At 36.6% G+C, this 121,896-nt stretch overlaps 2 protein-coding genes across 6 annotated transcripts in view; one reads left to right on the forward strand and one right to left on the reverse strand.

The window, feature by feature from the left end:
• Nucleotides 1–1,345, forward strand: part of MARVELD3 (MARVEL domain containing 3) — a 16,936-nt gene extending 15,591 nt beyond the window's left edge. For 2 of the 3 annotated variants that reach the window (XM_074286045.1, XM_074286046.1), the window contains one exon: nucleotides 526–1,345. In XM_074286045.1, coding sequence (XP_074142146.1) covers nucleotides 526–1,163 — 638 coding nt within the window. In that variant the 3' untranslated portion in view covers nucleotides 1,164–1,345. The remainder of the gene's footprint in view (nucleotides 1–525) is intronic. The other variant, XR_012485818.1, reaches the window with a different exon arrangement.
• A 16,278-nt stretch (nucleotides 1,346–17,623) lies between these two features.
• PHLPP2 (PH domain and leucine rich repeat protein phosphatase 2) lies at nucleotides 17,624–121,231 on the reverse strand. Of its 3 annotated transcripts, none has more exons than XM_074286048.1 (19): nucleotides 121,040–121,231; nucleotides 104,572–104,855; nucleotides 80,927–81,060; nucleotides 64,427–64,617; nucleotides 63,560–63,685; nucleotides 62,119–62,273; nucleotides 52,877–53,023; nucleotides 51,982–52,212; nucleotides 46,611–46,813; nucleotides 45,251–45,311; nucleotides 43,331–43,426; nucleotides 42,695–42,850; nucleotides 41,197–41,397; nucleotides 39,134–39,296; nucleotides 38,752–38,882; nucleotides 24,630–24,740; nucleotides 23,479–23,673; nucleotides 22,195–22,426; nucleotides 17,624–18,909 (listed from the first exon to the last, which is right to left on the reverse strand). In XM_074286048.1, the coding sequence occupies exons 2-19, from the start codon at nucleotides 104,847–104,849 to the stop codon at nucleotides 17,755–17,757; spliced, it is 3,966 nt and encodes a 1,321-aa protein (XP_074142149.1). In that variant the 5' UTR covers nucleotides 104,850–104,855; nucleotides 121,040–121,231; the 3' UTR covers nucleotides 17,624–17,754. The 3 variants fall into 3 exon arrangements, with proteins under 3 accessions (XP_074142149.1, XP_074142151.1, XP_074142150.1); XM_074286050.1 differs by lacking the exon at nucleotides 121,040–121,231 and adding an exon at nucleotides 118,529–118,639; XM_074286049.1 differs by lacking the exon at nucleotides 63,560–63,685.
• Nucleotides 121,232–121,896: the final 665 nt, after the last annotated feature.

Genomic DNA, 121,896 nt, shown 5'->3' on the forward strand with positions numbered 1-121,896 from the left:
ATCTAAAATTTGAATTCTTCCTTAGGTAGCTGTATAATTCTGGGCAAGGAATTTAACCTGTCAACTTCAGTTTCCTTATTTGCAAAATGGGAATACTCGTAGTACCTACTTCCCAAGATTTTGTTAAGGATTTTAAAGTTCTATCTAAATGTCATTATTGTTCATTTTCCTCCATTAGAACATGTCATTTGTATCCTCAGCAACTACAACAGTGCTAGATACATAGTAGGTGTTTAAGAAATGCTTATTGAAAATTACCTGCAGACCTCTTTGGAAGTCAAAGGGGCCTGTTTAGAAGCAGCTTCTGAAAGCTCCTCTGAAGCATTTTTAATTACATTAATTACACCAGATCTTGTTACTTAACAGCAGTTGTGAGAAACATGATCGCCAGTGATCCAAGGGTACCCAGAGGAGATGAGTTAAGGCTTCCCTTCCCCCAATCCTAATACTCCTGCTAGTCCCTCAAATGAAGCTTTTTCTTAGTGACTAACTGGTTTACTAAGGATTGCATTTTTCTCCTCCCAGGTGTGGCACAAATAGTGGAAGTGATACTGAATGGAATGGTTCTCATGTGTATTGTGGCCTCCTACTTTGTCCTGGCTGGTTTCAGTGCCAGTTTTGCTAGCAGCGGCTTTGGGAACAACTATTATTCCCCCTTTGAAGGCACGGAGCTGGAGCAGGTTCGACAGCTGGATCAGCAGTACACCGTCCTCCGAGCACCGCTTGTGTATGGCGGCTTGGCCTTCTCCCTAGGACTTGGGGTCCTCACCATGGGTGTTTTACTGCAGGGAGCCAAGAGCCTGGAGAAGCTGCCCAGGAAGTGGTTGGTTGTGGAAGCTGCCTTTAGCCTGCTGGCAGCTGCGGGTTACTGCGTAGCCACCGGCATCTACCTTCATGTGGCTCTGCGGATTAATGCCACCGATACCTGCAAAAGGCGGGAGAGGATGTACGCTCGCAAAGGGCTCACCTGGATGAACTGCCAGCTGGCGGGCACTGATGGGGCAGCGGCCACCTTCGCTTGCCTCTTGGTGATCATGTATGGGGTCAGTGCAGTGTTGGCCATCCGGAGTTACAGGCAGCAGCAGCAGTACTACAAGGACACCAGAAAGCCAAGCAGTACGTACAACGGTCCACCAGGCCACTGGACATCAGGAACTCTGTGAGAGGTTCCTCTCCCTATAGCCGTCCCCCCCACCCCAAGTTTCTACTGCCTTTATTTCAAATATTCTCATTTTAAAATCACACATAGTTGCAATTTTTAAAAATATACTTTCTTGATTATGTATAAATGTTCCTTTCCAAGGTACTGTTTTGTGAAGTGTATCAATAAATACTGAGGGACTGACTGATGGATGAATAAGTGCTGGGGAAAGATCACAAACTGTCCCATGTTATAATTACTCCTTTAAATACATTAGGATGCTAGCCTTGCACTCCATTGCTAACCAACCAGACCAAACCCTAAAAGACAAGCTATCTCAGCAAGAGCCAAGTTCAACTACAAATCATAATCCGACTACTTAAGATACTAAAGGATTTATATCTGTCACTTTTCTGATTCATTGCCCAAAGGACAATTTCATTCTGACTCATAGTCTGAAAGACTGAATACTTGAAGCAGCTATGAAGGCTTGCCCTATGTTACAGTTTGATATGAGAGAATGAACTGCAGAAATTAGCATCAATGGAGCCCAAAGAGACTTTAGGGATTATCTAAGGGTGGCCAGAAATGCCATAGTGCACAGAGAACTAGAGCAGAAGTTGGGAAGACATGTTCCTGAATTCAAATGTGGCTTTAGACACTTCTTAGCTGTGTGACCCTGGACAGGTCACTTCTGTTTGCCTCAGTTTCCTTATCGGTAAAATGAACTAGAGAAGGAAATGTCAAACCATGAAGAGTCAGACATAACTGAAGAACATTCCCAACCCTTCCATTTCATGGATTAGAAGATCGAGAGAAACAAACTGACAAAGTTACATTGATTCTAAATTAGTGACTTAACACTTCCTAGCTGTGTGACCCTGGGCAAGTCACTTAACCCCAGCCTCAAAAAAAAAAAAAAAAAATTCTAAGTTAGTGGAAGCCAAAATTTCAACCTATATTCCTTGACAACAAATCCTACACTCCTTCCACTTTGACATGCTTCCTTCAGCATGAATTACATTTTCTTTTTTAAGGACAAAGGCTTATTATATATTACATGTATAAAAAGCTCCTACTTTTTTTTTTTAATACAATAGAGTAGACATTCCCAAAACAGGTAAAATTCTGGAAAAAGTCTATATTCCTTACTCAGCTTTCCTTATGAAAAGTTTGTTTTCATCCACTGGTAGGGTTGGTATTATCACTTCATAGTAATTCCCCTTCAATAAAATAACCTTGAATCTTGAAATCTTTATTCACAGAATCATAGTCAATAAGCATTTATTAAGTATCTACTGGCCAGATACTTTGTTAGGCACGGGAGATTCAAAGAAAAGCAAGGCAGTTCCCATCTTTGAGCTCACAATCTAATGAGAAAAGAAGCCAACACATTACACACACAATAAGGAAGGCACTAGAATTAAGGATTGGCAAGGGTGGGTGGGGTTTTAGCTAACAAATAAATGAGGAAGAACATTCCACACTTGGAGAACAATCAAAGAGAATGCCCAGAGTTTAGTGATGGACAACAAGGAGACTAGTGTTACAAAGTGAACTGGAAAGGTAGGAGTATGGGGTAGGTTAGAAAGGACTTGAAGATGGTCAGATCTTTGCTTTAGGAAAATCTGGAGCAGCTAAATAAAGGGACCTGAGACAGGCTGGTCCAACAGCAAGTTCTTTAGGCATAAGTTGGAGATGGAGGGACAGCACTGTCAAGAAATGAGTTATGTTCAAGAGATGCTGTAGAAGTAGATAGAACTGAAGGGAGCTTGCCAATAGCTTGGATGGGGGGGACTGGGAGGATGCTGGGATGTTTGGAAAGGACAAGTTTAGTGGGATGATAGGTTGAGAATATTGAATTTAAGATGTCTAGGGAGATCCAATTTAAGTTGTCCAGAAGGCAGTTGTAGATTCAAAACTTGGTCATCAGATAATTTCAAGTTGGAATGCACTTCAGAACCCATTAATATTTGTGCCAAGATAAACTGGAACCTTTCCCAGGAAGATCAGGAGTGAAACAAGGGACAGACACAATCCTGAGTCCAGTGGAAAAACCTCCAATTCAGATTCCAGTGGAAAAGACTTTCTGAAATAACCGTAACAAGGAAACTTTCTTAAAGATTAAGTGAGCCTTCTAATAGACAAATAAGGAACTTACCTTGTTAAGGGCTAAACCAGCAATCTCTTATAGCTGAAAGCAGATGTTAGCTAAAGACATTCCCTCGACTTCAGCTGACTCAGCCTGAGCCCCAGCGGTAGCCTCAGCTTCACCCTTAATCAAGAATGGTACTATAGAGAGTATAATTAAGATAATTGAGGAGCAAAGTTTACTTGTACAGATTGCTAAACTCTTGGCTGCATTAAGACAATAAATGTAGATAACTGGAAGCTAGTGGGACTTGAAATGAAAGAATTTCACACAAAAAATGGGCCTTGTTCATTTTCTGCAGAGATATTTTATATCTACAACGTAGTTCAATTAGCCTTAAACTATTGAGCAAGTTGTAGGAGAAGGAAAAGCTTTAAAAATGAACAGAGGAAGTGTGAGGAAAAAAGGAAAGATCAAGATCTTGCCCAAGAGCAAGGGGATTTAAATGAGGAATTAGGGTGTGATGACTCTGATTCTCTTGAAGAAGCTTCAACCCTGCCTAGAGAGCAGATTATTGACAGGCCCACATCAACTCCACCTTCAGGGGTGGAGGAAAATGGAGGAGGGGAAGAGGCAGAAACACAAACAGAATTGCCTGTGAAGCAGCCTAAGTCTATGACAAGATTAGAAAAAGCATTGGTTAAAGCTAAGAGAGAAGGACAGGATATAAGTGATTTTATACATGCATATCCTGTGATTGAAGAGATTGACTCTGTAGGTCAAAAAAGGAGAAGATATGCACCTTTAGATTTGAATAAAATTAAAGATTTGAAAAAAAGGCTGTACCCTTTATGGGGCTACATCAGCTTATGTTAAAATGTTACTAGATGGTTTGTCTTATAAAGTCCTAACCCCGAATGATTGGAAATCCATAGCAAGGACATGTCTAGAACCTGGACAAAACTTATTGTGGCTTGCGGAGTTTCATGAATTATGTAAAATCCAAGTCAGATGCAATTTCGAAATAGGAGTTAACACACAACTTTTGAGCACTTAGCTGGTGAAGGTCACTATGGAGAAAATTCAGAACAGGTTAAATATCCCATGACAGTATATGAGCAAATTGCTAAGGCTGCAATAAAAGCTTGGGGTTCCCTCCCCAGACAGAAAGATCGGGGAGAGGCTTTCACTAAAATAGAGCAAGGTCCCAATGAATCTTTTGCGGATTTTGTGGGACGTTTTGCAAACTGCTGTCAAAAGAACTATTGGAGAAAATGCAGCTACAAAAATAATGACCAGATATCTGGCTAAGGAAAATGCCAATGATATTTGCAAAAGAATTATATGGGGATTAGACAAAGATGCTCCTTTAGAGGAGATCATAAGACGATGTGCGACAGTGGGAACAAATGCTTTTTACACCGGGACTATTATGAACATGGAAAGACAGGGTCCCTCCTGGCAAGGGACTTCTAGAGAAACTCGGCGATGTTTTCAATGTGGAAAAATTGGACATCTAAGAGCTCAGTGTAAATATGGAGATAGAGTGAGAAGACAGGCTGAGAGAAGACCTAAAACCCCATGTCCAAAATGTCACAAAGGTTTCCATTGGGTCTCAGAATGCAGATTGACCCAGGGAAATGAGAGGCGGGGCCCAGCTTCAGCCCCCCAAGTGGGGCATGATGGCAGCCAAGGTTACATCCAGAGAAATTTAAGACATGATCAATCAGCCAAAAGGCAATCAGATGGAAGAAAGGGATTGAAATTAGGAAAAATAGAGTTGTGTGCAGTAGGGCAATCAGATGGAAGAAAGGGATTGAAATTAGGAAAAATAGAGTTGTGTGCAGTAGAGACTACTGAGATACTCCCTGGAGAAGTGAAATCTGTTCCTGTTAAGCCTATGGATTTTTTGCCTCCAGGCAGAGTACGCTTGACCATTTCACCTTCTGAAAGTGCTTACAAAACAGTGTCTATCCATGCACTGATGTGGGAAATTGGAGAACGTGTAGCTAATATCCCAGTCACTAACACAGGTAGACAACTTGTGATTTATCAACCAGGAGAAGTAGTAGCATCAGGCTTATTGTTACGTACCCCTAATAAGCAACCTGGTGATAGTTGCCCAGATTTTGACTCCAATGAACAAAATCTAGAAATATATTGGACAGCAGCTGTGACAGCTGACCAACCTATGCTTACTATTTATATAAATGGAATACCATTTGAAGGATTGGTAGACACGGGTGCAGATCATACAGTTAATTAGAGGTGCCAATTGGCCCAGTCACTGGCCAAAGATTAAGATAGACACCTACATGTCTGGGGTAGGAGTAGCAATAGCAGCAGAAGTAGTGCTATGCATTTGAGATGGATATTTGAAGGTGAAACAGGAGTTTTTACTCCTTTTGTGGTTGAAAAAATCCCCATCAATCTGTGGGGAAGAGACATTTTACAGCAGATAGGATTACAAATAAGCACTTCGGCTTTTTAGGCCTACCTGCACTTTCACCGGTTCCTATTCAGTGGAAGACTGATTCACCAGTGTGGGTAGAACAGTGGCCCTTAAGAAGTGATAAAATTCAGGCCTTATTAGACACAGAGGAAGAGCAACTTGACCAAGGACACTTGCGGCCTTCTCTAAGTCCTTGGAATTCCCCAGTATTTGTGGTGAAAAAGAAATCTGGAAAATGGAGGATGTTAACTGATCTAAGAAGAGTAAATGAACAGATGGAAACTATGGGAACTCTTCAATCTGGACTTCCATCTCTTACTCAGTTGCCAAGAGAATGGCCTCTTTGGGTTATAGACATTAAGGATTGTTTCTATTCTATTCCTCTAGATAAGGAGGATATGAAAAGACTTGCCTTTTCAGTGCCCAGTGTTAATTTGGGTGAGCCTTATAAAAATACAAATGGACAGTTTTGCCACAGGGAATGAAAAACAGCCCTACTATGTGCCAAATGTATGTTGCTGCTGCTCTTGCTCCAGTAAGAAAAGCCTTTCCAAAAGTAATATTGTTACATTATATGGATGATATTTTGGGATGTGTACCTGAGGAACAGATGTTAGAAGCATGTCTACAAAAGATCATGGAAACACTAAAGTACTACAAACTGCATATATCCACAGAAAAAATTCAAAGACATGCTCCTTTTCAATATTTAGGTTATGAAGTATCCTAAAAGTACAAAAGCTTTCTTTAAGAACAGAGAAGTTGAACACCTTAAATGATTTCCAAAAATTAATAGGAGATATCCAAGGATGCGTCCAGTGTTAGGCTTAACTACCAATTGACTGCAACCTCTATATGACATTTTAAGGGGAGACAGTGCTTTAAATTCACCATACCAGCATACCAAAGAAGCACAAGAGGCTTTGAGAGAAGTTGAACTGGCTTTATCCAATGTGGTTGAAAGAGTCACTCAAAAACCCTTGGAAATATCAGTTTTTCCTACAAAAGAAGCACCCACAGCAGACCTTCATCAAGGAGACAGTGTGATTGAGTGGGTGAACCTCCCAGCACAACCAGAACAAAGCCTTGCTCCTTACCCAGTGCTTGTGGCTAGAATTTTATTAAAGGCTATTAAGAGAGTAACACAATTATCTGGAATAAGTCCTGAAAAAATATACACTTTCTATACTAATGCACAAATTAATGTATGCTGTGAGACCATCCCAGAATGGCAAATTTTACTGGTCACAGCTCCAAATTTTGAACATGGGTCTCCATTAAAGATAACCCGGCTACTACATAATTGGCAATGGATTTTTGAAGAAAAGGAGAAAAGGTTTCTAAGGTTCCTCTTAAAGGACCAACAATCTTTACAGACGCCTCCAAAGAAAATATTTGTGCTGTATACTCTCATGATTTAACCATAAAGAGAGTAGTCAGGACTCCTTTTCAATCCACTCAACAAAATGAATTATTTGCTATCATGCTAGCTCTTATTACCCAGGAGACGTAAATATAATTACTGATTCAGCCTATTCAGTAGGTGTGGTACAAAGAATTGCCACAGCCCAAATAAAATTTGCAGTCTCTAATATTTATCAGCTCTTTAAGGAACTTTAAGAGCAAGTGAGAAAGCATCCAGACAAGATTTATATCTTGCATGTCCACTCACATAGTGGACTTCCAGGTCCTATTTTTGATGGAAATTCAAAGGCAGATAGCCTTCTAACCATGTTAGCCAGTACTCCTTTATTTCAGGAAGCACAAGAATCTCATTCTAAATATCATCAGGCTGCTCAAGCTTTACTTTTACAATTTGGAATAACAAGAGAGGAAGTTAGGAGCATAGTAAAAAGCTGTACAGCTTGCCTTCCTTTCCATGCTCCTACACTCCCTCCAGGGAAGAATCCTCGTGGTTTGAGACCCAATGAAATCTGGCAAATGGATGTGACCCATTATAAATCTTTTGGTCATCTGTCTTTCATCCATGTGGTAGTAGATACCTTTTCAGGATTCACTTTTGCAGTGCCAACAACAAAAGAGAAAGCCAGAGTGGTCACTGAATTCCTTATCCAAGCATTTGCCATTATGGGTGCGCCACAAGAAATAAAATCAGATAATGGACCTGCATATAGTTCTAAACATTTTGTGCACTTTTGTGCGCAGTATAAGATTTTACACACCAGTGGAATACCTTTTAATCCGCAAGGTCAGGCAATAGTAGAGAGAAGAAACAGAGAAATTAAGACACTCCTCCAAAAACAAAAGAAAGGGGGAGCCACAGTCTCTATACCATTAATTTTCTAATTTTTGACAAAGATGCACTGGCTCCGGCAGACAGGTTTTATAACCCACCAGAAGGGCAGTGTCCAGTGAGAGTAGCTCCACTGTCCTTTGATAATCCCCAGGTGATGTGGAGAGACCCAGAAAGTGGTGAATGGAATGGAAGGGACCAGATAGGTTAACTGCCTGGGGGAGAGGGTTTGTTTGTATTTCTTCAGATGGAGAAGGAATCAGATGGGTGCCAATGAGCCGTATTCGCCTTGTCCATTGGAGAGAGACAGAAAAAGAGAAAGACCTCAAAACAAAGGAGAAAATCTAAGAAACATCTGACACTGAAAGAGCATGGCTAATAAGACTGTTAAAGAAGTTTACAACTAGCAGGAATCATTGGATTTCCTAACACAAGATGAGACTAATGGACAATGGACTTATGGACATTTATAAATTCTCAATTTATGATTATTTGATCATATTATTTGTTACATACTTCTAGTATGTATTATGTTACTATGTGTTTATGTAATCTATGTAATTATGTATAATGCCTCCCATACTGATGGATTTATGTTTCAAGGTCATGACCACCCTATGTTCTAAATCAAAAGAAAGGGGGAGATGTTAGGTTCTTACTAAGTGCTAATGAGATAATGAGATATTAGGTTCTTACTAAGTGCTAAGTCGGTACTTAACAATTCTCTAGTTCCAGCCATTACTGGGAGTTTTACCTCTTTGAACTTCTGGGGAGGAGCTTGCATGCTTAGGAGGAGCAAGTTCAATGGTTGAAGTATTTTTTCCCAGAAGCCCCTGAGTTTTTCCACGTCCATTCTCTGGGAGGATAAAAGAAGCAACATTGAGCAAGTTGAGAAAAGTCTCTGCTCTAGGTCAGAGTTGGCAGCCGAGAGATTGAGTTGAGACAGCAGATCTCCTCCCAGAGAGCGATTGGCAGTCTCTGGAGACAACAGGACTTTACAACCCTTATTCAATACTGTATTAGAAATGCTAGCCTTGGCAATAAGAGCTGAGAAAGACATTCAAGGAATTAGGAGTAGGCAATGAAGAAATCAAACTATCACTCTTTGCAGATGACATGATGGTATACTTAGAGAACCCCAAAGACTCTGCTAAAAAGCTATTAGAAATAATTCATAACTTTAGCAAAGTTTCAGGATACAAAACAAATCCACATAAATCCTCAGCATTTTTATACATTACAAACACAATCCAACAGCAAGATACAAAGAGAAATTCCATTCAAAATAACGGTCAATAGTATAAAATATTTGGGAATATATCTACCAAAGGAAAGTCAGGAATTATATGAGCAAAATTACAAAACACTTGCCACAAAAATAAAGTCAGATTTAAATAATTGGAAAGACATTAAGTGCTCTTGGATAGGCCGAGCAAATATAATGAAGATGACAATACTCCCCAAACTACTCTATTTATTTAGTGCTATACCAATCAGACTCCCAAGAAACTATTTTAATGACCTAGAAAATATAACAACAAAATTCATATGGAAGAATAAAAGGTCGAGAATTGCAAGGGAAGTAATGAAAAAAAATCAAATGAAGGTGGCCTAGTTGTACCTGATCTAGAACTATATTATAAAGCAGCAGTTACCAAAACCATTTGGTATTGGCTAAGAAATAAGACTAGTTGATCAGTGAAATAGGTTAGGTTCACAGGGCAAGATAGTAAATAAAAATAGCAATCCAGTGTTTGACAAACCCAAAGATCCCAAGTTTTGGGATAAGAATTCATTATTTGACAAAAACTGCTGGGAAAACTGGAAATTAGTATGGCAGAAACTAGGCATGGACCCACACTTAACACCACATACTAATATAAGATCAAAATGGGTCCATGATTTAGGCATAAAAAACGAGATCATAAATAAATTAGAGGAACATAGGATAGTTTACCTCTTAGACTTGTGGAGGAAGAAGGAATTTGTGACCAAAGGAGAACTAGAGATCATTATTGATCACAAAATAGAAAATTTTGATTACATCAAATTAAAAAGCTTTTGTACAAACAAAACCAATGCAAACAAGATTAGAAGGGAAGTAACTGGGAAAAGATTTTTACAGTTAAAGGTTCTGATAAAGGCCTCATCTCCAAAATATAAAGAGAATTGACTCTAATTTATAAGAAATCAAGCCATTCTCTATAAGAAATCAAGATATGAACAATTTTCAAATGATGAAAATGAAACTATTTCCACTCATCTGAAAGTGTTCCAAATCACAATTGATTAGAGAAATGCAAATTAAGACAACTCTGAGATACCACTACACACCTGTCAGATTGGCTAAGATGACAGGAACAAATAATGATGAATGTTGGAGGGGATGTGGGAAAACTGGGACACTGATGCATTGTTGGTGGAGTTGTGAAAGAATCCAACCATTCTGGAGAGCAATCTGGAATTATGCCCAAAAAGTTATCAAACTGTGCATACCCTTTGACCCAGCAGTGCTACTACTGGGCTTATATCCCAAAGAAATACTAAAGAAGGGAAAGGGACCTGTATGTGCCAAAATGTTTGTGGCAGCTCTTTTCATAGTGGCTAGAAACTGGAAAATGAATGGATGTCCATCAATTGGAGAATGGTTGGGTAAATTATGGTATATGAATATTATGGAATATTATTGTTCTGTAAGAAATGACCAGCAGGAGGAATACAGAGAGGCTTGGAGAGACTTACATCAACTGATGCTAAGTGAAACGAGCAGAACCAGAAGATCATTATACACTTCAACAACGATACTGTATGAGGATGTATTCTGATGGAAGTGGATATCTTCAACATAGAGAAGAGCTAATCCAATTCCAATTGATCAATGATGGACAGAATCAGCTATATCCAGAAAAGGAACACTGGGAAATGAGTGTAAACTGTTAGCATTTTTTGGTTTTTCTCCCCAGGTTATTTTTACCTTCCGAATCCAATTTTTCCTTTGCAACAATAATAAAAAAATTTGGTTCTGCCCATATATATTGTACCTAGGATATACTATAACATATTTAATATGTATGGGAATGCCCGCCATCTGAGGGAGGAGGTGGAGGAAGGGAGGAAGTGGAGGGAGGGAGGGAGGGGAAAAATTCGGAACAGAAAGGAGTATAAAGGATAATGTAAAAAATTACCTATGCAAATGTACTGTCAAAAAATGTAATAATTATAAAATTGATAAAAAAAAAAAGTTGTGCCAAAATAAGAATCACCCTCTTTACAACTTAGAAGACAAGTGGTCATATAAAACTTCCTTCATAATGGGACGTGAAGACCAAGTTGCTACTTTCTGAAGGTTCCACTTCCAGCTAGAGATGGATCTCTGGTAAGGAGTTTTTTTTTTTTTTTTTTTTTTGTTTTTTTCATTTCTTAAATTTAGTTTCCTTGAGAAAGATCTTGGGACTCTTCACTAACTTGAACCCCTTCTTCAGAATAACTCATGTTTATCAATGTACTTAAAATATTGGTACCCAAAACCGAATTTTCCATCTGATAACACTGTGCCTCAATGTCAGTTTGAATTTGCTTCTTTGCCTAACATTATACAGTTGATTCATATTTAGTTTGCAGGCCACCAAAAATAGGTAAAACTTTTTCAGGAGCTATTGTGTATAGATATACACTTCCCTTAATTTATACTGAAAGTTGAATCTTTGATCTCAAGATTAAGCCTTTGTATTTTTATTCTTATGAAATTTCATCTAATTCATATAAAATCTGAGACTTATATGAACTGTTATAAAGTGAAGTGAGAATTAGAACAATGTACACAGTATCATTAATATTGTCATGAAAATAAACTGTGCAAAACTTAGCTACTCTGATCAGCACAATGATCCATGAAAATCCAAAGTTCTCAAATAGTCTCCACTTCAGAAGATCTACTGATAAACTTTTGAGGGCAGATTGAAGCATATTTCCTTCCCTTTATTCCGTATATTTTTGGGGGAACATGGCTAGCTGGAAATGTTTTACATAACTTCATATATATATATGTGTGTGTGTGTGTGTACATATATATACACATCACATATGGTATCATATTACTCAAAAAAGATGCATATTATTAGCATAAAAAAAGGCCTATTATATCCAGCAGGTACCATGTTCCCAACCATGCTTTATCCTATCAGCCTCCCTAGTGACACACCCTCTTAACTGGACTTCTAGAGACTATGTCCAGCTTTGGAAGTTCTTTAATTATACTGTAGTCTAATCCATCTGTCCATCTTGTCTGCAATATCCTGATATAGCTAATTAGCTCTATTATAATCCTTAGTAATAATACATTGAAGAATTTTGCCAGTAATCAGTCACTTAGTGGACCTTATTTTCCAATTTTTTTTTTGAGAGGGAATCAAGATATCCTTTTTCAGCACTATGTTATTTTACTAATTCTCCATAAGACAATATTTCATTTTTTAAGGTTTCATCTATTTCTTTAGTTTTTATGTCATAGACATTATAGAAGTGTGTGTCCCCTTCTCATAGTGAATTTTCCTTGGTAACAGAAACAAAACTGAATAAAACAAAGCTATATAGTCCATATTGCACATCCACAATCTGTTATCTCTAGAAAAAAAAAAAAAAAAAAGGAACAATTTTAAATATTTCTTCTCCAAGGCCAAGCCTGGTCATTTAATTAGTTTGGCTGCTTCTTTTTGGGCTTCTTTTCACTTACACTGCTGTGGTCAATGTTTATACCTTCTTGACCCTCTGGCTTCCCTATCTACTTTGTTTTTTTGTTTTGTTTTTAGCAAATGTGGTAAGAAGAGAGATATGGAACTTATGATGTCATCTCTGAAGGGAGTTCCCACTGAGGAAAACTACCAATGCCTGGTTTTGTTCCCAAGGCACTTGAGTGAAGTCCCATAACCAGATGTGTTTGGGGCAAGACTTCAATCCAAGTCTTCTTGACTTTGAGCATCATCACTCTATCCCCAATGCCTCTATTAAGTTAAGCCCAGGATTTCTTATGTCACAATAATGTTGTATTAGATTTCATTCCCCGACTTACAGGCACTCACTGTTTCCAGTTTTTTGCTACTACAAGTGTTCCAAATATTTAGGAATATATGGGACCCTTCATTTTGACTCTGATCACCCTTGGATGTATACCCAGTAAAGAGAACTCCTATCTATTTATCGAGAATTCCCAAATCTTGCCATTTCTACCCTGGCTAAAACTCCCACTCACAAAGAGCTGTTGCTTTAATTCAGGTCCTTCACACCTCCTGCCTAGTTTACTTCAATATCCTCCTAACAGGTCTTCTTAATCCAAAATGTGCTCATCAATTGGGAAATGTTTGAAAAAAAAATAGTATCTATATAAACATAATGGACTACTACTGTGCTATAAAAAGTGGTGAAGAAGGGAATTTTAAGAGAAATCTGGAAAGACTTATATGAAATGATATAAAGTGAAACGAGAACCAGGAGAAAAATTTATACAAATGACAATACTGTAAGGGCAAACAAATCTCAAAAAATTGAGAACGCAGTGGTAATAACCAACCACAATTGCAGAGGATTAATAATGAAACATGCTACCAACTTCCTGATGCAGAGGTGAAGGACTTAAAAAGAGTACAAAATGGGACATATTTTTCTTTAGATATAGTCAAGGCAGAAATTCATCTTGCTAACCATTATATATTTGTAACAAGGATTTTGTTTTTCTTTCTCATTTTGAGAAGGGAGAAGGAAGATGAGGTAAACATTTTCTGATTGAAAAAAATGAATTTTTTCATTCATTCATGAATTTTCACAAAAGATTTCATTGACTAGAAAACTAAGTATTTAGTCTTCTAATGTACTTAAGAAAAATGATCACCAAGTCCTTTAGGTGTCAAGGATATATATAAAGCATACTATTAATGAAAGTAAAGACCTTTTTGTCATATTATGAGAAAAAATAACTAAAAATATTCTGGTCTCAACTCACATGTAAATCTTAATAATAAGATTTACATGGGATATGCTTTCCCCACACCTTAAGCTTTTAGTTCACCTTCCTAAAACAGGAAACAAGGAAAAATCTTGAGACTCTATTTGAAACCAAATCAAATTCTCTATATAATAAACCAAAATGACATCACATGCAAGTATTTTTTTTAAATAATAAGCATTCCACTTTAAAATAAAAGCACCAAAATATATTATATTTATTTATTTATTATTATTATCATCATCATTATTACAAACAATAGATTTGCTGAAACATGCTCTGGCTCATGTTATTGAATTAAAAAATTTTAACACATTTCAAAAATATCAAAAATACATTATAATAAGTCTTAAGACTATCATAGGACAATGATTGCACAAAACTGTAAGATGTGGACTCACTGCCCGGACAATATCCATTGGCAAAAGTGAGAGAAAATCCTACAAAATCCAGGAGAAGGGCATATAGTCTAGTGCACAAGGAACTTATGTATGGTTGAATGATCACAGCAAGACTTACTATATGCAGGCTCTTTTCCTAAGCCAGAAAGTATTTTCTCAATTATAGCGCAATCACCTCTGTGTTTTGGGGAATCCAAACGGCTTCACCCAGAATGAGGTGAAATGTGAGACAAGTCATATACTGTCTGGACTGCTTCAGGCATTACTGAATGGCTTGGAGGCTGTTGAGTCACTGTTAATATATTATTTGTCACTTGCTTCCTCATGGAGGTTTTTCATTGGATAATTAGTGAATAGAAAAAGATGGTAAACCAGTGGCTTATAAGTACTTGATTTTGTTGGAAGTTCCACATAAAAATAAAATAATCATTCAACACTCAGTAGATTGGCTAATACTAACTAGACCCATCTCCTGGAAAACAGCAGCAACTGCAAACAAACTATTAACATAGTACCCAATAATAATCAAGTTGCTCACATCTGCTCTATCTTTTACACACAAGGAACACATTATCTTATTGCACATGTATGCTTGACAGTAGTAAAATAAAGCCCTCGTTTGTCTGGAGTGGTGAGTCAGTGACTAGAATAGCACTGTATTTGAAATATAACATATTTCCCAAATGCATTTTGATTAAATACCATGATTCCTAAGATTTGTACATTTTCATGTTCCAGGAATCACACACTGCTGCTTCAAGGCCCCAGAATTAAGTCATCTTATGCTTTTAGAACTTCGGTTAATCTGTTCTGCTACACAGAGATGGCAGGTACACAGTTTACAAAGAAGACAGAATAGTGAGGAGGATATTCTACAAGGGGAATCTAGGGATACACACAATCCCTCACACATAAGAGAGATTTAGATACTATTGGAGATATGGGGATAAATTTCCTGAAACATTGGTATCCTGATCAAATACTGCAATTTCCTAAATGTCATCTTTTAGGGCAAAAGTCTACTTTCCTATTCTGATAGAGAAGAAGCTGCTTGATTTTTTAAGCAGCAGTCTTTTACTTATCTCCTCCAGAATGGTTGAATAAGAGAATCATTCTTCCCTATATCCAAATTTAGAATTTGTTTTTTTAATCTAATCCGAAATTTGGTTAAAAAAGATAATAGATTTATATTCCATACAGGAACATTTATAACTTCGAAATTCTGAGCTTACAAGTCAAAATGATAGACCCAATATACCAACTTATACCAAAACTAGTAGTTATTAAAACAAGTAGGCTGGGAAAAGAAATGAAAGAAATTAATATAAACTAAGGAAAATTCTGAGAGGAGCCATGATTTCCATATGATAGCTTTACAAATCAACCTTTTTTAATAGAGGATATATTCTTGCAGTTCTGGAAGGACAAGGCTCAGCATTATTATCCCATCTTGGCCCCCTCCTTATTCTGCGTTCTTATCTCCCTGAGAGAATGCTACTGCCACAAAATAATTCACCCCTTTTTTTTTTCAGTGAACCTCAAACCCTGAATGTGCCCCTGCAGTCCCTTAATAAGAAGGAATTAATGAGATCAAAGATTTGAAATTTCAAGTTCTTCAGTAGCAAAGCAACAGTTTGACAGATAAACCTAAATTTTCCTAACAGTACAAGAACTCAAATTTGGACTCCTGAAAAGATTAATATTAAATGGTCATTAAGCAGTTAACAAGATCCTCCTTAAAAGGAAACATAAGCGCCATACATTCATGTGTACAGGTGAAACTTGTAGACAATTGATACCCACGGACTCATTAGTGAACTGATCATTTGGTCAACTGGTTTGCTGTTATTGCGTCAAACAACAAGCCCAAAGTATAAATTAAGCTGCTTTAAAAAATTATTTGGCAAACCAATATTCAATCCTTATGTTCCTACTAATAAAGCAAATGCCAAATTGTTCCATCCTGTTTTCTTCCTTGGACCGTGCAAATACTCAACAAATCCAAATTACACTTCCAATTTGATTAGGTGAAGCAATGTCAAAGTTTTGGAAGAAAAATTTGAAATTAGCCTTCCTGTCTACTTGTGAGTCTTCAAATTATAAAGGCAATTGAACAGAATGTGCAAGGAAATGTATTTTGACAGAGCCACATGGAATGACAAGTGATGTGCAAAAAAGTACAGAAAACAGTGTTTTTCTGTTTGCAAGAAAACGTTTCTAATATAAGAGTCATATAGCAGTAAATGAGTCCAACACTCATTGAGAGCATATATGGTATAGTAAGACTGATTTTTAAAGGGTAACATAGTCCACCACTGCAACATTAAGAGTCGAAGGCCTATTAAAAAACAGATTTTAAGTGTTAAAATCTGTTGTTTCAGGAAAAATGATCTTCCTCTACTAAAGAGAGAGAAGAATTTCTAAAATGTGAGGTCCATCCTTGTGTTCTCACTTTGTTCTGAAACATGCAATAGCTCAAGGTCCCCGGGATAGGAATTAGTCCCTGGTCCTACCTACTAGAAGATAAAACTGTCAACTCCTCACCACATTTTTTGGAATTAGAACAATCTCCAGATCATTCCCTTCTCATCTCCAGGCAAATTTTTAGCCCCTTCCCATTCCTGTCAAGAGATCTGAAGTGGATCCCCTCATCATGACCAGGAGATTCTGGTAGCTTCTGTCTTCACTCCCATTTTTACATTTTAAAAATTCACATCCCTATAAAGAGAACTCTGAAACCTCCCCCATCTCTCTCCCTTCTAACCCTTCCTTGATACCCTTAGGAGAGGCACCAACCCCTTGCTGTCCCTCACAGAAGGGCCAGGGTGGTGGATTGTCTCTAAGAAGATTGGCTCGAGTGCAGATTCAAAAATAAATTTCAGTCATTGAAAAGTGCTTTCATTAAAGTACATACATAAATCAATTGTGTGATTGGCTCTGCATTCCTAGTGAGTTTCATTTCCATAGCCACATGACTTATCACATCTTATAATTTAGACTGAACTCTGACACTTGACAAGCTGACTATCCAGTCAGAGATCCTTCAACAGTGATCATGAAGAGAAGCAATTTTCAATCACTTCTTCCTCGGAAACAAGTCCCCTTCCTGTACAGGTAGGAAGGTTCTCAAAATTAACCTAGGAGAGAAGGGATTAATGGCAGGTGGCAGGATTGCGTCGGATCTCCTCCTCCTTCCCAGGGAATCCCAATGAATGACAATTAAATGTGAAATCCAACACTGATGGTAGTTACTAGTTCACTCTAAGTAAACTTGGCCACTTTCATTTTTCATCTCCAAGTGTCTTCTTTCTGTTCATTTATAGGGGGAATGACCAACACAGAAGACAAACTTGTTGAGAAGGACCATTGGTCACAAGAATCCATCCCCTTTTCGGATCATGGCACTCCTTCCGGAGTTATAGAGCAGTGTCAAATTCTTCTGGATGGTCCCCTCGATCCTCCTCCCAAGGCTCTGAGTTTGCACCACTCCGGGTATCCTGGGGCTGTTTCAGTTGTTCTTTTACTTCCTCTTCTAAGTCATGAGGTATAATAAGCTGATCCTCTGGCTCCAGCTGAGTGGGAGCACAAAAGTATCCTGTTTTTTTCTTGGGTGCTTCAGTTGCCACCTCGATAAGGTTTAAGCTGTCTTCTAGGGGCACGATAGAGCCATTGGAGAGTTTTTTCCCATAGAGGCAAGAAGTAGATGGAGATTTCTGTAATTCCCTGCTTAATGGAAGAAGCGTTCCACAGTTCACACTGTTTTGTCTCCGGAACCTAAAGATCAATCCTCCAGAGTCTTCCTCAGGACCCTGAGTCAGAGAAGTCTCTTCAAGAGCAGGAGGAGAAGCCTCAAGACCCTTCCCTTTACAGCAGTGGATATCTACTTCTACCTCTACCCTGCTGCCATTTATTATGACCCCTTCAACTGGTTGGTCATCATCACTGTCCAGGCCATTGTCAGACTGATTACTTGAAAACGTGGCACAAGATGGTTGGCGTTGAAAAGCCCCCGAGGTGGGCACAGGATGGAGGCTGCAGCGTCGTTCTGGCCTTGGCAGCAGGCTGGCATCCAGGCCAGTGGCGTTGTGTTCGTCAGAAGCTGTGGAGCCCACTTCGCTGCTCACTTCTGATGTGGACATCTCACTGCTGAACTCTGAGGCGATGCCGCTACTTGAGGAAGGGGTGGTGGGCTTTGGGGCATCTTTGAGGGTGGCAGCTGGGGCAAAGCCCCCAGGCCCTGGGAGACTGAGGCCATTAACCTCACAAGTACAGCCATCCTCCCCCACATTCAGACAGACCACCATGGCGCCAACGTTGTCCTGACAACCATAGCTTTGTGCCAATGTGCACAGCTTCTTGGCAGCTGCTAATGGATCGTGGACATGCCGTACTGCGCTAACAGCTTCCAGGTAAGACAGGCGTTCCCACAGCGCTTTGTTTCCCAAGATCAGCAGCTCATCTTGGACTGTAAGTGGAAGGGAGTATATATGGGGCTTTGGAAGGATCCAAGGGTAAAGGTATGTACAGCCCAACATCCGGGTACAGCATGTTACTCCATTCACTTTGTTGTCCTAAAGATCAATAGAGTTAGTTTAAACAATAAGCAATAAATCTTGGGTCTTGACATTTACCTATGTTCTACCGCTGAAGAATGTGTCATAGAAGAAAATAAAGACTTGAAAGTTCTTACCTGTGCCAGAGCTAAAAAAAAATAAGATTATAGTAAAAAATGCTTTATTGTTCTCATCCTAAATAGTCAGTTGCAATAACAAAAGCTGTTTGGCCCTGACATCTCCAAAGTACTCAGCCTTGTACGAAAGAAAATTACATTGCTTTTCTACCTAAAGAAACTTCTGAGTTAGAGAAAAACCACCAACACAAGTCATACCATTTTTCCTTATCACTAGCTGTGATGTTCATAACATCTGTAAGAATTCTAACAAGTAGTGTTCTAAGAGAGGTTCAGAATCCAATGAGTCACTGCCAATGGCCCTTCATTAGAAAGGAAGTTGGGATCTAATTGAAGAGATCTAAAAAAAGACTTAACTATTTAGGAAAACTAGACAAAGGAATTTAAAGTGAGAAAAAAAAAATCAAAACTATCCAAATTCCAACACAAAAGAATGAACTATGCGAAATTAGAACCCATGCAGCTAAACAAAGTAAAAAGTTATAAATTATTTGTTCTAGAATTCAATCCTAAAGAAATTCTAAAGTCTACTCAAGATGCTTTAAAATATTAGATTAACTTTTTAAAGTTTTTTATTAACTTTATTAAAAGTCAAAATACTTCTTTCCCTATGAGAAAACAAGCAATCAATGGAAACTTAAAAGGGAATTTTACTTCTTATATGTAAAATTTTATCCACTAGTTCTTCAAATAAGCTTCAAAAGCTACCATCTAAAACAAATAAATCCACACAGCCTAAAGTCTAAGTCAAAGTCCCCTCTTATTACTTATCTTTACAGATCCAGGGTTCAAATGACCTGAAGGCAATTCTAGTTCTACTCTTTGGTTTCATAAATGAGAGAAATGAGTTCTGAGCAGGGCAGCAATGCTTTGGTTCTCAATCAGTATGACTCCTGATACTGCACTGTGCTGTCTATTCAAAACTGCCTTCCCATCATGCAATCAGTTAACAAAAAGGAAGTCCTGACCTGGAACTTAAGAGTCAGTGAGTAGTTCAGATCAGGACTCCTGTCTCAGGGCTATTTCCTTATGTTCTCCCAGGTGCTGGGTGGGGTCTGTATAACAGTGTACTAATGCTAATTATGGGATCAAAGAACCTGACTCTCAATCTTGGCTCCTTTATTACCATCTCTGTACTAGAAAAATTACTTTTTCAGGCCTCTATAAAATGAGAGGGCTAGACTACATAAATATGAGGTTAGGGTTAGGGTGACTCTGTGATTCCAAAGATTCCTTTGCTATAATTTCAGTGTAATAGTTATTATATTGCAGATATTCTTACTGTATCTGAAAAAGTACTTTCAGAAAACAATCAAACTACATATAAAGATCACCCAAGGTGTTTCATACAGTAGATTAGTAGTAAATATAATTGGTCATGCTTCTTATATATGTCTATGCTACTGGATTCTAGATATCTACAAACCAGTCTCTTTGAAGAAAAAGAAATTAAAATATTGAGCTAAAAAAAAAGATTAAAAATACTAAGGATGCTGGCCAACTAATGCCTCAAGTTTTTTTAAAAAATAATTTACTAGGGGCAGCCAGGTGGTGCAGTAAGTAGAGTACCAGCCCTGAAGACAAGAAGACCTACATACAAATCTGGTTCAGACACTTAATACTTCTTGGCTGTGTGACCCTGGGCAAGTCACTTAACCCCAATTGCCTCAGCAAAAACAAAAACAAAAACAAAACATTCACTAGATTAAACAGTATAAAACAAGAAAAATAAATCACAGTTTTGCAACTCGGAGCAGGGAACATCAAACAACAAGTCTCTGCACTTTCTCTAGCATCTTGTCAGGAAGAGCACACCAATGAACCTGGTAATCAAGTCAATCAAAGGAGAAACTTGCATATTGGCTTGTTTTTTGTTTTCTGAATGTGAAGTCATATGTGCAAAGAAATGTCATTAAGTGTAGAAAGAAGCCTGGTTCTTCTAACTTCCAATGAATCTCTAACTCTTTTTTACTATTTATACTATCTGTCATCTAAAGGGTCTTGTCCAACAGTGTTATTGAAAAGCCTTTTGAATAGAACATCTTTAACAGTTATTTAAATGGAACTTCTCTTTGTATCTCTTGCCGTTGGATTTTGTTGGTGATGTATAAAAATGCTGAGAATTTATGTGGATTTATTTTGTATCCTGCAACTTTGTTAAAGGTGTGGATTATTTCTAATAATTTTTTATTAGAATCTCTGGGGTTCTCTAAGTATACCATCATATCATCTGCAAAGAGTGATAATTTGGTTTCCTCATTATCTACTCAAATTCCTTTAATCTCTTTCTCACTCTCTTTTTCTTTAACCTCTCTCTCATTCTTATTGCCAAAGCTAGCATTTCTAATACAATATGGAATAGTAATGGTGATAGTGGGCAATCTTGTTTCACTCCTGATTTTATTGGGAATAGTTCCAGTTTATCACCGTTACATATGACGCTTACTGATGGTTTTAAATAGATGCTATGATTATTTTAAGGAAAAGTCCATTTATTTCTATACTTTCTAGTGTTTAATAGGAATGAGTGTTGGATTTTATCAAATGCTTTTTCTGCATCTATTGAGATGATCATATGGTTTTTGTTAATTTAGTTATTGATATAGTCAATTATGTTAATAGTTTTCCTAATATTGAACCAGCCCCATATTCCTGGTATAAATCCTACTTGGTCATGGTGTATTATCCTGAAGATGATTTTCTGTAATCTTTTTGCTAATATTTTATTTAAGATTTTTGCATTAATGTTCATTAGGGAGACTGGTTTATAATTTTCTTTCTCTGTTTTTGTCCTACCTGGTTTAGGTATCAGTACCATGTCTGTGTCATAAAAGGAATTTGGTAGGACTCCTTCAATCCCTATTTTTTCAAATAGTTCCTATAGCATTGGAGTTAATTGTTCTTTAAATGTTTGGTAGAATTCATGTGTAAATCCATCTGGTCCTGGGGATTTTTTCTTTGAGAGTTGATTAATAGCTTGTTCTTGAATAGAATATCTTCTTATATAGAAACTGTCATCTAGACCATAAATGTTAAAGACTCTTTTCTAGTCCCTTTCATTAGCTCTAGTGACACAGAAGCTGATGAAATGTCAGAAATTAAACTCTAGCTGTTCTGGAGCTGACCTCCCCCCCCACCTAAAGGGGCTAGAAGCAGCCATACCAACCTCAGTTATGATGGCTTTTTGTTCTTTCACCCGCTGTAGCTCCTCTGGGAAATGTTCTAGGCTGAAGACTTTGGAGAGGGGCAAGGGTTGTCCATTCCGGCACAGGACTGCCTGGCATGTGCCCACATTGGCCACTGTCAGAGTGAAGCTACTTGTAGGATCAGCAGTATCATGGCGGATGTAACAGAGGAGGGCAGAGGAGCCTAGTTTCTGGCCAGCCATTCCCAATTTTCTGTTTTGAAAGAGAAGAAAAATAAAATGGGAGTACTTTAAAATTAGCTTTGCAGATTGTCTGTCATTGCTTCAAATCTCAATATTCACCAAGAGAAAGACAAGTAATTTCTATGCTCTCCCCTATGATGTGCTCCCAATACAGACTTGGCCTTCACCTTTGAAAGACACTGGTTAAAGGTGATAATGGGGTATAACCAGTAAGAACCTGTCCTATCTCTTCCTTTCTTACAAGATTATTGTGAGAAAAGACTTTGGGAAACTTTAATGTGTTAAGAGATCATTATTATCCTAACATCCTCCAAGTTAAATGTTTAAGAAAAAGAATGGGGAATAAGGAACATCTCTTCCTTTGGTGGAGTTGTTCTAACTCATTAGTAAAGAAGCATTCATTAAGCACCTACTATGCACCAGGCACTCTGCTAAGCTCTAGAGATAAAAAGGAGGCAAAAGAAGGTCCTTGCCCTTCAGGAGTTCAGAACGTAATGGGGAGACAAAAGACAGATAACTCTACAAATAAACTCTATGTAAGATCAATGGCAGAGGATAACTAAAAGGAAGGTTCTACCATCAAAGAGAATCTGGAAAGGCTAGAAGGTGAGATCTGAGTTAAGTCCTGAAAGAAGCTAGGGAAGCAGAGGGAGAACATTCCAGGCTGGTGGGGGGAGGGGGGGGCCAGAGAAAATGCCTGGGGCTAAGTAATGACAGTGTCATAATTAAACATTCAGCACTGGGCTACAGAAACCTTCATGACAGACTTCATACAGCTGGAACCCCAGACTGTCTGGGTAAGCCCCTAATTTTCCATTGGAGACAGTCAAGCTAAGGAAAAGAAAGATCGGGGCCACGAAGACAGAACTCAGTATATGGTTAGCTTATGGATCCGACAACTTGCTCCCTTCTCAATGAATCAGACCTCTCATGGCCTACCTCAGGGGAGTGAGGGAGGAGAATGCTTAGCTAATAAGGATTCTTCCTTCAGTCTAGTCATTCTCCAGACCCTGAGAGACATGTTTTTCAAAGACTAGAAAGATGAGTTTGTAATTTGCTTACCTGTGAGATACCAAAAAGGTGTTAGCCATGAAAACTGTGTCAACTGCTGACTGCTGCACCTCTTCTGAAAGCACGTCAGCCATTGTGCACTGTAAGAGGCGGGGTAGTTCCTCATTCCGGTCTCCATCAAACATGCCATATACAGCTTCCACACCTTCAGCAAAGTTATCCACAGCCAAAGCAGATACACAGAGTCTATAACAGCAGGACGCAGAGAAATCAAATAACAAACTATTGTTACTATCTTCTGAGTGGCCAGTTTTTAGAAATTCAAGTTAAAAATCATTTGGGAGGAAGGAAAGGGTAGGCACTTAAGGGATAAAAGGTAGAAGAATGACAAAACTACAAATAAAAATTGTCAATGGATAGGATATTGCTATCAAGTTTGAAAGGAAAAAGGGAATTAATTTTTTTAACTTAATGGGTAACTACAGGATCTGCTTTAAAATGATGTTTATAATTACATATAACCTTTAACAGATTATTTATCATCTCAAGGAAAAAGGGAGGAAGGAAGGAAAAGAATTTGAAACTAAAACCTTTTTTTAAAAAAGTTTAAAATTGTTTTTACATGTAATTGGGGAAAAAAATATTAAAAAATAAATGTACATGGAAACAATAAGATTATACACTGATCAATTCTGATGGACATGGTTCTATTCAACAATGAGATTATTAAGGCCAGTTTCAATGATCTTGTGATGAAGAGAGCCGTCTCGTCTATACCCAGCGAGAGGACTGTAAGAATTGAATGTGGATCACAACATAGCATTTTCACTTCTTTTGTTGTTTGCTTGCATTTTGTTTTATTTTTTTCCTCTGTGATCTGATTTTTCTTGTGCAGCAAGATAACTGTATAAATATGTATGCATATATTGGATTTAACATATATATTTTTACCATGTTTAACATATATTGGATTGTTGCCATCTAAGGGAGGAGATGGAGAAAGGGGGAGGGAATTTGGAACACAAGGTTTTGCAAGGGTCAATGCTGAAAAATTATCCATACATATTTTTTGAAAATAAAAAGCTTTAGTTTAAAAAAAATAAAGATAAAATAAAATAAAGTAAAAATGATGTTTAAATGGCACAAAAAAGCTATTCTGGGTAAGCACCAAGGAAGGTTCTGATCCAAATTAAAGTACTCACTTATTCCTCTGACCAGCCATCTCTGCAAGCCCATGACTCCAGAAGGTCGATGAACCTGCAGAATCAGCTGTTAGCAGGGTTTTCTGATCAATTTTCAGGGTGGTGATATGACTGTAAAAAAGGTTAAACTACTGTGAGGCACTAATACGACATTTCATTTTTTTTGGCTTTTTTTTTTTTTTTGAGGGGTGTTGTTTTTCTTTTCTTTTTATTTCTTTTTGCAAGGCAGTTGGGGTTAAGTGACTTGCTCAGAGTCATATAATTAGAAAGTGTTAAGTGTCTGAAGTTGGATTTGAACTTGAATCCCCCAGACTCTAGGTTTGGTGCTCTCTCTATTGCGCCGTTGAGCTGCCCCTGCCCCCTTTTATTTCTTTAAACTTACCAGTATTTCTAGAGGAAAAGTGAACTTCTTAAAAAAGATAACAACCAACTTCATTATGTTATATTACAGGTATACTGCCTCTAATTTTGGGCATATCAGAACTTCTAGGCGTTTAAAAAATATCTCCACTGTAAAATAGGATAAAAACAACTAGAATACCTACTTTACAGTACAAGTATGAAGCTGGAATAAGTTCATTGCAAACATGAGCGCTCTAAAAAATGTCTGTTGTAATTATTATCGGGTAGAACTTAATAAGTATTTCCTAAACCCTTATTATGTGTTAAACTGTTGAGATCAAATGAGAATATCTGTGAAGCATTTATTTTTTTAAACAAAATAGGTGCTTATTAAATATTAATTCCCTTCCTTTCCACCTGTGAGGGTTACAAAGGAAGGTAAAAGCTCACAATCTAATGGGAAACACAAGATGCAACAGTCTAAGTGGTGGTGATGCGGGCCTAAACCAAGGGGATGGCAATGTCAAGAGAAAAAGTTCAATTGTGCTCATCATTGTTGCTGCCAATATGTTGGAACCTGAAGCCGTCAACAGATGCAGATATACCTAAAAGACAAGCCTTAAGTTGGAAATTCATTAAAAATGACTCCATAGATTTGAAAAGAGGGAACAAGGATATTTTGCTTCTCCAAACTCTTACAACAAAAAAATTTCTAAGCTTTAGCTATCAGTCCACTTATTTCAAACAATTTTCAAACAATTCAAACAAATTTCAAGCAAATCAGTACAACAAAATCCTGATACAATAAATTAAACAAATTGGTATTTGGAGTTTATTTTGCTGGGACCTGAACTGCAAAGTCCCCACATTTCAGTATCCCTCCAGCATAACCCTATCATGTGTCCATCCCTTCTGAGGCAGCCTGTCCCATTTTGGGGGCTTTCACTGCCAGGAAGTTTCTCCCGACACAGGGCCCAAATTTGACAGAGCAATCGTCACTTGCTGGCCCTTTTTCTTCTCTCTGGGGCTTAGCAGAAACAGTACAATTCCTTTTTCATTTATAGCCCTTGAAGACAGAAATTCTCTTTTACTTAAGCCTTCTCAAAGCATGCCTGCAAATCCTGCTTTGGGCATTCATCCAATGGGTAGCATTTAGTGTTTTACTTTTCTTGGTGTGTTCCATGTGGCAGATTGTTAGGTTTTACTTTCTGGGATTGTTCAATCTTCACACTTCGTTTTCTAAAATCAGGTATACGTTCTTCTACATGTGTCTAACAGTCCCCCCCCCCCTTAATTAGGATTCTCCCTTCCCTTTCCCCATAAATATACTACTTTGTCTCTTTAGTTATTTTATCCTAATTACTTTAAAGGTAACCCAATTTCCAATGGCTCTCTTTTCATTCTTAAGCCTTTATTATTATTATTACTATTGTAAGCCTTATATTATTCCCTTCTTTTTTTTCTTCTTCTCAGTTTAATAGACCAGTAAAAATTTCTGTTGCTCTTTCAACTTAATTTGTAGTTTTTAAAATTTCATTTCCTGCACTTTTTTCTTTTCTTTCTTTTTTTCTTAGGGAGGAAGGGGGGGAGAAAGGAGGGGAAGTGTGTGTGACAGGAAAGCAGGCAGTTAGAGTTAAATGACTTGACCAGGGTCACACTGCTAATAAGTGTCTGATTTTAACTTAGGGTCCTCCTGACTTCAGGATCGATACTTTATTCACTACATCAATTAAATGCCACTCCTGTGCCTTTTCCTAAAAATAATTTCTTCTTATTCTCTTATTATTTATCTTCCTTTTCTATTTCAGACCTTTTTTTCTTTGATTAATGGCCATTACATTTCTAGTTTGTATTCCTCACTAAATTAAAGCTATCTATCTAATGTATTTATATAGGGCTTTTAAAAAATAAGTTTTTATTGCTATTTCCTGTTTCTTACATCACTCCTCTATCTGTCCCTCTCAGAGAGACATCCTGTATGACAAAATATAGTTTCTATGTATATTATGTAACTATATTTTTTCTTGATCTTACTTCACTCTGCATTAGTTTATATAGAGCTTTTCAAAATACTTCTCACAGCACAGTAATATTCCATTAAATTCATGTAACTCAATTTGTTTAACCATTCCTCAACTATTAGCAATTTTGCTTCCGATTTTTAGTCATTACAGAAAGCCAGGAATGTTCTGAAGTATTTGGGGACTATTTTCTTATCAATGGCTTCTCCAGGGAATAAGCTCAATAATGGAATCTCTGGGGTATGGACATTTTAACTACTTTATTTGTCTTCTAAAATGGCTGTAGCACGATACACAACAATTTATTGATGTGCTTCTTCCACAATCTCTTCAACGTGGAGTGTCGTCATTTTTGTCATCTTTGCCAATTTGAAGGATGTGAGCCAAAGCTTCCAGATGACTGTTTTTATCTGCATCTCTCTTAGTATTTAGAGAATCTTTTTCATCTTTTTTTAAAAAGAGGTTGTGAATACTGTCTGTTCATATCTTTTGACTATTTACCTACTGGGACAGAGCTGTAAGTCATATATATTTATTTATTTTTATATCTTACATACAAGCCCTTATCCGAAGCTCCATATGGTTTTTTCTCCTATTGACCCCCCCCTTCCTTTCTTATCTACATTAATGTTGTTTGTGAAAAAGCTTTTCAGTTTCAAGTTCCTTCTGCTGTAAATACTGTATTATGTTCCCTCAGTTACTTTAATCTTTCTTTTCAGGTGGCCCTTTTCCCATTGACTCTTTCCCTCTTTTTGTCTGATATTCCCCCTTTCTTTCCTTCCCATTAGCCAGTCCTCTGCTTCAGTTTAAAAAAATTTTTTTTTATATCCCTCTCCAAAAAAGATTTCTTTCACTTTTTTCATTATCCATCTTTTCCTGTTTCCTCTAGACTCCCATTCTCCAATTCATAAGTTCTACTGCTATCTCTATTTTCTCTGTATTTTTCATGCTATCAAAATTTTCATTCTAAGAATTCTCCTTTACTGTCTTTGTGCTACTGCCTCATAGGGCTTGTCCTATAGATTTTCCCTTTGCATTGTGCCTCATTTCCAAAGTAATTTCAATTATGACTAACAACCACCACCATCAATGTTTATTTGCTACTTACTATGTGCCAGGCACTGTGCTAATTAAATGCTTCATAACTACTTTCTCATTTAATCTTTCCAACAACCCAAGGTGTTATTATTATCCCACTTTTACAGATTAGGAAATTGAAGCTAACAGAGATTTCGGTCTCAGTTTCTCAGTTGCCCCAAGAGCCCTGATTCCCTAAAGCAAAAAAAAAAAAAAAAAAAAAAATTGGTCTTTGGTCTTTCTAAACATCAGATCCTATAGATTATATGCTTTGTAAAGGCCTCATCTCCCTTTTTCAACCATTCTTTTTGCAACTTTTCTTATTTTCCAATATGTTCTTTTCTTCTGAAAGAGTACAGAAACAGGACTTCCGGCCAAGATGGCGGCGTGGAGGCAGACAGCTGCTTGAGCTCCTCGTTTTCTCTCAGAACTTACTTCATGACAAGCCTCTGACTTAATGCTTGACCCAGAAAGAAATCCACAAATTATTACCAAGAGAAGACATCCTTGAAAGTCGCCAGAAAAGGTCTGTGTTTGTTCAGGGGAGGGTCAATCAGACTGGGCGCAGACTGAGGGCAGACAGCCAGAGCAAGACAGGCAGCTCACACAGCTCAGACCAGAGGGGGAGGGATGTGATCTCTGCCGTTTCTGTGAAAGGGCTTTTGCCCCAGTGTGGATGCTCCGTCTTGGCAGCAAGCCAGGAGCGGTGGAGAGGGTGTAAACACCGAGGTGAAGATTAAAACCCCAGAAAGCCAGCATCTCTCAGAACCCGGCCAACCCCAACCCCCACCTGGACTGACTCAGTGCGTTCTCAGAGCCTCAGAGCGCAGACTCAGTACAGTCATTGCTGTTCTGTTAGTGGCTCTCTGCTGCCCTACCCCCAGTCTGTAGAGGAAGCCCATTAACACCATCCAGCCCCATCCCCCCCAAAACAGACCAATTGTTTCTCTTGTCAGTTTTTTTTTCTTTGATTCCTGCTCTGACAAAATGAACAAAAAATTCAAAAGGGCTCTAACCATTGACAGCTTCTGTGTGGAGAGGGAGCAAACTTCAAATGCTGAAGAGACTAGGAACAGAATGTCCCCAGATGTATCCCCTGGGAGGGATATAAGCTGCTCCTCAATACAAAAGAACCTCATAGAGGAAATCAAAAAGGCTCTCACAAGAGAGCTGGAAGAGAAATGGGAAAAGGAAAGGGAGGCTTGGCAAGAGAGCCTGGAGAGGTCATCCCATGCATTCAAAGACAGAATGGATAAAGAAATCAAATCATTGAGAAACAAGATTAGTGAGCTGGAAAAGGTAAACAACTCCAAGGAAAACAGGATTAGTGAGCTGGAAAAGGTAAACAACTCCAAGGAAAACAGGATTAGAGAGCTGGAAAAAGAAATCAGCTCTCTAAAAAATAAAATGGATAAAATGGAAAAAAATTCCATAGAAGATAAAAACTCAATTGGACAATTACAAAGAGATATAAAAAAAGTGAGTGAAGAAAATACATCATTGAAAATTAGACTGGAACAAGTAGAAATGAATGACTCAAGGAGAAACCAAGAGGGAGTCAAGCAAAACCAGAGAAATGAAACAATTGAAAAGACTGTCAAGTACCTTACCAGAAAGACAACAGACCTGGAAAACAGATCCAGGAGAGACAATTTGAGAATAATCGGACTCCCTGAAAAATGGGAGGAAAAAAAGAGCTTGGACACCATTTTTGAGGAAATTATCAAAGAGAACTGCCCAGACATTCTGGAAACAGAGGGTAAAATAGACATTGAGAAAATTCATCGATCACCTACTGAAAGGGACCCTAAAATCAAAACGCCAAGAAATATAGTGGCCAAGTTCAAGAACCATCAGACAAAGGAAAAGATATTGGAAGCTGCTAGAAAAAAACAATTCAGATATGGAGGATCCACAATAAGGATAACACAGGATCTAGCAGCGTCCACATTAAAAGAACGCAGGGCCTGGAACATGATATTCCGAAAGGCTAAGGAACTTGGTATGCAGCCAAGAATAACTTACCCAGCAAGAATGAGCATCGTTTTCCAGGGAAGAAGATGGACATTTAACGAAATAAATGAATTCCATCTATTTTTGATGAAAAAACCAGACCTACATAAAAGGTTTGATCTTCAAATACAGAACTCAAGAGACTTCTAAAAAAGGTAAAAAGAAATCTTGAGATCTATACTTCTGTCAAAAAAATATGTAAAGAACATATGTACAATTTGTCTTAGAAACTAGAGATGGAAAGGAGATTATATCATAAAGTATAAAGTGGTGGTACTACATCTCATGAAGAGGCAAAGGTAACCTATTATATCTGAGAGAAAGAAAGGAGGGAGATGAACATAGCGTGTATCAATAGACATATTCGATTTATGGTGAAACTTCTTCCATTTCATTCAAAAGTGAAAGGGAAGGAGTAAGCTAAGGGGAAGGGAATACAGTAATTTCGAGGAAAAGGGATAAAATAAGGGGAGGATCTTTAAGGTGGGGGAGGGATCCTAAAAAGGGAGGGCTGTGAAAAGCAAGTGGTGTTTACCAGTTGAATACTGGATAGGAGGGTAAAAGGGAAGGAAAGGGGAAAAGCATAAGCAGGGGTTAATAGGATGGCAAGCAATATAGAATTAGTCCTTCTAACCATAAATGTGAATGGGGCAAACTGCCTCATAAAGAGGAAGCAGTTAGCAGACTGGATTAAAAGTCAGAATCCTACTATATGTTGTTTACAGGAAACACACCTGAAACAGGATGAGACATTCAAACTAAAAGTAAAAGGGTGGAGCAGAATCTATTATGCTTCAGGTAAAACCAAAAAAGCAGGAGTAGCCATCCTCATCTCAGATCAAGCAAAAACAAAAATTGATCTAATTAAAAGAGATAAGGAAGGGCATTATATCCTGCTAAAGGGAAGCATCAATAGTGAAGCAGTATCAATATTAAACATGTATGCACCAAGTGGTGCAGCATCTAAATTCTTAAAAGAGAAATTAAGAGAGCTGCAAGAGGAAATAGATAGCAAAACTATAATAGCGGGAGATCTCAACCTTGCACTCTCAGAATTAGATAAATCAAACCACAAAATAAATAAGAAAGAAGTCAAAGAGGTAAATAGAATACTAGAAAAGTTTGATATGATAGATCTTTGGCGAAAGCTAAATGGAGACAGAAAGGAATATACTTTCTTCTCAGCAGTTCATGGAACCTATACAAAAATTGATCATATACTAGGGCATAAAAACCTCAAAAACAAATGCAGTAAGGCAGAAATAGTAAATGCATCCTTTTCAGACCATAATGCAATCAAAATAACATTTCATAAAAAGCCAAGGGAAAATAGACCAAAAAATAATTGGAAACTAAATAATCTTATACTAAAGAATGATTGGGTAAAACAGCAAATCATAGACATAATTAATAACTTCACCCAAGAAAATGACAATAATGAGACATCATACCAAAATGTGTGGGATACAGCCAAAGCAGTAATTAGGGGAAGTTTTATATCTCTACAGGCCTACTTGCATAAAGTAGAGAAAGAGAGGGCCAACGAATTGGGTTTACAACTAAAATTGCTAGAAAAGGAACAAATTAAAAACCCCCAGACAAACACAAAACTTGAAATTCAAAAAATAAAAGGTGAGATTAATAAAATTGAAAGTAAAAAAACTATTGAATTAATTAATAAAACTAAGAGTTGGTTTTATGAAAAAACCAACAAAATAGACAAACCCTTAGTAAACCTGATTAAAAAAAGGAAAGAGAAAAAGCAAATTGATAGTCTTGAAAATGAAAAGGGTGAACTCACCACTAATGAAGAGGAAATTAGAACAATAGTTAGGAGCTACTTTGCTCAACTTTATGCCGATAAATTCGATAACTTAAATGAAATGGAAGAATACCTTCAAAAATATAGCTTGCCCAGATTAACAGAGGAAGAACTAAGTAGTCTAAATAGTCCCATCTCAGAAAAAGAAATAGACCAAGCTATTAACCAACTTCCTAAGAAAAAGTCCCCAGGACCAGATGGATTTACAGGTGAATTCTACCAAACATTTAAAGAACAACTAACTCCAATGCTATGTAAACTATTTGAAAAAATAGGGATTGAAGGAGTCCTACCAAATTCCTTCTATGACACAGACATGGTACTGATACCTAAACCAGGTAGATCGAAAACAGAGAAAGAAAACTATAGACCAATTTCCTTAATGAATATTGATGCTAAAATCTTAAATAAGATATTAGCAAATAGACTTCAGAAAATCATCCCCAGGATAATACACTATGACCAAGTGGGATTTATACCAGGAATGCAGGGCTGGTTTAATATTAGGAAAACTATTAGTATAATTGACCATATTAATAATCAAATTAATAAAAACCATATGATCATCTCAATAGATGCAGAAAAGGCATTTGATAAAATCCAACATCCATTCCTACTAAAAACGCTTGAGAGTATAGGAATAAATGGACTATTCCTTAAAATAATAAGGAGCATATATTTAAAACCTTCAGTAAACATCATATGTAATGGTGATAAACTAGAACCTTTCCCTGTAAGATCAGGAGTGAAACAAGGTTGCCCACTATCACCATTACTATTCAATATAGTACTAGAAACTCTAGCCTTGGCAATAAGAGCCGAGAAAGAGATCCAAGGAATTAGAGTAGGAAATGAAGAAATCAAATTGTCACTTTTCGCAGATGACATGATGGTATACTTAGAGAACCCCAAAGACTCTGCTAAAAAGCTATTAGAAATAATTCAGAATTTTAGCAAAGTCGCAGGATACAAAATAAATCCACATAAATCCTCAGGATTTTTATACATTACCAACACAATCCAACAGCAAGAGATACAAAGAGAAATTCCATTCAAAATAACAGTCGATAGTATCAAATATTTGGGAATATATCTACCAAAGGAGAGTCAGGAATTATATGAGCAAAATTACAAAACACTTGCCACAAAAATAAAGTCAGATTTAAATAATTGGAAAGACATTCAATGTTCTTGGATAGGCCGAGCGAATATAATAAAGATGACAATACTCCCCAAACTAATCTATTTATTTAGTGCTATACCAATCAGACTCCCAAGAAACTATTTTAATGACCTAGAAAAAATAACAACAAAATTCATATGGAAGAATAAAACGTCGAGAATTGCAAGGGAACTAATGAAAAAAAAGTCAGAGGAAGGTGGTCTAAGTGTACCTGATTTAAAGCTATATTATAAAGCAACAGTCACCAAAACCATTTGGTATTGGCTAAGAAATAGACTAGTTGATCAGTGGCATAGGTTAGGTTCACAGGACAAGATAGTGAATAAAAATAGCAATCTAATCTTTGACAAACCCAAAGATCCCAAATTTTGGGATAAGAATTCATTATTTGACAAAAACTGCTGGGAAAACTGGAAATTAGTATGGCAGAAACTAGGCATGGACCCACATTTAACACCACATACTAAGATTAGATCAAAATGGGTCCAAGATTTAGGCATAAAGAACGAAATCATAAATAAATTGGAGGAACATGGGATGGTTTACCTCTCAGACTTGTGGAGGAGGAAGGAGTTTGTGTCCAAGGGAGAACTAGAGACCATTATTGATCACAAAATAGAACATTTTGATTACACCAAATTAAAAAGTTTCTGCACAAACAAAACTAATGCAAACAAGATTAGAAGGGAAGTAACAAATTGGGAAAAAATTTTTACAGTTAAAGGTTCTGATAAAGGCCTCATCTCCAAAATATACAGAGAATTGACTTTAATTTATAAGAAATCAAGCCATTCTCCAATTGATAAATGGTCAAAGGATATGAACAGACAATTTTCAGATGATGAAATTAAAACTATTTCCACTCATATGAAAGAGTGTTCCAAATCACTATTGATCAGAGAAATGCAAATTAAGACAACTCTGAAGTATCATTACACACCTGTCAGATTGGCTAAAATGACAGGAACAAATAACGATGAATGTTGGAGGGGTTGTGGGAAAACTGGGACACTGATGCATTGTTGGTGGAGTTGTGAAAGAATCCAACCATTCTGGAGAGCAATCTGGAATTATGCCCAAAAAGTTATCAAAATGTGCATACCCTTTGACCCAGCCATACTACTACTGGGCTTATACCCCAAGGAACTACTAGAGAAGGGAAAGGGTCCTGTATGTGCCAAAATGTTTGTGGCAGCCCTTTTCATAGTGGCTAGAAGCTGGAAGATGAATGGATGTCCATCAATTGGAGAATGGTTGGGTAAACTATGGTATATGAATGTTATGGAATATTACTGTTCTATAAGAAATGACCAACAGGAGAAATACAGAGAGGCTTGGAGAGACTTACATCAACTGATGCTGAGTGAAACGAGCAGAACCAGAAGATCATTATACACTTCAACAATGATACTGTACGAGGAGGTATGCTGATGGAAGTGGATTTCTTCAACATAGAGAAGAGCTAATCCAATTCCAATTGATTAATGATGGACAGAACCAGCTACATCCAGAAAAGGACTGGGAAATGAATGTAAACTGTTATTTTTACCTTCTGAATCCAATTCTTCCTGTGCAACAAAAAATTCGGTTCTACACACATATATTGTATCTAAATTATACTGTAATATATTTAACATATATAAGACTGCTTGCCATCTGGGGGAGGGGGTTGGGGGAGGAAGGGAAAAAATCTGAATAGAAGTAAGTGCAAGGGATAATGTTGTAAAAAATTACCCATGCATATGTACTGTCAAAAAATGTTATAATTATAAAATAAAATAAAAAAATTTAAAATTAAAAAAAAAAAAAAAAAAAAAAAAAGAGTACAGAAACAGGAAAGAAGGAAGAAAGAAAGATGTACTGTCAACCTATCCTAGTAGGAGTTTCATCCCATACAAGTTGAAATGCCTGGGTTATTATTAATAAAAGGCTCAAGGTTAGGTCACCCTGGCTCTCAGAATCCTGTACTTCCTTCTTTTATCATCACCATTCTTTCTCTAAAGAAGCCATGACTCTATCATTAATGTCACCAAAACCTGCTATGCCAAATATCAGGTACATACAGATCCCTCCTAGTACAAATGCAGAATCTAAAGATATTATGTTAATGAAGCAGATAATTTGTTTATAAAGATCTTTTGCTAAATACATATACTCAACAAAGATATATATAGTGACAGATGTAGCCCTCCAGGTTCCCAACAGAGAATATGCCCAAACGGATAAAACAGCTGTAACCTATACATTATAAAAACCATACCAAGTCCAAAATACAGTACTTCCTTCTCAATATTGGATATGAAGGATTCACCCGAAAGTGGGCCTTTGTGCACTCAGCCTACCCCTCTCTTCAGATTTCAATGTCCAAAGGCTCTATGTTCTTTATTGTGCCATACATCCTAATTATATGCTTATAGTCAAGAATAATACTCAAGACAGGATCATTTGAGCAGGATTACTTCCATTGCTATTTATTTTAAGGAATCTTTAATAATTTTGATGTACAGATGGGAGACCCTTATGGAAAAAGTGACATTTTGCACTATGGTGTTTTTTTTTCACAATCCAAAAACAGAAACTCAGTGGGATCTTATGTCCTCTATATCTTTTAGTCAACCAAAAATGGCAAACTGTTTTTTTTTTTTTTTTTTAAATTGATTTACTGTTGAGCACTGTTTGTTTCTTCCCCACTTATCACCCTTGGGAAAACACTGTTTTTATGTTGTAGGAAACTGAAATATTACCAAACTGAGTCCCATCATATCCTTGGACATGTCTCCCAAACAAAATTAATTCTGAAGTAACTTTTTAAGAATACTGAACAAGAAAAATTTTACAATATGATAAAATATATAACTCAGGGCTAACATTTTCCTTAAACTAATATAACAACTGGTATTAATTTCAGCCTCTTCTTGGATAATTATTTTCCTGAGACTACTTAATCCCTCTGAGACAGTATTTCCTTCAATAGCTTTCCAAAAGCAATAACTGAAAAAAGAGACGTCCTCCATTTGATAAATATTTTAATTCCTTCAGGAAACAAAAAAGAGGGTATTGTACTAAGGTAGCTCACTTATTTCTAAAAATGAGGATTGTCTACCTTGACACCTTTATCAAGGATGCCCTTAATCTCAAAAAATATAATGTACTGTGTATAAAAAAAGATAGGTCAATATTAAATTAACATTTTTTCTACTTTTCCTTTTTTTAGATGAGTGTGGAATAAGTAGATTAATAAGGTTCAAGACTTTTCAGGTATTTGCATCTCACCTTCTCTGCATATGGAACCTTTGTGCACAGATCCCCCTGCTTTCAAGTAGTTTTATGCTCCACTTTAAAAAAATGCTTCTTTTGCCTTATTTCTTAAATATAGACAAAAATGCATCAGATTTATAAAAATAAGCACCACTGCCCAATTGATAATCAAAGAGCATTAACAGGCCATTTTCAGACAAAGTAATCAAAGCAATCTATAGCTATATGAAAAAATTCTCTAAATCACTACTTACTAGAGAAATGCAAATTAAAACAAATCTGAGGTAAAAATTTACATTCATCAGATTAACTATATGACAGAAAAGGAAAATGACAAATGTTGGAGGGGATATGGGAAAATTAGGTCACTGATGCATCGCTGGTTGATCCAAACAATCTATACAGCAATTTTGACCTATGCCCATAGGGCTATAAAAGTTAAGATAGGGAAAACTTCCTTTCTTTTTCTATAACAAGATGGAATGATCACTTCCTCCCAAAGTCCCCATTATTCTCCCTTTTGGTAAAGAAACAGGTCTAGAATAGAATTTCCTTTGGTTTTTCTACCTTTTGAAAGACAAAATTCTCACTAAGGCAGGCCAAAAATGTTAAAAGTTACTCTGCTCTTGGCAGAGAGGACATGACACCAGATGTCTTGATAACCAAAGATTGCCATCACTACTCTGTCATAGTTCTGGTGCCAGGCTTATGATCTGTTTCCCATTTCTATCTCCATTTTTTTTGGTCTAGGTAGCATACTGAATATTCAAACAAAAATTACTTCTGCTTTGTACCCAAATGCCTTCAACCATAGCTCCCCTTCAAGTTCCTTGATTTCCTTACTTGAATATATTTTTATAAAATACAATGTCCTTTCCTCTTTCCACTTTTTAAAAGGAAAAAACTAACTTCTTTGAAAATAAGATATATTCATTCAAAGAAATAGGCTAGAGCAGAGATGCCAAACATTCAATTCTTGTCAAGTACAATTCAATTAGGAAATATTTAACAAAATAAAGAAAAATACAATAAAATGTAGCTAATGTTAGTCATGTCATTTTTTAATTGAATATGTGGCCCACAGGGATCTTTATATATGGACTTTTTCTATTGAGTTTTATACTACTAATCTAGATCACGCCTCTCACACTTCAAGAATTTTAATGAAACCACAAGATCAAATTTATTTATCTGTATTAGGATTTCTATAGTTCATTTTATTTATAACCTAAACTTTGTGCATTTATGTAAAAACAATGGCTTCTTTCTTGGATTTTTATCTACTATGAGCTCCTAAGTATCCCCATAGCTATTCTTCCTTTATTGGTATGAAGCTTGGGAATATTTTAGGGCAACTTTCTCTTGCTTTTATCTTTTTCATTTGAAAGTTCTCAGTGTATGTAAAGGTCCAGGCTAGCTCCTCTGAAGGGCTCAGAATAAGTCCTTGCCCCATGCTGGGCGCCAATTTGTAATGTTCTGTCATCTCTAAGTTATAATCCTTCTCTGGGAGGAGGTTTCTTTTCTGTATAATCCTTTCCTCTGTAATCAGGTTTCTTGGGAGGCTTCTGGAGCCTCCAGCCAGAGCGAAGGTAGAATCTCGAATCCTCTTCTTCCTGAATCCTGGCTCTGAATCTCTTCAAGCTTCCCTGAAGCTCTCCCTGGAAGTCTTATTCTTCTCCCAGTCTAGACTGCCGTCCCAACTCAATGTCCCAGTATAGACAGACTCTACAGACTCAATATTGCCTTCTTTTATCCTTGCAGAGAATGGGCTTGTGGGAACTCCTTCAACCAATGAACTCACTTCTTTTCTTTAAAAGTGTAAACTCCTTTTCAGAAGTCTAAATGTGTAAACTCCTTTTAAAGGTGTGAACTCTGAGCTAGAGAATTGTTTAGACAACCTGAGTTAGCACTTTGTAAACCTAACAAGTGTACCTGTAAAACATGTGACATATTTACTCTTTCCATCCAAGTTGGGTCCTCCATCTCTAATTAAACAGCACAATGAGAGAAGAAAGCATGATATAGACATTCTCCTTTTCATAATCTGTGTGACTCTGGGAAAGTCATTTAACTTTTCCTCATCAATAAAATTAAGAGAGTGGACCAAATGATGTCTGTTGTCCATTACAAGTCTAACTCCATTAAGCAGACTTGATGAATACAAAAATGTGTTATAGAATATTCAGGTGGTGATGCTGTGGTGGCTATGATGCTCTGATCTAATGAAATGATCTAGTCACCAGCATTAGGTCTTTGTCAGGAAGGGACATAATAAAAATGGTATCAATTTTACTTAGTACACAGCCTCTGGGGGAACAAGGTTTATATAAGCCTTTAAAAAATTTGAGATTGGCAGGATTAAGGTGAAATGTGATTTCAACTTCAGAATCTATAAAAATATGTTACCTGAAGATATCCAATGTCTTATGTTCCAGAACCAGATTTGTATTTCCAGTTAGGTCAAGGTCCTGTAGGGTAGGAGGCAAAGCCTCAGGAATCAGAATTTCTGTCAAGTCATTACAGCTTAAATCTACAAACTGACAGGGACAGAAAAACACAAAAAGAGACTACATCAGGGCATGCAAAACTTTCATTCCCAAATACTCATGATCCCCTATTCTGTGTGCCAAGCATATTAAATAATTGCTTCTCTAACCAAAACTCCCACTCTATCCTACTAGAATCCTTTTCCAAATGGAAGGAAAACCAGCCCACATCCACACCTGGGGAGTCATCAAGATCAATCACCTTTACTTCCAAAAGATATCCTTCATTCCCATGTAAATACCTGAATCTGAGGCAAATGCAGGATCTCTGGAAATATGCTGATAATGTTGGAATGTGCAACAAGTGTATGAAGGTGTTTACAATTTGCAATGGTTGTAGGAATTGTCTTTAGTTTGTTGCCACTCAGGTTCAGCTCCTCAAGTTGCTCCAACTTGTTCAATTTGCTGAAGATGAAACAATAACATACAATTTTTGTGTAGCACCTTTTGTGTATGGCTTTCATCACTCTGATCTCATTGCTTCCCTCTAATTCATTCTCCACATATATGCCAAAGGAAAGTTTTTAAGGCCTCTATGTGATCATGATAATCTCTTGTGCAATTACTGTCTCTAATGTTAAAAAAAAAAAAAAACAACAACAAAAAAAAAAACACCCTCCTTTATCTGGTATTTAAGGTCCCTTCCCAGATTGGTTCCAGCTTTCCCATCAAACTAACCAATTGGTTGTTTCACCTACAGGGCATCTACCTGTCTTTGCACATGCCATCCTCTTTAGCTGGAATATATGTTCTTCTCATCTCTGCCTCTCAGCATCCTTAGTTACCTTTCCTAATTCCTTACAGCTGCCAGCACTCTCATCCTGACCTTGAGTTTATTTATCTAAGTACAGAATGTTTGTTCTGATAGGACATAAGCACTGAAGGCAGGGACTGCTTTATTGTCTCAGCATCCCCAACATCAATTAAATTCAGTCCCTTAAATGTAGTTGATTAACTTTACTGCCTTGATCATGTAATATTCTTAAATTTTCTTTTGCCAAATTTTTAAACATTTAAGGTTTAAAATGCAATGTGAGTGCAATAAGCCCCATTTTCTTAAACTGTGGGTCACAATCCCATATGAGGTCTCACAATTTAATGTGGAGGTAACTGAAATTATTGCTTGATATCAGTAAAATTTGATATCAGTAACTATATATATATCTGAGGTCATATAAAAATTTCACCAGCAAAAAGTGGTTATAAGTAGAAAAAAGTTTAAGAAGCCCCAATCTAACCAACCTTATTTTATAGATGAAGAACTGAGGGACTCAGAGAAGCTGAATGACCTGTCCAGGATTAATGGCCGTGATGAAATTTGAACTCAGATTATAAAAGCTCAAGGCCAACACTCTTTCAATAACTTCTTTTTAATGTCAGCATGTATTCACCACCAGTTTAAATCTACATTAAAACATACTTAGACTTCTTAAATCAATTTAGAAGTATCAGAAAAATTTTGCTTCATCACTACAAAGGTATCCCCCTTTCTTCTATAACTAATTCTTTTCCTTCTTTCTGGAAAACATTTACTTAACAAGAATGACAGAAGGGCAGCTGGTTGGCACAGTGGACAGAACACCAGCTCTAGAGTCAGGAGGACCTAAGTTCAAATCCAGCCTCAGATATTTAACACTTATTAGCTGTATAACTCCACTCAAATCACTTAACCTCAACTGCCTCACAAACAACAACAAATATGACAAAATTAATTCTTATACCATTATAATATTGGACTATATCAGAGCCCAAAGTAATCTTATAATCAAAAAACTCTTTCAGTTTTGGAAGCAATTAGATCCCAAACAGAATAACAGTTCCCCCAAAGAATGGACAAAATAGAAGTAAATGATCTCCATAAGACAACAAAAATATTTCTAATAAGTCAAATGACAGGAAAAACATAAGAAAATATTCAAAAAAATTTTAAAAAGATTCTCCTATTGATAATGAACATAACAATGAATAAATACCAAGTAGTTTGTAAAACAATTTAATTCATTAAATTAACTTAAATTAAAAGAACTTTAATTAATTTAAACCTTTAAAAGTTCAGTATTCTCAGCATTCTAAGAACCAAAGGAATGGGGTGCCAAGGAATTAAACAAATATCATAAAATTTCTCCCTAAATATTAATGTTTTTAATCCCACTGTTATTGACCAGCTGGAAAATTCAAAATAAAGACAAGAATCTCAGCATAAATTTTAAACTCTTAACACACAGGAAGACAGCCACTGGCCAATCTGCAAAATATAATATTTATATTGCCTCCACAAACTAAAAGCAGCATTGTATGTATTCACCTTGCTGGGAATGTTTGTAGTTGGTTGTTTGCAAGATGTAAGATTCGGAGATGTGGGTGTCCTACCAGGACAGGGATACATTGGTCTGTCAGCTGATTATTGGTCAGATAGAGTAGCTGCAGCATACTCAGACTCTCTTCCCCAGAACAAGCAGATGGCAGAGACTCTAGACTGTTTGCAGAGGCATTCAGGTACCTGAGACTAATGGAGAAATAAAAAATCATCAAGGAGAATAATCATTTAACTATTATCACTGAGTGGACCTCTAGCCTTAAAAATGGGAGAAAACTCAAATTCCTAAGATCAAATGCAGCCTCAAACACTCACTAATTGTGTGACTCTAGGCAAGTCACGTTACCCCATTTACCTCAGTTTCCTCATCTGTAAAATGAGCTGGAGAAGGAAATGGCAAAACTCTCCAGGGTCTTTGCCAAGAAAACCCCAAATGGGATCACAAAGAGTTGGATACAATTACAAATGAACAACAACATACTCTCAGAGGAGCATTTGACTTACCTTCCTATTCTTTGTCTATACTTTTTTCTCTGGTAATCTGGTTTCCATCAGTGGTATTTAAGATCGTTGTTTTCATTACTCCCTTCACAAAAGACTGCTTGCCAGACATACCATTGCTTTCTCACTTCTAAATCAACTATCATTTCATCCATTTTTTTAAACCAATCATATATTATATAAAATAAAGGTTTCATGAATGAAAAAAAAGTATTTTATTTTAGTAGAAATATTTATTAAAAGATATATCCCTATGATAAGACTTCTTATGTTTTCCTAAGAAAATTTAACTTTTTTTTTAAGGTTTTTTAAGGTTCACATTTAAAGGAATATGTTCTAAGTACATGAACAAGTTAGACGCTCCTTCTCCTATGGCCTTCGCCTAAGTCAATCTCTCTTGGCTGGCATTAGTCTTTCCATTTCTAAAATGAGACTGCCACCCTTCAGGTAACTTAGGTTGCTAATGGCTCCTAGGATCTTACTGTCCTTTTTACCAACTTCTGTCCCTTAAAAGGGGGAGAAGAATGATCCAGTCCATAAAATTCTATCTCAGGGACCAATAGCTTTTTTGGGACCTCCTCTACCAGCTCTTCACATCACAATATCCAAGTTTTGGGCAGGTACTTTCAAAGGTAACAGCATCAGCACTGCTCTTCCTTCCCTTTTCTTTGAAAGACCACAACCATGCTCATTCCCTGTAATGACAATTCAGCATAAGATCCAAAGGGTCACAAGAAACTGGTTCTGAGTTCCCTATCCTCACCCAGGATGTGGACTACTACCTCATAAAAACATTGTAACATATTACAACTGGCAATAAAGCCTCTGAAACAAGGAAGAGAGTCACGCAAATAGACTCATAATCTCTAATAGTTCCAAAGGTCACTTATAAGAAACAAACACATCTTTCACCATCGATGCAGGACAAATACAGTTTGCTTATCAAAGATTTTGTTCCCTACCAAAAACCGTTTGTGGTACTTACTTTAAGGCCTTAGAGAAGAGAGTTTCTGGAAGCCTGGTGAGTAAATTATGCTGCAGATCCAAGACCTCAAGAGGAATGTGTTCCACAAGGACTGGAAGGCTTTGTATATGATTGTATCCCACCATCAGCTTCCTAAGACTGAGACTACTCAGAATCCTAGAAGAAGAGAAAGCCCAAAAGAACAAATAAGAAACTTAGTGTTTCTTGCTGTGCCTTATAAAGAAGTATATACAATACTGGATTTGTCCCAAATATTTATTTCATAAAATCAGGGAAAGAACAGGATATGATTTATTAGATAATATAAATTAGGAAAAGTGCACTAGCCAAAAAAGAGTATCTCTAATGCCTTGCCAATCAATCACCAGAAGAAAAATATGACTTTAGGGAGAAGGGAATTAATGAAAATAGGCAACATAAGATACATCGTATTTTCTACAACATCACTCTGGATTCTAAGTCTAAAAAGAAACTTCAGAAAGTTTTAAATAGCTTCAAATATGCAGTTGAAACTTAACAGTTTGCTTTATTTTAAAAACACTGCTCCGAAGAATACTTGGAGAGGACCACAAATCTGGGAAAAGATGGTTGGTTGTAAAGAAAAACGAATAAATAAATAAATAAATAAAAATGTACCTAATGGGAATCTCTGTTAGAAGATTGTAACTCATATCCAACACCTCAAGTTTCTTAGATTCACAAATCCAGTCGGGAACATACTCTAATTGATTCCTGGGAAAACACAATTAAAAAGGCATCATTCATAACAACTAATAGAAATGGAAAGCTACTGCAGTCCTACTCACATACCTTATCATAGCTTGAAGATGAACCTTGGGTTTTCCAAATATGTTCACAAACCACAAACTTTGGCTGTTTTTAGTAGGATGAGGGATGAAACTGTCTCATCTACAGCCCGGCCTAGAAAGGCTCATTACCAGAAGAACGGACATATTCAATCAGGAATTGTTATTTGTGCTGATACAAAGAGTACTTATATCAAGAAAATCACAGATTTTTAAAGGACAGTAATAAATAATATTTTTTAATATTCAAAATGTTAATTATAATTGCTCTTAAGAGAAAGATGGACTTTTAATCATGGAGCCTTAGTCTTTCCATTTGCAAATGGAGGATGTACATCTCCCTTATAGAAATATTCTGGGGGGCAGTTAGGTGGTGCAATAGATAGAGCACTAGCCCTGAAGTCAGGAGTACCTAGGTTCAAATCTGTCTGTCTGTAACAAATACATGTATAAATTATTTTGTGAAAGGCTTATTTACTCACCTAATAGTTTGCCTACTGTATTTCTAATGTGATGTTACTTGAAAGTACATGTAATTGTTGCCCTCAAAAATAAAGTGTATAAATGAAAACCATTTTGTTACTAGATAAAGGAAGAAATGGACCACAAAATGATCTTGATCACAGAAAAGGAGGATATCAGAATACTAGTTACTTTTGTTCTCTGTTGCTCAGTTAAGAGGAACCCAAAGATTTGGAGTTTATCACTACACCATGTGACCTGACATCAATCTTTCAGCCTCCAAGGACTTTGTGTTTTCTGGCAAGGCAATCAGGGTTAAGTGACTTGCCTGGAGTCACATAGCTATTAAGTGTCAAGTGTCTAAGGCTACATTTGAACTCGGTTCTTCCCGACTTCAGGACCACTCTCTGTCCACTGTGCCATCCAGCTGCCCCCTCCAAAGGGGAGCCTCTTCAGACCAAGAGTGACACTGATCTAGTAGATAAACTCACTGTATTCTAAAAGACACACAATAAACAAAACACCCAAAAGTGTAATACTCTCTCAATGACTTAAGAATGTTCTCAGAAAGAGAGATGAGGGTGACTTCTTATTCTCACTCCATGACTGACTCAGTTGAGTTTTTGGTCAGAAGGCAGAGGCAACATGGGGTTTGAGAAAGGTAACTAGATTTAGAGGCTTCAATTCCTGCTCCATTACTTACTATCTGTGTGACTTCACCTCTGTGGACCTCAATGCCTTCATCTATAAAATGAGGGGAGGACAATAACTTATATGACACTAACTTAGCAGGACACTAATTATGTATTACTCATATTATCCTTGACCTCTACTATCTCCAGACAATTCAGGGTTTCGCACTGCAGATGAGATGGAGTCTGGGGAAGGAACTGAAAAACCAAAATAAAACAAATACAAAAAAATTTTTAAACCCAAAGCTCCCCCCCATTCTAATAAATGCCTCTCCCAATGCAAATAACTCTAACACTCAATAGGTAAAGGATAAAACTGTCACAGAGGGAAAATGGATTTTTTTAATCTCAAAATAATCCCTGAGTTCTAGCAAAAGTATAATAGTCTATGACTTAAAAGAACTGTTGTCTCCTGGCTCTTTCCTCAATACAGATACTCTGAAGCAAAGGAGCAGAAACAGGTTGAGAGAGAATTCCAGCCCCCAGGGCACTACACATTGCTGTGTGTCTGCAGATCTGTTGTCTGAAGGAGTTCAGGAGTTTTCATTCCCCTAAATTACAGAACCATCTCCTCCATCCCTGGGACACACACTCACCTGGAGAGTTCTAAGGAAGTGAGCAGACTAGGCACTGGATAAACATTCACCGTAGTCAGCACTAATCAAAAAGAAAACAGAAACATTAGGAAGCTGAGGCAGAACAAAGTGAAGGGAACAGTAGAACCAGGGAAAGGAATCCTGAGCACATAGGTCAAAGCCAGCATGTGTGTGTGTGTGTGTGTGTGTGTGTGTGTGTGTGTGTGTGTGTGTGTGTGTGTGTGTGTGTGTGTGTAGGGGGCGGGGATCTCATTTATTTCATTATTATCATTTCCTTTGCAATCACATATAATTTATTTTATGCATTTAAAAACAGATTTCTGAGAAAAAGTTCATAAGCTTCACCAAATGGTCCAAGGAGTCTCAAGTGTTGGTTTTAAAGAGAACTTAAGTCTACACCATCTAAATCAAAGTTCTTAAGTTCCCACAAAGATATGTTTAAGGTAAAAATTGGTTTGCTATACCACCACCTCTGCTAATTAGAAAAGATCTGAAAATTTAATATGCACAGAAAAAAGAAATCAACATTCAAAATGAAATCCTTTTTCCCTGCTAAAAACTTGATTCTAATTCTATCTAGTTTAAAAAAAAAAAAAAATGATGCTGCTAAGCAAGTAGTCCAGAAACATAAAAACAAAGGCTTTCCAGAACTGTGGCAGCAAGGGAGTTTAGTACAATCCCGAGACCATCTTTTTTGTCAAGCACTTCTTATTGTGTGCACCATATAGGGTTAAGCTATCTTTAAAGATTGCCAGGGAAAAGGGACACATACTATCCCACTGACTGCCCATTCCCATTCTGTTTCCCCGCTGCTATGGACTCAATCCTTCCTTCCCGGCCATCCCCGATGTGCACTTTTGCAGCTAGCCCTGTCCATCTCCTCTCCCCTCCCATGGCCCTGACCCAGCCTTCTGATTGGTCTTTATTCTCCCTCCCTCAAGCTCCTTTCTCTGAGCTGCCTAGGTCTGACAACAGGGCTCCTATCCCCCAATTGGCAGTGGCTCCCACCTTCCCACCACTGTTCTCCTGTCTTTCCTCAAGTTTCCACTAAAACCAGAGATTCTGCAAGAAGACTTTTCTTCCTTCCTAAAGCTAGAAGCTTCCCCATCATCCTCCCATTTAATGGTGCAGATATGTCTGACTTCCCTGCTACAATGTGGGCTCTTTAAGGACAGAGATGTTTTGCCATTACCCCCAGGGCTTCACATGGTCCCTAGCAGAGAGTAAGTGTTTAATGAATCCTTGTTGAATGACAGATTCTCACAAAGCCATTCTCAACACAAGACCCAGTCAGAAAGGAGCAATTTTCTTCCCAGAGTTTACACAGAATAGGCAAGTGAAAGAGAAATGGCACATTTACTGTTGGCATTGGCACAGAGGGCCCGAAGAGTGAAGCCACTGAGGGTCAGGTCCCTCAGCTGATTCCGTTCACAGTGCAGCTGCTGTAGGCTTCCCAGCGAACTCAGATCCAGGTCAGTGAGCTGGTTATCCCGCAGATCCATGTGGGTAACATGTTTATTTCCCTCCAGGTTGTCAATAATAGTTCTCTTCAAACTATTCAACCTAAACATTGATCAACAAGTCATTGGAATTAAATTCTACTAAAGAAACCAAAATGTTAATAACTCAAAAAGTACAATGTGCCTTTTCTTCTACCTAACAACCAAATAGCATTTAAATGCCTAATTTACTTTTATACTAGATAAAGAACCAAAAAAAAAAAAAAAAAAAAAAAAAAAAAGCTGGTCCCTTTCCTCTAATAATTTGTAATCTGAGACAACTCAAACTTGGAAACACATATACAAGTTAAATAAAGAGCAAAATAAAGAGTATGCTTATCTGTGAATAAAGATGGGTTTTTCTTTTTATTTCTGCAACAGAACATGTTCCATTCCAAATTAAGCAAGGTAAAGGCCATGATCATATTCCCTTGCAATAGAGTCAGACAGTGTCTTTTTAAAAATTCTACTTCTGAGCACTTTTGCACATGGAATATTCAAAGCAAACGTGGCGATGGAAAAGAAAGCCATTTATATATGGCAAGTCCACAAGGTCGAAAACAGTGAATGATTTCTTACTTTTTCTCCCTTTTTATAAAAAACATGCATAGTAGTGTTTTAATAATAAGGATGAGTCATCAAGAAAGGTAAAATCATGTTACTTAAATGTATTCCAGAGAAGTATGTAACACATTACAGAAATATTTCCACAAAAATAATTAAAATTGACACTAAAAAGCTGTTGATGGAACTATGCTTAGAAAGTAACCAAAATGTCCACGTGCTTTGACCCAAAGACCCCTCCGTTAAGTATTTACCCCAAGAAGGTAAAAGGTTAAAAGAAATATCCTCTATATAGGATATAGGATATATATAGGACTCCTTTTCAATCCACTCAACAGAATGAATTATTTGCTATCATGCTAGCTCTCACTTATTACCCAGGAGACGTAAATATAATTACTGATTCAGCCTATTCAGTAGGTGTAGTACAAAGAATTGCCACAGCCCAAATAAAATTTGCAGCCTCCAATATTTATCAGCTCTTTAAGGAACTTCAAGAGCAAGTGAGAAAACATCCAGGCAAGATTTATATCTTGCATGTCCACTCACATAGTGGACTTCCAGGTCCCATTTTTGATGGAAATTCAAAGGCAGATAGCCTTCTAACCATGTTAGCTAGTAGTCCTTTATTTCAGGAAGCACAAGAATCTCATTCTAAATATCATCAGGCTGCTCGAGCTTTACGTTTACAATTTGGAATCACAAGAGAGGAAGCTAGGAGCATAGTAAAAAGCTGTACAGCTTGTCTTCCCTTCCTGCAGAGAGCCCCGTCAGGCCTGATGTAATGCAGAGAGTCTTCTTCTTTCTCTGAGAGTCCTCTCTTTTATTCTCCCAGAGAATGGGCGTGGGATAATGCAAGGGCTTCTGGGAAGAACCACCCCAGCCAATGAGCTTGCCCCCTCTATCAAGTCAACCTGAGTTCTCACCTTGTAACTATCCAGACAACCTCAGTTCTCACTTAGTAATCCTAACATCTCCCCCTTTCTTTTGATTTAGAACATAGGACAATCATGACCTTGAAACATAAATCCATCAATATGAGAAGTATTACAGATAATTACATAAATGACCTTGAAACATAAATCCATCAATATGGGAAGTATTACAGATAATTACATAAATTACATAAGCACATAGTAACATAGTAACATAACACATGCTAGAAGTATATAACATAATCATAATCATAAATTGAAAATTTATAAATGTCCCTAAGTCCATTGTCCATTATTCTCATTTTGTGTGAGGAAGTCCAATGATTCCTGCTGGTTTTTAAAGTTCTTTAACAGTCTTCTTATTATCCATGCTCTTTCAGTGTCAGATGTTTCTTAGATCTTCTCCTTTATTTTGAGGTCTTTCTCTTTTTCTGTCTCTCTCTGATGGACAAGGTGAATATGACTCGTTGGCACCCATCTGATTCCTTCTCCTGCTGAAGAAATACAAGCAAACCCTCTCTCCCAGGCAGTTAACCGCTTTCTAAATCTCTTCTCATCATCTTACAATTACATTGGAGTTGTTTGCACTGGGCACAGCCCTGTTGGTTTAAAAGGCCTGTATTCTCCCCAAGTGTAATCCATTTTTGCAATCTGATTGCCTTTTGACTGACTTATCAGGTAATCCCTTTCTGCCATGTGATTGCTTCTCTGCTGATTGATTAAATCAGAGTCCTGGCCTTCTAAAGGCTCTTTAGGTGTAACATCAGCTGCCATCATGCCCCAAGTCTTTTTTGCCTGGGGCCCTGAACCTGGGCCCCTCATCCCATTTCCCTGAATTATTCTACACTCTGATGCCCAATGGAATCCTCTGTTGCATTTTGGACATGGGGTTTTAGGTCTTCTCTCACCCTGTCTTTTCACTGTATCTCCAAATCTACACTGAGCTCTTAGATGTCCAATTTTTCCACATTGAAAACATCGCCGAGTTTCTCTAGAAGGCCCTTGCCAGGAGGGACCCTGTCTTTCCACATTCATCATTGTTCGGGTGTAAAAAGCATTTGTTCCCACTGTAGCACAGCGTCTTATGATCTCCTCTAAAGGAGCATCTTTGTCTAATCCCCATATAATTCTTTTGCAAATCTCATTGGCATTTTCCTTAGCCAGATGTCTGGTCATTATTTCTGTAGCTGAATTTTCTCCAATAGTTCTTTTGACAGCAGTTTGCAAACGTCCCACAAAATCTGCAAAAGGTTCATTGGGACCTTGCTGTATTTTAGTGAAAGCCTCTCCATGATCTTTCTGTCCAGGAAGGACACCCCAAGCTTTTATTGCAGCCTTAGCAATTTGTTCATATATTGTCATGGTATAATGAATCTGTTCCGAATTCTCTCCATACTGACCTTCACCAGCTAAGTGCTCAAAAGTGAATTGTGTGTTAACTCCTATTTCCAAATTGCATCTGACTTGAATTTTACATAATTCATGAAATTCCGCAAGCCATAATAAATTTTCTCCAGGTTCCAGACATGTCCTTGCTATGGATTTCCAATCATTCGGGGTTAGGACTTCATAAGACAAACCATCTAGTAACATTTTGACATAAGCTGATGTAGCCCCATAAAGGGTACAACCTTTTTTCAAATCCTTAATTTTATTCAAATCTAAAGGTGCATATCTTCTCCTTTTTTTACCTACAGAATCAATCTCTTCAATCACAGGATATGCATGTATAAAATCACTTATATCCTGTCCTTCTCTCTTAGCTTTAACCAATGCTTTTTCTAATCTTGTCATAGGCTTAGGCTGCTTCACAGGCAATTCTGTTTGTGTTTCTGCCTCTTCCCCTCTTTCTTCCTCCATCTCTGAAGGTGGGGTTGATGTGGGCCTGTCAATAATCTGTTCTCTAGGCAGGGTTGAAGCTTCTTCAAGAGAATCATACCATAATTCCTCATTTAAATCCTCTTGCTCTAGGGAAAGATCTTGATCTTTCCTTTTTTCCTCACACTTCCTCCTCTGTTCATTTTTAGAACTTTTCCTTCTCCTACAACTTGCTTGATAGTTTAAGGCTAATTGAACTATGTTGTAGATATAAAATACTTCTGCAGAAATTGAACGAGGCCCATTTTTTGCTTGAAATTCTTTCATTTCATATCCCACTAGCTTCCATTTATCTACATCTATCTTTTCTTCCTCTAAGAACCAAGGGGATGTGCGTCTTAATGCAGCCAAGAGTTTAGCAATCTGTACCCAGGTTACAAGTAAACTCTGCTCCTCAATTATGTTGATTATACTCTCTATAGTACCACTCCTGAATGGAGCTGAGGTTGCGTCTGGGGCTGAGGTTGAGTCGGCTGAGGTCCAGGGATTGAATATAGCTAACATCTGCCCCATTTCAGCTATAAGAGATTCCTGGTTTAGCCCTTAACAAGTTAAGTTCCTTATTTATCTATTAGCACGCTCACTTAATCTTTAACAAAGTTTCCTCGTTACTCACGGTTCTGGGTCAGAGAGACTGAGATCTAGATCAGAAGCTTTTCCACTGGAATCAGGACTGTGTCTGTCCCTGTTCGGGCGCCAAATTGCGAAGGTCTGGTCTAGCTCCTCTTGTCAGGATAAGCAAAAGTCCTTGCCCCACGTGTGGACGCCAAATGTAGCGAGCTGTGGTCTCCAGAAGCTGCCGGATCGCTCTCTGGTAAGAGATCTGCTGTGTCTACTCAAATCTTTCAGACAGATTCTTCTTCCTGTAATGAACCATTGTCTCCAGGCAGTTGCTGTTAACTCTTGTCCAAAGAAGTGACTTCCCTTCCTGCAGAGAGCTCCGTCAAGCCTGATGCAATTCAGAGTCTCTCTCTTGAATCCTGGCTCTGAATCTCCTCCAACTCTTATCCTTCTTCAGGCCGATCTGCCCTCTGCGCCCATTGCTGTCTCTTTTTATCCTCCCAGAGAATGGGCGTGGGATAATGCAAGGGCTTCTGGGAAGAACCACCCCAGCCAATGAGCTTGCCCCCTCTATCAAGTCAACCTGAGTTCTCACCTTGTAACTATCCAGACAACCTCAGTTCTCACTTAGTAATCCTAACAGAAAAAACTCAAAAGTAGTGTTTTTTTGTAGCAAAGAGCTAAAAACAAAGAGGATGCCATTGGTTGGGGAATAGCTGAATGGACTGAGACATGAATGTTATATAGCATATTACTGACAGTAAAAAAAAAAAGTGCATATGAAGATTTCTGAAAAGTATGGAAGACTGATGAAATGATAAAGAGTGAAGACTATAATTGATATAAATGAAAAGAACCAACAACTGGGACCAAACATCACATCATTATAAGGTTTTGCACTCTGTTCTTTGTTGAGAAGGGGAACTACCGAAGTAGAATATTGAATACATCATTAGAAAAAAGCTGGGTTGGTTTTGATAACTGTTTTCCCCTCCATCTCTTTTTGTTTGCTATAAAAGATGGCATGCTAGATAAAGGAGGAGGGAAAGATAGTTTCAGAAAATAACATGTAAAATGCTTAAAAGATAAGCTTAACTAATTTGGAAAAGTCACTTATTTTGAACACTGTACAATGATGCCTGATGAGGCATTATTTTATCTTTAAAACAAAATTAATTCCTCTTAGACTGTTCTGAACCTTAATGCAATAATCTCAGAAGTAACAGATGAAACCCCATATAAACAGTTCTTTTAGAGACATATCAGAGAAGGGACATAGAAAGAGCACTCTTACCTTAAATCAACATGTTTGATATGCTTCATTCTGTTCAAAATTCCAAGATTCAAGACTTCTAGTTGGTTTCCTGCCATAGACAGTTTCTCTAGCATGGTGAGCTTCACACAAGCCTCAGGAATTTGGCTAAAATTGTTGAAAGAAAGTCCAAGAGTGGAAAGCTGCTGCAAATTTCCCAGTTCTTCAGGTAAAGCAGTGAGGGAGTTGCCATCAAGACAGAGAGTCTGTAGACTGTGTGAAATAAATTTAAGGGGGGAGAAAAACTCAGCTAGCAAAGAATTTTTCAAAATGAGCAAATCTGGAAGCAATGATTTCTAACTCTAGGACCATGTGGACAAGGAATAATGAATTCCAACAAAACAACCACCTCCTAAATATCCATCTTTGCAGAGACCTAAAAAATTACCTAGCAGCAAAAATGTCAAATTATGAACTGTTAAAGCTATCACAGAGTTCAGTCAATATTATGTACAATTAGAATTTTGGTGACTGAAATTGATACTTGATGTTGGACACTAGATGAGAACCCCTAATACTAATTTGATTTATTTTCTAATAAAACCAAGTAATTTGTTCATACGAATAACCAACACAAAGTTACTTTCAAAGCACTTTATTGACTTGCATTTTTGCAACATTCTTTTTTTTTTCTTTCTGTTTTCATTTCAAACCTCTAGGTTGGTTTTCTAAACCACGAGGCAAAAAGGAGAATGAAAGGATCCCACATCTAAAATCCAAGAACCCTCAATAGTGACCTGGGCCAACTCCCTCCCTTTTTAGAAGGCTCTTTCAATTTCAGGACAGGTGTAATTTTCCCAACATAAGGTATTAAGCAGCGAAGCCAGCAACTCATAACTCCCAAGCAGTTTTGGGGTCTGTCAGGTCAGATACTCACTTAAGTAGATTGCCAATCTGAACAGGCAACTCGTGAAATCCATTACAGGAAAGGTTGAGTTCTGTTAGAGTAGAAATCTCACAAAGTAAAATGGGGAATAGCCCAAGCTTGTTGTGAGACAAATTCAAGCCCTTCAGTTGAGAAAACCTGAAGAAGGGAAAAAAAATTTCACCTTTTGACTCCAGTCCTAAAAGTTTGTTTCTTTCACCTTTCTTCCTCTTCTTGCTGCTGTTAGTCACAACAATAAAAACTAGCTTTTTTGTAATATACTTCAAGGTTGGTAAAAAACAAAACAAAACAAAACAAAACAACTTTACATACATTATCCCATTTGAGCCTTACAACCTTGGGAAGCAGATGCTATTATCACCTCCATTTTACAAATGCTTCCTTTCCTAGTCCAAGAATGACTGTGAAACAGAATTCCAACTCCATTTCCATGAGCTTAAAATCTCCTATTTTCCATTTGAGGAGATGTACAACTGTCTTATATCAAGAAGGTCTGCCATAAAAACCTCACAACACCACAGAGCAAATTCTAGAAGCAAATGCTGAACTGGAGGAATTTTGCTGAAATTAAATATTAATTGAAATCAACTACCAATTGGTCAGATCACAGAAACCTTCAAGATAAATTGGGATTTGACTTAGTCATTTTACTTGGTTTTTGATATTGCCAAACGATCTGCTGTCATCTAACTGTGGTAAACTCAAAAGCTCTTATTTAATACCAAGGCTTACAGATTTCTTTCAGCCAAGAATCATCATAAAAACAAAACCAAAAGAGGAGGGGAGAGAAAGAGCCTTATTTTTGTTTAATGTGGACCAATAAATTTATGTTGAAGCCCCAGCTAAATTCATGGCCAAAGGAATCTGTTATCTTCAGGTTAATTTCTTTGGACAGTAGCTGAGCTTGCACTCAGGAAGATCTCAGTTCAAATGAAAAATCAGATTCTAAACTGGGTAATCCTAGGCAAGTTCCTTAATATCTACCTCAGTTCCTTCATCTATAAAATGGGGATAATAGTCTCCAGAAAGGGTTGTTATGAGGATAAAAAGGTAATCTGTGTAGAGTACTTTGTAAACCTTAAAGCACTAGACAGATAAGTAGTAGCTATTATTATTATTCCTGTTTGATTTCAATGGGAAAGCTGTCTGGATGATTACATATATAAAGATCCCAAGGTCTTTCCTTAGTAATAGTGATATACCTGGTCTACTTCTAGACTTGAACTCCTAGGATTTTACTTCAGATTTCCACTTCCATTTTTCTTGAATTCTATACCTATGGCCTCAGCTAGATAACTCCCTTCGTTTTTTTTGTTTTGTTTTTTTAACTTCACAGGTCTTTTAAAAAAAAAAAGTTTCATTAACAGGTTAACAACAGCAATATAACGCAACATGCTTAGTCACTACTGAAATTAAGGGCAATGTATAAATTATCATTCCAATTTTTCAATTATTCTCATCATGATCTCATAAGTCAGTCAGATACTAAATATTTATTAAGCACCTACTATGTGCTAGACTTCACTTCCATTCCCTTTTCTTCTTTATAGTCACCATAAGTACCCCATAATTCTGATTCTTTTTTCATATCACACGGTTTTATGAAGGTCTTTCTATTGTACTATCTTCCTCACACTTACTGGTTTTAATTGCATTGCAATACCACATATGTAAATAGAAGACTTAACTATACTCTTTATTATTTAAAATGTAGTTTGTGCTCACTGTTTATGATTACACATAATGCTATAAATATCTTTGAAGAGTTCTCATCTTTTTCTTTTTAATAATACTGTTAAGGTATATTCTCACAAGTAAAATTACTAGAAAAAAAGATATTTTTAAATTTTTTTATTAATTTTAAAGCTTTTTATTTTCAAAACATATGCATGAATAATTTGACAACATTGACCCTTGCACAGTCTTGTGTTTCAGATTTTCTCCTCCTTCCCCTCACTTCCTTCCCCAGGTGGCAAGCAATCCAACATATGTTAAACATGTTAAAATATATGTTAAATCCAGTATGTATAAACCTATTCATACAATTCTCTTGCTGCACAAGAAAAATCAGATTAAAAAAAAAAAAAGAAAGTAAATGAGTAACAAAATGCAAGCAAACAATAACAAAAAGAGTGAGAGTGTTATGTTGTTATCCACATTCATTTCCCACAGTACCCTCTCTGGGTGTAGGTGGCTCTCTTCATATGATTATTATTTTAACTTTAACTATGTGCTTCCATAATTCTCTCCCAAAAAAGATTCTACAAGCCTAAAATTCTATCAGTAAATAATCCATAGATCTGTCCTCTATAGCCTCAGCAACAATGACATACTACCTTTTAATTGTTATTGACAACATGATAGATGAGGTGGTCCCTCAAGAGTTGTTTTTTGTCTCCTTTGATCATTGGTGGTATTAAGCATTTTTCAAATAATTGCTAATACTCTGATATCTTCAGACCTCAGTTTCCACTGAGGAAAGAGAATTACCCATATAGTTTTTAACAGTTTCTTATATATTTCATTTTTTAAATTTTTATTCTGAACATACAGACGGGACACCTGGACATATATTGGGTAATAGAAAGGGGCATATACATAAAATTGTTAAATCTTTTACATAAATTAGCTTTCCTTTTAAAGTATCTATGTAATAAGATACACCTGTAGCTTTCAGCACTGTGCTGCCTGTCCTCTGTTCTTGTGTCCTTCTCTTATTTTCATTATTACCCAATCCCTATCCCTCTTACCCTCCCACCTCTCATGTAGGCATAAGAACTTTAAAAAAAAACTGTTAACAATATAACAAGCAAAGCAAAGGTTCATATTTCGTGTCTGATAATGTCACTCATTCTGCAGATCCATAGATTTTAGATGTTTAGATTTTACCTACCATACATGAGGTAAACATTTTTCCTCAATATTAAGTTTTACTATATACATTTTTAAATTTCATTAACCATACATGTATCTTGTCCCCAAGAAATATCCCTTAATAGCTATAATAAAGACTTTATTCCATTTACTTCCATCTTTTTAACATTTTTTTATGTTTCTGTTATTCTAGAAAAAATTCGCCAAGGCATAGTATGTGAGTCTAAATGAGTTCCAGACCACTCTAAGCAATTTTAGAAGTAAATTTGTTTAAGACAACTCTGAGATACCACTACACACCTCTCAGATTGGCTAGGATAACAGGAAAAGAGAGTGATGAATATTGGAAGAGATATGGGGAACCTGGGACACTGATACATTGTTGGTGGAGTTGTAAACAGATCCAACCATTCTGAAGAGCAATTTGGAACTCTGCTCAAAAAGTTGTCAAACTGTGCATAATCTTTGACCCAGCAGTGTTATTACTGCGTTTATATTCCAAAGAGATCTTAAAGAAGGGAAAGGGACCAACATGTGCAAAAATGTTGTGGCAGCCCTTTTTGTTATGGCTAGAAATTGTAAAATGAATGGATGTCCATCAATTGGAGAATGGTTGGGTAAATTGTGGTATATGAATGTTATGGAATATTATTGTTCTATAAGAAACAATCAGCAGGATGAATACAAAGAGGCCTGGAGAGACTTACATGAACTGAAGCTAAGTGAAATGAGCAGAACCAGGAGATCATTATACACAGAAACAACAATACTATATGAGGATCAACTCTGGTGGAAGTGGCTCTCTTCAACAATGAGAGAATCCAAATCAGTTCCAATTGATAAATAATGAACAGAAATTGCTATTCCCAGTGAAAAAAACACTGGGAAATGAGTATGGACCACAACATAGCATTTACACTCTTTCTGTTATTGTTTACTTGCATTTTTGTTTTTCTTCCCAGGTTGTTTTTACCTTCTTTCTAAATCCAATTTTTCTTGTGTAGCAAGATAACTATATAAATATGAATATATATACATATGCATACATATATATACATATATAAATATATGAATACACATATATATATTTAACATATTTAACATGGGACTACCTGCCATCTAGAGGAGGGGGTGGAAGGAAGGAGGGAAAAAGTTGAAACAGAAGGTTTTGCAAGGATCAGTGTTGAAAAATACCCATACATATGTTTTGTCAATAAAAAGCTATTAAAAAAAAAAGTTAATCTGTTAAATAATAATAATTATTTATTATCTGCATAGTCTGGTATAGATATTCTGTTCTGTTGAGTTCTTTCATTTTCCCCACAGTTTCAAATAATTTAAAACAAATTAATAAAGCTGTTATAATCAAAATGATGGAACTTCAAGGTCATCATTGGTTTTCTCCCCTTCTCAAGGTGACTCTTGATTTTCTTGTTTACTTGTTTTGCCATATAAATTTCACCACAATCTTGTTCATTTCTATAAAGAAGTCCCCCAGTGTTTTGCTTGATTTCACATTAAATATATATGTTACTTGGGGGAGCGCTGCTATTTTTTCTATATTAATCTGATTTATCCATCTCTATTCAACATTCTTCTAGTTTTTAAAGTCCTCTTCTCTAACTCATTGATTTAGAGCAATTCTTACAAGGGTCCTGAGATTTCCTAGGCAAAGTACTTCCAACCTATTTTATAGTTCTGCTCACTGTAAAGTTTTAAAAATATTTTCTTGCCTATTATTGTCAAGTGAAACTACAGATGATATTTGTGAGTTCATTTTATAATCTGAAATTGGCAAACTTGCTTATTGAGCCTATTCATTTTTGTGGAAGTGGTTGGATTTTTGAGACACAATAGCCATAAGTAATGTTATTTTGAATTAAATTCCCAAAGTTAAAATTCAATTTAATTTTTTTTCTCATCATGATTGCTAAAATTTCTAATACTTGTCAAATAAAAGCCGTGATAATAGTTATACAATATTCACACTCACTTTACAGAATGCTTTTAATGCTCCTCCACTGCATAATATGATAGCTATTGGCTTAGGCACTTTTTATTGTGGTGAAGAAAAATCTTATGCTTCTTCATGATTTTAATTATAAAAAGTAGATTTTTTTTAATCAGGAAGGTTTGTTTTTTCTCTGCATCTATAGACATAATTACTTGGATTTTGAGTTTTCTTGGCTTTGTTTTGTCTCATTATTAGGCTAATATGATGATGGCACAGAAAGAAAATTTTTATTAGTTGAAAATATTTTATTTTAAAAAAAGAAACAAAATACAATAACTATTTACAAGTTTTTAAGAATGTTACATCAAAATCTATGAGTTACAGCCAAATCTGTTTTAAGAAGCAAATTTATAACTCATATTTTCTTTTTTCTTATCAAATTATAAGCTTTAAATCTTAAGAGCCCAATTCTTCCTTAGTCCATCACTCATAAAGGATGAATTTTTAAAAAAAGGGAAAAAGAAATCATGTCTATTCAAAGCAATTTCAGGTACCCTACCAGAAACTTGCAGAATCTTAATATGAACAAAGGATTGAGAAAGGAAAAAGAGATCCAATACAAACCAAAGTTTTTTCTATACTGTGGCACTGATAACTCATATTTTCTTAATGTTTTACTATTCTGTCTATTTACTTGGTATTTTGCACAGATATACATAGGAAAATTTGTTACTAAATTTTTTAGTATTATCTTTGTCAGCATGAAAAATACTATATTTACTAATTATTACACGTTCCTCTATGCTATTGAAAAAATTATGCAGCATAGGTTTTGTTTATTCTTGGAGGTGTGAAAAGAGTTCTGTTGTGAATATATCTGATTTGATGGTTTTATTTCCAGGCAATTCTTTGATGACTTGTAATTTTTTCCTGAGATCAGTCTATTTAAAGGTTTTTTGGTTTGTTTTTTTTTTCAGGCATTTCAGTAATGTCCAATTCTCTGTGACCCCATTTGAAGTTTTCTTGGCAGAGATGCTGGAGTAGTTTGACATTTTCTTCTCTAGTTCACTGTACAGCTGAGGAAACAGATCAAAGAGGTTTAAGTGACTTGCCCAGAGTCACATCGCTACCAAGTATCTGAGGTCAAATTTGAATTTAGGAAGATGAGCTTTCCTCTTAGTTTTCTTAGCCCCTAATCATTTTTATACTTCTTCATGTTACTTTAATTTTGTTGCATTACGGTTGGAAAACATGGCCTACAGTAACTGCTGACTTTCTGAATTTAGGCCGATCTTTATGACAGTGCACAATTCATTTTTTAAAAAATGTTCCATGTGTTCTTAAACAGACACACAAACCAAACAGTTTTCCTCATGTATTTATTAAATTACTGAACAAGCAGCTAAAATCTGACTTTTCTGTTATTTCTCTAATCATATTTTGATACTGGGATAATTCAAATTCCCTGTCATACCTTTATCTATTTCACCTTGTAGCACTATCTTCTGGCTTTCAATGCTGAATTGCTTGGTACATAGAATTTGAAAATTGTTATTTTTCCTTTCTCCATTATTTAGTGTTATTTCCTTTCTTTCTTTGTTTGTTTTTAAATTTCCAATTTGCCAGAAATTGTTACTTCCACCCTTGCCTTTTCTGATCCTGTAGTTTTTAAAATCTCTTCATTTTGTTTTGTACACATAGTTGATATATATATACATAATATATATATATAATATATATCCAATGCAATATACATATCTATCTATGCAATAAATAATATCTAATGCAATATATATTGCAATAAATACTGATAAGCATTAATTCTTGATCCATTCAAATAATTTTCCTTTGAGATTTACAAACTCAATTACACCTCTCTAAATTTTAATTTTTTACTTTAAAAATTTTGCCTTTAGGGATAGTCAGTTTCTTTCCTTTCTTCCCTTTTTCCAAAAATATTTCTTATCAGAACTAAACTATTTTTTAAAAAGAACGCTTTGATTTTTTTCCTATTATGAAAAAATTTAAAATGACAAATAAAAGATTTTTATAGTAAATATGCTTCTTTAAAGAAAAATGTCCTTTATATATTTTATGTTAATAACAGACACCTTCACTTCAAACTTTGTTATTTTTATTATAGCTAGAAAAGATTATTTAATTTATTCTTACCTTTGTATTTGTAGTAAATATTAGAGCATAGGGACAGTGAGTTAACTTGTCATTTCGTAACTATAGGAACTTCTGGGTGAGGAAACTTCTCACCAAAGCAAGTCATCACAATTTATTGTCTCAGAGAACTGTCTACAGCACTGAAGTGAAGTGACTTACCAGGAGTGTCACACACAGAGTCACTAGATCATGGGTCAGGAGATCAATTTCCTCAATCTGGTTTTGAGGCCAGTTCTCTAAATAAAACATCATGCTGTCTCTAATTAAATCTTAACTAAATACAATAAGCTTAAAATGTATTCGTTTTATTAAACATTTATCAATTTCAATTTCTTTTTTCTATTACTTATTCTTTAGTGGTAGATTTTTATTGATAAACTCTACCAGGTCTTGTTTTAAGGAATTTTTTTGTTTTAAAGCAATATGATATTATCTGTATTATTACCTAATTTGGGGGCCCAGTTCTAATTTAAATTTTTTTTGGTATATGTTCAGGTTGTTGTCAGCCAGGATTTCCTCTAACAGTGTGTCTAGATTAACTGAGATCTCAGAAGACACTAAAATATATAAAAAGACCCTTCTGTTTGTATCTCATACTTTTGTTTTCCAAACCTGTATTCTGTTCTGGGTCACATTTCAATGCTTTTTCAATTTTGTTGTTTCCTGGGATCTTTGCTTATTTGTTGGGTCCAAAGAGGCTGCAGGTTTCCAAGGTGTTGTTTTATCTCTTTGTGATTGTAAACACTTCTAGTGCTTTGCTTTATTTTCCCTTAAGTTTTTATACAGTCTATTTCTACATTTTCATCTCCTGTCCTGGGATGGAGAATTCTGGGTCCCTCAGGCTGCACAGGCAGCAGAGGGGTGGCACAAGAAGGCACCGGTGCGCAGTAAGGAGTGAGCATGGTTCCAGGTTGCGGCTTGGGGCGAGCAGAGGCAGAGGTGCTCCCTGGCCTTCCCTAGGAAGGAGGGACACATCTGCTTTTGCTCTCAGGCAGATGTGATGAATCTAGCCATGGAGTTCTAAGAGTCTTGAAAGCTCTCAAGCTCTACCTTCAGACTGATTTAGGGGTCAGCAGGTGAGAGCCCCTGCCATCCTTGGCTGGTGTTAAGGCAAAACTGCCTACAAGTCTTCCATTTTGGTCTGCATCAAAACAATCCCAGCTGAGCACTCTCCCTTGCCTTGCTCTATCCTAGCCATTCTGGAATACTGGTGGGAAGTTCTAAAATGGGTAAGGTGTCTTTGTCCCCTGCTCAGTGAATGGGGTCTCAATTCTGCACAGGCCACAGGCCACCTTCAAAACAAGTTCTGACTCTCCTGAATCTGCTACTATTACTAAGAAGGGGTTGCGAACCTGCCCCTAGCAGATCAAATAACCACATTTATTAAGCAAAAGATACACTTTAAGTAGCTTTTGTTAAAACATAACCACATTAAAGTTTTTGGAACAAATTTGAGTCTGATTCCTTATAAAGTGCTACTTTTCCTCCAATAAGGGTAATTTTTCTATCTATGCATGTTTTGAGAAACAGGATAAATAAGTGGACCCTGACAGAGGGTCCTATTTCAAAACAGCAGCTGACAATTCCTAGAAGTCTTTACTTGGTCTATGTAGATGCTCTCAGAACCTAAAATTAGGAAAGAAACAGGCTGGTGCTGAGCAGAAAAGTGGGAAGACTACAAAGATCATAATGTTCAAAATGGAGGAACAGGAATTAGTGCTGGGTAAAGAAGAAAAGGAGGAGGGCACAATGCATCTCAGAACTGAAACAGGGACCTTGAAGTCTTAAGACCAAAAATATGTAACAAAAACAAGTTATTCCAGAGAAAAAAGTTGGAAATCACTTATCTGAGTATTCTTCTTCCACAGAATTGCAAATCTGTTTTACCCGTCACTAATAACGTCTCACCTGATAGGTAGTCAGGGAGAGCAACAAATTATCTTTGAAGAACATCATGCCCTATGCATTGTAGGTATTTAAGAAATACTTGTTAAATCGAACTCAAAAACGATAGCTACATTTCTAGAAATCTTACTACATTGGAGATAGCATTGCTGAAATAAAAGGATCATTTCATGCAATGTAAAAAATGTAAAATAGAAGCAGATTATATGAGTAAATAGGGTAACTGGCATGTTCATTTGCAGGTATATTAGGATATAATACATCATTTTTCAATTTTTATTTCGATAATCTAAGACTGCTATGTAAAGGAAAACAGCTTTCTACACACCTGTAGAGACAATCAAGGCCTCCTGGTCTTTCTAGTTGCATAAAGTTATGTCGCAGGTTGAGGTAGGTGATGTCTTGACTATAGAAGAGATGCTCAGGAACTTCCTCAAGGCTATAACATGAGAGATCAACCGTACTTATTCTCTGCGACACCACCTGAATAAGTCAAAGAAAGAAAGTTGTAACTGAGTAAGTATATTAATACTTTTAGGAAATCACTGAGAATGGAACACATAAAGAGCAGCCCCAATTATAAGGATGCACAATAATAACCAGGCAAAGATATCAGGTTACGCAGAAATATCAGTTAATTCTTCCCCGTCTCACCCTGTCCCTCCTGAATCAAACTGGATACAAAGAGGTATAAATAACCAAAGAAATGAAGAGTCTCAATACATTCATGAGTACATTGTTATAAATTAAATTACCAAAGTAAAAATTAGTATTTTAGGCCACCAGGCAAATTTAAGATTATCCAGTTTATGTGACTTTTAAGACATATCTAAAAACATGTCAAAGCATGGGATAATGATGACAAAACTAATCTTAGAGATAAAAAGTCAAAATAATACAATGTTTAAACTAAAGAAATTTAAGGGTTAAAGGTTAAATCAATAAAGTAATATGGACTAGAAAAACAAGTAAACAAAAATCAAGGAAATGCCATGAGAAAGGCATTTATGATTTGATTACTTATCTACACTTGCTAATTACAAGTTTTATTGCTTCTCTAGTGCATGGACTCAAGGTTAATAGTTTTAGCTTTTAAAATGAATATGCAAAGCTAGTATATTACTGTGCAGAAAGAGACTAGGTTAATGAAGGAATCTAGATAAACTTTTGAAGTTGTTGGTCTTTATGGATTTAAAATAGTAAACATAATAGGAGGCCTGTTAAGTGACCATAGCAAGCCAAAAAAGAAGAAAAGCCTTCATAACTAAATGATTATCTAGAAATGACAATATTACAGTTCAGTGCCACATCACTAAGAACAGAAGCAGGTATAGTTCAAAGAGTACTGAGATAGAGGAATATAGGATTCTAGTTCTGGCTCTAGAATTTATTGAACTACATTTTGTTGGGCAAGTAATTTCATATGCATTTCCTTATCAAAATAAGAGATAGCAATTGCTTTTCCCACCCTCAAAGGGGTAGTTTTAGGATAAAATTAGTTAATTTATAAGAAAAAAAATTTTTTTAATTAGAGCCATAAATTTTTTAAAATTACATCTATACTTAAGATATATGCATCTATATATGTATAAATATATATGTTGAGATTATATTTACAGAACATATACTATCTTGAAAATCTTATGTATTTGAGGGCACTCTCCCTAGAAATTCATTATCACTCATTATTTATAACTTAGGGAGACAGTCCAAGAAAGATCTTTGAAAGCCATAACACAATCTTGGGGGAGAAAGTGCAGCCTTTGCACCTTGGAGGCCTGCCGGTGCCACCTCTGGCACTCTGCCAAGGACTCAAAGCTGACATGGTACGTTGGAGCCTGGGCTCCTGCAGAACTGAAGGCGAGGCTGTGTTGCCGCCGTTTCAATTCTTCTACCTGAAACAAGAAGACAAAGGGATCATCAAGAGAACCAGGTTCCAAGGCACCAAGTAGGGGAAACACAAGATATTCTACATAACAAAGGATCATTACATTCACAAAGTTCCTTGAACCTATAGGTAATAATGATGTTATTATTCAATCATTCGGTTTTAATACAAACCCAGAATATAATTACTATTTGGGAATAGTAAAAATCTCATTGTAAGAATACATGCAAGTAATGAACTGAACCAGCTACACTCAGCGAAAGAACTCTGGGAGATGACTATGAACCACTACATAGAATTCCCAATCCCTCTATTTTTGTCCACCTGCATTTTTAGTTTCCTTCACAGGCTAATGGTACACTATTTCAAAGTCCGATTCTTTTTGTACAGCAAAATAACTGTATGAACATGTATACATATATTGTATTTATACTTTAACATGTATTGGTCAAGCTGCCGTGGGGGGTGGGGGGCAAAAATTGGAACAAAAGATTTGGCGATTGTCAATGCTATAAAATTACCCATGCATATATCTGGTAAATAAAAATTATAATTAAAAAAAAGAATATATGCAAAATCAGAAATTAAAGATATTCAGTTTCAGAATTCTCAAGGTGGGCTTGTAAATAAAAGAACTAAAATAAAATTGATATATTTAAGACATTTCCAATATATAAAACACAAATAAGTATGGTTTACCTTAAACAACCTAAAAGAATGAAGAGTAATTCTCATCTGTCAATCTCACCTTTCCCCCAACAAGGGGCAAAATGTGCATCTTTCCAGTCTGGCAATCTTTCACCGAAGACACGATAAGGCAAGTTCCACAGAGAACAACTAAGCGCTCAGCCCATTTGTGAAGCTGGGTCTTTCCCTTGCGTACATTATAGATGCCAGATAAAAGAATCCGGTCTAGATGATCCATCTGACATGGTTTTTCTGAAATAAAGAGTACATGACAAGTCTTATCAAATGTGAATGTCAAATTAAATGAACATGCCTTCCCTACATGCCAGGTTTAGTGCAAAATGCTGGGAATACAAAGATAACTAAGAAAAAAGCCAATCCCTATCCTCAAGGAGCTTACATTCTATTGGGGAAAAACAGAGCATAAAAGGAACCTGAAAGATAAGAAATACAAGAATATTGATGAAGGTATCTGGAGCAGAGGAGGGGAACAGAGAGCAAGCATCACAGGATAAAACCGTAGGAGGACCAACTAAGGCTGTCCCATTACAAGTTGGCCAACAATCACGTATTCAATATCTGCTCAATGCCAGACACTGCACTAACTGCTCTGCAGCACTCATTCTCAAGGAGCTAGCTCATAGTACAGGAAGGGAACAACCTGCAAGCAAACTTTATGAGCAAGACTCAGAAGGGGAGGCCTCAGATTAAAGAGGCCCAGATAGGACTGCAGGCAGAGTATTCCAGGTAGGGAGGACAGTCTGGGTCACAGAGCAGATGCAGAAAAGACTAAAAAGGGACCAAGAGCTTGAAAAGACAAAGATAAACCAAAAGGGGTTACACGGGATCCTACCAGCAATAGGGGACCACAAAATGACTGAACAGTAGTTGGGGGGGGGCAGCTGGGAAGAGCATGGGGTAGGTGGGAGAAGATCCTCAGGGAGCTCAAAGGTCGCGGTCTGCTCTTTCTGAGCAGATAGCAGAAATGACAGAACATGGACAATTTCCTAGGTATGGGACAACAGGAGTAAGGAAGGTGATGACTTCCAGGTTGGGAATCTGGATCAATCTGGGGGTGCAGAGCACAAGATCTGAAGTCAGGAAATACTTGTTGAATAGCTACATAACCCTGGGCAAATTACTTCATTTCTGTCTGTCTCACTCTTCCAAAAAATGGGGATATCAGTAGCACCTACCTCACAGGGTTATTGTGAATACTAAATTAGGTAATGCCTGCTCACAGAGCACTTAGCACAGTATAGCACTTATAAAAAAAAAAAATCCCACTTCTTTCCTTAAAATAATGGTATATAACAGGGAACAAAGATACCTGTATAAATATGTATACATATATTGTATTTAACACATACTTTAACATATTTAACATGTATTGGTCTACCTGCCATCTAGGGGAGGGGGTGGGAGGAAGGAAGGGAAAAGTTGGATCAAAAGTTTTTGCAAAGATCAATGCTGAAAAATTACCCATGCATATGTTTTGTAAATAAAAAGCCATATTAAAGAAAATAACAGGGCACAAAGCATTCTTGGAAAGTTTATGTTTTTCTGTAAGCACTCTTTGACCTGAATTTTAGCAGAAATATGATTGAAATTGTATTTAGGAGTATGCATCACAACATAGCATTTTCACTCTTTTTGTTGTTTGCCTGCATTTTGTTTTCTATTTCATTTTTTTTCCCTTTTTGATCTGATTTTTCTTGTGCAGCAAGATAATTGTATAAATATGTATACATATATTGGATTACTTGCCATGTAGGGGAAGTGGTGGGGGAAAGGGAGAAGAAATTTGGAACACAAGGTTTTGAAAGGGTCAATATTGCAAAATTATTCATGCATGTTTTGAAAATAAAAAGCTTTAATTAAAAAAACTATATTTAGGGATATAATTACATTAGTAGAGCATACTTTGTCAGGAAGCAACTGGGTAGCTCAGTGGTTGCTGGGCCTGCTATCAGGGAGAACTTGGTTCAAATTTGGTCTCAGACACTCCCTAAGCTGTATGTCCCTGTTCAAGTCAGTGAAATTTGCCTAATACACTGGAGAAGAAAATCACCATCTGTTAGGAACATCACAACCAACTACTTCAGGATCTTTGTCAATAAAGCCCCATATGGAATTATGAAGAGTTGTGTTCAACTGTAGAACAATAATAACAAGCATATTTTGAACTTTATTTCAAATGATAATCAAACAGAATTAACATATCAAGTGCTTTGTAAAAATTAAACATTAAACGAAACAGTCCAGTTTCATTTAAAAACAAGGTGTTATTGCCTATAAATATTCAAGCTATTACTATTACTTTTTCACATTAGAATGAAAACAGCATTGCTTGAAAATGAAAATATCTAACCCTGGTAAACAAAATCTACCTTACTGTTAAAATTAGTATCTCAATTTGTACTTCCAACAATTTTGCCTTGTTGAATTTAGAGAAAGGCTTTAAAAGTATTTAGAATATATGAAAAAAAAAAAGACTTCTGATGATTTTTCAAGAAAAACAACATGTGACTGATAAGTTAATGATGACTGAGATCAGCATAAATACTGTAATGATTGATATATCTTTGCACCAGGCAATTCTAAGCTACATGTGATGGCTTCTGCCACTATTCCTGGTGTCAGCTTCAGACTTGTGTGACCATCAATGCTTATAACTGGAGAGGGCACTACAGAAAAATGGAGACAAAGGAAATCCCCTGAGAAGACATGGCAAAATTCTACATTGCAATAAAGAACCTGAAATGAATCAAAGAGATTTTTGTCTACTTAAAAGAGTATTTTAAATGTCTTTCCAAAAATATGTCACGCCACATTCAAGGGATGGAATGAAGACTACACCAAAAGAAGTCTGAAGTCAGCTGGAGCCTGACTGTGGAGGCTCTGGATGCCAAGGGCATAAACTTGTGGTCATCCCATGGGCCCTAGGCCACAATGGATGTAGTGACCTGGCCAATTGTGCCAAACAACAGGCTATGACCTGCCATACTTACAGACCCACCTGGAGTCAGCCAGGGCTGGAAGCAGAACTAGACAAGGGAGGAATTCAAGGGCAGTCCCTTTCTCCAGCAGAGGCAAGCAGCGAGCAATTCGAAAATGAGGTAAGAACGAGAGGAAAGCTACCTACAGGGCAAAGTCACCCGAGTCTGTCTTTAGGCTATGGCAACCAGAAGTAAGCCACAATAGTCTTCCCCAAAAGCTCAGTATCCTCCAACAAATAATACACCAGAAAGCAACTCTACACCAGGACAGCTGGGTTTAAATCCCTGCCTCACCCTGGGCAAGTCATTTAACTTTCCTGGGGCTCAGTTTCCCCATCAGTAAAATGAGAAGATTGAACTTTAAGTCTCTTCCAGCTCTAACTTTGTAAATGACAATGGCATTATATTACCATGAAGTACTTATAGCACCATTTTTAAAAATTACAAACTAGAAAAATCAAACATGACCATCTCCACAATACAAAGATGAGATGAGGGAAGGTGCACCAAATCATGTGCCCCTCTCTCTCCTCTCTTCTCTTTTCTCTCATAACTACCCCTCCCATCTCTCTCCCCAAATAAAAGTATGGTCCAGAAAAATAACTGTCTTTTTTTTAAATTATAATTATAATTTCTTTGACAGTATCTATGCATGAGTAATTTTTTTATAACATTATCCCTTGTATTCATTTTTCCAAATTTTCCCCTCCCTCCCTCTAATCCCTCCCCTAGATGACAGGCAATCCCATACATTTTACATGTGTTACAATATAACCTAGATACAATATATGTGTGTAAATCCCATTTTCTTGTTGCACATTAAGTATTAGATTCCGAAGGTATAAGTGACCTGGGTAGATAGACAGTAGTGCTAACAATTTACATTCACTTCCCAGTGTTCCTTCTCTGGGTTTAGTTATAACTCTGTGTCTTAATGGATCTGTATGGAAATACATGTTTTATTCTGCATCTAAAGCTCATCACTTCTCCACAAAAAGGTAGGAAGTATATTTCATCATAAGTTTTCTAGAGTTGTGTGACTGGTCATCTCAGTGATCAGAATTTTTACGTCTTTCAAAGATATTCTTTACAAAGTTGAAGCCTTTTTTATAATCTCTCCTGGATCTGCCCACTTCATTCTGCATCAGTTCACACAAGTCTTCCAAGATTTTTCTAAAATCTCTTTTATCACACCCTATGGCATAATATTTCCATTACAGTAGTAAGCCAAAATTTCTTCCTCTATTTTGAATTTCCAATAGTATTTTATTTTTTCCAAATATATATAAAAATAGTTTGACATTCGTTTTTGTAACACTTTTGTGTTCCAAATTTTTCTTCCTCCCTTTTACCTTTCCTCATCTCCAAGAAAACAAGTAATTATATAGATTAAATATATACAAGTGAGAAGTGTGAAATAGTAGTATCTCAAAGTTGTATTAACATTTCTCTAATCAATAATGACTTAGAGCATTAACATGACTAGAAATAGCTTTAATTTCTTCATCTGAAAATTGTTAGAGCATTTTTTTCATATGACTAGAAATGACTAATTTCTTCATTGGAAAACTGTTCATATCCATTACCATTTACCAAATGGGGAATGATTTGTATTCTTATAAATTTGAATCAGTTCTCTATATATTTTACAAATGAGACCTTTATCAGAAACACTGCTGTAAAATTTTCCCCCAACTTTCTACTTCCCTTCTAATCTAAGCCAAAGTTTCTTTAGCCAGTTCCCAAATGTTCCATTTTGTTTTCAATACTTTGTTGTAACAAGTGTTACCAAAAAATGTCCTATATTTCATTATACAATTCCAAATTTTCTTTCAAAATGAATCTACCAACAGCGTATCAGTAAATAGTGTCATATTCTGTGGTAGAAAAGAAATAGATGCCTGTTGATTAAAGGACAACCAAATAAAACTGTGTACATCAGAGATGTCAAAAACAATGGGGACCTGTAAACAAAAACAAAAAAACAAAACAAAAAAAAAAAAGTACATAAAAAAACAATGGGGAAATATTTATTGAAATAAATAAAAATACAATACAACATAGCAAATGTTAATATGTGGTTTTCTAGGTTTCTAGGTTAATACACAGCTGGCAGGTATCCTTACTTTAGTGTCAAGTTTGATATCACTGGTATTTATAAATGTAACAGAACACTATTGTGCTATAAGGATGGATAAATATGGGGAGATTTATATGAACTCATGAAGATTAAACAGAACCAGGAAAATTTATATGTACACTGATGACATATGTAATATGTAATAGCATATTATAATATGTAATATGTAATAACATAATGGAAAGAATAATAAAAACTGAATGCTGCAAAATCTCACTTAAGCAAGGCCCTTAAGAAGAGATACAAAACAATACCTCTTTAGCTTCTTTGAAAAAATGGAGATGACTATAGCTGTGGATTATTGAAAATATTAGATTTTTTTGATATGCTGATTGACAATTTTTTTCCTTTATTTTAAAAATCTGTCATAAGCAACAGTTTTCTGGCAGTGGTATCCTTTGGAAAATATAAGTGAACAAAAATAAATCAATGCAGTTTTAAAAACTATCCTGCATGAATGATTTCAGAAAGGCCTAGAGAGACTTACATGAACTGATGCTAAATGAAGTGAACAGAACCAAGAAAAGGCTGTACACAGCAACAAGAAGATTATGTGGTGATCATCTATGATGAACTTGATGTTTTTCCAACAATGAAGTGATTCAGGACAATTCTAACAGACTTGTGATGGAGAGAGCCATTCACATCCAGAGAGAGGATGTGGGGACTGAATGTTGATCATAACATAGTATTTTCATCTTCTTTGTTGTTGTTTGCTTGCTTTTTTTTCTTTCTCATTTTTTCCCTTTTGATCTTATTTTTCTTGTGCAGCATGATATATGTGGAAATGTTTATATAATCTATAATGAGTTACTTGCTGTCTAGGGGAAAGGAGAAGTGAAAGGAAGGAAGGGGAAAAAATTGGAACACAAATTTTTGCAAGGGTGGATGTTGAAAAGTATCTTTGCAGGTATTTTGAAAATAAAAGCTAATATTTTTTTAAAAATGTTAAAGTTAGCCTACAAGAGATTCCTTCCAATACAAACTCTTGATACTCCTCCCCTACCATGTCTTCATCCTAAAAGCACCATGTGATGAATCAGACAGTCAAAAGGGATCAATTAATATGTAACAATTAAGTGAAAACTACTCCGTCTCCATTTCCTTGTCTGTAAAATGGGAATTTTACTACTTTTCCTCACAGAGTTGTTGTGAGAATCAAAAGAAATACATGTGAATAACCCATGGTCTAATCTACCCTACGATTACATATAGTTGGACCCTGTTCTCAAAGCTGACCCTAAAAGGTCATTTTCTTTGATTTATTGCCCTTAGCTGAAATTAATACCAAAAAAATCTCCAGATATATATTCAGCCTAGGTTTCTACAGATGCAAGTAAAAGGAGTCTCCGGCTCCTATACAAGTATTCAAAAAATAAATGCATATAGGGTTTAAACACCCTTTATTTTACACACACACACACACACACACACACACATACACACAAGATATAAAAACCTCAGGAGCTCATGTAAATAAAACAAAGCACTCACAGGAAAGTAATGAATTTAGGAGGTACCAGGATGGCAACATACTAGAATTCTAAAGAATACGAGGCACTGAGTGGTTAAAGTGATTTGTCCATGGCAGGTCTAATGGCCAAACTGGAGTTCCCAGTCTTCCTAGCCATTTCCAAATGATGCTACTGTACTCTGGCCTTCTTGCTCCTCCTCCTCCTCACACTTGGACTTGGACTCTGCCTGGACTATTGTATAGGCAACCTTTCTTCCCATCATACCTGCACTGTCTGAATAACTAACTATAAATGTGGTAGAGATGGGATGGTGATCTCATGCTTCATTCTCACCCCACCCCCATGATGTGGCTTTAAACTTTAGACTTATTCGGTCCACAGAAGTGAACCTTTTTCTCAAGAGGAATGCTGCTTAAGAAATTTCTTCTCAGAAAGTATGGTGCCCAAACTCGGGATCTTGGGATTACTCTTGAGGATATTCCCTAGGCTAGTGCTACCCAAGAAATATCCTTTCTCTGACCCGAAGACTAGATTATGAGATCATGCTGCTAAGGAAATTAAAACTCCCTCTTCTCTACATAGAAGGTTATAGTTCTGAAGACAAACAGAGAGGGAACTCATCATTTGACAGGAGTTAACTCCCTAATCAACCTTCCTTGCATATACAAGCCCTCCTAGCTTTATTAACTTTAGTTGTATCAGGCATCTGAGGAAAGTTGAAACTATATCTCTGGAACTATATCTCTGGAAGTGTTATCTCTTTTCTTTATCATAAGGAAGCTGATACTAAGAGGGAGTATGGGAAAAGGGAGTTTCTAGGAGTTCCAGTCTAGGGAATCCATTAAAAATTGGCCAGACATAGAAAAACAAGTTTTTCTGGACCCACCAAAGCAGTGAGAGGTTCATGTCTAATGAAAATCATTCTGCCAGCTTCTAAGAAGTTGGATTTTTGAAAGGAGAGACTGAGACCAGGAGCATTAATTACTGTCTATTGCAATAGTTCAATTAAACAGTGAGAAGGGCCTGAACTAAGGGTGGCAGCAACAAAAATGGAGAAAAGAGGGTTGATTCAAAAGATGATATGGAGGTCAAAAATGATAAGATCTGTCAACTGATCAAGTAATGAATGAAAAGGGACAGAGTGTGTAACAAATTATCAGGAAGCATCCCTATAGTAAAGACTGAGTCTACAAAAAAGCAATTCACAATGAAGAACAGGAACATGCTAACATTGAAGAGGCAGCAGAGCACAAGTGAAAGAGCACTTTGTTTTTTAAACTCAGAAGATGTGGGTTTGAATTCATATGCTACTCTGTGATCTTTATGCATACAGTTCATCTCCTCTGGCCTCAGCTTCATATATCTACTGCACTAGAAACTTATACCAGGAGTTTTTTGTAAGAAAGTGTTAGACAAAAGTAGTACTAAGCAAAGAAATCAAGTTGCCTCACTTCAGCAACCTCTTTTTCAAAGTCTACCAACTCTAAATCTCTTTCCTTTTAGAACATCATCCCTTTCAACAACAAATTAATTCAACAGACATTTATTAAGCACCTACTGAGAATAAGGGATTATGTTAAGCCCTAGAAAGACATTAACAAATGAAATTATCCCTGCCTTCAACAAGCTTATAATCATTCCCTACTGCTTTGAAGGGAGGGAGTCCTTGTTCCCTCAGACCTCAGAGAGCTATTTTCTAACTTGCTTGTACACTTGTACAAAATTCTGCATTATAAATACCAACTTTGGCATCTTACTCTTTTACTAGATGATAAACTCCAGTCTCTCCTTTATACTATCTGAATCATTTTTATGCATAGATTCTGCTAAAAAAAAATCCTTAGTTACTTATTACCTTTCAAAAAAAAAAAAAAAAATCTTCACAATTTGGTATAACCTTATCTTTCCAGTTTTATTTCCCATTAATCTCCTCTAGTCAAAGTGGATTAGTCTCAATTCCTAGAATACACAATGGTTTTCAGCCTCTGGGAGTCATTATTCCCTAGGATTGAATATTCTCCCTCCACAAACCAATAAACTGTGGAATAATATGAATAAGCACTTTCTTCCCCCCCCCTTTTTTTTTTTTGCTGAGGCAATTGGGATTAAATGTCTAGTCCAGGGTCCCACAGCTAGGAAGTATTAAGTATCTAAAGCTGGATGTGAACTCAGAACCTCCTGACTTCAGGGCTGGTGTTTTATCCACTGTGCCATTTAGATGCCCCTTGAACAAGCACTTTCAAAGGAAGAGATCTAAGCTATCAGCAACCATATTTTTAAAAACCCAAAAATAAGATAAAATTAGTCCAAAAACGTAAATTAAAACAACCCTGAGGTTTCACCCCACAGATATCAGACATGTACCAATGTCATTAACAATAATCTATTCCACCCTAAAAGGAAAATTACAATCATTGGAAGAAGTAAGGAAAATAAATAAATCTACTATTTATTGGTGGAGTTATGAATTACTCCAGCTTTTTCAGAAAACAATTTGGAAGCATCCTACAAAAATTGCTTAAGTGTGCATAGCCTTTGAACTAGGGATAACACTACTAGACCCCCACCTCCAAGAAACAAAAGTAAGAATAAAAGAAGCCACATGGGGGGAGAAGGGAATTCTCACAGAAAGATTTTTCATAGTGACAAGAAAAAAAAAAAAAAAAAAAAAAGAAATCCTGGAAAATAAGAGGGTACCAATAAATGTGAAAATACATGGGCATCTAGTTGGAACAATGGATAGAAATCCTGGACTAGTGTCAGGAAGGCCTCAGTTCAAATGTGGTCTCAGAAAGTAGTTATGTAACCTGGGCAAGTCATTGAAAATGAGCTGGAGAAGGAAATGGCAAATCACTCCAGTATGTTTGCTAAGAAAACCCCAAACAGGATCAAAAAGATTCAGACACAATTAAAATAACTAAACAGCAAGGCAAATTGTGGTAGTTTCTTTTCTTTTCTCTCTTTTTAGATGAAGCAAATGGGGTTAAGTGACTTAACCAGAAGTGTTAAGTATCTAAGGCTACTGTTCTATTCACTGCACCATCTAGATGCCCCAAAAATAAGTTACCAAAAAACATGGAAAGAATGAAATTAGCAGAACAAAAATAAAAACAGCATTAAAAAAATCTGAAAGACTAAAGAATCTTGATTCAGTAGATCAAATATTATTGTAAAAATGAAGTATGCTATCGACCTTCTTATGTAGAGAGATAATAGACACAAGGAACAGGATGATGTTTACATTTTTGGACAAACATGACTGATGCAGTCATTTACTTTGTTTAATCATGCATATTTGCTTAAAAGAGAGAGAGAGAGAGAAAGGAGATGGAAGGAAGAAGGGAACTAGCAAAAGGGTTGTCAAAAATGATGAAAAAGATTGCCACTTAAGTATTTTTAAAAATTCACAGGCAATTAGAAAGAAACACCAACAATCAAGATAGCTTTGATAATTTTATGTTGAATTTATTATATACTTAACAGGAAAAGCAAGCTATACATAATAAAGATCCAGTTTCGGGTGCAGTCTTCTTTTTTTTTTTTTCTTCTTTGCACATGGAAATACTTGTTTTATTTGATATTTAAATTCAAAATTTTTAAAAATAAAAATTTTAAAGTAAAACAAATCAGGTAAGAAGTTGATACTTGATTTCAAAAGAGGAAAAAATTTAACTGCCAGAAAAATGCAAATTATTTATTAAAAAGTATATGTAGGAGCAGCCAACTATCTCACAAAAGAAAAAAGATTTAAAAAGTATATGTAATTCATATTGATATTATACTAGCTACAAATAAAGAAAAAGTCACCCAGAGGACAAAACTCATTTATTACTAATTACATTGTACTGGTTTATTACCTGCACCTACAAAGTTTCTAAAGAGAAAAGATGCATTATATTTGCATAAACAATGACAGCAGCATGTTGGGACTGGAATACAGAAGACAACAGTGAAGGGGCTCAATGTGAAAAGTACAAATATGCCATTTTATTTTGAAAGGCAATGAAAGAGTTGATAGCCTACACCAAATAGAGTCTAATTTCAAATGTTTTCTGTTATATCCTTTTTTCTTTCCTTTCTTTTCTTGAAGGGCTGGGAAGCAGTATTCCTATAGTTTAAATTTAAAAGATTTTACAAATGTGGGATTTATATAATGTTGTAAAAGATTCAATTGAATGCATCTGACTGAAAGATTGATACTTTTCCCTCTACACTTGCTGTCACTCAAGTATAGGGTATTGAAAGCTAAATGAAAATTAAGCACAGAAATCAAGAAAAAAATGTGAAAAATAGCTGAAATTCACAAATCTGCAGAGACAAGAAAACAGAAAGTACTTGATTCAGATTCTATTCATACCAAAAGGTAAAATAATAATTGGACAGCCATGAAGCCTTTAAAAGTTAGGCTACTGTACTATACTTATACTGTTTTCAAACAAAAAAAAAAGTAGCAACTAATTATAGGCCCATATGATTATGCCAAAGATACGTCACAAAATCACAGAATTTTCACTTTAGAAGAGACCTCAGCAGGCAGCCCATACCCCAAAAGAACTCCCATTATAATATATCTAACAGGTACTCAGAATCAGCCTGTACTCAAACCTGCTGAGGCAATCTACTTTGTAGGAACTTTATTCTGTGCCCAAGTCTAAATCTGCCTCTTCTTAGCTTCTACTAGTACTCCATATTTTTCCCCTCTAGGGTAAACATTAAGGCTAACCTCCTTTTAACATGACAGATCCATTTGGAAGACTCCATGTTCTTTTTTTCCCCAGGGGAAACTTCTCCAGGTCCTCCATTGGATCTTCATATGACAGGGTCTCAAGATCCATCATCACTATAGCTTCAAAGACATATTCCAGCTTATGTTCACTTTAAACTGGGACACCCAGAGATGAATGAAATACTCCAGATGTTATCTGAACAGTGAAGAGGATGGTAGGACTATCATTCTCTGATTTCTGATGACTTCCTCCTTAAAAAGGTCCAGGATATCACAATGACTCACATGAAATCTTCAATCCTCAGATCTCTTTTATATAAATTGTGATCTGAATGTGTTCCTTCTATCACTCTCACCCAGCATTCTGACGTTATGAAGGTTATGAAGGTGATTTTTTTTTGAAGCCAAGAGTGAAAATTTTGCCTTTCTATTAACCCTGTCTTTTAGATTTAGCCCAATGCTGTAGTTGCTCAAAATCTCTGGGGAAGTGATCAACTAAGAGGCTAATTTGCCCTCCCAGTTATGTCACCTGCAAATCTGTTGAACTTTCCATCTATACCTTTGAACAAGTAAGTCACTGATAAAAATGTTATTAAACAGCAGATGACCAAATGAAGATCTCTCAGGCACTCCGTTTGGGCAACATCAAATTATAAGTAACTACTCTGAATTCAGCTAAGCAAAAAATTTTCAATTGAGCTGTATTATCATTACTTAGATGAATACCATCTACTCACTCCATCTCCTGATTGTACCTTTTCACAAGCTTTTCCCCTCTTCTAGAATGTTCTCCTCTCTCCTCCCTCTCCTGACTTCCTTTCAGACTAAACTCTACAGGAGATTTCAGAAAAACCTGTAAAGACATGCATGAACTGATGCTAAGAGATCAAGCAAAACCAGAACAGTATATACAATAACAGCAATGTTGTGTGATGATCAGCTCTGACAGATTTAGCCCTCCTCAGCAATGGAATGATAAAATTCCAAAAGACCCATGATGAAAAATGCTGATCACACCAGAGAAAGAACTATGGAATCTGAATGCAAATCAAAGCACACTATTTTCACTTTTTTTTTTTGCTCAGAGAAAAAATTATGGAGTCTGAATACAAATCAAAGCATACTATTTTCCACTTTTGCTGGGTTTTTTTCTTTCTTATGGTTTTCCTCTTTTGTTCTATTTCTTTCACAATATTTGTACATGTATAACTATATCAGATTGCTTGCCATCTTAGGGAGAAGAGAGAAAGAGAAAAAATATGGAAGTCAGATTCTTACAGAAGTGAATATTGAAGATTATCTTTACAGATAAAGAAAAAAAAATTATCAAAATAAAAGACTAAGCTCAAATTTTTTCTGCAAAAGGCTCTTCTCAGACCTAACACCTCTAGTGCCTGCCTTCTCACAATAGACACAGATATAGAGAAACAATTATTTAATTATATCTATGTCACTGTATACATCATGTTTTATACTGGTTATTTTTGAAAGCTGTCTCCCCCTTTAGACTAATTATTTTAGCATGATTCCTTTTGTGCTGATGGGCTTCTTTCTACCCAAAGTGTAGCACAGTGCCTGACACATAAGTATTTAATAAATGTTTAGTAATTGAGAGTATAAATAAATATAAACTAAATAATTACAAAGTAGTTAAATACAAGATATTTTTGGAGGCAGGGTACTAGCATTTGGATTGCTGTATCTGAAGATCAAAAAGAATGCCTGTTTAGTTGGACAGTAGAATGTGAGAGGAGAAATAATACCTAAAAAGAATGGAAATATAGTTTAGGGATAGAATGCAGAGATTTAAATACTAAAAAGAATTCTCCAATTGATAAATGGTCAAAGGATATGAATAGACAATTTTTAGATGATGGAATTAAAACTATTTCTACTTATATGAAAAGGTGCTATTGATCAGAGAAATGCAAATTAAGACAACTCTGAGATACCACTATACACCTGTCAGACTGGCTAAGATGACAGGAAAAGATAATGATGAATGTTGGAGGGGATGTGGGGAAACTAGGACACTGATACATTGTTGGTGGAGTTGTGAACGAATCCAACCATTCTGGAGAACAATCTAGAATTATGCCCCAAAAGTTATCAAACTGTGCATACCCTTTGATCCAGCAGTGTTACTACTGGGCTTATATCCCAAAGAAATACTAAAGAAGGGAAAGGGACTTGTATGTGCCAAAATATTTGTGGCAGCCCTTTTTGTAATGGCTAGAAATTGGAAAATGAATGGGTGCCCATCAATTGGAGAATGGTTGGGTAAATTATGGTTTATCAATGTTATAGAATATTATTGTTCTATAAGAAACGACCAGCAGGATGAATACAGAGAGTCTTGGAGAGACTTATATGAACTGATGCTCAGTGAAGTGAGTAGAACCAGGACATCATTATACACTTCAACAACAATACTGTATGAGGATGTATTCTGATGGAAGTGGATTATCTTCAACAAAGAGAAGATCTAATTCAGTTCCAATTGATCAATGATGGGCAAAATCGGCTACACCCAGAGAAAGAACACTGGGAAATGAGTGTGAACTGTTTGCATTTTTGTTTTTCTTCCCAGGTTATTTTTGCCTTCTGAATCCAATTCTTCTTGTGCAACAAGAGAACCGTACTGTTCTGCACACATATTGTATCTAGGATATACTATAACATATTTAACATGTACAAAACTGCCTGTCATCTAGGGGAGGGGGTGGAGGAAGAAAAAGGAAAAGTCGAACAGAAGTAAGTGCAAGGGATAATGTTGTAAAAAATTATCCGTGCATATGTTCTGTCAATAAAAAGTTATAACAAAAAAAATACTAAAAAGAATAGTTTTCATTTTATTCTGGAGGCAACAGAAGCCACTGGAATTGACTGAATAGGAAAGTTACATATCAGATCTATAGTTAAGGAAAATTTTTTTGGCTGTACTGAGTAGAACAGTCTACAGTAGAAAAGACTTCAAGGAGGAAGCCAATTAGCAAGTTATTTCAGTAATTTAGGCAAGAGGTGATCAAAGCCCACACTAAAGTGGTAGCTATGTGAGCAAAGAGAAGTGGGCAAATATGAGAGATACTATGAAGGAAGAAAAGGCAGCTGATTAGATCCAGGAGATAAGAGGGAAGAACTGAGGATAATGCCTGTTGTTTTTAAGATATCTTTAGATAGCAGCTAATTTTAGAAAAAGATGGCAACTAGATAAAATGCTAAATAGAGTGCTAGGCCTGGAATCAATCTGTTCCATTATTTGACAGAAACTGCTGGGAAAATTATAAAACAGTATGGCAAAGACATCTCATATCTTGTACTAAGATAAGGTCAAAATGGATATATGATTTACACCATAAGCAAATTAACAAAGGATGGAATAGGTTATCTGTCAGATTTATGGATAAGGGAAGAATTTAGGAACCCAGAAAGATACAGAAACCATTACAAATTGTAAAACAGATCATTTCAATTACATAATTAAAAAGTTTTTGGCACAAACAAAATAAATGCAACCAAAATTGTAAAGAAAACATAAAACAAGAGAAAAAATTTTGCAACAAGTTATCTCTGATACAGGCATTATTTCCCAAATACATAGACAATTGAGTCAAATTTATATAAATACAGGTCATTCCCCAATTGATAAATAATCAAAGGATAGGAACAATGTTCAAAGAAATTAAAGCTAAATTAAAGCTAAAAAAAATGCTCTAAATCACACTTGATCAGAGAAACTCAAATTAAAACAACTCTGATGTATCACCTCTCACCTATCACAGTGACTAATATGACAAAAAAGGAAAATTTTGGATGTTGGAGAGGATGTGGGAAAACTGGATCGCTAATGCAATATTGGTAGAGTTGTGAACTTATTGAACCATTCTAGAGCAATTTGGAACTGTGCCCAAAGGACCATAAAAGTGAGCATACTCTTTGATCCAGCAATACCATTAATGTCTAAATTCCAAAAACGATAACAAAAAAGGGAAAAGGTCCTATTTGTGATGACTAAGAATTGACTAAGAAATCAAAGAGAAAACCATCAGATGGGAAATGACTAAACAAGCTGTGGTATATGATTGCAATGTAATGTACTGTATTATAAGAACTAAAAAGTAGAATGATTTCTGAAAAATCTGAAAAGATTTACATGAACTGACACTTTGTGAAGTGAACAGAACCAGGAGAACAGTGTATACAGTAATAGCAATATCGTTTGAAGAAGATCTGATTGCTTACTTTCACAGAAGGGAAAAGGGAGAGAGTGAAGGATGTTTGGAATTTAGAAATTTAAACTTTAAATTAAAATGTTAAAAAAAAAAAAAAAAAAAAAAAAAAAAGTACTTCAGATGAAATCCAGCCTTGGCCCCTTACTAACTAGCTGTGTAATCCTGGGTGAGTCACTTAACCTCTGCCTGCCTCAGTTTCCTCAATTGTAAAATGGGGGAAATAATAGCACCTCTCTCATAGTTTTGTTGTAAGAATCCAGAACTAGCATTTGTAAAGGACTTACTTAGCATAGTGCCTGGATCACAGTAGGCACTTAATAAATGTTTATTCCCTTCTACTTTCCCTTTAAGGCATCCAGTTTTGAAATGTCTAAGAAGCAAATGGTAAGGAGAGAATGAATCTCCAAGCTGAGAGTGACTATCTCTATGACCTGATAGTCACCGGCATACAGATGAGGCAGACGACAGCTGGGATGGGAGGCCAGACAGCTGGCAGCTACAGAGGTCACCCAGTGGGAGGAAAAAAGAAGACAGAAGCCTAGGAGGTAGCTCAGAACAGCACCCAGGCAACCCCCCCAGTTTAAGGATTCAATTTGGATAATAAGCTAGAAAAGGAAGCTAAGAAAGTGGTCAGAAATTTAAGAATGAAGATGTCTAAGCTACCATCCTTTATGATTCCCAAGATGAGCTTGGTTTCCCTTTTAAGCATAACAATTTGGATTCAGATTGATAGAAAAGTGATGGAGTAGATAGAAATCTGCACACCTTCACGCTTTAGCAAAACTGACCAAGAGAGTATCCATTTTTCTTTGTTAATAGAGAAAAAGTATTGTGAAATGAATATGGCATTTAAAAAAGGACAGTTTGGGTAGTAAAAGATAGAATGATTAGTATTTGATATTTGATAAAACAGGTTTTCTTTTTAAGATCTAGACTGGTTGGAGATCATTAAAGACAGCTAAGATTCCTAAGTCCAATAGGAACCTTACCTCCATAAAAGCGAATCATGCAGCTGAGGTCAGGATTTGTTGCCTCCTCCTGAATACGAACAGGATCCTCAAAACCCAGGCTGCCTAAATATTCATATACCATCTGAAGGGGTCGTTCAGCAGGGTCCAATCTCCTGATGATAAAAGCCAAAAATAAATAAATAAATAAGTTTGGTGAGGTGTTTGGTTTCTTAGTTTTCAACAAACCGAAGAACATTATCCAAAACACTTTTAATTTTCACTTTTAAGTAAATTACAACTTTCCTAGAAAAATAAGATATAAATCATCTGAAAAGTTAGAAAATTATGAAATATAAAATGCAAAATTTAGACATATTTTACCTCTGATAATATTTATTAGTATATGTACCTATCTTACTGTTATCAGACCCTAAGACATAGTGAAGTTGTGGGTAGACAGCTGTCCTCAGGGCCAAAGACCTAGAATTCCATTCCTACCTCCAACAAACAATACTGGGGACACTGGCTAAGTCACTTCATCTCTCTGGCAACTCCCTAGACATTATGTTGCAAAAATCTCAATTGGTAGAAGAATTTCCTCACCAAGAACATATCATATTAATGAAACCAAAGTTACAATTTAAAAAAAAAAACTCCCCTGTCTTATCAGTGTCTTGCACATAGTAGGTTCTTAATAAATGTTTCTTAATTGAATGGCAGGAGTAAAGATGTTCAGCTTTTTAAAGAAAAGGCTACAGGAAAACAATGATAGCTAGTTTCAGATACCTGAATGGGCTGTCACTATGATGAAATAAACAGCTTGCGAAAGTAGAACTAAAACTAACAAGTAGAAGTAATAGAAGAACAAATTTGGAATCAATATAAGTAACTGTATAACCAGAACTATTCAAAAAACTTACAAAATAAGAATTATAAGCTATTAGCTATCACCAATTTCTAATATATGAAATGCAAATAAAAATACTTGAGATTCTACTTCACAGCTAGCAACCTGGAAAACAACAAAATATGGGCATTGTCAAAGCTGAAGGGATCATGATGACAGGTAACTAAACCACTTCTGAAGCAGCTCTTTGAAGAAGCTATTTAAAACTATTCTAAGAAATCCAATGTCCATACTCTCTGACCCAATGATCCTATTGCTAGAAATATTCCCAAGGTCACTCACAAAAAGAGTAACATGTTAGAAATCCACAAATTGAGGAGGGCCAAATTGTCTGTGAGACAAGAGTACAATGGAATATTACTGTGCTCTATAACAATGGTGATCAATAAATACAAATAATATTTATACAAAGAAATATGGGAAGACAGATGAAGTAATACAAAATGAAACAAGCAGAAACAGGAAAATGATATACACAATGTCGACCACATTATAAGAGGGGCAACCACCACTATTCCCACAGTAATAGAAATTGAATGTTGTGAAATAATAATCAAGTTTGGTCCTAGAAAGATGGGAGAAACTACCCCTACGCTTCCCTGCACGGGAAGGAAGATCATGGGCTTAGAATGCCACATAAAATGTAAAAGTTATCTAATAATGTATTGGTTAGTTTTGCTGAAATTAATCAATGTTAATATATTTTCCCTTTCTTTTTATGAAAGATGGCTGCTCTAAGTTTTAGGAATAGGGAGAGGAAGGAAAGAAAGGAATATTGGGAAATGTAGGTTGTTTAAAAAACCAAAAAATCAATACAAAATATAAAACTATTCAACCATATGCAATGTTATTACAGGAAGTATTCAAATAGACTCCCCTTATGATAACATAATGGGGATATTTTTGAAGGAAAGTCTTTAAAACAAAAGACTCCCTAAGATTCCTTCAAATCAATAATTCCTTCAAATCAAAAATTTCAGCTACGTTTCAGTGACCACTCCCCAAACCAAGCCATGATGACAGAAGCAGAACCCTCATCAATGAAACTCCTCCAAACCAACCAAGAAAATGTGCCAGACCCAAATCCTTTTGGAGAAAGTCACAATGACTCCTTTGTCTAGTCCAGGTTAGTATAAAGCGGTCAGAGCAATTTGCAAAGATGAAGGCCAGAATCAGGTCAGAAGCTATACCATGCACAGAGCACTCCAACATTGCCCAGGGAGAAGCTGTGCATCAGGGCAAGTGGAGACTCCAGATCCAGATGTGGGCACCAGCAGACTAGGTGCCTATGCTGTCCACTGCCCAGTTCCAGGTCATAGATTCAGGGTGGAGAAAAAGAAAAATCAGCACATAGCCCACAGTCTGGAGAATAATCTCAGTCCCAAGTGGAACTGACAGTTCTGTTGGTCTGAACCAAAGGAGCTTCACAATAAACTGAAAGTAGACAAATTTAGAGCTGCTCAAGTCAGGAATTTGTACAGCTTAGACTAAGAGCAGCATTCACACTCTATCCTGGATTAGGCCACTCTGGAAGAATTGAAAGCTTGTGGGCCTCTAAGAGGTCTGCAAGAACATGGTTCCACAAGAATCCCAAGAAAGCAACAACAGGATCAACCCAGACCTTTTAAAAAATGTGACAGAGCCCAGCTCTAACTGAACTTGGAAAATAAGCTGAAAGAATGAGTAAACAAAAGAATTCCACCATTAAGAACTATTATTAGTTGCCATTATAACGTGGCAGAAAAGCCTAAGACATAAATTCAGAAGACCAGAATCACTCTAAAATCTACTAGAGAAATGCAAGTTAAAACAATTGACAAAAATGGAAAATGACAAAAGGCAGAGGGGAAGTAGAAAAACAGGTACATTAATAAATTGTTAGTGAAGTTTGCGAACTGGCCCATTCTGGGGAACAATCTGGAACCACACTGAAAGGGCTATAAAACTATCCATACATACTTTTGATCCAGCAAAATCACTATTAGGTGTGGATCCCAAAGAGATCCCCCAAAAGGGAAAAGGACCTATAGGTACGAAAATATTTACAGCAGCTCTTTTTGTGGTGACAAAGAATTGAAAATTGAGGAGATGCCTATAAATTGTGGCATTTGACTATGATGGAATGGTATTGTTCTGTAAGAAATGATTAGTTACAAGCAGCTAGATAGTGCAGTGGAATAGAGCACCTGCCCTGAAGTGAGGATTATATGAGTTCTAATCCAGCCTCAAACAATTTAACACATTCACTAACAGTATGTCCTTAAGCAAGTCACTTAATTCCAATTGCTCCTTGCCTCCACCAAAAAAAAAAAAAAAAAAAAAAAAAAAAAAGAATAGGACTGTGTCTGAAAAACCTGAGAAAATTCACGCAAAATAAACTATGCAGAACCAGAATATTGTGCACAGTAAAAGTAGAATTATAATGATGATCAACCACGTAACAGCAATATTATAAGGAAAATCAGCTGTGGAAATCTTAGCTACTCACAGCAATACAATGATCCAAGAAATTCCTGTGATGGAAAATGATATTCACCTCCAGAGAGAGAACTGAAAAACTCTTGAGTTCAGATTAAAGCATAATTTTTTTTTTTTTTTGCAATATGGTTAATATGGAAATGTTCTACATGACGTCACGCGTAACTGATATCATATTGCCTTCTCAATGGGTAAGGGATGGGAGGGTGGAAGGAAAAGAGTTTAGAATTCAAAATGTTTTTAAAACAATGGAAAGATGATCTAAAACTATATTATAAAGCAGCAGTCACCAAAAACATTAGTATTGGCTATGAAATAGACTCGTTGATCAGTGGAAACCCCAACTTTTAGGATAAGAATGAACTATTTGGCAAGAACTACTGGGAAAACTGGAAATTAGTATGGCAGAAACAAGGCATTGACCCACACATAACACCATATACTAAGATAAGATCAAAATGGGTTCATGATCTAGGCATAAAGAATGATTAAAAGTAAATTAAAAGAACATAGGATAGTCTACTTTTTAGAACTGTGGAGGAGAAAAGAATTTGTAACCAAAGAAGAACTACAGATCATATTGATCACAAAATAGAAAATTTTGATATCAAGTTAAAAAGCTTTTGTACAAACAAAACTAATACAGACAAGATTAGAAGAAAAGCAATAAATTAGGAAAACATCTTTACAGTTAAAGGTTCTGATAAAAGCCTCATTTCTAAAATATATAGAAAACTTGTTAGGTTCTTACTAAGTGCTAATGAACTAAGCGCCTGAACAGGAACACAGGATTCACCAGTGTGGGTAGAACAGTGGCCCTTAAGAAGTAATAAAACTCAGGCCTTATTAGACATAGTGAATGAATAACTTGACCAAGGACACTTGCAGCCTTCTCTAAGTCCTTGGAATTCCCCAGTATTTGTGGTGAAAAAGAAATCTGGAAAATGGAAGATGTTAACTGATCTAAGAAAAGTAAATGAACAGAAGGAAACGATGGGAACTCTTCAGCCTGGACTTCCATCTCTTACTCAGTTGCCAAGAGAATGGCCTCTTTGGGTTATAGACATTAAGGATTGTTTCTGTTCTATCCCTCTAGATAAGGAGGATATGAAAAGATTTGCCTTTTCAGTGCCCAGTGTTAATTTGGCTGAGCCTTATAAAAGATACAAATGGACAATTTTGCCACAGGGAATGAAAAACAGCCCTACTATGTGCCAAATGTATGTTGCTGCTGCTCTTGCTCCAGTAAGAAAAGCCTTTCGAAAAGTAATATTGTTACATTATATGGATGATATTTTGGGATGTGTACCTGAGGAACAAATGTTAGAAGCATGTCTACAAAAGATCATGGAAACACTAAAGTACTACAAAATACATATAGCTACCAAAAAAATTCAAAGACATGCTCCTTTTCAATATTTAGGTTATGAAGTATATCCTAAAACACTCACAGTAAAAAGCTTTTTTTAAGAACAGAGAAGTTGAACACCTTAAATGATTTCCAAAAATTAATAGGAGATATCCAAGGATGCGTCCAGTGTTAGGCCTAACTACCAATCAACTGCAACCTCTATATGGACATTTTAAGAGGAGACGATGCGTTAAATTCACCACACCAGCTTACAAAAGAAGCACAAGAGGTTTTGAGAGAAGTTGAACTGGCTTTATCCAATGTGGTTGAAAGAGTCACTCAAAAACCCTTGGAAATATCAGTTTTTCCTACAAAAGAGGCACCCACAGCAGTCCTTCATCAAGGAGACAGTGTGATTGAGTGGGTGAACCTCCCAGCACAACCAGAACAAAGCCTTACTCTTTACCCAGTGCTTGTGGCTAGAATTTTATTAAAGGCTATTAAGAGAGTAATACAATTATCTGGAATAAGTCCTGAAAAAATATACACATTCTATACTAACGCACAAATTAATGTATGCTCTGTGAGACCATCCCAGAATGGCAAATTTTACTGGTCACAGCTCCAAATTTTGCACATGAGTCTCCATTAAAGATAACCCGGCTACTACATAATTGGCAATGGATTTTTGAAGAAAAGGTTTCTAAGGTTCCTCTTAAAGGACCAACAATCTTTACAGACGCCTCCAAAGAAAATATTTGTGCTGTATACTCTCATGATTTAACCATAAAGAGAGTAGTCAGGACTCCTTTTCAATCCACTCAACAAAATGAATTATTTGCTATCATGCTAGCTCTTATTACCCAGGAGACGTAAATATAATTACTGATTCAGCCTATTCAGTAGGTGTGGTACAAAGAATTGCCACAGCCCAAATAAAATTTGCAGTCTCTAATATTTATCAGCTCTTTAAGGAACTTTAAGAGCAAGTGAGAAAGCATCCAGACAAGATTTATATCTTGCATGTCCACTCACATAGTGGACTTCCAGGTCCTATTTTTGATGGAAATTCAAAGGCAGATAGCCTTCTAACCATGTTAGCCAGTACTCCTTTATTTCAGGAAGCACAAGAATCTCATTCTAAATATCATCAGGCTGCTCAAGCTTTACTTTTACAATTTGGAATAACAAGAGAGGAAGTTAGGAGCATAGTAAAAAGCTGTACAGCTTGCCTTCCTTTCCATGCTCCTACACTCCCTCCAGGGAAGAATCCTCGTGGTTTGAGACCCAATGAAATCTGGCAAATGGATGTGACCCATTATAAATCTTTTGGTCATCTGTCTTTCATCCATGTGGTAGTAGATACCTTTTCAGGATTCACTTTTGCAGTGCCAACAACAAAAGAGAAAGCCAGAGTGGTCACTGAATTCCTTATCCAAGCATTTGCCATTATGGGTGCGCCACAAGAAATAAAATCAGATAATGGACCTGCATATAGTTCTAAACATTTTGTGCACTTTTGTGCGCAGTATAAGATTTTACACACCAGTGGAATACCTTTTAATCCGCAAGGTCAGGCAATAGTAGAGAGAAGAAACAGAGAAATTAAGACACTCCTCCAAAAACAAAAGAAAGGGGGAGCCACAGTCTCTATACCATTAATTTTCTAATTTTTGACAAAGATGCACTGGCTCCGGCAGACAGGTTTTATAACCCACCAGAAGGGCAGTGTCCAGTGAGAGTAGCTCCACTGTCCTTTGATAATCCCCAGGTGATGTGGAGAGACCCAGAAAGTGGTGAATGGAATGGAAGGGACCAGATAGGTTAACTGCCTGGGGGAGAGGGTTTGTTTGTATTTCTTCAGATGGAGAAGGAATCAGATGGGTGCCAATGAGCCGTATTCGCCTTGTCCATTGGAGAGAGACAGAAAAAGAGAAAGACCTCAAAACAAAGGAGAAAATCTAAGAAACATCTGACACTGAAAGAGCATGGCTAATAAGACTGTTAAAGAAGTTTACAACTAGCAGGAATCATTGGATTTCCTAACACAAGATGAGACTAATGGACAATGGACTTATGGACATTTATAAATTCTCAATTTATGATTATTTGATCATATTATTTGTTACATACTTCTAGTATGTATTATGTTACTATGTGTTTATGTAATCTATGTAATTATGTGTAATGCCTCCCATACTGATGGATTTATGTTTCAAGGTCATGACCACCCTAAGTTCTAAATCAAAAGAAAGGGGGAGATGTTAGGTTCTTACTAAGTGCTAATGAGATAATGAGATATTAGGTTCTTACTAAGTGCTAAGTCGGTACTTAACAATTCTCTAGTTCCAGCCTTTACTGGGAGTTTTACTTCTGTGACCTCTGGGGGAGGAGCTTACCTGCTTAGGAGAGGCAAGTTCATTGGTTGAAATAATTTTTCCCAGAAGCCCTTGCATTATCCCACGCCCATTCTCTGGGAGGATAAAAGAGGGCAGCACTCAAGAGAGAGAGAGTCTTGTCTGGACCAGACTTGAGGTGGCTCTCTGGAGGAGGAGTCTTGTTTGGGCCAGACTTGAGGCGGCTCTCTGGAGGAAGAAGTCTCTCCTCTAGACCAGAGAGTGATCGGCAGTTTCAGGAGACAACAGCACATTACAAAAACTGACTCAAATTTATAAGAAATTAAGCCATTCTCCAATTGGTAAATGGTTAAAAGATATGAACAGACAATTTTCAGATGATGAAATTGGAACTATTTCTATCCATATGAAAAGGTGTTCCAAATCATTATTGATCAGAGAAATGGAAATCAAGACAACTCTGAGATACCACTACACCACCTGTCAGATTGGCTAAGATGACAGGAAAAGATAATGCGGAACGTTGGAGGGGATGTGGGAAAACTGGGACACTGGTACATTGTTAGTGGAATTGTGAACACATCCAGCCATTCTGGAGAGCAATTTGGAACTATGCTCAAAAAGTTGTCAAACTGGGTATAACTTTTGACTCAGCAGTGTTTCTATTGGGCTTATATCCCAAAGAGAACTTAAAGAAGGGAAAGGGACCTGTACGTGCAAAAATGTTTGTGACAGCCCTTTTTGTAGTGATTAGAAACTGGAAATTGAATGGATGTCCATCAATTGGAGAATGGCTGAATAAATTGTGGTATATGAATGTTATGGAATATTATTGTTCTGTAAAAGATGACCAGCAGGCTAATTGTCACACTATTTCAAAGTCCGATTCTTTTTGTACAGCAAAATAACTGTTTGGACATGTATACATATATTGTATTTAACTTATACTTTAACATATATAACATATATTGGTCAACCTGCCATGGGGGGGGAAGGGATGGGGGGAAAGAGGGGAAAAGTTGGAACAAAAGGTTTTGCAATTGTCAATGCTGAAAAATTACCCATGCATATATCTTGTAAGTAAAAAATTATAATAAAAAAATCTTATGTTACAAAATTTAAATTATTTAAATTTGCAATATGAGCATTTACATCTCAGAAATCCAAAATTCTACTAATTAAGGCTTGATTTATTGTTTTGTTCATTGTCTAGTCTTAAGAAGGTAATGAAGATGATGTTTAAAATGAAGATTAAATTTTAAAACATATTAAAAAAAAAACAATGGAAAGAGAAAAATACATGATGAGGAAAGGAAATTTAGGGGAAATTATTTCTACATCATCAGGCTGTGCAAATAGAAACACACACACACACACACACACACACACACACACACACGGAAGGAGGGAGAGCAGCTCACTTATTTGAACTTATTTGAACTACTCCAAGAAAGGAAGAAAGCACACAGAGACTTGGATACAGAAATATATTTCATTTAACAGGGAAGTAAGAGAGAAAGGGGAAAAGGGAGGAGGAGGAAGAAGAGTTAGCAATTAGGTAGATTAAGGGAAGAATTAGTGCTAAGTAAAAAGAATTCTAACCAGTAATTTACAAAAATATTTATAGCTCTTTTTGAGGTAGCAAAGAATAGGAACATGAGGAGATGTCCAAAAATTGGGGAATGGATGAACAAGATATGGTATATAAATGTAATACAATACTATTCTAGCATAAGAAATAATGAAGGGAATGGTTTCAGAAAAAGCTAGCAATTTATGTGTGATCTAATGCAGAATGAAGTGACCAATATCAGAGAAACGAGGTAACATACTTCCCAAAAGAATTTTTGAAAGACTCATAGGGCAGAATGCGAAAAAAACTTTCTTTGGATGTGGCCAGTATGAAAATTTATTCTAACAGTATGTGCTTGTAACAGGTTTTGCTTTTCCTTTTGTTCTCAATTGGCAGGTTGGTAGCTAGACTGGGGTGAGAGATCTGGTTTGGCAGATCAATGGAATGAAATGGGGAGAGACTCGAGGGAGAGATATCAAAACAAAGCCCATAAATAAAAATTTAAAACAACTTCCATCCTTGAGCTATTCATATTGTAGGAAACAGAGATAAAATGATACATGAAATTATAATTCTTTAAGATCAACTTATGAAGGAGCAAAACTTAATTACAACTTCCACAGTAAATCTGGTTAGAATTGTTCTATTTCCTCTGGACCACCGGGAAACACAATCACCCTTTCCCTTCCCTTCCCCCTCACCTCCATCTCCCAGGTTTCAATGCCTTTTCTATTTCAGGCCTTCACCTACTGCCTCCTGCCCAGAATCCCACACTTTTCACTTCACACCCTCACATGTAACAACATTAACTACCAGACACACACATGTCTATCACCTGTCCTCCTCAAGACCTCTCCCCAACCACTGGCATGCTGCCTGAACTAATTCCTCAATGGTGATTCCACTTATTCTGTGATTCTGAACTTCTAGTTGCGAATGTACAACTCTGTACTCTTACCTATATATCCCCCCATCCCACTTCTAATATTCTATTCCAAACCTGCCCACCCCTTCCATTGTGGCCTCTGAAATGACTGCTCCATAAATAAACTTCCTTTCATCTTACACCTTTATCCTTTCTCACTCTTCCTTATCTTCTGGCCCAGAGACCTAGTTCTCTCTTGGTAATATCACACCTCTCTTGCCATCCTTTCCAATAGCAACCACACTTTCTTTGATATTCCCTGATTTATTCTGTGATTCCTGACACTTTCAGTTTCTGCCACTATCACTCAGTAATTTTTCCTCCCTCTTTTGAGATTAATGTTATCAAAATTTAATGTCTAATCTGTAACCTTCTGACTACATATAAAAACCTTCAAAATCTGGCACCTTTGTGTCTTTCAAGTCTTCTTACACTTTATTCCCCTGTCTTCATTCTATGATTCAACTATGCCAGCCTATTTGCTGTTCTTCCATAACATTGCATCTCTTTATTCCATGCTTTTGGCATTGGTATTGGCTATTACACATACATAGAAAGGGCCTTCCCCTCACTTAATTTTTTAGTTTTCATAGTTTCCCTAAGCCAGTCTCCTACAATAAAATGTGAGTTCCATAGGAAAAGGTCTTTCTTTGTACCACCAGGGATTTACCACAGTACCTGACACACCATAAACACTTTTAATAAAATGCTTACAGATCTAAAGGTAGGCAGACCTCTGTTCCCTAGATTACAGAAAAGCTATCCCCATTGGGAGACCTTTGCTTTGCATATTTATATAGCAACTCCGAATTTTCCCTTTGGAAAATTCAGAAGCTCCTCAACACCTGCCATTGTTAATTTGGCATAAACTAGCAAAATATGCAGCATTTCAAGAGCTGGAGGGAAAAATTTTAAAAAGGACAGCAGTGTTGAGTTCTCACTACAATCTCTGCGAGGATAAAAGAAGACAACATTGGGCCCGGAGTAGCAGTCTACTTTGGGACAGAGTTGGGACGGCACTCTGGAGGAAGTCGAGTCTGGCTGGAAGATTGAGTTGAGATGGCAGGATAATTTAGAGACGACTAGACCTTTACAATTCTGGACCTTTACAATTTGGCACCCAACGTGGGGCTCCAACCCACGACTCTGAGATTAAGAATCTTATGCTCTACCAACTGAGTTAGCCAGGCTAGCTAAATGTAAAACTAAATGTAGATAACTGGAAGCTAGTGACTTCAATTGAAAGAATTTCACACAAAAAAATGGGTCTTGTTCAATTTCTGCAGAGGTATTTTATATATACAACGTAGTTTAATTAGCCTTAAACTATTGAGCAAGTTGTAGAAGAAGGAAAAGTTTTAAAAATGAACAGAGGAAGAAATGTGAGGAAAAAAAGAAAGATCAAGATCTTGCCCAAGGGATGACTCTGATACTCTTGAAGAAGCTTCAACCCTGCCTAGAGAGCAGATTATTGACAGGCCCACATCAACTCCACCTTCAGGGGGTGGAGGAAGATGGAGGAGGGGAAGAGGCAGAAACACAAACAGAATCACCTGTAAAGCAGCCTATGACAAGATTAGAAAAAGCATTGATTAAGGCTAAGAGAGAAGGACAGGACATAAGTGATTTTATACATGCATATCCTGTGATTGAAGGGATTGACTCTTTAGGTCAAAAAAGGAGAAATATACACCTTTAGATTTGAATAAAATTAAAAATTTGAAAAAAGGTTGTACCTTTTATGGGGCTATATCAGCTTATGTTAAAATGTTACTAGATGGTTTGTCTTATGAAGTCCTAACCCTGAATGACTGGAAATCCATAGCAAGGACATGTTTAGAACCTGGACAAAATCTGTTGTGGCTTGCGGAGTTTCATGAATTATGTAAGATCCAAGTCACATGCAATTTGGAAATAGGAGTTAACACACAATTCACTTTTGAGAAATTAGCTGGTGAAGGTCAGTATTTAGAGAATTCAGAACAGATTAATTATCCCATGACAGTGTATGAGCAAATTGCTAAGGCTGCTTTATTGCAGCTTTTATTAGCCTGGGGTGCCCTCCCTGGACAGAAAGATTGGGGAGAGGATTTCACTAAAATAGAGCAAGGTCCCAATGAACCTTTTGTGGATTTTGTGGGACGTGTGCAAACTGCTGTCAAAAGAACTATTGGAGAAAATGCAGCTACAGAAATAATGACCAGACATCTGGCTAAGGAAAATGCCAATGAGATTTGCAAGAGAATTATATGGGGACTAGACAAAGATGCTCCTTTAAAGGAGATCATAAGACGATGTGCCACAGTGGGAACAAATGCTTTTTACACCCAGACTATTATGAACATGGAAAGACAGGGTCCCTCCTGGCAAGGGACTTCTAGAGAAACCCGGCAATGTTTTCAATGTGGAAAAATTGGACATCTAAGAGCTCAAAATAGATATGGAGATAGAGTGAGAAGACAGGGTGAAAGACCTAAAATTCCATGTCCAAAATGTCACAAAGGCTTCCACTGGGCCATTCTTCAGAATGCAGATTGACCCAGGGAAATGAGAGGCAAAGCCCAGCCCCAAGATATCAATCAAAAATTAGGTGGGGCATGATGGCAGCTGAGGTTACACCCAAAGAGCCTTTAGAAGGTCAGGACTCTGATTTGATCAACCAGCAGAAAAGCAATGACATGGCAGAAAGGGATTAACTGATAAGTCAGCCAAAAAGCAATCAGATAGCAGAAATGGATTACACTTGGAAAGAATATAGGCCTTTTAAACCAACTGGGCAGTGTCCAGTGCAAACAGCTCTAATGTAATTGCCAGATGATGAGAATAGATTTAGAAAGTGGTAAATAGGAGGAAATTAGATAGGTTAACTGCCTGGGAGAGAGGGTTTGCTTGTACTTCTTCAGATGGAGAAGGAATCAGATGGGTGCCGAGTTGTATTCACCTTGTCCATCAGAGAAAGACAGAAAAAGATAAAGACCTCAAAACAAAGGAGAAAATCTAAGAAACATCTGGCACTGAAAGAGCATGGCTAATAAGAAGACTGTTAAAGAACTTTAAAACCAGCAGGAATCATTGGATTTCCTAACACAAGATGATTCTAATGGACAATGGACTTATGGACATGTATAAATTCTCAATTTATGGTTATTTGATCATGTTCTTTGTTAATACTTCTAGCATGTGTTATGTTACTATGTATTTATGTAATGTATGTAATTATGTGTAATACCTCCCATATTGATGGATTTATGTTTCAAGGTCATGACCACCCTATGTTCTAAATCAAAAGAAAGGGGGAGATGTTAGGATTATAAGGTTGTCTGGACAGTTCTCTGGCTCAGAATTCACACCTTTAGTTCTGGCCTTTAGGGGGAGTTTACACCTTTAAAAGGAGTTCTGAAAAGCAGTTTTACACAACCTTTAAAAGGAGCAAGTTCATTGGTTGAAGTAATTTTCCCACAAGCCCCTGAGTTCTCACATGCCCCCTTAAAAGGAGCAAATTCATTGGTTGAAGTGTTTCTCACAAGCCTCGTTGAGTTCTCACTACAATCTCTGCAAGGATAAAAAGACAACATTGGGCCCAGAGTAGTAGTCTACTTTGGGACAGAGTTGGGATGGCACTTTGAAGGAAGTCAAGTCTGGTTGGGAGATTGAGTTGAGACGGCAGGATAATTTAGAGACAACTGGACCTTTACAGCAAAGGGCTAATTCCATCTTACTCATTAAACTTATCTCCTTAAGTGTTATTGGGGGAGGAGGGGAGAAGTAAAAAGCTATAATCTGCTTACAATTCAATTTTGTGTTTCAAAGTTCCAAAGACTTAAAACAATTAGCTATTTATTAAATCTCTCATAAATCAAAGTGATAGAATATAAAAACAAGTGTGTGGGGCAGGATTGAGGGAATGTGATAGGATACCAGAAATGTTGGTACAGAGTTTAAATGTGCATATGAAACAACAGCTCCAAAGAGACAGTAAAATTTTCTTTTAAACATTCTAGATTTTCTCTAAATGCTGAAAAGAATTGCAACAATCCTCATAAAAGCTTAATAAGGGAACATATGCTCATTCTTTCACAAAATAGCCAACTAATGCTGTAATGTTTATCTTAACACTCACAGCTTCTTGCCAAGAGCAATGCTGTTCTAGTACTGCAGATATCCTGTGCTTGTATCTACAATTAAGACACAAAGATAGATAAGAGTTAAATTTTACTCAAAACATTTCACAAATGTGAATTCTAATCAGCAATATGAAACAAACTCAGACCATCAAAATAAAGTCACAGAAAATTATTTATTTCCTTAAATTAATGGCTGAATTGGAATAAGGCATTCTCTTCATTAGCTTCAAATAAAACCCTTAATGCTTTTAAGAATAAGGGTAAAAAACATTAAAAATCATTAATTTGTCTTACTTTTTGAAAGGATTTATATTGGCAAGTGCGTTTTTATAGACCTATCTTACTGACACCCACAAAGACCACAAAAGAAAAAGGCTACTTCCATTCTGATTTTACAAAAGCAGAGTAACAAAAGATATTCAATGATTTGCAGCAAAACAAACAAATAAATAAGTCTAGAAAATCAATGACAAGGAAGGAATTAGAATCTGGACTCCCAAATCCTGAAAGCAGTTTCAATTATATGATTCACACACTAAGATACTACTTTGCATATCTTAAAACTGCTCCCTCAATTCCTGGGCTTTTTCTTTCTTTTCTCCAATAATAGCTGGTTTCCTTCAATTCCAAGGGGTTCAGCACTCATTTCTATGCAGATGATGCCCAGATAAACACAGCCATTCCAAATATCTCCTAAGCTCCAATTCCTTCCTCCACTGCATCTCACACAATTCTAATTTGAACTTGAAGTCCTATAGGTTTCTAAAACAGAAAACTTGTTAGCTTTCCCCTTAATTCTCTTCTCTTCACAATATTCTCTTTAGTCTTCAGAGCACTACTTGCATGTATTGTCCCAGGCACCCAAGCTTGCAAATCTCAGTGTTATCCTGCACTCCTCATCTTCATACCAAATATTCAATTCAATGCCAACTTTTATCATTACTGCAAATATCTCTCAAGTATGTCCCTTAGTCTCCTGCCACACAACGTCCAACCCAGTTCAAGTCCTTGCACACCTCCCTCCTGGACTATTTCAAGAGACTTCCATAAGTGCCCTTCTGCCCTCGTTTTCTTCCCATTCCAAATCATCCTCCACCCAGTTACTGAAGTAATTTTCCTAAAGCACAGTTCTGACCATGTCACCCTCCTATTCCCAAAACTCCATGGTTCCTTGTTAACCTTAAGGATCACATGTAAAATATAGTTTGGAATTTAAAGCCTTTTACAACCTGGCTACTTTCTACTTTTCCAAACTTCTAATGCTTTAGTCCGGGGCTGGCAAACTACAACTTACAGATCAAGACTGGGAAAGCTAAGAATGTTTTGGATTCCCAAAAAAACGGTTTCAAACTATAAAACTAATCCTTAGTTCTTGGATCTTACAAAAACAGGATAGGACATCTATTAGCCTTTCTTCCAGGCACCACAACTACCATCTAACCACACTAAGCCCACTTGTTCCTCATAAACAATACTCCAATCTCCCAAATGTGTCTTTGTATTGCTTTCCTCCACCCATGAAATAAATATCTTTTCCTTACTTCTGATTCTTAACTTCCCAGTTTCCCAATTCTCTGGGCAGGAGGCTTTTCCTGGTTCTCTCCCACTCACTTGAGGGCAAAACCTCTGAGATTATCTTTTATTTGCACTGTCTATATCTGGGATGAGCTCCAGAAAGAAGGAATTGTATTTTGTTTTCTTTCGTTTTGCCTTTAAAAAAAAGTATGCCCAGCACTTAGCTCCAAGCTTGGAACTTAACAGATTTTTAATAAATGACTATTGACTGATTTATCAAATCTTACAGATATTCATTTTTTAAAATTACCTAAATCTGGTGTACAAAATCAAATATGTTCAAAAGGACAATCTATTCTTCCTAATCAGAAGAAAGTAATCTTTATTAGTCAGTTATTTATCACTTTTGCAGTTCAAAATAAATAATGGAAGTCAGAGTTGTATAATGTATACTACCCAGGAATGAGTCAGATTTTGGTAATTCTAATCCCATACTCAGTCCTCACTAGTAACATAAATGTCACTTTATTTCTCTGGGCCTCCATTTTCTCATCTGTAAAATAAGGAAGCTTGGATTACTGATAAGGGTGGGTCCTGTGAACTATAAACAATATAATTGGTTTACTGTGCTATCCTATGTATTTTATGCATTCAAAAGCACTACCTAGAGAAAGAGGGCAAAGGCCTCACCAGAGTGCCAAAAAAAAAAGTCCAGGACACAAAGAAGGTGAAGAATGCTGGACTAGATGACTGTTAAGGCTGCTTTCAACTATAACTCTAAAGTAAGGTTCTTTTTTATTATGAAATTGACACAATAGTTATTCCTACTTCTACCATAACCATATTTATAGACTCTAGACTACGCCAAATCAGAAATTAAAATTTATCCTAAGCCATTTATCACATACTGTGAGACTTTTTTTTTTTTTATTATTCCAACGAAGTGGCCCATTTTCACAGAAAAAAAGTATAACAGACTAATTTTAGCACAGTACCTGGAACAGAGTAAATAATTAATAAATGTTTTGCCCAGATTAATTGAAATGTTTTCTTTTCATGTGTCCTAAAGTGCATCTAAACCAAAGGGATCCCACTATGAAAAATTGGATCCTGGTAAATCAAAGGTTTCATTAATGGTCATTAAGATCTGTAAGTCAGTAACACAGACACAAAGGACACCAAGATTTTATAAAATAGAGATACATATGAGAAGACACTTGCGTCTACCTCATCCCCACACTTTTGGGGCACTTTACAAATAATGCCAATACGCTTTTTTTTTTTTTTTTTTTGGCTGAGGCAATTGGGGTTAAGTGACTTGCTCAGGGTCACACAGCTAGGAAGTGTTAAGTGTCTGAGAACAGATTTGAACTCAGGTCCTCCTGACTTCAGGACTGGTGCTCTATCCACTATGCCATCTAGCTGCCCCATGCCAAACACTCTTAAGTCAAACAGATTTTTGCTGAATTTTATTTTTCTTCCGTTTAAAAATTCTTTATTATAAGGGATACCTCTCTGGCAAGGGGCAAGGAAAAGGTAGGAAATTTATGGATGTAAAAATAAAATATATGAACATTATTTTAAAAATTAAATATTTACAGAAGAAGGAGGGAAAAAACCAATTGGATTTAGAGTCCATGGACCCAGGTTGAAAACTGTGCTTGGGCCACCTACCACCTGTGTGACCATGGGCCAAGTCACTTCACCTTCCAGGTCTCTGACCTCCAGCTCTAAATCTATGACCCTATTACACTAAACTGACATGGTTTCCTCCCAATTCAGATTTTTCACTTTGCCTGTGCCCCATGGTAGGGAGCTAATGCTTAGCACAGCCCAATCCTGGAGCTCTCATCAATTAGAAACAGAGCTGTACTCAGTTAAGTCAGGAGATAACCTTACTGGTGAAGTTTCTAGTACTTTGAGATTCAGAGTGACTTTAATAAAAAGAAGTGTTTCATCAAAAATAAAAATGGCACAGCAGATAACCTGTCTCAGAGCTAGGGAGAGCTGAGTTCAAGTTTTCCCTCCAACACAGACTGCCTGTGGGACACTGGACATAACACATCCTCTCAATACTCGGGTCAGAGATGTCATATTTGAGGGAACCAATAAAAATCAAGGATCCTCTGAAATCTGATTCTCCCTAAAAAATGGAATTGAATGCTTGGGTAGAAAGGATAAAGTCCTTGATATAAAGGGGACACTAAAAAGGAAAATAGGAAGTGATCCTAGGATCACTATCTCTCCTAGGAGTATTCAGAGAGAAGAAAAGGAAGACAGCTACAGTCTGATCTATACTGTAGATCTGGGAAGAGCCAATTTTGGGAAAAGGATAGTATTTCATGGACTATAATTTCTAGGAGAATATAGTTAACTGTGAAGGGATGAGAAATTTAAGACTGAAATTTAAATACACAAAGGAACAAATTCAATGAAGAGGAAAGGGAAGAGCTGTCTAAATGAACTAGATAAATGATATTACACCGAATTCAACAATCTTAGATTTTTAAAAAGGCATGTGCATAAGATGAAAGAAGGATGACCAGAGATAAATACAAAAACATCGCATGTCCCCTATCAGTCTATGAAATAAGGATCTTGCTTGTGGTACACAGAATATGATGGATATTTTCAACTGGTTAAGTTAATTAAAATTTTTATTCTCTTAAAAAAATTCTTGGCAGCCAAGATAGTAGAGAAAAACCAAGAAGTTGCCTGAGCTCTCCCCAGTTTCCTTTGAAGTAATATTAAATCAAGCTTCTAAATGAATTCTAGAGCAACACAACCTCCAAAAAGATGGGGTGTAACAATTTTCTACCCCATGATAACCTATAAGAAAGGGCTGTCTCACAAAAGGGTAGTTTTCAAACTTTCTCTACCCCATGATAACCTATAACAAAGGTCTGTCTCACAGAAGGGTAGCTTTCAAACTTTCCTGACAGAAAATTCAATTTTCAACACAAAACTCAAGAGGAACATAAAAAGGTAAACAGGAAAGGAAAAAAACCATGCTGAATATTTAATTAGGTTAAACTGGTTACATACCTACATGGGAAGATGATCAAATTATCGGTTTGAAAGAGTACTTACATAGAGGTATAGGTGTTAAGTTGATTTTGATATGTTGATATAAAAAAAAAAAATTAAGGATAAAAAAAGGATTGTACTAGGAGAAGAGGGAAGGAAGAGACATAATAAAGTAAATTATATCATATAAAGAGGCATAAAAGACCTGAAAGACAATAGAGGGAAAAGAAGGGGGCCAAGCATTGTTTGTACTTTACTCTAACGGGATTTGGCTCAAAGAATAACATACACACACAACTAGGTATATATACCTATAGAAAAAATAGGAGAGAAAAGGGAAAAGAAAAAGGAACAGGGGGGCCTGATAGAAAGGAGGGCAGATTGAGGGAGATGGTGAAAAGGGACAGGGTGAAAGGAGATACAGATAAAAGTACAAACAGGATAAAAAATAGGATGGAAGCAAATACACAGTAGCCACAACTGTCAATATGAATAGGATGAACTCTCTCATAAAACAGAAGCTGATAGCAAAGTAGATTAAAAACCAGAATCCAACAATTTGTTACTTACCAGAAACCTATCCAAAGCAAAGAGACATACACAGAGTAAAGATAAAAGGACAGAGCAGAATATATTATGCTTCAGCTGAAGTTAGAAGAAAAATAAAAAGCAGGGGCAGCAATTATCTCAAACAAAGCAAAACCAAAGATCTAATTTAAAGAAACAAGGAAGGAAACTACATCTTGCTAAAAGGTACAATAAACAATGAAGTAATATCAATAGTAAATACATTGCATTAAGTGGTATAGCATCCAAATTTCTAAAACAGAAGTTAAACAAGTTATAGGAGGAAATAAGACTATAAAACTTTATTAGTAGAAGACCTCAACCTTCCCTTCTCAGAACTAGATAAATCCAAGAACAAAATAAACAAGAAGTTAAGGAGATGAAAAGAATTTTAGAAAAGTTAAATATGATAGATGTTGTGCTTTCTAGAGCCCCCAAGTTGGGGTGACAAAACATACAGTGCTTTCTACAGCCTCCACACTGGGATGGTTAAAATATACTGTCTTAGTGGAGAAGTGATGAGGTGAGACTCCTGAGGATGGTGAAAATATGAAGTCCATTAGTTCCCAGTTCTTTCCCCTTCTTTTTTATACCCTAATACCCTTATGTAACCAAAACAACACTGGGACAAAAAAATACACAGGACCACATAAATAACTTGCTATTGTACTTAGTTTGCCACCTGGTATCACCCCACTTCAATTACAACACAGGTTGACACCTCTCCCTGACTTCTCAGGAAGGCCGAAAGCCCTTAGGAGAAATGGGGAGCCGAAGCAGACATTGTTAGCAGATTCCCTCTGGGCTGAAAGGTCTTATACCTCATCCAGAGTTCCCCCACTGGCTGTGGCCTTTCACAGATAGACTTGTGAGGAAAAACTGAATGATGATAGGAAGGAATGTATCTTGTTTTCTTAGTACATGGCACCTATATATTATGTATTAAGACATATTAGGCCATATATTAAGGCATAAAAACCTCACAGTCAAATACAGAAAGGCAGAAATACTAAATACATCCTTTTCATATTATCACGCATTTAAAATTACATTTAATAATAAAGAATTATGGAAAGACATTAAAAATTAATTGGAAACTAAATAATCCTAAGGAATACACTAGTGGGTCAAACAACAAATCATAGAAATAATAATTTCATCAAAGAGAATAATAATAATGAGACAATCTACTAAATTTATAAAATGCAACCAAAGTAGTAGTTTGGGGAAATTAAAGCAATATTTCACATTCTATCCAATTATATGCCAATATATCTGACAATCTAAATAAAATAAATGAATATTTACAAAATATAAATTTCCCAAACTAACATTAGAGGAAACAGAATACTTAGTTAACCCCATTTTAAGAAAAGAAACTGAAGAATGAAAATTGAAAAAAGAAAAAATCCCAGCACCAGAGAATTCTTGCAAACTTTTAAAGAAAAATTAATTCCAATATTGTATAAACCTTTTGGGAAAATAAGCAAAAGCTGTCAATTTTTTTGTATGGTGGTGACACTTAAACCAGGAAGTTAAAAAAAAAAAAAAAAAAAGATAAAGATAATTATGGGCCAATTTCCTTCATGACCACTAATGTCAAATTTCAAAATAAAATGTTATCAAAGAGATTACAGCAATTAATTACCAGATAATACATTATAACCAGGTAGGATTTATATCAGGAATTTGAGCAAGGTTGGTTCTAAATTAGGAAAACTATCAGCACACTGACTATATCATTTCAGTAACTAAACAGAAATCAGAAGATAATCTGATCTAAATCTGCACCTGGCAGATGCAGAAAAACTTTTGACAAAATACAGCACCCACTCTAATAAAAATGCTAGCAGGCATAAGAATTAATGGAGCTTTCCTTAAAATGATAAATAGTATCTATCTTAAACCATCAGTAGGTATTACTTCTAATGAGGATAAGCCTTTCCAATAAGATCAGAGATAAATCAAGGATGCCTGTTACTATCTCTATTTTTCAATATTATACTAAAAATGTTAGCTTTAGCAATAAGAAAAGAAAATTGAAAGAATTAGAATAGGTAATGAGGAAACAAAAACTCTTTGCAGACACAATGATAGGGAATCCTAGACAATCAACTGAAAACAATATTTGAAATAATTAACTTTAGCAAAGTCACAATATATAAAATAAGACCATATAAATCATCAGCATTTCTATATACTGCCAACAAAGCCCACCATCAAGAGATAGAGAAAAATTCCATTTAAAAAAAAAACTGTAGACAACATAAAATATTTGGGAGACTACCTGCCAAGACAAACCTAGGAACTATATGGGCACAATTATAAAACACTTTTCACACAAATAAAATCAGATTTAAGAAACTGGGAAAATATCAATTACTCATGGGTAGATTGAGTTAATAAAGTAAAAATGAGGACCACAATGTAGTAGACTGTACATTGTAGGTGGAAGGCTTGACTATGGAAACCTTTCAATAACAAGCTAAGGAATTTATATTTTATTCAAAAGGCAGCAGCAAAAGCAAGGAAGATTTCTGGACAAAGAAATAACAATCAAGTTTAATCAACATGAAGATCTAACAGCTGTCTAGAAAATAAATTTAAAAGAGAGAAACTGGAAGCAGGAAAATTAATGAAGAAGATTAATCACTGTGAAGACAGAAGCGATGATGACCAGAGCTAAGGAAATGGGCTGTTTGAGGGGAAAGGGTAAGTGAAAAATTTTGTAGAGGTTGAATGGATAAGATCTAGCAAATGGTTGGTCATTGAAGGGATAAGAGAGAGGGTAGAGTAATGGATGACTCCAAAACCATGAACCTGAATATCTGGGAAAATGGCTGTACATTCAAGCAAGGAGAGAAGCTGGTAGGAAGAACAGTTTGAAGGAGGCAATGTAAAAAATTAATGAATTCTATTTTAAATATAAAGTATCTGTATATGAGATGCCTGTCAGGCATCTAAAAAAAGATATCCAGCAAGCAGTTTATAATATGACTTGAGTTCAGGAGAGAAATTACAATTAGAAGTATTGATTTGGAGGTTATTTATATAGAGAAAACACTTGAACCCCATGAGCTGTTAAAATATCCAAGAAGCAAAGAGGACTGAGAGCAGAAAAGTGGCATGAGATAACCCAGAAAAGGAAAATATATAGGAAGAGAGACTGGTCAACAATATCTGAAACTGGAGCACAGTCAAGGAAAGTGATATACCATTATCTACTTGACAAAGAAGCTGAGGAAAGGAAAATACTAAAACTCAAGATATCAAGATAAGAAATCTTTGAAATTACATTATAGTAACTATCATTCAAATTAGTTATAGTCAACTTAAGTATTATTAAGTACTTACTGTGTTTCGGACTCCAAGTTAAGCATTGATAATACAAAGAAAAGTAAAAACCAGTCCCAGCTCTCAAGGAGCTCAGCCTAGTAGAGACACAACATGCAAACAACTATGTATGAGCAAGATATACTGGAGAAAATCAACAGAGTGAAAGCACTAAGATCAAGGGGGAATGGGAAAGGTTTCTTGCACAAGAAAGTAGGACTTTAGCTGAGATCTGAAAAAAAAGTTAGGAAAGCCAGGAAAGAGAGACAAGGAAAAAGAGTTCCAGACAAAAGGCCAGTGAAAATACTCAAGGCTGTGAGATGAAATGTCAGGTTTGAAGAATAGCTAGAAGACTAAAGGCACTAGATCCAAAATTTTGTGGTAAGAAATAAGGCATAAGAAGACTGAATAGAAAGGTGTGAGAAGGATGGTGGTGAAAGTGTTCATGAGGATTATAAGACTAGAAAGGTAGGGAAAAAATTATTCACATACCTTTTTAGGAAATCAATTAAAGTATAAATTGAGATATGCTCTCTTATAGTCTAAACTATCTAAATAAATATACACTGGATTCAAGCTGCGAATGAGTAGTGTTAATCTGAAAAAAAAAAAAAAGGCTAATGATCTTGTGAGTCACTCAGTCTAACTAAAAGAATACTAAACTGAGTCAGAGGTGAAATTTCATTTACTAACTGTAACCTTGGACAAGTCAACTGTTTCTGTCTCTCAGAGATAGGATGAGGGGAGTACTATCTCATAGATTGTATAGTGTAAAACAAAATTTGACAGTATTAGAAGGCTCTAATTCTCAGTGCAGCTCTTCACAAATCAGGTTAAAATCTTTAGACCCAAGTTTCCTCACTGGTAAAATGTCATCTCTAACAATCTACAAATCTTACCACATAGTTAATATGAAGTGTAAAACATATATCCATCAAAAGATTCTTTCTCAGACTGAATAGCAATTGATGAAAAGTGAACATGTACACAATGATTCTGGCACAATATAAAAGGGGAAAAAACACCAGAACAAATGAAAGTGAATGTTGTAAGACTGAGATAAGCAAACTTTGCTTCAAAGGGAATATATGAGCCCATCTTTGCAGAGATGGGGAGCAACTACATATACCATCCAATTTTGCCATGTGTTGGTTTTGCTGGATCAAATTTTTTTTTTCCTCTTTCTTATTGAGAATGGCGCTTTGGGAGGGGAAGGAATACATCAGGAAATGTAGGTGATATTAAAAGATACTAAATTTTTTTCCTTCTTGGGGTAGATTCAATAAATACCAGTTATAAACCAACTGAAATAACTATACAAATTTTTATACTAAACATTCCACAATTTATATCTTCACATTTCAATCTGTTAAGCATTCCAAAACCAAAGTCTGTATTTAGCCAATCCACAATCACATCAATTCCAATATAATTAAAGAGTCCTTTCCATATTATCCACTTTAATGTAGTATGCCTAAAATTTATTTATATATTTCCTAAGAAAATAGGGTGTAACTCCAAACCTACCTGACAAGGTCTCCATGAAGCTGTAAATAAAGGCTTTCCTTTCCCTCTCCAGCACATATCTCGGATGCTGGTGTCTCTACTGTGCAAAGGACCAGGTGCAAATCAGAAGAGGAAGAGGTAACAGTGCTGGCCACAGAAGCAGTGGTAGTGGCAGTAGCTGTTTCTGCTCCATAGAGGTAGACGCATCCTCTCTTCACATCCTCTTTCAGCCAGTCTCTCTCACGGGAGCTGAATCTACTTCTCCTGTGCAAACAATGTCTGCTTCCACTGCGCTTCATGTTTCTCTGAAAGATACAAAAAGAGCAATTATCAGCTAGGATAGGCAACCTCTCAAGCAAATGACATTTAGCTATTTAGATAAGTCACCAGCATGATCACATTATCCTTACTACCTGTTCAATGCCTTTACCTTCCTCCCCAACCTTCTCTCATACTGCCTTGTTAGAAGTGACATCACATCACAATCAATAACCTTCTCTTTGTATTCTCCTTAACCCCATAAGGCTCTAAAAAGAACACTTTTCACTCTAATGCAAAGACATGGAACTCCAGATCTACTAAAAATAAAAGCTACACTTAGAAGTATTTATTACTAATCACATAATCTACATGCCATCACAAATTACCTGAAAAGTTGCCTACATTGTCTTGCCATTCCCTCACTATCAGAACAATAGCAGGAGTCCAATGTCATATTTCTAAAGATTTAGTACATGCCTGTTACTTGATTTATGCTGCTCCTGTCTCAACTTACACAGGGAGAAAATCCAATTGATTGTCCATGGAATATATATACTATAAGAGGAAATGAATCGTATGAATCTTGACATTCTTATTCTAAATTAAACACAACAACAAAAAAGTTGCAGCTATTTGCAATGATATTTCACAGATGGTATTTGAAGAGGCAAATAAAAGAATTGATAAGGTTGGTTTTATCATGCATCCAAATGGCAATAATAAAACATTTCACAGAATGGTTTGTCATCTAATATTGCATTGCTCAGACAGCATTAGCAAAGAGAACACCATGAAAATAATTGCTGCTTAAGCATCAACTTCGATTTGACAAGGATCAAAAGGAAATAAGCATTTAGTAAATACCTACTATATACCAGGCACTATATTAAACTTTTTACAAATATCTCATTTGACCTATAATGTAATCCTGAGAGGTAATTACTATTCTTATCAAACTCATTTCACAGATGAAGAAATTCAGGCAAACAGAAGTTAACCGATTTACCCAGACTCACACAGCTAGTAAGTATCTGAGACTGAGGTCTTCCTAGCTAGAAAGTTTTCCAAAAGAAACTGATGATACTCTCCAAATTAAATCAACATACTGTGAACAGGAGAGAAAGGTGAAAAAACAAGTCAGAAAATATGATTCAGAACAAAGATATAATTACATATATATATATATATATAAAATTATATATTATATGTAACTATATTTTCTTTAAGGTGACCAGAGATACTGAACAGAGTGAGTACCAAATGACATCATAAAGAATGAAACTTAATTCTAACAGGCAGGAAAAAGATTTATTATCATTGGGCAGTGAAATCCAAGTTTCGCTCTTTGTGTATAGCCCACTTATTAAAACAAAAATCAATACAAAGTTAAAAGAAAAATACTAAAATGAGAAGAAAAGGTGAGCAATTAAGGCAAATATGACCTAATCTACCAATAAACAAGTAGTTAAGTACCTATTTCAAGTTATACTGGAGATATAGCAAATACTCAATAGTCCCTGTTTTCTCTGTGCTTACAAGCTATTGGGGGAAAATAGCACAAAATATTTTAAGTTGATAAAAAATATAAACACAAATGTTATAATTGAGAATGGGACAAAAAGGGAAGAATTGGAAATAGCCTGACTATAGAAAGTGATATATAAACTGAGTTGAGAAGAATCTGAGATCATCTATTAGATAAGGGGGAGGGAAGGAGGATTCTGAGAAGATGGCAAAGTTGGTAAATTCCAAGTTCTCCTGATTTCCCTAACAAATAGAACAAATTTGCTCCTCAGGGCAAACAGACTGGTAAAAAAAATCAAGATGACTTGGGGCAGAAGGGGGAAGGGGGGTCTTCCAGACAAAACCCAAGAAGATCTGATGGCCCTGAGCTGGGGGATTAACCAGTCTGAACTTCCAACACCTCCTGGCTAGCTCCACAGAAACATCAAGTTGCGACCCCTAGGGCCAGCTGGGTATGGCTGGAGCCTCAGCAGAAACCACTTTCACTTCCCAAACTTTGTGGAGTTGGAGTTGGAGTCTGGGAACACTGGGGGAACACCCCAGGCCTAGCTATGCTACAGAGCCAGCATACCCCAGAGTGGGGGGAGGGGGACGGAAGAAGGGACACTGCAGGCTTCGGGCACTTGCTGCAAGGGGGAGCTCTTGGTTTGGGGTTCCAAGTCAGAAGGGAAAGTTGAAATGAAACTAGAGATCCCATCCCCCTGTCCCAAGATTAGAGGGGCTTACACTAACATCTCTTATTTTTAAAAAACTGGCAAAGAAAGAATCCCATCATTGAAACATATTATGGGAACAGGGAAGACTGGGGTTCATCTTCAGAGAAGGACACTTTACTTAAAAAAAAAAAAAAAAAAAAAAAGCTTCTACCCCAAAGAGTACCATGAAATGGCTCCCCTTCCCATTAAGAATTTATAGAATTGGGGCAGCTAGGTGGCGCAGCAGATAGAGCACCAGCCTTGAATTCAGGAAGACCGGAGCTCAAATGTGTCTCAGACACTTAACACTATCTAGCTGTGTGACCCTTGGCAAATCACTTATCCCCAGCCTCAGGAAAAAAAAAAAAAAAAAAGAATTTATAGAATTAAAAAAAGAATTCAAAAATCAAATAAGAGACACTAAGGAAAAACTAAAATAAAATAAACCTTCCAAGAAAAACAAGAAGCTTATGAAAAGAAGTTAAGCAACTGGAAAAGGAAGTAGAGCATCTCAAAAATGAAAATAATTCTTTGAAAATTAGATTTGGGTAAGGGGAGCTATGAGAGACCAAGAAATAACAAAACAGATTATAAAGAATGAGAAAATAGAACAGACTGTGAAACATAAGAAAAACAACAGATGTGGAGAACAGATCAAAAAGAGAAAATATAAGAATGAATGGACTGCCACAAAGTTGCAACCAAAAAGAGAACCTTGATACAGCAATGCAGGAAATAATCCAAGAAAATTGTCCTGGAGTGATAGAACACAAGGGGAAAGTAGAAATAGAAAATATCCACCCTTCATCACCTCAAAGAGATCCTTTGTGGAAAACACACAGGAATATTATTGCCAAATTCAGAAATCCCCAGATGAAAGAGAAAATATTGCAAGATATAAGAAAAAAAGCAATTCAAATTCGCTGGAGCTACAATTAGAATTGTCCAAGACTTAGCAGCTAATAAAAGACTGCGGGCCCCAGAATCGTATCTACTGACAATCAAAAAACTAGGCCTGTGGTCAAAAATATCATATCCAGCAAAATTATGTATAATTTTGAATGAGAAAAAATGGACATTCAACAAACTTGCAAATTATTAGGATTTTCTATCAACCAAACTCAAACTTAAAAGAAAATTTAATATATGGATCAATATGCAAGATCAATTTTAAGGAATTTAACAAGGACAAACTGTTTCAACATGGAAAAATGTTTTGTTTTGTTTTATTTTTTACATGGGGAAAGGTATACTACATGTTTAAGATTCACATGAACAGTAGGGTAGCTCAAAACAAAGATTGGCAGAGTCAAGGTAAAAATAGTAACCAGATTATACAAATGAAGTGCAGCAGAAGAATAGACACAGAGGTATTAGAGGGAGAAGGAGGGTTTGTAGTTCTGAAAACCTACTCACATCAGGAATGGGTTCAATAGGCAGCACTACATATATACAAGGTATGGAAAATCTATGAAGAAATAAGGACACAGAGCACAGGATGGGCACAGGGGGAAGCAAAGGGCGGATGGTGGGAGGTTAAATAATAGTAAGCCAGGTTATAGAGCAGAATTTAATTGAAAAATCAGCAGGGATAGGAAAGACATGTATGTGGGATGTGTGTGGGTGTGTATATATGTACATATGTATATATTCATGAATACACATGAATATATCTTTTCTTAAATGTAGCTTTCTTGGGAGTTGGGGGTGAAAAAAGAATAAAGTAAATAAGGTATTCCGCAGAAAACCAAAGAACAATTTACAAGGAAGTAAAGACAAGATGAACACTCATGAATATAATTTCTTCTACTAATATTTACATTTTCTTGATCTGAATATTTGTGTTCTGCTGGGCACACAATAACATTCTCTTTTGTTTTCCTTTATTATGTTTTGTATTTCTTTTCTGTTTTTTTCTTCTTACTGTTTTTTCAAATAAAATTTTGTAAAAGATATAAAAAGCAAAAATATTAAAAATAATATAAAAACAAAGAGATAAAGAGAGGATATATTACAGTCCTGTAAGCAAGAAATCAAAAGGGAGATAGAATGCAATGAATGCAGAATAGCTTTTCTTGATTTTTTTAATCCATTTTACATTTTTAACTGTCATTGATATAAGAGCCTTAGGATATGGTGATTGTGCAAATCAATCACTATAATGAGGACATTAAAATCTTCTTTCAAAGAGAGATATGACAATAAAGATAACAATGGTTTAGAATAGAACTAATCCAGAAAATCATAAAGAGGATGGCAGAAATTTAAGCAGTATTACCTCAAAACAGAAGTAGTGGATGATAATGTAATCTTTTACAAAAAGACAACTAAGAGACAACTTGAGTTGAGGGAAAAACCATGGGAGAGATTTAAAAAAAAAAAAAAAAAACAGAAAAAAAGAAATGAACATAGCATGAGAAGTGAGCATAGCATGTGTTGATTTACATTCTGTCGCCTAAGTTCTTTTTCTGGATGCAGATGGCACTTCCTGTCCAAAGTCCATTGGGATTGCTTTGGATCACTGACTCACTGAGAAGAACCAAGTTTTTCATAGTTGATCATCACATCTTTGCTGTTATTATAAACAATGTATTCCTGGTTCTGCTTGTTTCTCTCAGCATCAGTTCACATAAATCTTTTCAGCCTGTCTAAAATCATTTTGTTCATCATTTTTTATAGAACAATAACATTCCATTACCGTCATATACCACAACTTGTTCAGTTATTTTCCAAATGATGGGCATCTAGTCATTTTTCAATTCTTTGCTACTACAAACATTTTTACACATATGAGTCTTTTTCCCTCCTTTAGGATTTCTTTGGGACACAGACCCATTAATGGCACTGCTGGGTATCCACAGTTTTATAGCACTTTAAGCATAATTCCAGATTGTTCTCCAGAATGTTTAGCTCATTTTACAACTCCCCCAACATTGCATTAGTATCCCAATTTTCCCACATCTCCAATATTTATCATAATCTTTTCCTGTTATTTTAGACAATCTGAGAGGTATGAGATGGTGTGCATTTCCCTAATCAATAGTGATTTAGAACATGTTTTCAAATAATTATAGATGGCTTTAATTTCATCATTTGAAAATTGTTCATGTTCTTTGATCATTTATTAATTAGGTAATGACTTGTATTCTTATAAATTTGACATAGTTCTTTATATATTTTGGAACATTTTTATACTTAAGTCTTTTAGGTATCAATAATAGTGCAGCCTCCAATTCTCAACACCATAGCCCTAGATGCACTAAGAAAGTAAGAATGGTACTGAAAAAAAGATGAAAAAAGATAAAATATAAAGACAGGAGGTGAAATGAAATTTTGAGGGCACTGAGGAATTAAATGCTTATGACACAGAAAAGAGAGAGGCTTTATTAAAAAAAAAAAAAAAAAAGAAAAAAGAAAAAAAGAAACTTGGATTATCTGCCCCTCCTCCAAAATATGACAGGGAATATTAAAAAACAATCAGTCTTCTTTCCCACCTCTACATAATCTACGATCAGAATCTATACCTGCATTCATGGGCATCCTTCATAAAAATCTGTGATAGAAACAAGCACATTTTATATGCAATACTGTACAGATCTTATTTTTTGTCCTGCAACTGACTTAAAGATGTAGAGAATACAAAATCCTGTTTGTCAATTATTTCAAAAGCATTTGATTCAACAGAACAGAACACCATCTTGATGGTTCTCTCTCTAACAAAGTGCTGTCCATCTGGCAAAATCAAACAAGTTTCTGCAAATGATGCAACATTTCTGTTCAATGGCTTCAGTTTATTAGATATTAAATAAGCCAATAAATAGGAATATTACACGAACAGACCTCTGAGGAGACATAGGAACAGCTGTCACTTGAACTTCATTTTTATACTTTCACATGAATTGGTTAAAGAAAAAATATGCTGATCAAAAAGTTATCAAACTGTGCATACCCTTTGACCCAACAGTGTTACTGGGCTTATATCCCAAAGAGATCTTAAAGAAGGGAAAGAGACCTGTATATGCAAGACTGTTTGTGGCAGTCCTCTTTGTAGTCGCCAGAAGCTGGAAACTGAGTGGATGCCCATCAATTAGAGAATGGCTGAATAAATTGTGGTATATGAATATTATGGTATATTATTATTCTGTAAGAAATGACCAACAGAATGATTTCACAAAGGCCTGGAGAAACTTACATGAACTGATGCTGAGTGAAATGAGCAGGACCAGGAGATCGTTGTATACTTCAACAACAATACTGTATGAGGATCAATTCTGATGGACATGGCCATCTTCAACAATGAGATGAACCAAATCAGTTCCAATAGAGCAGTAATGAACTGAACAAGCTACACCCATCGAAAGAACTCTGGAAGATGACTATGAACCAGCTACACCCAGAGAAAGAATTCTGGGAGATTACTATGAACCACTATATAGAATTCCCAATCCCTCTATTTTCATCTACCTACATTTTTGATTTCCTTCACAAGCTAATTGTACACTATTTCAAAGTCTGATTCTTTTTGTACAGCAAAATAACTGTTTGGACATGTATACATATATTGTATTTAATTTATACTTTAATATATTTAACATGTATTGGTCAACTGCCATCTGGGGAAGGGGGTTGGAGGAAGAAGGGGAAAAGCTGGAGCAAAAGGTTTTGCAATTGTCAATGCTGAAAAATTACCCATGCATATATCTTGTAAATAAAAAGCTATTAAAAAAAAAAAAAAAAAAAAAAAAAAAAAAAAAAAAAAGATACCCAGCAACTCATGGAGAACACAAAAATCCAAGAATGAAGAAAGGAATAAAACCCTTAGATTCACATGTCCAAATTTTAGGCATAAATAGATAATACCAGAGCTGTTGATTCAAGAAGGCAAAATAGACCTCAAAGGCATCATTGAGGTACAGTGGAATAAGGCCTATGATAAGAACAGGGGTGCTGGATGAGTAAGCCTTAACTCAAAAGTAGTAAGATAGGAAAAAGGTGAAGTGGGGGGAGGGTATAATAGTAGTAAGAAAGTATACTTGCATGAAGAAATCTAGAAACCAGAAGAAGGAAAGAGAAAAAAATATTTGTATGAAGACTTTTTTTGTCAACCAAGTATAACACAGACCAACCCAAAAGTCACACAGATGACTTGGTAAACAGATCCTAAGCCTGATACAAAGATATGATTATAACAGTGATGGAAGAATTTATTTTGCTTGACTGTTTGTTTGTTGTAAGAAATTTTTTTTTAATCAATGGGGAGAGGAGCAGAAAATATATTTCTGTTCATTTTTTAAAAATTAACATAAAAGAAGTGACGAAGGAAATCAATTATCCAGACATCTACTGGAACTCTCTGTTCCTGACATAATAGTAGTTTTATCCTTCAAAAGTGAAGCAATCAAAAATTCTATTCTAAATCTAATTCTCACCAATAGGGAAAAACTAGTTGCTTGGGAGTAAATGATAACCATCAAGGAAAGTGACCATTCTCTCTCAGAGGTTGTGACTATGAAGAGAAAAGTTGGTCATAATAACACACATCCTAGATTTTAGGAGAACAACTGTCAAGGGATTCAAAAGAAGGCTAAGTAGGGTCCAATGGACTAAAATCCCTTAGGGTAAATTAGGTGAAGAAGAAAAGTAAAAAATGAAATCCTGAAATATTAAAAAGAAAAAAAAAATTCAATGAGAAAGAAAAACGGGAATTGTCTGAAACATCAATGTAGCTACACAAATAACTTATCTATTAACTTTGATTTAGAAAGCATTTGTCCAAAAATGAATGCAAGGGAAGGCAAGAGACAATGAATCCAAAAACAATATACAATTCTGTATACGCTTCAAAAATTAGTAAAGTCTAGGGGGTAAACCTAAGGACAACCAAAAAGAAGTATTTTTGTTTGTTTTAGTTACAATGGGAAAGGGAAGAACAGCACAAGGAAAGGACCTTTAAGTTGAGTAGATGGACCAGTAATTAACTGAAGGGAAGCAAAACTGCTTAATTTCTTTTTTGTTTCTGTTTTGCCAAGAATGCCCTCTCTGCTGGAAAGTAGAAATGGTTAACAAAAATGGTTAATAGAGAGTGATCAGGCAAGATCACAAGACAAATCAAGAGAGTAAGAACACTAACATTTTAGCTTTCCTTGATATACTCAATTGTCACTTGGCCTGGTAAATCATAGCCTCAGGTTCTAAAAAAACAAAACAAAACAAAAATCCACAATTTCAGCTGAACGACTGTCAAGGATAATTTTTTCTTAATATGATCATTTTAAAGGCAGTGGAAACAGGAAAAGCATTGTAGGACTAATGAGAGCAAATATTGAAAACAACAAAATATTGAGAAACAAGTCTGTGAGCATGATTTTGCTTTTTAAGAAAATTATTAAATTAATAAATAATTAAAATTATTAAAGTAATCACTAGTATGAGATCAAGAAGCAGTGTTCATCAAGAACATACTATGGCAGGCTCCTTATTTCCATTTTTTTGACTAAGTTACAAACCTGAAGCTCAAAGTAATTAACACTATGGCTATAGTTCAGGTAGATTTCAGTAAAGCATTCAGTCAAGTAAAACCCAGGCTATTCTAGTAGAAGCACATAGCAATACAGGGGTAGATGAAAAAAATTAAAAACTGATTATATAGTCAGACTGAAAGATAATTCATTAACAATTCAATGAAAATTGCCAGAGGTCTATAATCAGGTACACCAGTAAATAATTAATACTACATTAAATAAACATTTTTATCAATGGCGTGGATAAAGACAAAGATACATGCACATCAAACCAACAGATGAAATGAGAGACAGTTGTTTCATTTTTGTCCAATTCTGTTTCCAACCCACAAAGAAAGTGGGGTCATTTTCTTCTCCAGCTCATTTTAAAGATGAATAAACTGAGGCAAACAGGGTGAACTGACATTCCCAGGGTCACACTAAGTTTTTGACTCTTGATTTGAACTCAGGAAGAGAAATCTCCCAGACTCCAGGCTGAGAATGAGGAGGGTATGTTAATAGTATATGACAAAGTCAAAATCCAATAATGAGCCTGATTAAGCTACAGCACTGAACTGAATCTAATGATCTGAAAGTCAAGAGTTATGTGAGGTACATATTTTGGTTCAGGAAACTGACTTCATCTTGCATCATACAACAGTGGAGGGATACCTGGCACCTCAAGCCTCCCATACCATGTCTCCCTTTACCCTCTGGACAGAGAATACCAACTTGATTATGAATCAGATGCTAAAAGAAAGAAACAAATCACTTATAGAGAGCTCCTCTTTCTCCTGTCATCTACTCTATGCTCATCCTTATCTGTAAATGAGCTAGAGAAGGAAATAGCAAACCTTTCCAGGAGTTCTGGTAAGAAAAACCCAAGTAAGATCCCAAATAAATGACAACTACCAAAAACACAAAAGAAAGTTGAGAAACAGTGGGAGATGATCACTAAGGCAAGCACATATAGGTCTTGAGAATGAAAAGAACATCTTCCTCAGAGCCTGGCAAAAAGGAGGGGAAGGTGAGTAAAGAGATAAAGGGATCCTCTCAAAAGAAAGGCAGAAAACTAAATATGAAGAAAACTACCTCCTTCATCAGACAGGGGCTGTGTGGGTCTGTTCTACTTCAATATTTGTTACAACAGAAAGTTGACAGAAGGAAGGGGTTACTGAGAAGTGATAGTGAAGAAAAAAGCATCAACAAAATATTTTTTTAAGGCATAGGGGATGTGAGGTTTGGAGTAGGGAAGATAAAACACATAATGACATGCCCTTTGGTTTTCTCATCAGATGAGATCTGAGAAAACAGGAGGTAAAAGAAAAATAAAGGATGTATAGAAAGAGGACATACTTTAAAATACTGCTGACTTCCTTTAGATAAGCATAAATGAATCTCTATGTAGGTACATGTTATAATTCTGCAGCACAAGTTTTTTGAGAGATGGGTCTTCTCGTATCTCCAGGGCCTACAAATTCCACAGTTGAATATTTAACATACAGGTTTTTCTTTCTCCCCTTTGCTTATAATTCAGGTGATTTCAAATTATCTTTCATTTTCTCTCCCTCCACAAAGAAATTAACATCAATCATGTTTTGATCACTACTAGAATATACAGCAGGAAATCAACTATGCTAGAAGTGATTTAAGGAGGAAAAAAACTTAATAATTAAAGCTGTCAAAAAATGAAGTAAGTTGCCTTTGGAAGTAATGGAGAACTGAAAACAAAGGTTGGATGATCCCATTGTCGGGGGAGAAGTGAGAATTAACATTTTATTAAACAGTGCTTTACTCTGTGCTTGGAACTGTACTAAGGACTCGATCAATATTTTCTCATTTACAGTAGAAATTACTTTTAAATATGCAATAAATATGTCATTTGACCACTGAAGTATTTTCTAACTCTCAAAGTCTGTGATTTTGTAGTTCTCTACTGTCCTAGAATATTTTTACAAAAGCCTTTAAAAAGATGCTCAGACATATTTAATTTATACTTTAACATATATAACATGTATTGGTCAACCTGCCATCTGGGGGAGGAGGGTGGGGAGTAGGAGGGGAAAAATTGGAACAAAAGGCTTGGCAATTGTCAGTGCTGTAAAATTACCCATGCATATATCTTGTAAATAAAAAGCTATAGGCCTGGAGAGACTTACATGAACTGATGCTGAGTGAAATGAGCAAGTCCGGGAGGTCATTATACACTTCAACAACAATACTGTATGATGATCAATTCTGATGGACGGGCCCTCTCCAACAATGAGATGAACCAAATCAGTTCCAATAAAGCAGTAATGAACTGAACCAGCTACACCCAGCGAAAGAACTCTGGGAGACGACTATGAACCACTACATAGAATTTCCAATCCCTCTAATTTTGTCTGCCTGAATTTTGGATTTCCTTCACAGGCTAATTGTACACTATTTCAAAGTCCGATTCTTTTTGTTAAGCAAAACAACTGTTTGGTCATATATACATATATGGTATTTAATTTCTACTCTAATATATTTAACATGTATTGGTCCACCTGCCGTCTGAGGGAGGGGGTGGGGGAGAAGGAGGGGAAAAACTGAAACAAAAGGTTTGGCAATTGTCAATGCTGCAAAATTACCCATGCAAATATCTGGTAAATAAAAACTATTAATTTAAAAGAAAAAAAAAGCTATAATTAAAAAAATAATAAATTTGAAAAAAAAAAAAAAATGCTCAGAAAATTCTAAAAAAGTCAACAAAAGCCTAAGCATTGTTCTCTATTTTTCGTCTTTTTTGAGGGTTTTTTAATTGTCATTAGTTTACATTTATTCAAGAAGCAGAATACATTTAATCAAACCCAAATCTGAAGGAAAATTCTTTCTACAACAAACTCGAAAAGTATCCAACCAGATTTTAATTTCAGAACTTCAGAAAAGGAGTAACATACCATCTTTATGACAGTGGCCCATTCATTCTGATTGGTTAAAAAATTTCTAACGGTTAAGATATTTTTCTCAACTTCAAGCAAATTTGGCACTGCTCCTAATTCTGACCTCTGGGGACAAAAAGAACTAGTCTGTCCTTCTTTCTTATGACAACCAAATACTTCAACAGAGTTACGTCACTGTCCCTTAAAGTCCTCTCTTCTCCCTGCTAAACATCTCCAACAGCTTCAAGTCATCTTTATCCAACATGAACTCAAGGCCCTTCACCATGCTACCAGTCCTTCTCTGGACATTTTGTGGCCTAGCTTATCAGGAGAATTCCCAAACTGAATATAATACTTCAGATATAGTCTGATCAGAACAGTATTTACAAGACAACTCACTCCCCCCCCCCAGTCTATAAAACTACCCTCTCAATTAACCTTTTTAAAACAGTTTAAGATAAGATCAGCTTTCTTGGCTGCCAGATCCTATTGATAACTCATATTTAAAGTTGTAGTCCACTGTATGTGCAAAAATGTTTATGGTCGCCAGAAACTGGAAACTGAGTGGATGCCCATCAATTGGAGGATGGCTGAATAAATTGTGGTATATGAATATTATAGAATATTATTGTTCTGTAAGAAATGACCAACAAGATGATTTCAGAAAGGCTTAGAAAGATTTACATGAACTGATGCTTAGTGAAATGAACAGGACCAGGAGATCATTACATACTTCAACAATAATACTATATGATGATCAATTCTGATAGATGTGGCCCTCTCCAACAATGAGATGAACCAAATCAGTTCCAACAGAGCAGTAATGAACTGAACCAGCTACACCCAGTGAAAGAACTCTGGGAGACCACTATGAACCATTACATAGAATTCCCAATCCCTCTATTTTTGTCAACCTGAATTTTTTATTTCCTTCACAGGCTAATTGTACACTATTCCAAAGTCTGATTCTTTTTGTACAGCAAAATAACTGTATGGACATGTATACGTATATTGTATTTAACTTATACTTTAACATATTTAACATGTATTGGTCAACCTACCGTCTGAGGGAGGGGGTGGGGGGAGGAGGGGAAAAATTGAAACAAAAGGTTTGGCAATTGTCAATGCTGCAAAATTGCCCATGCATATATCTGGTAAATAAAAGGCCATAATTTAAAAAAAAAAAAATTTTTAATAAAGTTGTAGTCCACTAAAATCACCAGATTGTTTTTTCAGATTAACTGTGTTCATACAGGATAACACTCTTCCTCTTCTTCTCTGCCCCTTAATGACCTTGTACTTACAGATCACACAGTCCAACTTAACATTCCTTAGAGACTAAGCAGTTAATATTCCTAGTTACTTTCCAGTGCTAAGGAATCCTTTTTTTCCCTTTCTGCTCTTCATGACCATCCACACTACCCACCTCCATAATTAAATTTCTGATACAGACCTGGATTTCCTTCTTCATGAAAAAATTTTTAAGATGAGAAAAAGATGACATGATAAGTCATGTATAGGATAAAAGATAGACAGAGATGTTATAATAGGATCCACAAAATATTAAGAGTATCGAGATGTTACAATAGGATCCACAAAATATTAAGAGTATCAGAAGATGGTTTCTACCACTTGGGATAAATCTTCTATAGAGAATTTATATAAAGAAATGGGAGAAAATTACATGTGGCAGTAAGGATGGATTACTATCTGAACTAGTGATACTAACCATGACGAGCTCAGATATAATGAATATGTGATGTAATCTTAACATTATAAACTCTCTGAAAGCAGGAAATATCATCTACAAGTGATTGACTGTATTAAGTATTTTGAACATAAGATCTAATGTATGCAGCAGAGATTATCTATGTAATGCTTTATCCCAAAGACAAAAAAATTTTCTTCCATCAATATACAATGCATATCAATTCAATTCTATTCTATTTTTTTCTATGTTATTCTCAATTCTCTTAAACTGATTCACAACTATACTAAAAAGACTGGATACCAAATAAGCTAAATTCCTCTGGCAAAAACCTATCGGTGACCATGCTTTGATAAGACTTAAAAGAGGTAACTAATGAATTACCTGATGCTTTCCTCCTTTCTTGAATCTTCCTGCTTCATATACCAGCTGCTGCTTTATTGCCTGAAATGTTCTAAGAATCTTGGATTGCCAATTAAATCGTCTTTGGGGAGGTTCTTGGCTTTTATCACCATCCTCCTAGAAGCACTCTTCTTTGATAAATATATGAGGGACATTGTCATAAAGTAAGATACTATCCAAATAGCTCATCTTTAGAACAGAATAAGGATATAACCAACCTTTACAAAAAAGCATACAAATTAAATATTTAAAATTTAAAAGATACTTCTAGAAAGTAAACCTCTTCCAATAATTACAGTTTATTTTTTTTTTCAATTTTACATTTTCAAGTGGAAGAAAATAAACAGAAATCCTAGGCAAAAAAAAGGAAGAATGGGATCAGATTAAAGGTGAAGAGCCCTGAAAACTCCATTCAATAAAGCATCCTAGAGTACTGACCTCAGAATCAAGAAAAACTATATTCAAATCCAAAAACAAGACTCTGTTATCCTAGGCAAGAACTTTTAAGCTGTTAGTGTTCCAAGCACCTTAATAATACTAAATTGCAGGGAGAAACTAATCTGCCTTGCTAAAGAAGAGGGAATTCCTCACTGTGAACCTCCTACACCAATGACATCACAGGTCTCCAAAAATAAATAAATAAAAAGCTAAATATACTACACAACATCTAATACCTAATGGGAAAAAAAAAAAAAACCCACATACTGAGACATTCTGAATGCAGAGAATTTAAATAATGAAATTAATTTTCCACCACTCAAACTTAAAATCAGGAAGAACCAGTCAATAGTGATACACATATTTAGTAATCCTTAATCTCATGTATTTTCTGCAGATTCAAAACTGTTAAATGTAGATTTGACTGTATAGAGCAGCTAAACCCCAATTTTCTTTTCAACAAAGACTCTCCATCTTTTAAAAGGGATTATATTAAAAGCACAGGTCCAGTCATATTCTACTATGTACTTGAAAAAGGTGCTATTAAAGTCTGAGAAACATTAAAATTAAATGTACCACATCTATAATTTTTGTACATAAACTGAGGCCTGAATTTACTATTTTTAAAATACCCTCCCCAAGGGGAGAATAAGCAAAATATTCTTCCAGATAAAAAGCTTCAGAATCCCCCAAACAAAATACTCTATCGTCCCCCTCAGACAAATCAGAAATTCTGTTATAAAATAAAATCACTTCTGTACTTAAGGGCACTTTCTCCAAAGGCTGCCCATTCATTGGCAAAAAAGCTACTCCACCAGTGGTCTGGTCTCAGTGAAGCCTGTGTCATCCTTCCTCCGGAGATGGGGGGCCAGGTACAGGGTTTTCGCAGACTCAAGTCCGTCTGTTTTACCTGGCAGGACAGAAGGCAATGCCTCTCCCTCAGGCCTGCCACAGACCGATAAGGAGCTTTGCTGAACTTTCCTTTTCTTCACTTCAGCATGTAAATAAAATATACATGGGGGCCGTCTTTTATTTCCTAATATTCAGAAATCGGTCGGTCATTTTGTACTGTACTGTCACCATATGGCAACACTCGAGAGTTAATGCAAGAGGCAGGAGCATAGGGCTAACGTCGGAAGGTGTCAGGTAGAACAGATAATTGTAGCCTTTTTCGCGGCTTGAACCCTAATCTCCCATCTTTTTTGCCTCGGGCGTTCCCTCTCAAACTGCGGACAAGGAAAGATAGCCACTCCACGAACTCCCGCTCCTTCTCAAAGCTTTCCAACAACCTGAGCTATTTTTTAAAAATCATATTGCACACATCTTTTTTCTGCAACAAGCTGTTACGAAATCCTGCCAATTCCTTCTCCAACGATTCCAGAACGGATTCAGTCTTTAGATTAAGACCTAGCCCGTCAATTTCATTTACAGCAAGTTTCCCTAATCTAATTAAACACTGCGCCGAGGGAGGGAGGGAGGGAGGGGGGAATCCACCCTCCCCCAGGATCTCCCCTGAGCACCCTTCCATCGCCCTCGGCTTTCACGCTCCCCGTTAAATTCGAGCTGCTCATCACTTTCTGAGCCCTGTGCATCAAATTCCACCTTCTACACTGCCCCTAGCCCGGCTGCCTGTTGCATGACTGCACCCCCTCTGTCGCCCCCCCCCCGCCCCTGCTCATCCGCCCCCACCCCCGGGGCCGTGTGGCTGGAGTGGACTGGGGAAAAGGGAGGCGTTGTTGCCCCCCATTCGCAGCTAGAGAATTTCCCGCTTGGGGTCACATCGGATTAGCGCTCAGCACACAGCAGGCGCTTCATAAGTGCTCGCTCCTCGGGCAGCATCAACTCCTCCCCCCGCCCCCTCACCTTTTCTTTTTCCTCCACCTCTCCTCCCGGTCCAAGAAGGCTAGACATTTCCAGGCGTCCTGGAGGAACCCCCGCCCCGGCCCGCAGCTCACCCCCACCCCCGGGACAGAGATGCCAAAGCGGGCCCCGGGGGGCCTGGGGAACCGAGCGGGCCCCGCTCACCAGGCCCGGGAGGCGCGTCCCCCTCCTCACCTTCAGGACTCGGATCCCCCCCGGCCGGCGGCTCGCGACGGGGGGCCTCGGGCGGTTCCGGGAGCTCCAGGGGGCCCGTGGGCCCCGGCTCCACCTCCCCCATCCGCAGCAGCAGTGGCGGCGGCGGCGGCGAGAGGGGGAGAAACGACCGGCGGCGCGACCGACGAACGGCGCGAGACGCAGCGCGCGAGACCAGGCGGCGGCCCCGCCCCCGCGGCTCCCAGCGCAGAGCCCCGCCCCTCCCCGCCGCCCCGGCCCGGCCCGGCCCGGCCGGAGCGCGGAACGGCCTGGCTCCCGCTGTCTGTTCGGACGGGCGGAGCCTCGGCGCTGCCGCAGGACTCGGCTTTTGCGCGGCTGCCATTGGTTCTGCGTGGTTCGGGTGACTGGAGTGGGGGCGGGGAAAGGAGCTGAGGCTCTAAAGGTCCAGCGACCCGGAGAGCCGAGCCGCGGAGGGCGCAGGCGGCACGTGGGTAGGGGGCGGCGCCCCCGGGATCCGCCCGGCGCACAGACGTGGGGCTGGGGGCGCGGGAGCGGGCAGGGGCTTCTGGCTGCTAACATGACCGGAGTGGGGCAACCCGGCCCCGGACCGAAGAGCGGTCAGAGCGGCAGCCCCGGCCCTCCTGGAGTGCTCTCCGAGGGGCCTGGCTGAACCAGAAGGCGCGCGACTCTTGGGGTCACTTCTCCCTGGGGTCCTTCGTTCCAGACGTCACAACTAATTTCTGGCCTGAGAGTTGGCTTACGGAGCTCGTCCCCACCGGCCTTTCCGAGCCCTCCCTGTTAATTCCTCCTATATTTATCTGTCCTAAAGCCTCCCTTCTAAGACCTTGTCCTCACACCGGTGCTAATGACTCATCTTT

The sequence above is a fragment of the Sminthopsis crassicaudata genome, chromosome 2 (assembly GCF_048593235.1).
Source record: "Sminthopsis crassicaudata isolate SCR6 chromosome 2, ASM4859323v1, whole genome shotgun sequence".
In the NCBI taxonomy this organism is placed as follows: Eukaryota; Metazoa; Chordata; class Mammalia; order Dasyuromorphia; family Dasyuridae; genus Sminthopsis; species Sminthopsis crassicaudata.

What these genes read in the sequence shown, in the direction of transcription:
- PHLPP2 (XM_074286048.1), bottom strand. Translation starts at nt 104,849, where the DNA reads ATGAAGCGCAGTGGAAGCAGACATTGTTTGCACAGGAGAAGTAGATTC. An exon ending in GGCCTTGATTGTCTCTACAG is followed by an intron (nt 53,024 to 62,118) that starts GTGTGTAGAAAG and finishes TCCCTTCTTCAG; the next exon opens with GTTTTCTCAACTGAAGGGCT. An exon ending in ACCTTTTTGGTATCTCACAG is followed by an intron (nt 22,427 to 23,478) that starts GTAAGCAAATTA and finishes CTTTCAAAACAG; the next exon opens with AAAATTGGGAATGGCTGGCC.